The sequence below is a fragment of the Vitis riparia genome, chromosome 13 (genome assembly GCF_004353265.1).
Source record: "Vitis riparia cultivar Riparia Gloire de Montpellier isolate 1030 chromosome 13, EGFV_Vit.rip_1.0, whole genome shotgun sequence".
Taxonomy (NCBI): domain Eukaryota; kingdom Viridiplantae; phylum Streptophyta; class Magnoliopsida; order Vitales; family Vitaceae; genus Vitis; species Vitis riparia.
The window spans coordinates 25657462-25798611 of record NC_048443.1 but is presented as its reverse complement, the minus strand read 5'-3'; the positions used below and the strand labels follow the sequence as shown (position 1 = coordinate 25798611).

The 141150-nt window shown below is 34.7% G+C and overlaps 16 protein-coding genes across 28 annotated transcripts; 9 read left to right on the top strand and 7 right to left on the bottom strand.

Moving 5' to 3' along the window:
• Positions 1–4557: 4557 nt before the first annotated feature.
• On the top strand, positions 4558–5400 carry LOC117928464 (zinc finger protein 10-like). The gene has a single exon (XM_034848343.1). The coding sequence runs from the start codon at positions 4558–4560 to the stop codon at positions 5398–5400; it is 843 nt and encodes a 280-aa protein (XP_034704234.1).
• Positions 5401–10229: 4829 nt separating this feature from the next.
• LOC117927448 (tropinone reductase homolog At5g06060-like) lies at positions 10230–13186 on the top strand. The gene is made up of 5 exons (XM_034846931.1): positions 10230–10360; positions 10487–10694; positions 11765–11981; positions 12095–12201; positions 12836–13186. The coding sequence occupies exons 1-5, from the start codon at positions 10272–10274 to the stop codon at positions 13019–13021; spliced, it is 807 nt and encodes a 268-aa protein (XP_034702822.1). The 5' UTR covers positions 10230–10271; the 3' UTR covers positions 13022–13186.
• A 2795-nt stretch (positions 13187–15981) lies between these two features.
• Positions 15982–18002, top strand: LOC117927447 (tropinone reductase homolog At5g06060-like). The gene is made up of 5 exons (XM_034846930.1): positions 15982–16216; positions 16342–16549; positions 16634–16850; positions 16974–17080; positions 17582–18002. The coding sequence occupies exons 1-5, from the start codon at positions 16125–16127 to the stop codon at positions 17771–17773; spliced, it is 816 nt and encodes a 271-aa protein (XP_034702821.1). The 5' UTR covers positions 15982–16124; the 3' UTR covers positions 17774–18002.
• A 212-nt stretch (positions 18003–18214) lies between these two features.
• Positions 18215–20748, bottom strand: LOC117927446 (laccase-17-like). Its single transcript, XM_034846929.1, has 6 exons — positions 20570–20748; positions 20323–20474; positions 20010–20254; positions 19784–19912; positions 18705–19679; positions 18215–18418 (listed from the first exon to the last, which is right to left on the bottom strand). The coding sequence occupies exons 1-6, from the start codon at positions 20690–20692 to the stop codon at positions 18288–18290; spliced, it is 1755 nt and encodes a 584-aa protein (XP_034702820.1). The 5' UTR covers positions 20693–20748; the 3' UTR covers positions 18215–18287.
• Positions 20749–28494: 7746 nt separating this feature from the next.
• On the bottom strand, positions 28495–30819 carry LOC117927914 (laccase-17-like). Its single transcript, XM_034847641.1, has 5 exons — positions 30671–30819; positions 30420–30571; positions 30107–30351; positions 29878–30006; positions 28495–29773 (listed from the first exon to the last, which is right to left on the bottom strand). Exons 1-5 carry the CDS (start codon positions 30791–30793, stop codon positions 28668–28670), a joined length of 1755 nt encoding a protein of 584 aa, XP_034703532.1. The 5' UTR covers positions 30794–30819; the 3' UTR covers positions 28495–28667.
• Positions 30820–34116: 3297 nt separating this feature from the next.
• Positions 34117–38453, top strand: LOC117928644 (tropinone reductase homolog At5g06060-like). The gene is made up of 5 exons (XM_034848589.1): positions 34117–34225; positions 34381–34588; positions 35595–35811; positions 35902–36008; positions 37925–38453. Exons 1-5 carry the CDS (start codon positions 34137–34139, stop codon positions 38108–38110), a joined length of 807 nt encoding a protein of 268 aa, XP_034704480.1. The 5' UTR covers positions 34117–34136; the 3' UTR covers positions 38111–38453.
• A 3827-nt stretch (positions 38454–42280) lies between these two features.
• On the top strand, positions 42281–52304 carry LOC117928643 (tropinone reductase homolog At5g06060-like). Of its 2 annotated transcripts, none has more exons than XM_034848588.1 (5): positions 42281–42480; positions 42634–42841; positions 49774–49990; positions 50082–50188; positions 51723–52304. In XM_034848588.1, exons 1-5 carry the CDS (start codon positions 42410–42412, stop codon positions 51906–51908), a joined length of 789 nt encoding a protein of 262 aa, XP_034704479.1. In that variant the 5' UTR covers positions 42281–42409; the 3' UTR covers positions 51909–52304. The 2 variants fall into 2 exon arrangements, with proteins under 2 accessions (XP_034704479.1, XP_034704478.1); XM_034848587.1 differs by lacking the exons at positions 42281–42480; positions 42634–42841 and adding exons at positions 48152–48354; positions 48512–48719.
• A 3812-nt stretch (positions 52305–56116) lies between these two features.
• Positions 56117–58593, top strand: LOC117927888 (protein phosphatase 2C 37-like). Its single transcript, XM_034847611.1, has 4 exons — positions 56117–56733; positions 56834–57142; positions 57720–57825; positions 57989–58593. Exons 1-4 carry the CDS (start codon positions 56278–56280, stop codon positions 58327–58329), a joined length of 1212 nt encoding a protein of 403 aa, XP_034703502.1. The 5' UTR covers positions 56117–56277; the 3' UTR covers positions 58330–58593.
• A 1153-nt stretch (positions 58594–59746) lies between these two features.
• LOC117927889 (methylsterol monooxygenase 2-2) lies at positions 59747–66473 on the bottom strand. 2 transcript variants are annotated; one of them, XM_034847613.1, is made up of 8 exons: positions 66368–66473; positions 64497–64634; positions 63501–63646; positions 63239–63358; positions 62944–63156; positions 62743–62823; positions 60762–60807; positions 60160–60247 (listed from the first exon to the last, which is right to left on the bottom strand). In XM_034847613.1, exons 1-7 carry the CDS (start codon positions 66395–66397, stop codon positions 60801–60803), a joined length of 735 nt encoding a protein of 244 aa, XP_034703504.1. In that variant the 5' UTR covers positions 66398–66473; the 3' UTR covers positions 60160–60247; positions 60762–60800. The 2 variants fall into 2 exon arrangements, with proteins under 2 accessions (XP_034703503.1, XP_034703504.1); XM_034847612.1 differs by lacking the exon at positions 60762–60807 and having other exon boundaries at positions 59747–60247.
• A 4258-nt stretch (positions 66474–70731) lies between these two features.
• LOC117928743 (protein HESO1) lies at positions 70732–84291 on the top strand. Of its 5 annotated transcripts, XM_034848744.1 has the most exons (10): positions 70748–71005; positions 71504–71576; positions 72225–72597; positions 73901–74065; positions 81106–81284; positions 81364–81459; positions 81921–81990; positions 82467–82597; positions 83187–83297; positions 83406–84291. In XM_034848744.1, exons 3-10 carry the CDS (start codon positions 72459–72461, stop codon positions 83874–83876), a joined length of 1362 nt encoding a protein of 453 aa, XP_034704635.1. In that variant the 5' UTR covers positions 70748–71005; positions 71504–71576; positions 72225–72458; the 3' UTR covers positions 83877–84291. The 5 variants fall into 5 exon arrangements, with proteins under 5 accessions (XP_034704636.1, XP_034704635.1, XP_034704632.1 ...); XM_034848745.1 differs by lacking the exon at positions 71504–71576 and having other exon boundaries at positions 70732–71005; positions 83402–83491; XM_034848741.1 differs by lacking the exon at positions 71504–71576.
• A 1609-nt stretch (positions 84292–85900) lies between these two features.
• Positions 85901–90399, bottom strand: LOC117928707 (40S ribosomal protein S7-like). 2 transcript variants are annotated; one of them, XM_034848698.1, is made up of 6 exons: positions 90007–90101; positions 89165–89254; positions 89021–89094; positions 88794–88917; positions 87555–87737; positions 85901–86224 (listed from the first exon to the last, which is right to left on the bottom strand). In XM_034848698.1, the coding sequence occupies exons 2-6, from the start codon at positions 89237–89239 to the stop codon at positions 86102–86104; spliced, it is 579 nt and encodes a 192-aa protein (XP_034704589.1). In that variant the 5' UTR covers positions 89240–89254; positions 90007–90101; the 3' UTR covers positions 85901–86101. The 2 variants fall into 2 exon arrangements, with proteins under 2 accessions (XP_034704589.1, XP_034704588.1); XM_034848697.1 differs by lacking the exon at positions 90007–90101 and adding an exon at positions 90237–90399 and having other exon boundaries at positions 85906–86224.
• Positions 90400–91576: 1177 nt separating this feature from the next.
• LOC117928704 (probable methyltransferase PMT11) lies at positions 91577–98133 on the bottom strand. 3 transcript variants are annotated; one of them, XR_004653638.1, is made up of 10 exons: positions 97262–98133; positions 96737–96886; positions 96386–96656; positions 95872–95982; positions 95101–95260; positions 93167–93424; positions 92927–93049; positions 92730–92807; positions 91809–92329; positions 91577–91723 (listed from the first exon to the last, which is right to left on the bottom strand). XR_004653638.1 is itself a non-coding variant. In XM_034848694.1 (9 exons), the coding sequence occupies exons 1-9, from the start codon at positions 97964–97966 to the stop codon at positions 92125–92127; spliced, it is 2061 nt and encodes a 686-aa protein (XP_034704585.1). In that variant the 5' UTR covers positions 97967–98133; the 3' UTR covers positions 91660–92124. The 3 variants fall into 3 exon arrangements, 1 of the variants encoding a protein (XP_034704585.1); XR_004653639.1 differs by having other exon boundaries at positions 91608–91977; positions 92064–92329; XM_034848694.1 differs by having other exon boundaries at positions 91660–92329.
• Positions 98134–98407: 274 nt separating this feature from the next.
• Positions 98408–110778, top strand: LOC117928706 (BTB/POZ and MATH domain-containing protein 3). 2 transcript variants are annotated; one of them, XM_034848695.1, is made up of 4 exons: positions 98408–99206; positions 99924–100272; positions 106362–106638; positions 110365–110778. In XM_034848695.1, exons 1-4 carry the CDS (start codon positions 98824–98826, stop codon positions 110574–110576), a joined length of 1221 nt encoding a protein of 406 aa, XP_034704586.1. In that variant the 5' UTR covers positions 98408–98823; the 3' UTR covers positions 110577–110778. The 2 variants fall into 2 exon arrangements, with proteins under 2 accessions (XP_034704586.1, XP_034704587.1); XM_034848696.1 differs by having other exon boundaries at positions 106362–106679; positions 110365–110451.
• Positions 110779–110855: 77 nt separating this feature from the next.
• On the bottom strand, positions 110856–111517 carry LOC117928709. Its single transcript, XM_034848699.1, has one exon. It carries the CDS (start codon positions 111357–111359, stop codon positions 111102–111104), a length of 258 nt encoding a protein of 85 aa, XP_034704590.1. The 5' UTR covers positions 111360–111517; the 3' UTR covers positions 110856–111101.
• A 4707-nt stretch (positions 111518–116224) lies between these two features.
• On the bottom strand, positions 116225–123909 carry LOC117928711 (ultraviolet-B receptor UVR8). 3 transcript variants are annotated; one of them, XM_034848701.1, is made up of 11 exons: positions 123593–123909; positions 122553–122626; positions 122326–122410; positions 121823–121954; positions 121505–121738; positions 121093–121338; positions 120786–120829; positions 118655–118837; positions 117580–117670; positions 116881–116924; positions 116225–116654 (listed from the first exon to the last, which is right to left on the bottom strand). In XM_034848701.1, the coding sequence occupies exons 1-11, from the start codon at positions 123795–123797 to the stop codon at positions 116532–116534; spliced, it is 1461 nt and encodes a 486-aa protein (XP_034704592.1). In that variant the 5' UTR covers positions 123798–123909; the 3' UTR covers positions 116225–116531. The 3 variants fall into 3 exon arrangements, with proteins under 3 accessions (XP_034704592.1, XP_034704594.1, XP_034704595.1); XM_034848703.1 differs by having other exon boundaries at positions 121093–121332; XM_034848704.1 differs by lacking the exon at positions 118655–118837.
• A 9320-nt stretch (positions 123910–133229) lies between these two features.
• Positions 133230–133994, top strand: LOC117928463 (wall-associated receptor kinase-like 20). The gene has a single exon (XM_034848342.1). It carries the CDS (start codon positions 133230–133232, stop codon positions 133992–133994), a length of 765 nt encoding a protein of 254 aa, XP_034704233.1.
• Positions 133995–141150: the final 7156 nt, after the last annotated feature.

The following is a 141150-nucleotide window of genomic DNA, read 5'->3' as shown; positions in this document are numbered from 1 at the left end:
CAAATGGAGCTTTTATGACTTTGAAATCCATGTTATATAATACAGTAATTTTCTCACATATCTGATATAAGATATCACAAACAAACACTTCTCATACAAACACAACGTTCTTATTATGTTTCACAAAATTACATAGCCAAATAAACTCTTACATCATAGTCGAGAATCAACTTTCATATTATTTTTAATGACTGATATCTAACCGTATAGATATTATCCATCCTAAACCTAATAAGAGTTATTATGACTTTAAAACGTATTTATAGAGTTAAAAGGGGTTTATATTTATATAACACCATAAACTTTCTCCTCTATTTGATGTAAGATACCATAACTTTCAAATGTATATATCAATTTTCGTTGAAAAAATTCAAATTCAAGTTACAACAATCATATCAAGTGTTTTCAAAATATTAATTACAGCTTGGTCAATGGGGTTGGATTAATCTTAATGCATACTATTCTAACATCAACATTTGACTTAGTTTTAAGATTATTAATAGGTAAGAAAATGAATTGTCCCTAAAATTGTCAACAAGATTATTAATAAGTATGAAAATAATTATATATATATATATATATATATATATATACATTTATGATGTTATGCTGACATCACTGTTCAACTAATAAATCATTAACTTTTTTTTTATTCAATGATCCTTTAAATTCTAAAAACATTGTTTTTGTAACAACTCGCGTTCAATTTTATGACTTTTGAAACGCATGTTATATAATATAGTAATTTTCTCACATATCTATGTCACAAACACCTTTCATGTAGATATAACGTTCTCATTATATCCTACAAAATTATGTGGTCAAATAAACCCCTACATCATGGTCGAGAATCAACTTTCATACTTTTTTTAATGACTCGCATCTAACTGTATAGATATTATCTATCTTAAATTACATAAATCATTTATGTTGTTATGCTGACATCACTATTCAACAAATAAATCATTAACTTTTTTATTTAATGATACTTCGAATTCTAAAAATATTATTTTTGAAACGATTCACATAGTATAGTATATATATATATATAATTATTTTTTAATGTTAATAAAATATAAAAATACACTTATGATGTTATGCTGGCATCACTTCAACTAATAAATCATTAACTTTTTTTTTTAATTCAATGATCCTTTAAATTCTAAAAACATTGTTTTTGTAACGACTCTCGTTCAATTGTGTAAATATTGTCCTATTTAGTCCAAAAAGAGCTTTTATAACTTTTGAAACACATGTTATATTATATAGTAATTTTCTCACATATCCATATCACAAACACATTTCATACAGATATAACGTTCTCATTATATCCTATAAAATTATGTGGTCAAATAAGCCCCTACATCACGGTCGAGAATCAACTTTAATACTATTTTTAATGACTTGCATCTAACCGTATAGATATTATCCATCTTAAACCCAATCGAAGTCATCATGACTTTAAAATGTATTTATAGGATTAAAGGGAGTTTATATTTATATAACACCAGAAACTTTCTTCCTTATTTGATGTATGACATCATAACTTTCAAATATATATATATATATCAATTTTCGTTGAAAAAATCCAAATTCAAAGTTACAACAATCATATCAAGTATTTTGAAAATATTAATTACAACTTGGTCAATGGGATTGGATTAATCTTTACGCATGCATACTATTCTGACAGCAACATTTCACTTAGTTTCAAGATTATTAATAGGTAAGAAAATGAATTATCCCTAAAATTGTCAACATGATCATGCAAGAAAGTACGAAAAATTTCACAATTTTTTTTCTTAAAGGAAACAAAGCTTTACTTTTGCTGTAATGACTGTAGACTAAGAATTGATAGATTGATTCATTTCGAAAGTCAAAATAACGTGCGGTCTGTAGAAACATATTTTCCTTTTTGGCAAAGATGAAATGGGTGTAAAACTTGACGTGAAAATCAGGAGAACCATCACTTGTTGAAACCCAGGCTTGTTTGTTTGGAAAGAAACCTATGGATTAAGAAAAATACCACCTTTTTCTTAATATTTATGTACTATATTTTGTGGAAGTCCATAATTTTAAGGTTTATTTCATTAAAATATATAAAATCATATACCTAAATGGATGACTTTTTTTTTTTTTTTATAATAATTTTTCCAAGAATATGTCAAACCTAAAATCAGTCTTGATACTCCACAAAGCCGTTAGATGAATTCCCTACGCTAACTTCATAATTTGCTCATACTGACCTCATTGGCTCATTCTAATTTCTATTACCTACCCCATCACACAAGTTGAGAAGAACCAAGACGATTTGGGATGAAGCTATGAAAATAAGACAATTTTGCTAGTTTTTTTTTTTTCATTTATAGTATCGGTTCAGTATGGGCATTAATGAAAGGGAATCCGCCCTATGAAGTAGTCTCAAGTCTCAAAGGACTCCTACCATTGGTATTTTATTAGGGTCACCCTCATGATTTTCCAATGCTGTGCACCTGGGCATTATAGGCTGCATAAAGGGCCTGCATTCAACCGGCAGTATTCATCAATGACAATTTTTTTATACCATCTGGCGAGCCCTTCCACCATTTGGATGAGTTCTACTTCAACATTCAATAATTGAGATGGGGATTGTGTCTTAGTTTCTAGATGTTGCATGTCCCTTGATTGCTCTTCCATTAATTATATGTCCTACTCATTAAAATATTCACATGATTCGCCTTGTAAAAATGCAAGATTTGTGGTAGGTAGCTCCACTGGTCTAAGTATATATATTATTTCTAGGACCCTCTCAGGCTCTGGTCCTTTCACACCATTAAAAACTGTACCAAAAGAACCATTCAAATTAATCTGCCACAGGCTTGAATCATAGATTGACTCATGGTTCAACTGGGTCGTCATCCATTTGAGCCAGTTTTCTTATTAAGTAATAATAATATAAGGTCACTACAATGCCCACCCCCAACCCATTATTTTGTAGGGTGCCTCACACTACACGTCCGACCGGCCTTTGAAAAAACTAAATAAAAAAATATAAAAATGTTAACACGATCAATATATTTTTAATAAATATAACATAATTAAATATATAATGAAGATAAATTTGATCCCAATAATTCAATAAGAAACTTAATTAGTTACGTTTCGAAGGAAAAATAATAAAATTAAATCGGGTTTCACAATTTAACACTCTTAACCAAAGGATTTTTCTGGACCCAAGAGGAAAAATGAGGGGAGGGTAGTTGCAGGTCGTGGTCACGGGGTATATACCCAATGATATAATAACAAACTGACACCATTAATTATTGACTTAGAGAAAGAAACTGAATGCCTTATTTGACTTGTTAAATCGATGTGATCTCAGAGATTCTCAACACGTTCACTACACGTACAAAAAGAACAATTTTGAAGTGATCAAATAATCAGTGAGGTCGAGCCTTTTTCATATTTGTTTATACATTCACAAATCACAACCAAACGGAAAGATTAATGGAGCCTTTGCAGTTCGAAGCACTTATCTATCTGCCTGCTAAGCAAGTGGAAGGTTTAACAAATGACAATCACCTTTTGGATTCTTCTTCCTATTATTAAATTCTGCAGCTGTTTGTGCTTATCCTATTCCCACTAATACTTGTTTTGACTCCTACTGTCCTATACCAAAAAAATGCTCAATTTTTAAAAATTGTTCTTAGAATAATCTCTTATAATTAAATCTAATAATATTAAAAGTATATATATAACAAAATTATACAAATACGCATTATTATTTTGTTATAGTATCAATTTTGTACATATCGAAAAATAAGATTAATGCATACTAAATCAAATTGAGTCATAATTTTCGATTAAACTTATAGTATTTTGGTTCTATATATATATATATATATTATAGTTCTTAACAGCTTTATAGTTAAGTTTAGTTCTATCATACTTTTCTCGTGTTTGTACCATTCAACTTTCATTAGATATTTTCAAAGATTTGATTGGTATTTTAGTGTTGCCGATTTGATACGTTAAAATTTTTCTAAAAATGAATATTCTATCATCTCTTGTATTGAAATTAAAATGTGTCCCATCCTCAATTCACAATATTTTCTCCTAAATTAAAAAGAGGTTTTGTGTTTGAACAAGTATAAGCAAGTGGACTGGATAGCATTTATGAGTTTGAATGGATTGATGGATGATAATGGGACCCAGGAAGACATTGCCCCAAAAAAACACTCGGAATGGTGTCTCCACCGCAAACCAGCTAAAAACCAAGAGGGTGGCTTCACTACAAGAGTCAAACCCGAGCGACCATATAATTTTTCACGTAGTCACGTACCAAAACCCAACCCGAAAAGTAAGCAAGAAGACTTTTTCCGCTGAACTTTTCCTCAGCCTCATAGATTCTCTAGTTGTTTTCATGGTTTTTCAATTTTGAATATTGAGATGCCCTCCTAGTCCACTACATCTCTATACATCTCTCTTCTCCACCCTCCATTCCCTTTAAATTAAGCTTCTCTCAAGCCCATCTCTTACTCCCAACTCCTTTTCTCCATCTCTGCAGCCTGGAAATAAATGGGGCAAGCTCAGTACCTCATGTTGATGAACAAGAAACATATTCTGAATTCCCATTGTCAAGCACCGATGAGCTTGTTCAACGATTCGTGGGAAGAACAAGCTTTCGCAGAAGATGCTGCAGGAGCTCTTGGAGGATGCATATGGCCTCCCAGATCGTATTCATGTAGTTTCTGTAGAAGAGAATTTAAGTCTGCTCAAGCCTTAGGTGGTCACATGAATATCCATAGGAGGGATAGAGCTAGGCTCAAACAGTCTCTTAGTCCCCACAATGAAACTGACCTTCATAGTCAAAATCATGGTTCTCACAAACCTGACTCCAATCCCGGGCCCGGTTTTCTTTCATCACCTCTCTCTCCTTCTAGGGTTTCAGCTTTATCGACTCTGGAGAGTTTTAGTGAGCATAGCTTTGTCTCTCCACCTTATTCCTCTTCTATTCTCCAAGGACACCCAAAGGGATCTTCTTGTTCTTCCCCTCCAACTTGGTCTGATTCCGTGGCAGTCACACTCCTCAGTGTCTCAGATTCAAAAGCTGAATTACAAAAGAATCAAACAAAAGAAGAATCTGCAATCCAGAGCCATGAGGGTAGTACAGTGGAAACTGATTTATCTGTGAGCTTGAATTCAGTTTCTCGTCGAAATCGATCAACGGGCTCCGATGATGATGAAGCCACTGTCGGCTTTAAAAGACATAAAACTGCTGTTTTGTCACTGCCGTTCTTCCTTAACCCTTGTTCACAACAAAGGCATCCTCTCCAACCAGAAGTACTTGGACCCAAACCTAGCTCCATGGAGGACATTGATCTTGAGCTTAGGCTTGGTGATCTGCCAAAGGTGAAGTAGGCTGCAGTCTTTCTTTCTCAAGAAATTTATGTTTCGTTTTTATTTTTCTTTTCCCCCTTTCCTATGGGAAATTTGCAAAGGCCTTGTGCAATCCATTGGAATTTGAATATAGAATGAAAAGCTCAGTCTTCCAAATATGTTGCACTTTCATTTGCATGCATCTCAGTTTATTTTCTCTCTATCTCACCGGGATAAGGCGATCATACAAGCATAAGGTGTGGAGGAGATTGGAATTATAGACCTTTTAGTTCAGTTCCATTTTCAAACGAAAAATGATGAGCAAGTATATAACTTCAGAATGACAATCAAGTATAAAGAGTCCTAGTCTTGTAAACTGACTATAGTATTAGCGATGGTGAGGATGGAGTCACAAGTAAAGATTAGAGGCGTTTTGCCCTTGTGTCTTGTCAGAATGATTTTGCCAGTGAGCAAAGCATTTTCCATCTGGGGGTGTGATTCACCTATTTAGATATACTAAAGATAATGACAGACATACTTTCTTCAGAAATTAGATCCATCCATCACTGAGGTGCAGGAACACATTTGTCTCTGAAGTTGTAAGAAAATCAATAACCCTCTTACACACTGTGAATTACCATTAGTTGCAGGCTCAACCAGAGAGAGATCACAGAACAGATTGGAAATCAATTCAGCCACATCCCAAAAGGACATACAGTAAGGGAAGTATCACTACATGGGGTTCCCACTTCACATGTACCGTCTCCTAGACCTCTAAAAGTCCACCAATAATTCAAAGAAATTAATAAATGAGAAGGCTTCTACGCTTCTCCTACCCGAAATTTCTCTATCTCCCTCTCCTAAAAAAAATGCCACCAACTACGCGGAATCAATTTAATTAAGAATTACTCTCAAGAACATTTATTTAATTAATTTGTCACAGAGACAAGTCTCTCACATCATTGGCACTGTTTCACGCGTCTTTTGTTTTTACTCTTGTACGTGCTGCAAACGATAGCTATTTCATGTCTCCACAACCAACCCAAGAAGCCCACATGCAATAGCCAAAAAACTCAAAACCCTATACCTACACCCTTAGAGGTATATTAGTGCACCGAAGGTTCCTGAAAACACACGGTGATCATCTCCTAGGTGCTGTTTTTTAACCTTTCTTTATAAGGAAAACTGATGAAACATCGCTTTGACTTATTGGGTTGGCAGAAAAACCGATACAAAGCTGTAAATGGGAGGGATTTTATGTTACCCAACAAAATATTTTCCATTAAAAGGATGGGAATTGAGGACTGATTTGATACTTTGAGATGATTGCAGAGGTGGGTTCTTTGCCTTATATGCAAGGAGGGAGAGAGGGGAAATAAGGTAGCTGACGTTGGTTTCTATGAAGTGCCTCGTTTGTGCAAGTGACCTTAAAGTGGACTGGTGGGTTTTTGTCTGGTACAGGGTCATTGAGTTGGGTCGTTTGTCCCTGTAACAGCTAGCGAGGTCTGACTCCTCTGTGGGGGGTGAGGTTTAAGGTACTGCAGTGACAGTGGTAGCCAGACTTGCACATGGGAATGAAATGTCTGTTTCTTAGCTTATTTTCAGAGATTCATTACAGATGATCAGAAGAGAATAAGAGCTCTTGTGTGGGTTTCTTTGTTTAGTGTGTTTTCTGAGAACTTTCGACATGGGGAAAGCCTCCTCCAATCCTCCTCCACATGCAATGTGATTGGAACTAATCATAATTTTAATGACTTGTTAATTTCTAGCATTTTATTGGACAATATTGATGAAACTGAATTCCCTTGCACAGCTTTTTCAACACATCTGAAGCCATGACTTGTGACTTTTTACAAAGTTAGATATGCCCATAAAGAGGGCTTTGAATAGAATTAGTATCTTAACTAATACCATCTCTTTATTTGAGGAAGAAGACATTAATTTCAATTTTTTCGCTATAGTCAATGTATACAATAAAGTTAGGCATACAAAAAATCAATGTTTGATTTATTACCATAATCTAAGACTTTTGTTTGATAAAAGCATGTGTTAAAAAGTACATTAAACATATGGATCTCAATTGTTCAACTTGTCCAACTTAAGATGATTCATAAGCTTAACCATACTTCAATCCTTGACTTTTTTTTTTTTTTTTTTTTTGTTCTTTACTCAAAGTTGGAAGTAATCTTCCAAGCCTATCTACATCAATTTTGAATCATGATACTTAAAGTGCTATCAGCACATGACAAATAATCCATATTATTTATGGTCTATACAATACAATAATTAGGGAAAAGTATTTATATATATGTGTCAGACTGTCAGTATGATAAGAGTCTACAACGGTCTAATCAGCAGGTTAAATTAAACTTTTTATGTACCAAAGTAATCATCGCCAGAATTGGAATGTACGAAACCATTGCTGCAGGGAACTGGGCAGGCTGAACTTTGACATGTAGGCCTAGGGCATGGGGCCCAATCTGAAGCCCATCCTTGATCAAAATAAAAGGGCAAGGGTTGTTGCCTGTTGGCGTTTGTTTGATAAAATATCAGGGAAAAGTATGTTATGGGCCTTATGGCACCTGTTTTTTTGACCTTTCATGGCCTCGTTTTATGGAAATCCAAATCTGGGCCCAATTAAAAAAAAAAAAAAAAGTAAGATTATCTACGGATAGAGCCACAAAATAAAGATCAAATTGTAAATCTAATCTACCACTTTTCTTCATCCAAAAAAAAAGTCATTTTGGACAAAATGTCCTCACTTTTTTTTATTTATTTATAGTAAAAATCATTTAAAAAAAACACATATATAAATAATGAAAATATTGAAGAGTATTTATGTTAAAATTAGTTCACTCTTTAAATTAAAAAAATAAGAGATGCTAATTTTATAAATTTGAGATTTTTTAATCCCTTTTAATAATTATTTCTAATGAGGTGGATTAAAGGGAATACAAATAAGAATATGTTTGATAATGATTTTAGAAAACGTTTCTAGTCTTTCTAACACTTAAATGATAAAAAATTTCAAATGTTAAAAAGATTAAAAACGTTTCCTAAAATTATTATTAAACGGGCTCTAAGTCTTGTAGAGTACACTACAAACCATCTTCCAATATCTAAGTGCAAAGGAATATTATTACTACTTATCTACTTATACATAACTATCTTCCAAAAAAAATATTGTTAGTGACATATTTTTCAAAGAATTTACTAATAATAATTTCATACTGGAAATTGCCTAGGACAATAGTTAAAATTTGGCATCAACAAAATTGTTTATGGAAATAATGACAATTTGGCATCGATAATTAAGTTTTATTTTTATATAATATCATCAAATTGTAATTTCTAACATGAAATTTATTTGAAATGAAAATATTATTTACATCAAAAAAAATTTTATCATCACCAATTATATATTGCTAACAAGTTTTCCACATCTCGTATCTTCATTGATTTGGTCTTAGATACAATACATATTTTTTTAGCTTATTATTAATTAGTTTACGAGAGTGAAATAAGATCCCACCGAAAGTGAAATAAGACTAAATTTAAGGATATGCGTATCAAAATGGGACTTTTCTCAATAGTACGGTAATTTAAAAAAGTTATGCTTAAATTATTGTAGTAAAAGAAGTTATTACAAATATATATGGTAGTTTTTGCCACCTAGAAGAGAGGAGATAGGAGAGAGGAGAGGGGGTAGGAGAGAGGAGATAGGAGAGAGGGTGAACAGATAAATTTTTTTTAAACCAAAATCATCTTTTCAAATTTCAAAAGGCGAAATCGTCTTTTCAAAAGACGATTTTAAAAAAATTTTGAAGAGACGAGTTCCATGAAAAAAAATATATAGCAAAAAAAAAAATTCTTTAAGGAACTCGTCAGACGAGTTCCATGAAAAAAAATATATATATTTTTTATAAAAAAAATTCCCAAATTAAAAAAAAAAAAAAAAAACAATTCCTCAAGAACTCGCCTCTTCAAGAGACGAGTTCCATGAAAATATATATATATATATATATATTTAAAAAAATTCCCAAATTCGAGTTCCCTTGAGGAATTGTTTTTTTTTTTTTTGGGAATTTATTTTTTCATGGAAGTTCCCTTAATGAAATTTCTTTTTGGGAATTTTTTTTTTCCATGGGAACTCAGTCTCTTAAAGAGACGAGTTCCCTTGACGAATTGTTTTTTTTTTTTTTTTTTAATTTGGGAATTTAAAAAATATATATATTTTTTTTCATGGAGAGACGAGTTTCTTTGAAGAATTTTTTTTTTTTCCCTTGAGGAGGAATTGTTTTTTTTTTTTTTTGGGAATTTTTTATTATATATATATATATATATATTTTCATGGAAGTTCCCTTGATGAAATTTCTTTTTTTAATTTGGGAATTTTGTTTTCCATGGGAAAAAGACGAGTTCCCTTGACGAAATGTTTTTTTTTTTTTTTTTTTTTTTTTTTTTTAATAATTTGGGAATTTAAAAAAAAATATATATTTTTTTTTCATGGAACTCGTCTCTTGAAGAGTCAAGAGTCAAGAGACGAATTCCCTTGAAGATTTTTTTTTTTTAATTTGAGAATTTTTTTTTTATAAAATATAAAAAAATATTTTTTTCATGGGAACTCGTCTCTTCAAGGGAATTTTTTTTTTTTTTTTTTTTACAATTTGGGAATTTTTTTTTCATGGAGAGTGTCTCTTCAAAAGATGAGTTCTTTTGAAGAATTTTTTTTTTTATTTTTTATTTGGGAATTTTTAAAATATATATATATATATATATATATATATATTTTCATGTGACTTTGATTGATCCAGTTGTTACTCAATTCCTACAGTTACCGTGTGAGTGCGAGTGTTGTTAGTCAATTCCTACATTATATATATATCCCAAGGCTCCCTGGTTGCAGAGATATAATGGCGGAGGCTGAGAGCAGTTGCAGTGACTCGAGATGGTCTCTCAAGGGCGCCACCGCGCTTGTCACCGGTGGCACTCTCGGAATAGGGTTTTTTTCCTTCGTCCTTCACTTTCTTGCTCTTTCTTTTTCCTTCAAATTTCTTGTTCCAATCTCTTGTGATTGGACTTTGACCCATGTTGCTAAATCGCTTTCTTTGATTGATGTGTGTTACAGATATGCCATAGTAGAGGAACTAGCTGGAATGGGTGCTACTGTACACACCTGTGCACGTACCGAATCCAAACTCAACGATCGGTTGCGTGATTGGAATGCTAAGGGCTTTGACGTAAGGGGTTCGGTCTGCGATGTATCGGATAGAGCCCAACGTGAGCAGTTGATTGAGAAGGTCTCTTCTGGTTTCAATGGCAAGCTCAACATCCTTGTAAGTAGTTGGTCTCCAGAAAATGTAGTTATTAGGATTTGAATTTAGGATTGCAAAAACTGGTTGGGGCAGAGGTATGAAATTTTGTCTTGACTCTTGATTGGAGCTGAGAGATCAATGGATCATTTGGGCAATGTATGCTTAATACAAGCATTTCCCCTTTCTCTTTTGACCTTTTTACTCTCCCTGGGTGAAGGGAAAAGCACTGGGATACTGGAAATAATCTAGAATACTGTAAATGGTATGTCATAGCATTTATCACTGCATCCTTTCAATCTAGCAGGGGAGCTTTTCTTTAAATCTTTAAAGTGGATAATATAGTTGAGAATTTGATTTTAGTTTGCTTGATCCCACAGATATTTCATATGCTGTGTCTTTTGATCATATGGCTTGCATGGAGCTCAACAAAATTGTACTTGATCATTCCACTCTGTTTATTTGCATTTATGATCATATGGATATCACACAATCTCGCTTAGTTCCTCTCACTTTTAGACTTGAAATTGAGTACACTTAGGCCCCATTTGTCTAGGCTTTAGAAAACTGCACATTCTCAATTCCTCACATGTTTATGCCCCATGTGGAGAGAATCACTTCCAAAAGAGCTTGTCTTCTTCCTAGAACCTTTAGAAATTTATATGTTAAGATCAAGGATTTAGTCATTGCATCTGAAGATCAATTGGTTGTTGGTAAAGTCAAGCTAATTATACTTACGAGATTTAATGTCACACTCATCATGGAACTTATACTGGTGTCTAACCATTTTTGCTCTTATATACTCATCCCAAGATTATTTTTTTTATAGTCATTTTTCTCAGAAAGCCACATTCTTGCAAACTTAACAATTCCTCCCCCAAGGGGCTTCCGTGATTCGAATCCATGACCTAGCACTGATATCGCTTGTTAATATCAAAGACTTGGTATTCTCATCTGAAATTCAATTGGTTGTCAATGAGGATTAACCATCCTGCCTCACACACTCATTCCAAAGTCATTTTTCAACTGCCATTTTTTCCGATGAGCAGCATTGTTGCATACCTAACAAGTTACTATGCATATTTTGTCTTCAGATAAACAATGTGGGAACAAACTTCAGTAAGCCAACGATTGGGTACACTGTTGCAGATTTCTCAACACTTATTGCTACTAATATTGAATCTGCTTACCATCTATCCCAACTTGCACATCCTCTTTTAAAAGCATCTGGAGCAGGAAGCATTGTGTTTATTTCCTCTGTTGCAGGCGTGGTGAGTACAGGCACTGGGTCCATTTACGCAGCAACTAAAGGTAATTAAGTTACTAACATCCTATGTATAGTGATATTTCTGCATTAGGTGAGATGGGAATTTGGTAGGTGTGATGAATTTACAAAGGCCTTGTTCTTTTTTCACCACAATCAGCTGCAATGAATCAAATTACAAAGAGCTTGGCTTGTGAGTGGGCAAAAGACAACATCAGAAGCAACTGTGTTGCACCCTTCTGCATCAGAACGCCTCTCATTGAACATGTAATATTTTTTTTATCCTGCTCATAGTCTTTTCAACTACTTCATTTTTGTGGATCAGGGCATTTTCTATTCCCAGATGTACACTGAAAAATAAGCGGAAATCCATTCTAGAATTTTTCCCACCTGTCACTTTCGCATGAAAATTGATACCATGCTGAAAATCAATGCTCCTAGTCTCCTAGTATGTCTAAGAATAGGTTAGTTCTATACACTTTATTAGTACAGAACCCAAGTGTACATGGTGCGTGATGCGATTATGTTCTAACAGGAGATTGTTGATCATTTAAGACTGGTAAAGATCAATAACATTGGAATATTAAGACGACCATGGAAGTGTACTTAGGCTGATTCCTCACTCTTATTCTTCCTCTAATACTCTTGAGCTGTGAGTTCAGTGTAGAAGTAGAGCAACCACAAGACCTTCCTTTGTGGGTTCTCCTGTACGCAGTCCATGAGATCATGACAGTCATAGATTCTCTCCTAGACAAAAAGGCCACTGCATATATGAATTACACCATCACTCTAAATCAAATAATATTGAGACTATATATGTAACATGTTTTTTGGTGTCCTTCTAAATTTATAATCTAGTATAATCCTTTTCCTCCAACCAACAGTTCTCTCTTCCTCGCAGGAGCTGGCTAAGAAAAGCACGATGGAAGCCGTGGCCTCTCGAACCCCCTTGGGGCGTCCTGGAGAGCCGAAGGAGATCTCATCTCTGGTGACATTCCTTTGCATGCCTTGTGCTTCATATATCACAGGGCAGGTTATCTCAGTGGACGGTGGATTGACTGCAAATGGTTTCTCCCCCAATATATGACTGAGTCAATCACTCAGCTGATTAAAGAACGTAAGCTGTTTCATCTTCCTTGATGAATGCCTTATGTTTCTAATCTGATGAGCTGTTCTGTTAAATTACTGTTTGTGATTTTTCCTATATCAGATGATTTTTCTTGCTTATTTTCCTTGTTTAAGGAATCCCAAATTTATTTCTTGGTTCAGTTTTAGACTTATTGTGTTTAATGAATCATTAACATGCACTTTAGAAAGTTAAAAATGACTTAAAAGCCATAAATCAAAATAATTAACTCTTTTTTAAATTTAAGTATAATTTATTTTAAGGTTATGTTTGGTTTCCAAAAAGTACTAAGGAAAGAAAAAAAAATGGTAAGAAAATAGTTTTCTTATGTTTGGTTTTATTATGGAAAATACGAAATAAAATCAAATATAATTAAAATTATTTAGAAATTTACGTATTTTAAAATTATTTAATACTTATATAATGGAAGAAAATAAGTAAAATAAGTTTGAAGCAATATATAAAAATAATTTATTGACTTTGAACCAATTTTTTATTTTCCTCTACTTTTCTTTTCTATTTTCTTTCCCTCATATTTTTCAAGAACCAAACATAACCTAAAAATTCATATCTCTCTTGCTTCTTATTTTTCTTTCATAGTTTAGTTATTTGGGCTCTGTTTGGTTTGGGAAAGGAAAGAAAAAAAATATTAAGGAAAATGGTTTTCTCATATTTGATTTCACTATAAAAAAGAGAATTATCAAAATAAACTGAATGGTAGTTAGTTTCACAACGGGAAAGAAGATGTTTGTGTAGTTAATTCCTTCTTTCTACTAAAATCCTTTGACCACCGGTCTAGCCTTATATCTCTTAGAGCCATCATGCTCTTGCTTAACTTGACACACTCACTTGTTATGAAGAGCTTTCTTATCTATTGGTAACTTGGCTAGCTTCCAAGTCTGGTTACTATCTTCCACTTGACATGCCTCATCATAATATTCAAGTTCATCACCATTTGTTAGCACTTAGTAGTAAATAATTCAAGTACTTCCTGTTAGGTACATGTGACTTGTTGGATCCCCTCAATGTAGGGATTGGAACTAGATCAAGTGGCATATTAGCATCCTATGTAATGTTTTTCCTTATCTTGATAATCCTGACTTGCCTTATTTGTAATATTACTCTGCGGAACATCATTTGTCTCAAAGTAAATAGGTTTAGGCTATTTGGCAAACACATCAAGTCTAGGATTTACGAAATTGGATGCTCTAATACCAGTTGTTTAGCTACCCACACACACAAGCAAAAATAAAGAAAGACAAGATTTTAGTATAGTTGAGCAATCAATGTGGTCCCTATGTCCACAAAGGGCATGAACATTCTAGAATCCACTAATCAAAATGAAAATAAAAAGTTAAATGATGAAGGTTCTCCTTCTCCTCACAATTGTGGCTACACGCATAATTTTTCCTCTCTCTAATGAAACCGTAAATCATTTAATAAAAAAAAAATTATTCAGGCTAATAAAACTGATTCATACTCCACAATCCAACTGCATTTCAATCACGAACAAAAACATAACTATTCAAAAAATGTTTCTTTAAAAAGACACCATTGTATTTTTTTAATTAATATTTAATTACTCTAATAATTTAGTTTAAAGTTATGAGCTTCTTGAACGTGATGGAACAATATTTTAAGGTTTTGAAGTAACAATTTTTAATCTTTAAGACAACACCATATCGATCCCTTCTAAGTGCAAAGGAATATTATATAATAATACATAACTATCTTTGAAAAAAAATACAAACAATGATATATTTTTAATTTGATAATAATGATTTTATGCTTGAAACTACCTACACAATATTAAAATTTGACATCCATAAAAACTATTTATGAAATTAATGAAAATTTGGCATCCACATACACAATCTAATTAGCTTTATATACACAAATTACATGATCAAATTACAAATAAATTATTTAATATTTAAGTTTGAACTTTTTTTTAGTTATTTCAATTATTTAAGTTTTTTTATAGCTTCCTATTTGTTTAAATTATTTTTAGGAAACAATCCATATAATATTTTATATCAATTAATATTCTTGTTGATTAATATACTATTCGAATAAAATTTGGAAAAAAAATATTTAAAATATGTCATTTCATGAATATAAATTTAAATTTATAAAATTAACCATTTTCAAACTTCAACTACTTTTTCACCAAACTGTTAATTAAATTTATTATTTTTAGGAAACAATTCATGTTTTTTTTTTTAAATCAATTAATATTTTATTGATTTATATACCATTCATAAAAATTGAAAAAACAATATTTAAAATATGCCATAAATTAAAAAAAAAATTCAAACTTTCAACTATTTTTGCAAACAAACAGTTGAATTAATTTTAGTACTTAAATCTAAAATGATACGATATGATCAAATATTCTCAATTATTATATGTTGGACAGCCAATGCTGACCACTGAAGTTCAATTATTAGAATTTATTGAATTTCATAGTATAATAATTCAGAAAATGAAAGTATAATAATCTCCTTGGGACCCAGACCCATTAGATATATGAATTGGATGGATCTAGTCAACCCAATTTGTGAAATGAGACAAAATTAAATGGGGTCATTTCAATTATTTGATGGGGTCATTGCCAGCTTAGGAAACAGTAGAGCATCCAACTTTGATGTGATCCATGGCATCATGGAAAAATTTTCAATGGATATAACATGAGATAATATTCTATTATCATCACACATCTTATATTATGTCAGATTGATAATATAAAAAAATTATTTACTAATAATAGTTTTTAAAAAATAATAAATATTAAAATTTTATTTTATTTTATTTTATTTTATTTTATTCTTTAAGAAATTAAACATAAGCCTAGTATAATATTTCCTATTCCATATGGTGCCAACCATATCGAAGCTTTATGGTAGAAAGTCTATATACAGTTGCCAACCAAGTCGTAACCTTATGGCAGAAAATTCCTACATGGTTGCCAACCAAGTCGTATCTCCCATGCTAACAGAATAGTTCTTCACTTCTTCTTTCCCCTCTTGTATATTGAGTTTCAAAGCACCCTGGTTGCAGAGACATGATGGCGGCGGCTGAGAGCAGTTGCAGTGACTTGAGATGGTCTCTCAAGGGCGCAACCGCTCTTGTCACCGGTGGCACTCTTGGAATAGGGTTTTTCTCCTTCATCTTTCACTTCCTTGCTCTTTCTTTTTTCTTTTAAACATCTTGTTCCAAGCCCTTATGATTGGACTCCAGCCCATGTTGCTAAATCACTTTATTTGACTTTTGTGTTACAGATATGCCATAGTAGAGGAGCTAGCTGGAATGGGTGCTGCTGTATACACCTGTTCACGTACCGAATCTAAGCTCAACAATCTGTTGCTTGATTGGAATGCTAAGGGCTTTGACGTAAGGGGTTCGGTCTGTGATGTTTCGGATAGAGCCCAACGAGAGCAGTTGATTGAGAAGGTCTCTTCCGGTTTCAATGGCAAGCTCAACATCCTTGTAAGTAGTTGGTCTCCAGAAAATATGGTTACTGGGTTTTGAATGAGGAAGAAAATATGGTTACTATGCATGTTTTGGCTTCAGATAAACAATGTGGGGACAAACTTCAGTAAGCCAACGATTGAGTACACTGCTGCAGATTTTTCAGCACTCATGGCTACTAATATTGAGTCTGGTTACCATCTATGCCAACTTGCATATCCTCTTTTGAAAGCATCTGGAGCAGGAAGCATTGTGTTCATCTCCTCTGTTGCAGGCGTGGTGAGTACAGGCACTGGGTCCATTTATGCAGCAACTAAAGGTAAATAATAAGTTACTACCATCCTGTATATAGTGATATTTAATCTTGATCAGTCGAGATGGAAATTTGGTGGGTGTGATGAAGTTAATTAAAAGGCTTTGTTCTTCTTGTTGCCGTACTCAGCTGCCATGAATCAAATTACAAAGAGCCTGGCTTGTGAGTGGGCAAAAGACAATATCAGGAGCAACTGTGTTGCTCCCTTCTGCACCAGAACGCCTCTCATTGAGCAGGTAGTAGTCTTTTATCCTGCTCATAGTCTTTTCAACTACTACATATTTGTGGAACAGGGCATTTTCTCTTCCCGGGTGTATACTGAAAAATAAGTGGAAAATCATTCTAGAATTTTTCCCACCTGTCAATTTGGCATGAAAATTGATACCTTGTTGAAAACTACTGCACTTACACTCTTTATTAGTATAGAAACCAAGTATACATGGTGCTTGGTAGTATTATGTTAGAACAGGGGATCCATTGATCACATAAGACTGGCAAAGACCAATAACATTGGAACATAAAGATGACCATGGAAGCGTACTTAGGCTGATTCTTGAGCTGGGAGTTCAGTGTAGAACAACCATAAGACCCTCCTTTGTGGGCTCTGATGAGATTCATAGATTCTCCCCTGGACGAAAGGGGAACTGCATACATGAATTACACCACCACTCTGAATCAAATGATCACCAGATTTCAATATTAAGACTATGTAACATTTTTTTGGGTGTCTTTCACAGATGCTGGCAAAGAAAAGCATGATGGAAGCGGTGGTCTCTCGAACCCCTTTGGGGCGCCCTGGAGAGCCACAGGAGATCTCGTCTCTGGCGACATTCCTTTGCATGCCTTGTGCTTCATATATCACAGGGCAGGTTATTTCAGTGGACGGTGGATTGACTGCAAATGCTTTTTCTCCCCCGATATATGACTGAGAAAATCACTCAGCTAATTGAAGAGCCTAAAATCTGTTTCTAATCTTCGTATTATCTGTCTGATGTGTTTTGTTGTTAAGTAACTGTTTGTGGTTTTTCCTAGATCAGATGTTTCTTCCTTCATAGGGGTGCTTATAAATTATAGTTCTCTTGACTATAACAACGTCTGTACTCTGTAAAAGAGTACAATATTGAACAACTTAAGACATCCCAAAATGAATAGCTTCAATTGGATTTGATGAATTAGTTTAGTGAACCTGCAATTTTGAAAGTTTAAAGTGACTTAAAATAGTAAGTCAAAATTGCAATTTCGAATGACTATTTGGATTATTGTCGGTGTTAGCTAGTTTTCAGTTGTTAAATATATTCTCCATTTTATAACCAAAATCTTCTCCATTTTATTACTTGGAAAAAAGAATATTAAGGGGAAAAAAACACATGGTCAGAAACAGGATTAATAAATTACAGAATGAGGCCATTGCTAAGCTCAAAAGAAATTTGGAAGAGCGCTGGATCAACACTTGGGAAGATCAGAAGGTGGAGGAGGCAACTTCTGATTTGGCAGTTTTCCATCCATTACTATCCACGCCATCTTCAAACCCCAGCTTGTGTGGACTTCCAAGTGGCAGTGCATGAACCACACACCTGTTGACATGTCACCAACAATTAGATTTTATCGCACAGCTCAGCAAAGTTATCAATCATCTGAGTCAGAATTTCAATTCACGAGCAATACGTCTGTGTGATCATTTGCAAATCTAAATTTCCAAGGATGAAAAAGCTCCATTTAGCTATGAACAGTGTTTTACTGATTAATTTTAAACTAAATTAAGATGGAAAAAGGCCTTTAATTTAGCTATTACAATCATAGAAACGATTAGGAATGTTGAATTCTAGTGTAGTGAACAGTGCTGTGGTAAGTAGTACTCACCTGGATTGTCAGCAAGAAAGCGGATAGCTACCCATCCGCCGGAAGGCACACCCACGGTGTTCCTCTCGACAGGGTCTACCAGATTGAATTTGGGAGGATCCTTCTTTGAATCGAAGTTCCCAAAACCTTGACCAACCACAAAAAAGTTGAACCCATGAAGGTGCAAGGGGTGACTTTCAATTCCAAGAATACTAGTATCTTGTAACACCAACTCCACGCTTGTGTTAAACGGAAGTACCACTACCTTAGCTCCATTGCTCACCATGGTGTTGTTGGGTGGTGTCCCTGTATAATTGAAAGGAAAGATTGGCGTGGTGGGGAAATCTGTGGTGTAGACGCCTTTGGATTGTTGGAAAAAGTGGGCTTGGAGGATGGCTGTGGTGGGAAGAACGAAGGAGACGTTGTTAACGGAAGCTGAAAACATGGTGATATTAGTAGGTCCTTGACAGGTCTGGTTCTGCGGGCAAGGGTTTGTACCCAGCCCAACCGTGAAGAAAAAGCGTTGATCAACTTTTTGGGGTACATTAGCGGGGAACTGAGTGTTTGCTAAACTTCGGAGTTTGCCAGTGAAGTTGGCCGCGAAGGAAGTGTCATTTAGAGGAGGGAGTGTTGGTTTGAAGAGTGGAAGGTTTTTAAATGAGGAGGCAGAGGGAGAGGATTTGGGTGGTGGTTCATAGTGGAGGATTCCGGCGACTGTGGAATTGTCAAAGGTTCCACGGCCGGTGGCATAAGGGCGAGCAGCCATGAGGAAGGTGGCATTAGGGAAGTGGGGTTTGGCCTTGAGGAGGAGGTTGGTGGTTTGGCCAGGAGTGATCAAAATTGTATCGGTTTTAAAGGGTTTAACGTAAATGGCATCCACATCAACCACTGTAAGGGTGTGGTTGGCAATGCTGAAGAAGAGCTCATCATTGAGTGCAGCATTGATCAATCTCAGGAGGTATGTCTTTCCGGGCTTCACCTTTAGCTTGAAAGTATCTGGGCAATGTGCAATACAAAATCAATGTTAAACACTTGCGTATGCATAGAATGCTGCTTAGTAAAGATATATACATGGATGATGGTGGTTAAGAGCGAAGTACCTTGAGCTGAGCAGTTGTACAAGGGGCCAGGGAGGCCGTTGATGGTATAGGCATCAGAGACATTTGGGCCACCTCCATTCTGCAGGGCCTGGGTAATGACTGCCTCCGGATCCGCATTCCACCATTCTCCTATAAAATATCATACAATGGATAATGAATTTTCTTAGATCATAAAATGAAAACGATTGGAAGTCTTGCTAGTAGACAGTGATAAATGGATGAGTACCAAATATGATGGGAACTTCCTTGTAGGGTTTGACAAACGGGTAAGGGACATTTTTCTTTGGAAGGATGATGATGGGTCCATAGAGAGTGGATCTTAGCCATGAAATGTGAGCATGCCAAAACAGGGTTCCTCTTTGGCCAGTGATGGTGAAATTGTATACATAGGTCTGGCCTGTTCGAATTGGGCATTGAGTCACATATGCAGGCCCGTCTGCCCACCCACTCCTAAGCTGCCGAACTCCATGCCTGCAGCTTGCACAATTAGTAAGGGCAGAGAAGATGACAATGACGAGAAAACTAATAGGCCTTCTTACCAATGGATGGTGACATTGTTCTGGACATGGTTAACCACCTTAACCACCACTCGATCTCCTTCCCTAGCAATGATGTGAGGTCCTGGAAACTGCCCATTCACACTCACAATGCTCTTCGTGTGGCACAATCTTGTCACATTCTGCAGCTTGATCTAGAAAGATTCCAACAGAAAGTTAAACAAAACTTTAAGCAATATGAATCCATCTACTCAATTATATACAGATAACCATATGAAAAAAAACATACATTGAACTTGTAATGCCTAGTGATGCCAGCACTACTGGCAAGCTCGGGAAAGAGCCACAGAGTGTTCAAAACTATGAACATGACTCTGAAAATTGCTGTTGATGAAAGAAGAGAAGCACCCATTTCTCTTGAAAATATTCTCTATTTGATTGAGTTGAGCAACAATGTATCAGACAACCCTCAAGTGCTCCTTGATGAGACTCATGGAAGGTTGTGGCATGGTTTATATAGAGGCAGTAGGACCTGTTTGGTTGATTAGGTGATGAAATTATGTAGGGGAAACAACAAATTGAAAGGAAAACAGAGAGAACCAAACACCTACAACGACAATCTTGATCCGACCAGACGTTGGTCAAGTTTTGTTTTAGAGTGTTTTCAAAGACAATATATTTCTGAATTTTATTTGACCTGCTTCCTATTCCCGTTTACCCTTCCTCATATGGTATACACCATATGTTTCTGAATTTCAACTGCCTTCTATTGATAAGTAGTGGCGATGCATAGAAGTGGTTGGCTCACCAACAATAGTTTACTGCATAAAGACTTGTAGCATTGTGCGGGGCTGATGAAGCCATGCTTTCATGTCATGGTATAAAATGCTGAAATTATGGTGAAAGAATTTCATTCCACTGGACCTGCAATTGTTTTCACCATAAGATTTCCGTATCACCACCTTAGCTTATCAGGACGCAATATTGATGTGACGATCTTGTGGACATTCTCAATCCCTTGGTCTTGAGTGTAACACATCCGATAGGAACCTACCCTTTGTTGCTGTCTTGGGGTTGATCACTCTCATTGAATAACTAAAACAAAATTTGTATCAAAGAAGATTAGAAAAGTGGATTGAAAGATTAGGTATATGAATTGACAGGGATGCTGTATTCCAGTTTTAGGGGTCTGATTCCAAGTAGTGAAGTGACTGATTCACACCTCTAACATAATAATGTCCCATTAAATTTGCAAGAAAAAGAATAAAATATTTATTAAAAATATTTGAATTCTCAAAGACTTTAATATTATAAAAAGGACGTTAATATAAAACAAAAAGGTATTGAAGATATTGATTATCATCTTAAAGTATGTTGATTTTCACCTTAAAAATTCAGTTTCAATATTTCTCATATTAATTCTCATAGATATTAGTAAAACATTTATTATGTTTAGTTCTAAGAAATTATTAAAAAAAAAAAAAGGTAAAATTTTAAGAATTTTTTTTTTTATGTTTTGTTTACTATAGAAAATATGAAAAATATAATTAAATGTTATTAAAAAGTATACATATTAAATTTAATGTTTAATGTTTTTATAGAAAAAAAAAAAAGAAATGAACAAGAAAAAACATATAAAAATAATTTATAAACTTTAAATTGAATTTTATTTTTCTTTATTTTTCTCTTCTATATTTTTTCCTTCTTATTTTCCTTTATTTTTTGGGAATCAAAACAGAATAAAGAACTTGGCTTATATCAAAATGCCAATTTATGTTTCAAAAATTATGAATTATTGTCAATGATTAGTTTAAAGAGTATCAAATTCACCATCTTAAAAGCATTAGTTATCATTCTAAAAAATATTAATAATTACATTTATTGTGGGAATTTTTGACAAGGTTGCACAACAAACCCGAGTATAAAAGAGGTGGGTTCGAAGCATTCAACCCTTCACGTCTAAGGTGGTGTTTATGTTTTTGGTTTTTTACTAAAAGCAATTTATTTTCAAAAATTAAGTTATTTATTTTTCTACTTTTTCATGACTTATTATAAATTTTTTACTGAATAGAAAAAATCAAAATATGTAGTTTTTTCTAAATAAAAAAAATAATATATTAGCTTTTCTTAATTTTTTAATACTTAATAAAAATAAAATACTATAAAAATAAATAACCTAATATTTAACACCGATAAATATTAAGAATCTATTTAGAAAAACAAACACCACCCTTATCGTTAGATGAAGTTCCTCCTTTTACGGAAAAAGGGGTTTTGTATTGCTTTGCTGTGATAGTAGCCATGCATAGGTTTGGTGGCTTCAAATGTCATATGGTTGTAGAGATAAGATGTTGCTTTTATAGGGCCATCATAGATGTTGGTGTCGTTCGAGGGGACCCCCACACCCCCCCCCCCCCGGGGGCCCCAATAGAGGTATGGTGTTGTAGGTGATTTTCCCATGAGACTCTTCAAATTGATAAATTGTAGTTTTTTTCATTCATCCTTTTATTCGTTCATGTACAGAGTATATATAGAGGGTAATCACCATTCTAAGAATGGGAAAGAATGATACAAGGAAAGAATGATATAAGGAAATAACAACTAATATCCTAATATCTCAACTTTCCTAATATCTCAATATTCCTAATATCTTAATATTCCTAGTATCTCAATGTTCCTAATATCTCAATATTCATAATATCTCAACTTTCCTAATATCTAAACATTCCTAATATCTCAACACTAAATGATATAAGGAAATAATGATATAAGGAAAGCATTCCTAATATCTCAACACTCCCCCTCAAGTTGGTGCATAGATGTCACACATGCCCAACTTGTCTAAAAATTTTGAGAACACTTGACTTGAGACAGCTTTGGTAAGGATATCGGCCAATTGATCTTCTGATCGAATCTTAGGCAATTCCACAATCTTATCATCCAACTTTTCCTTAATGAAGAATCTATCTACCTCGACATGCTTTGTACGATCATGTTGTACTGGATTATGAGCAATATCACATGCGGCTTTATTGTCACAAAACAATCGGATTGGTTGCCTAGATAGGTAACCTAAATCTTGTAAGAGGAGTCTTAGCCATAATGCCTCACAAAGTCCAAGAGCCATACCTCTAAATTCCGCTTCTGCACTTGAACGAGCGACGACATTCTGTTTCTTACTTTTCCATGTCACAAGATTACCACCTACAAAGGTAAAGTAACCAGATGTAGATCGCCTATCATCCACTGCACCAGCCCAATCAGCATCAGTATATACTTCTATACTCTGATGATCAACATTTTTTGCGAATAAAATTCCCTTCCCAGGAGCATTCTTCAAATACCTCAAAATACGCATGACTGCATTCATATGTTGTTCTCCAGGATTATGCATGTATTGACTCACTACACTCAATGCATAAGCAAGATCTGGTCTTGTATGAGCTAAGTACATTAATCTCCCCACAAGTCTTTGGTATCTTCCCTTATCGGTTGATACTTGATTAGGCTCAACACACAATTTCAGACCTTCTTCTATTGGTGTATTAATAGGTTGACATCCCGACATTCCAGTCTCCTGTAAAAGATCTAAGGCATACTTTCTTTGAGACAGAAAAATTCCTTCACTTGATCGAGAAACTTCAATCCCAAGAAAGTATTTCAGAGGACCTAGATCTTTCATTTCGAATTCTCTAGATAGATAATTTTGTAGAGCTTTTCTTTCTTCAGGATCATTTCCTGTAACTACCATGTCATCCACATATACGATGAGTGCCGTAATCTTACCATGTTGCTTTTTTAGGAACAAAGTGTGATCTGAATTACTTTGACGATAGCCAAAAGCTCTCATTGACTTTGTGAACCTTCCAAACCATGCTCTCGGGGATTGCTTCAACCCATACAATGACTTCTTCAATTTGCACACCTTCTGACATTGCTTTTCTGACACCATGCATCCTGGTGGAAGATCCATATATACTTCTTCAGATAACTCGCCATGCAAAAAGGCATTTTTCACATCAAATTGTTGTAATGGCCAATCTAGGTTTGCAGCTAAAGACAGTAATACTCGAATTGTGTTGATCTTAGCTACAGGTGCAAATGTCTCTGTGTAGTCAATTCCATAAGTTTGAGTGTACCCTTTTGCTACCAATCTTGCTTTAAATCGTTCAATACTACCATCTGCCTTGTACTTCACAGTATAGATCCAACGACACCCAACTGGCTTCTTTCCTAGTGGACATTCTACGAGTTCCCATGTTTCATTCTTCTGCAATGATTTCATCTCTTCATTCATGGCTGCTTTCCACCTTGGATCAGCTAAGGCTTCCTGCACACTGTTAGGAATAGCTACAGTAGATAATTGATTTACAAATGACTTATTTGATTCAGACAAACGATGGGTAGACACATAGTTGCTCATGGGATATTTGACTTTAGTAGACAATTCAGGTTCATATGTGGGTTTAGGAATACCTCTATTATGACGATGTGGTAACTGTTTCATGAATGGATCAGGCTCCAAATTAAGAACACCCTCAACAGACGACGATTGGTTTGGTATTTCAATGAAGACATCTTCGGACCCAAATTGTTGACCACTCATATCCAACTCACCCACTTCCTGGTTCACTAGTTCAGATCGTCCAGATTCATCTTCCTCAGAAATATGATAATTATAATCGAGAGTCTGAATTTCCTTATGGTACTCCCCCTGAAGTTCAGACTCAGATGAAAAATACATTGAATCTTCATGAAACACCACATCCATTGTAATATACATTTGTCGAGTTGGAGGATGGTAACATCGATATCCCTTTTTGTGCAATGCATATCCAACAAACACACATTGCAATGCATGGGAAGTTAACTTGGTGCGTTGGTGCTTGTGTAGATGCACAAATGCCACACAACCAAAAACACGAGGAAGTAGATTTGGGACGGTTGGGGCAACAACGGCATTAGTAAGAGCTTGGAGAGGTGTTTGAAAGTTAATTGAACTAGAAGGTACCCGATTGATCAAGTATGCGGCAGATGTGATTGCTTCTCCCCAATAAGATATCGGTGTTTTTGCTGCTATCAAGGAAGCACGAACAACCTCTAACAAGTGTCGATTTTTTCGTTCAGCGACTCCATTTTGCTGGGGTGTATTGGAACAAGTAGTTTGATGAATGATGTCATGTCCTTCCAAATACTTTTGAAGATCAGAACTTTGATATTCTCCACCATTATCACTACGCAAAACCCGAACCTTTGCATTGTATTGAGTTTCAATCATTTTATGAAATTTTTGAAACAACAAGTTCACTTCATCTTTGGTCTTCATCAAGCATAACCATGTCATTCTGGTACAATCATCAATGAAAGTAACAAACCAACGTGAGCCACTCAAAGTTGAGACTTTGGATGGGCCCCAAACATCAGAATGTATAACCATAAAAGGAAACGGACTTTTATTCAAAATTAACGGAAACGAAGCACGGTGACTTTTAGCCAATTCACAAATATCACAACGGAAACCAGAAATATCACTCTTTGCAAACAAACTAGGAAACAATTTTTTTAAATAACCAAAGGAAGCATGTCCCAAACGTCGATGCCACAACCAAATTTCAGACTTTTTCTTCTCCCCCTCAGATCCATCTGCCATCAAGGCTTGTTGCAACTTATTTGAATCCTTTGACTGCAAGTCCAAGTAATAGAGTTTTCCCCGTTTAATACCACAACCAATCGTCTGTCTTGTTTGGATGTCCTTAATCACACAAAATTCAGGCCAAAAAATGACAATACAAGATAAGGCTGTAGTGATTTGAGAAACTGACAAAAGATTGTAATCTAAAGATGGAACAACTAAAACAGAATCCAAATTCAAAGTATCAGTAAGAGTTAAGGATCCTTCCCCAATAACTGGGGTTGTGTTACCATTGGCTGTGGAAACAATTTTTTGTGAGGAAGGTCTAAGGGGTGAAACCTGTCTAGAATCAAAAGTCATATGATCTGTAGCACCAGAATCAATTATCCATGTACTATTAATAACAGGTGTAAAAGTATTTAAAAACTTACCACCATGATCAGTAGCGGCTACCAATGCAGAGGCTTTCTCAGCAACATTAGCCTCTGTCTTTATTTCGGCAACAATTGCAGTCGAGGTTTTCTTGGAATCCTTCTTCCGTTGATCACGATTATTATAATTAATAACAAAGTGTTGATAGCCTAAACATGATCTAAAGGTCCATGGTTCAAACCCTCGGTTCCTTATTGTTTTCTTGGTCATACCAAGAGTCGTTGCTTTGAAATTGTGGGATATCCAGACTGGTGGGACCAGTCTTATTGCAGTGAGTGCATTTGAAGGTTGACTTATCAATATTAGGGCTTGTCTTAGGATGGTTGATCGCTGTCGGACCACCATAGCGACAAAATATCCAGGATTTCAGTTCCATGGCTCTGATACCATCTTCAAATTGATAAATTGTAGTTTTTTTCATTCATCCTTTTATTCGTTCATGTACAGAGTATATATAGAGGGTAATCACCATTCTAAGAATGGGAAAGAATGATACAAGGAAAGAATGATATAAGGAAATAACAACTAATATCCTAATATCTCAACTTTCCTAATATCTCAATATTCCTAATATCTTAATATTCCTAGTATCTCAATGTTCCTAATATCTCAATATTCATAATATCTCAACTTTCCTAATATCTAAACATTCCTAATATCTCAACACTAAATGATATAAGGAAATAATGATATAAGGAAAGCATTCCTAATATCTCAACAGAGACATATAAGAGGCATGAATGATTGGCTTAAGAAATTCTTAACTTGAGCCCATTTGAACCTTCAGTCATTAGTCAATGACTGCCCTTGAGGGTTCTCTGCTTTAAGAGGCAAACAAGATGAGAAGGATGGGGGATAGGGTTAGGGAATTTTAAACTTGAGCCTACATGAACCCTTATAGGATGATTGTCTTTGAGGATTCGTTGTCTTAGAATGTGAATGAAGTGAGAATGGTAAGGTTAGAGATTTCTCAACTTGAACCTACATGGACCCTTAGGCAATGATAACACTTGAGAATCCCTTCCTTAAAAGGCAAAGGAAGTAAGAAGGGTGAGGCTCGAGATTTCTTGACTTGAACAAAGCCAAATCTTTAATTGTGTCCAAGATTTCTTGTCTTTTTATTAATGCTAAAAATAATTTTTTGAAATAATCATAATACAAATATCAATATGACCTTTATTCTATTAATACTTAATATTTAACAAAAGTAAAATAATAAAAACAAAAATTTAATACTATTAAATTATATTTAGAATAAAGTTAAATTAAGTTAAAAAAAAAATACCACTTAAATCATAACCATAAGAATGATGACACTGACAAATAGTTGGGTTAAGAATGCCCTTCCTAGCGTGATGTTGCAACGATAATCTCATCAAGATATGTTCTTAAATAATTATAGATTCTATTATTGTAAAATTTCTTACCAATGAGAGGATGTAAATAAATATCTTCTCATAAAATTCGGGAAAAATAGTTTAATTAAAATAGTGTTAATTTTTTTTACTTAATTTTAAATAAAATTTTAATGTTTAATAGTGTTAAATATTAATAGGTTATTTGGTTTTTCTTATTTTATTTCTATTAAATATTAAAAATTAAAATAAAACCAACCTGTTACCTTTTTTATTTAGAAAAAATCAAATATTTTGATTTTTTTTTAATAAAAAATTTATAATAAATTATTAAAAAATAGGAAAAAAGTATCAAAATAAATTATTTTAAGTAAAAAATTAAAAATAAATAAATATCCTCTAAGTCTTCGTCCCCTCACCTTTGGAGGTATGACCCCAAAAAATATCAGAATTTCATGTTACAAATCAAAGTGTCCTACTATTAATCATGCAAAGTCATTTTCTTTTAGAATCAAACAAAGGGCTGATCCGCTTTTGCAAATATTTTCCTTTTAGCATGGTCCGGAAAAAAACTCTCCATTGTGTCCACTATCAATTGAATTTGACGAAATACATGTCAAGTTTTGCTTCCAAATGGAAGTAGAAAAACGTATATATTATACTAATTCTGGTATGGGTTTTGACTAAATCAGCGGAAGCATCTTATGAAATTTTTGTGGGCTAGTTTGCTGTACATTATATGTAAGTGGCAGATTTGGGAAGGAAGGCGATGAGTGATCGAGCTCCTTGGTCATCTGAAGTATTAACAGTAGCCAACATTTTATTACCAAAAACTTCATTTCATAAGTTGGGAGAAAAGAACAGTCAGGGGAAAAAACAATAAAAACAGAATAAATAAATTACAAGAGGGAAAAATGGAGGCATCATTTGAGGCCAGGTTGGGAACAAAAGAATTTTGGAAGACGAGGTCAACACTTGGGAAGGTCAGAGGGTGGAGGAGGCAGCTTCTGATTAGGCATTTTGCCATCCTTTACTATCCAACCCATCTTCAAACCCCAGCTTGTGTGGACTTCCAGATGGCAATGCATGAGCCATACACCTGGATTGTCAGCGAGGAAGCGAATAGCTACCCAACCGCCGGACGGCACACCTACTGTGTTTCTTTCAACAGGGTCTACGAGATTGAATTTGGAAGGGTCCTTCTTAGCATCAAAGTTCCCAAAACCTTGACCAACCACAAAGAAATTGAAGCCATGAAGGTGCAAAGGGTGGCTTTCAATTCCCAGAATACTTGTATCCTGTAGCACCAACTCCACACTCGTGTTAAATGGAAGCACTACCACCTTAGTTCCGTTGCTCACCATGGTGTTGTTGGGTGGTGTCCCTGTATAATTGAAAGGAAAGATTGGAGTGGCTGGAAAATCTGTGGTGTAGACGCCATTGGATTGCTGAAAAAAGTGTGCTTGAAGGATGGCTGTGGTGGGTAGAACAAAAGAGACATTGTTAACCGAAGCTGAAAACATGGTGCTATTATTGGGTCCTTGACAAGTCTGGTTCTGGGGGCAAGGGTTTGTCCCCAGCCCAACCGTGAAGAAAAATCGCTTATCAACCTTTTGAGGTACATTAGCAGGGAACTGAGTGTTTGCTAAACTGCGGAGTTTGCGGGTGAAGTTGGCTGCAAAGGAAGTGTCATTTAGAGGAGGGAGTGTTGGTTTGAAGAGTGGAAGATTTTCAAATGAGGGGGCAGAGGGAGAGGATTTGGGTAGTGGTTCATAGTGTAGGAGACCGGCGACAGTGGAATTGTCAAAGGTTCCTCGGCCGGTGGCATAAGGGCGAGCAGCCATGAGGAAGGTGGCATTAGGGAAGTGGGGTTTGGCCTTGACGAGGAGGTTGGTGGTTTGGCCAGGAGTGATCAAAATTGTATCGGTTTTAAAGGGTTTAACGTAAATGGCATCCACATCAACCACTGTAAGGGTGTGGTTGGCAATGCTGAAGAAGAGCTCATCATTGAGTGCAGCATTGATCAATCTCAGGAGGTATGTCTTTCCAGGTTTCACCTTTAGCTTGAAAGTATCTGGGCAATGTGCAATACAAAATCAATGTTAAATACTTGCGTATGCATAGAATGCTGCTTAGTAAAGATATATACATGGATGATGGTGGTTAAGAGCGAAGTACCTTGAGCTGAGCAGTTGTACAAGGGGCCAGGGAGGCCGTTGATGGTATAGGCATCAGAGACATTGGGGCCACCTCCATTCTGTAGGGCCTGGGTAATGACGGCCTCCGGATCCGTATTCCACCATTCTCCTACAAAATAATACATTCGAAATGAACTTACCCAGTCACACAGATAATGAAATGAAAATAAGAAGGATCTGCCAGTAGTCAGTGACATATCAATGAGTACCGAATATGATCGGAACTTCCTTGTAAGGTTTGGCAAATGGGTAAGGCACATTTTTCTTTGGAAGGATGATGATAGGGCCATAAAGAGTGGATCTTAGCCATGAAATATGAGCATGCCAGAACAGGGTTCCCCTTTGGCCAGTGATGGTGAAATTGTATACATAGGTCTGGCCTGTTTGAATTGGGCATTGAGTCACATACGCAGGCCCGTCTGCCCACCCACTTCTAAGCTGCCGAACTCCATGCCTGCAGTTTGCAGAGTCAGTAAAGGCAGAGAAGATGATAATGATGAGAAAACTAATAGGCCTTCGTACCAATGAATGGTGACATTGTTCTGAACATGATTAACCACCTTAACAACCACACGATCCCCTTCCCTAGCAATGATGGGAGGCCCTGGAAACTGCCCATTCACACTTACGATGCTCTTCGTGTGGCACAGCCTTGTCACATTCTGCAACTTGATCTACAAAATATTCAAAAGAAGGTTGAAGAAAATTATAACCAATCAATATTCCAATCACTCAACTATAAGTCTATGACCTAATAAAAGAAAATTATGTACATTGAACTTGTAATGCCTAGTGATGCCAGAACCATTGGCAAGCTCGGGAAGGAACCACAAAGAGTTCAAAACTAGGAATAGGACTTTGAAAATTGTTGTTGATGGAATAAGAGAAGCACCCATATTTCTTTTGAGCGCAATGTGGAACTCTCAAGTGGCTCCTTGATGAGACTCATGGAGGGCTGTGGCATTGCTTATATAGAGATGGTAAGGCGTGTTTGGTTGATTAGGTGATGAAATCATCTACATGAAATAATAAAATGACAAAGAAACAATGAACCAAACACGTACAATGACAGTGTTGATCCGACCAGGTGTTGGTCAAGTTTAGTTTTAGAGTGTTTTCGAAGGCAACATATATATTTCTGTAAGATTACATTTGACCTTCTTCCTCTTCCCGTCAACCTTCCTTCTATGGTATATAACTCCTGTTCGAATTTGTAATAACTTTGATTCACCTCTTTTTATCTTCAATTTATCTGTCCCTCCATACATGCATGGATTTAGGGACTTACTTGGCTTCTCCAAAGGCCAATTATCAACAGAATATTTCCTTGATATGCAAGTTTTAGTGGTTGAGTGCTTTGAAGTGTGTCTGTCACTGGTAAAACAGACAGAAGCTTGAGATTTGTTTTCAGTGTTGTTGAAGTAAAGTCTGGTCGTGAAACTCGGTGCAAGTGGGTAATGTTGATGGCCTGTCAATTCTCATTCTATTAGCATAACATTTTGGTCTTATCCTCTTATAATTTTGCAGTTCCATGCATGCATATGGCATGAAATCCCATGTGTCCGTTGTTTTTTTGAAGTAGTTTTCAATTTTTTAGAATAAAAAACACCAAAAACACATTACAACCAAAAATTATTTTCTATTTTTTATTTTTAAGAACAAAAAATAAGTGTTTTCTGAAAAGATTATTTAGTTATTTTTTATTATTTGATGAGAGTTGTTTTAAGAAATAATTATAAAAATGATTAAAAATAAAATATTAAATATAAAAATTATTTTTAAAAATATTAAAAATAAGTTAAAAGTATTTGAGGTTTCTAAATAGACATTTGTTCTACAAAAATTGAAGAAGAATTTTCTAAAACTATTCTCAAAATTATTTTTCAGAATTGTTTTCAAAAACAATTACCTAACATGCCCTTAAAAATTATGTTGGACAATGTTTTGAGAAGTAGTTACAATAAAGTTATATAAATGAGGAATAAAATTCAGTTTTGAAACTCAAAACAGTTTTCTAAACACTTACATACAATATAAAATTCCCAAATTAAATTATTGTATACATTTCAATTATTGCTCAGGACTATACAAAAATACTTAAAAACACCTTAAATTTTTTTTTTTAAATACACATATTTTTAGAACAAGTACGTTTCAAAAACCATTTTTTTAATCAAAATTTTATTAAATATATTTTCTAAATTTTTAAAAACTATAACATATTTTTTTAATTATTTTTTTTCTTAAAAATTTATTTAACATGTTTTATAAGTAAAAAAATTTTTAAATTATCTTTTGTCAACACTTTATTAAACATGTTTTCCAAGTAAAAAATAAAAATAAAAGAAAATATTTTTCTACTTTTTTATTTTAGAAAACAAAAAACTATTTTGGAGATTAACCATTTCCAAACAGGCTCGTACCTCTCCACTATGGAAATATTTCCACTACGACAATATAAAGGACCAAAAAAAATTAAAAGCAAGAAATAGGTGGAACTTGGCCCTTGTTGGCTCATGGCTATACCGCTTGGCATAGCATGGCATAAAATGTCAATATTTCATTAATATCAGTCCATATAAATATTTATCTAAAATTTTCCTTTGATAAATTGTTAAATTTAATGGAATCTAATGACATGAGAATGACTCCAAGACTATGACATAAATTCCCTTATTAGTAAATTGTTGAATTATATAGAATTCATAACATGAGGATGGTTCCTAGATTAAGATAGTATTTGTTTTGTAATTGAATAGAAAAATCAAAATATTTAATTTTTTGTATTCAGTTAAAAATAATCAATTGATATTAATCAATATGATTAAAGTGAATTTGTTATTAATATATTTAATATTGTTATGTTGATTACTATCAACAAATTACTTTTAATTGAATAAAAAATGTTAAATATTTTAAAAAAATTTATTTAGCCATAAAAACAAATACCACCTAAAACTACGAGTGAGGGAGTTTGTGGTTAAGTGTAGATATAAGAATGGGGAAATATGAATGTTTTAAGAGAATCAAATTTAAATAATAATAACAATAATTAAAAAAAATTTTAAAAAAATCTAAACTCAAAATTCATCACTTTATTAATATTTATAATTTTTTGGATCTTTTTCCACACAAATTTTTTCATTAATGTTTTACTTGAAAGAAAAGTAAAATTAAATATGTTTGAAATTCAAAATTAAATATTGAAATTTAAATCATGTATATATGAGAGGTATTTAGATTATTTTATAATACTAATTTTCCTTTGATTAAAATAAATACAATTTATATCCAAAAGTAATACTTATAAAACAAAATTTTAGAAAATCTTACCTATGCTTAAAAGCTTATCACTTATGTATATTTAAGACATAATTCATTATTATTTTTTTATGTTGATATTTTTGCTAATTTTCTTCAAATATCATAGTCTTTTTAATTTTAATATATTCTTAGAAAGTTTTATTTTATAAAATGGTAATAATAAATTCTTTAAATTCTATCCCATATTATATCTAATTGACTAAACATGATTTATGAGTATATTTATATCCCAATATATTTATATGTATACTTATATTTAATTTATAAAATGAATAAAAACTAGTTTATTAATATTAAGAAATTGATCAGTAATTTAAATTATAGTAAATATTTATTTGTTTATTAATAATAATCATGATTAAAATATTTAAATATATAAATAAATATTTTTATATTATATTATTCAATATACAAAAAAAATATGTATATTAAGTAATACATATATTAGTATTATTTTATAATATATTTTATAAATATTTTTTAGTTTTTATTTTTTAACTAAAAATTTAATTTTTTTAACCAATTTTTTTTTATTTTTCAACACAAGTAACATAAAAAATTTTAAAAATTAAAAATTATGATGCATAATATATATATATATATATTATATCTCAATTTAAGATTAACATACTTGATGTATGAAGGATATAAAAAAAAAAAAGGGAAATAATATATTTCATCAGTTATTATATCCATCACCAAAAACCAAATATTAACCATTTTCTTATCCTATTTTGACCTAGCCCACGCTGCCACGTCACATCAAGTAATAGGCCCTATAAATATGGAGGTATATCAGGTAGTAAATGAAAATCAAAGAATTAATATCCATTTCCAGAACGGCGTCGTTTTTAGGCGTGTCAAAAACGACAAATTCCTTTTATGTGATTAGGATTATAACAGGTATATCTTTTCATGGCGGAGGGAAATGGCGGTTTCAGCAGCTCCGGATGGTCTCTCAGAGGCACGACCGCCCTCGTCACCGGTGGCACTCGTGGAATCGGGTATCTCTGTCTCTTGCATTCCCTTTTTCTTTCACTTTCTTTAGTTTTCTTTTCCAGGATTTTGGCTCACTTTGAACTTTTTCTATATTCTTTTTTTTGGTTGAACGTGAACCCATATCGCTATATGACTCTGTTTTCTCTCTAATCCGTTGTAGATATGCGGTAGTAGAAGAGCTGGCTGGACTGGGTGCCACCGTACACACCTGTTCACGTAACGAAGCAGAGCTCGATAAATGCTTGCGCGAGTGGCATGCTAAGGGTTTTGCAGTGACTGGTTCGGTTTGTGATGGGTCGGATCGAGCCCAGCGTGAGCAGTTGATGGAGAAGGTCTCTTCCATTTTCAATGGGAAGCTTAATATCCTGGTGAGTATACATCGTGTCGGTTATTTGTGCTATGTGTGAGTACTGGCTGTTTGTAGAATGTCCTACTCCAAGATATTGATTTGGGTTTTAAAGGAAGAGAAGAACTGTCCTAATTTCGTTGGAAATTGGCATTCAACTATATTTTACCAGCCGGGTCTTAAATTTTTGCTTTTACTGTGGCATGGCTTTATGGATTTTGGATTGTGGAGCTTAAATTCAATTTGAATTTTAAAATCTGATTATTTGTAAGTTATGTGTTATGATGGAAGTATCTATATGGAAATGGGAAGAACAAGTGGAAGTCGTTTGGTGGGGGGACTCAGGGTGCGTTTGGTACGTGGGCGTGGGAATAGGAATGGAAATAGCCCGCGAATGAAAGTGAATCCTGATAACAGGTAGAAGAGAGTAATGAAAATCCTAAGAAGTGTAGGATTCTATTTTTAATAATATTTTTAAAAAAAATCCCTCAGAGGTTGGTCTAGGTAATTTTGATTATGATGGTTGATCAAGGGGAGTCCAGATGAACTACTGCTTTTGGTTATTTTAATTGTTGTATGTCAGAATGTACTTAGATCATGTTTGGTACTTAGATCATGTTTGGTAGTCATTCTAGGAAGCGTTTCTAATCTTTTTAATACTTAAAATTTTTTATCTTTCAAATATTAAAAAGGCTATAAACGCTCCCTAAAATCACTAGCAAACACACTCTTAGTCTTATAAGCTTTTGTCCCGTTTTTATTATAGGTAAATAACTTATAAGCTTTTGTCCCTTGAGGTTCCCTACAGATTAGGACAGCATGATGTTGCGTTTCTAAGCTATGTGCCCTCTAGTGATACATTTCTCTAACTTTAAAGTAGTATAGGATAATGCATGTATCTTTCATTTTGGATTAAACTAACCTATTCACCCACTCATATTGCAAAGGGCCTTGGTACCCAAAAGTAAAAATGTTTTTCTTGTTTCCTGGACCTTTTGGAGAGTCACTCATCCATGTTCTGGCCCCAGATAAATAATGTGGGGACAAATATCAGGAAACCAACAGTTGATTTCACTGCTGCAGAATATTCAACAATCATGACTACCAACCTTGAATCCGCTTACCATCTGTGCCAACTTGCCCACCCTCTTTTAAAAGCATCTGGAGCAGGAAACATTGTGTTTGTTTCCTCTGTTGCAGGTGTGGTGAGTTTGGGTACTGGATCAATTTATGCAGCAACAAAAGGTATGTTACTGTCATAGTATAGCATCTTTTCTGCTTTGAAACAGGGTATGAAAAGTTAAAAGGCTTTGTGTTCTTTTTTTCTGTGTGCAGCTGCAATGAATCAACTTACAAAGAATTTAGCTTGTGAGTGGGCAAAAGACAATATCAGGAGCAATAGTGTTGCACCCTGGTACATCAAGACCTCTCTTGTTGAACATGTAATATCCTTTATCCTGCTTATGCTCTTCCTAGAATACTTCATTTTTCTTGAGATGTTGTTATATTCAGAAAAATGTGTGGATATTTGGCATGAAAGATGTGTTCTTCATTAATACTATATTATGCATTACTTCATCTACAATAGCATACCTCCTATTCCCGTCATGACTACCATAGTAACATTGTCCATGACTACCATAGTAACATTGTCCTGATCTAACAGCATTGACATCCTGCATACGCATATGCCTGATTTTCTTCTGCTAAACATTCAGAACCTAGGTATATATGGATAAGATGTAATTATGTGACATTTCTAATAGGTGATTTGGTGGTTAACTTTGACTGAAAACACCAATAGCAATAATCAACCACTTCCTTTCTTCCTCCATGTAGTCTTCCTGTACAAGGGTGTCCAATTTGTCTCATGAAACATGTTTTTTAAAGCATTGATACATATTTTATTTTATTTTTTATTTATAACCGAGGAACCTTTCATAGTCAAGCCCTTAGGACTCTCCATGTGGACCCAAACTTCGAGGTGTTGACCGCCCTGCAACAACCAACATTGGGTAAATTCAAGATATCATCAGTGACAGGATTCGAACCCAAAATCATGTGCCACTTATTAGGACCACGCTTCACCTTGACCAACTGGGCTACCCTAGCGGGTTTGAAGAATTGATACATAGAACTATATAATATATTATACATCTAACTTAAGTACGAAAGTTACAGTAAAATTATAATGAAAATAAATAAGTCAGTATGATTTCTATGTCTGTGCATACTATACACACTTGCAGTCCCCTTCGTTATGAACCTTGTGTTCAACTTTCACTAGGGAACAGTTTCTCCATGCAACCCCATTTGTTAGCTTAAGATTTTGGGATAAAGAGAGTAAAGTTGATTGGAAACCGACTCCAAAAGCAATTAAGAAGTACTAGTGATGCCCATTTGTTTTGACTTGCAACAAAATCTCATGTTGATTAATATCAAGATCTCGAAGACCCTACTTTTGGGGCTCTCCTGCACCCCATATTGTGTTGGTAGTTTGGTACATCCAATCTTCCCTGGTCTTCTCCCGATATGGCACTTGACAAGTACTAGCTTCTACAAACCAAGACATGACACTTTTTCTGTGTTTTCTTACTATATGTATATGTCAAAATTTTGATTAATTTGCAATCTTGTACCTGTATTCTACATATTTGCATCTATATCCTAAGCTTTGTGAAGCTACTATGGTCCATATCACCCTGAATTGAACAATTTTACATCATAATATTAATAAATCCTACTACTTCTTGATTGTTGATGTGGATGGTGGTATTGTATTTCAATAGTCGAAATGTCTTATAGTGACTGAGATACAGGTACTTTGATGTCATGGTTACTATAGGAAAAAAAAACAGAACATCTAAATTCACACTAGTAAACAAATAATGGGTGTGATTTCAAATCTAACAAAACCTAAGGGCTTTATTATGAAAATCCCAATTAGCGATCATGACAACGACTGTGAGATATCCTAATCTCTTACCCTTGGCATGATATTAAATTATTTGCTTTGTTTAAACCTTTAGCCAACGTACTTCTGAGAGCTTACTATATTCTCTTGTAGGAAGTATGTTAATGCATTTTAATCCAAAGCACATGCCAATCACCATATATCATCATTTAACCTTGACTTTATGGCAAGCATCCTTTGTCTCCGAGGAGTGATTCACCATGCCATCGTCTCCTGTATTTTTTTTCTTTTGTGACCCTATTGCACAAAATCTTTGGTGAAATCATGAGATTCATTAAATCCTTCCTATACAAGAGGAATGCTCCTGAATCAAGTTGGCTTGGATGAATCATGAATTGTATTCAAGTTTTAATTTTACTGATAACAGTTTTGTCTTGGTCGCAGTTGCTACAAAAGCAAGACTTCTTTGAAAGTGTAATCTCCAGAACACCCCTCGGACGACCAGGAGAGCCGAAGGAGGTCTCGTCTCTGGTGGCATTCCTTTGCCTTCCTGTGGCTTCTTACATCACAGGGCAGGTTATTTGCGTGGACGGTGGAATGACTGTGAATGGTTTCTATCCCAACATCTGAAAGAGGAAGTCAGCCAGCTTCCCGGAGTAATAAATTCATTCTCTCTAAACTGTTACAACTTCCTAGATGAATTCCTTAAGTTTTAGTCTCCATTTTCCTGGTGGCTTTCAATTCCAAGAATACTAGTATCTTGTAACACCAACCCCATGCTTGTGTTAAACGGAAGCACCACCACCTTAGTTCCATTGCTCACCATGGTGTTGTTGGGTGGTGTCCCTATATAAAATTGAAAGGAAAGATTGGAGAACTTGGATAATCTGTGGTGTCGACGCCATTGGATTGCTGAAAAAGTGTGCTGAAAAATGTAAAAGTTCATGTGACATTTATGTTAGCCTAACTCTACTAGATATTGCCAACCCCAAACAATCACAAGTAAAATATCTGACCAATTTATAATGTTATTGGGAGGGCTCCTACAACAACTAAGGTTGGTGCTTTGAACGGGTAAGGGCATACTTTCGACCAAGATATCATGATTTGGGCAGCTGGCAAATTTATAAAGGAGACAAATATTTTCATTAAAGTCAAAATAGAACAAAAATAAATAAATAAATAAATATTCTCTTGTTCATAAATTTTCCTAATGAAAAAGACAAATTATTTAAATGAAAAAATCAAATTCTTTGAATTAAGTAATTTAATCATAAGAAATTTCAAATTTTAATTTTCTAATTTCACTTATTAATATAGGTTACTTCCTTCAATGAGCAGTTTTCTTTGGATTGAAAATACACAAAAATTTCACATTACACAAAAAAAAAAAAAAAAGTTTCACAAAATTTCCACACAAGTCCAAAAACAAAAAACGAAAGAAGTACTATATGCGTGATTTCCGTTTTTTAATAAATTCATTCAGAAACAAGTTACTTGTGATCCTCGATTAATCTCTAAAACTAAGGAATCATTTTGATCGTGGTCTTCCAAATTGTGATCAAGATGGAAGAATCAGAGAATTACATTCTTTTATAGGAAAATATTACCAAAAAGATTATAACCCACAAATTATTAATTTTAATAAAATTTTTGTTCTAGGACTTTCACAAGATTTGTATGTACATTGGGCAATAAAAAAATTTTATTTTCCATGTAAAATAAAATAACAATAAAAAATAATATTTTTTCAAGTCCTAATACTAAAGTGGATGGTATAATTATTACTCGTGTTTATAAGAACACGAATATTGAATTATATACTCATGAATGCAAACCAAATGCTCGTGATTACAATTTAAGTTGTATTCTTATGAACGCATGCGAATTGTGTTCACTAGGACATGAATCTCCTTATTCAATAGTAGTTGGGTTAGAGACATATTGTCTAAGCACGAACCAAAGTCATGTTCTAATAATTATGAACAAAGTCGTGTTCCTATGAACACGAACGATAATTTGAATTATGAACACGGATAGAAAATTATCTCCACATGAATTTAGTTACAAGAATTCCATGAATATTTTATATTTTAAACTGTTTTAATCTAAACTATCGAAATGATGACAAATGTATTTCGAAAAGATATAAAAATTGAAGAAAATTCTAGAAGATGGCAGATAAAAAATTAGTATAACAACCAATACCAAATCAGTATGAATGAAAAGTCGGATCTAATCGCAATATAATGTATGTGCAATTAATTTAAAATGTACAATTTTTGCTTTCTTTGATCATTTTTTATGATTTTAGTTTAAATTCATCGAAAAGATGAGTTGCCTTTTTACAGGATAAGACGGATGAGTTCGTTATTCATCTTGATATAAATTATGATAATTGGTTGGTCACGCAAAAAAAAAACCCCTTAGATTACAACTCACTCTCTGTGCCACAAATGAGTAGTTGCATGCTTCCATAGGTAGTAAATCTGTAATGATTGGGTATTTTAGACCACGTTAGAATTTCTAATTTGAAAAGTCTTCTTTTGAATAGTGATTGAAAAGTGATTGGAGAACACGTGTTAATTTTGGATTAACGAAATTTGAAATATTTTGTGTCACGTCAGTCTTATGGTAGAAAATTTCTGAAGATCGTGGAAATTGAAAATTTCTGGAAACAAAAGCGAAAAAGTGAAAAATGAATGAATTAAAATTAACTAAAACTAATTAAGTAAAAATTAAATTAAATTACTTAATAATAAAATTGAGAAAATTAAAATTTTGGGTTGGTGTTTAATAAATTATTTTGTGTGTTGTTAAAAAAAATGAAGTGAATTGGAAATGAAATGAAAAATAAGCAAAACAAAATAAATAAAAGAAAAGAATTCAAAGACTTATTTTGTTGGGCCGTGGGCTTGTGGCTGGGGTTAAAAGCAAAAGAATTGGGATTTTAAAAAGGAAAGAGAAAGGGAATGGAAAGTGGCAGAAGGAGCTCTCGCTGACTGCGGGGAGAAGTTTTTCCTTCAGATCTTTGGTCGGCCGTTTGGATGGCCTAACGTCGTCCGTTACACGTGAAATTTTGAGGAAGTGTTCTGCTCAACGCGAGGAACGATTCTACTATGACTGATCTTGATTTTAACAGTTTGATTTGTAGATCTGTGGTATGAAAACCTAACCCTAAAACTTTAATTAAATGTTTTATTCCTTGAAAAAAAAAATCGTAGATCTTGTCGTTATGAGTTAAATAGATAATGTTTGTGATATAAGAATTTTATTGGATAATTGAGAATATTTTTGAAATTTTTGTGATTTTGGGATTTTTTTTATTAATAAATGGTTGCTTTTGGGTTGTTAAAATTATTAGAATTGTTGAAAAATTATGAAATTGTGGTATAATTTATAATTTATTGATATATGTTTTTTTGAGAATTATTGGAATATTTTTTATAATTTTATTGTGAAAAAATAATTATATTTGATTATTGAAAATCATTGAAACTGTGGAAAATTATGGAATGTTGGTATAGATTATGTTTAATTGAGCAACGCGTGCCATCATCCGTGCCATGACACATGTCATCACCCGTGTCACGGGGCCTTGCATGGCGCCCACGAGCCGAGCCAAGACACCGGACGCGTGCCACCACTTGTGCCATGACGCGTGCCACGAGGCCTTGCATGGTGCCCGCGAGCCGAGCCAAGACACGCGACGCGTGCCGCCACCCGTGCCATGACGCGTGCCACTTCATCTCAATTAAACATAATCTATACCAACATTTCATAATTTTACACAACTCCAATGATTTTCAATAATCAAATATAATTATTTTTTCACAATAAAATTACCAAAAATATTCCAATAATTCTCAAAAAAAGATATATCAATAAATTATAAATTATACTACAATTTCATAACTTTCTAACAATTCCAATAATTTTAACAACCCAAAAACAACCATTTATCAATAAATAAAAAAAATCTCAAAATCACAAAAATTCCAAAAATATTCACAATCATCCAATAAAATTCATATATCACAAACATTAACTATTTAACTCATAATGACAAGATCTACAATTTTTTGTCAAGGATTAAAACATTTAATTAAAGTTTTAGGATTAGGTTTTCCTACCACATATCTACAAATCAGACCATTAAAATCAAGATCGGTCATCGTAGAATCGTTCCTCACGTCAAGTAGAACACTTTCTCAAATTTTTCATGCTGAACAGACGACGTTTGGCCGTCCAAACGGCCGACCAAAGATCAGGTGGAAAAACTTCTCCTCCCAGTCACCAAGAGTTCCCTTCGGCCACTTTCTATTCTCTTTCTCTTTTCCTTTTTAAAATCCCATTTTTTTTTTTGCTTTTAACCCTAGCCACAAGCCCACAACCGAACCAAATAATTCTTTGAATTCTTTTTTTTTTATTTCTTGTGTTTTGCTTATTTTTCATTTCATTTCCAATTCACTTCATTTGTTTTTTTAACACACACAAAATAATTTATTAAACACCAACCCAAAATTTTAATTTTCTCAATTTTATTATTAAGCAATTTAATTTAGTTTTTACTTAATTAATTCCAGTTAATTTTAATTCATTCATTTTTCCATTTTTCGTTTTCATTTTTTGTTTTTGGAAATTTTCAATTTCGATGATCCTCATAAATTTTCTACTATAAGACTAACGTGACACAAAATTTTCAACTTGACCAATTTTCAACTCTCTGAATTGACTGATCTCCAATCACTTTTTTTTTTTTTAACTTTTCAATTACCACTCAAAAAAAAACTTTTCAAATTAGAAATTATAACGTGGATTAAAATGACCGATCATTACAAAATCAAAGAATCCACATCCATTTCAAGAACACAACCCACATTATAACCTGTAACTCGACCTCCATCCTTACAGAGAAGGTATCGTATCATGGCGTATGCAAACAGATGGTATCTCAGAGGCGCCACCCCTCTCGTCACCGGTGACACTCGTGGAATCGGGTATCCGTCTCTTACATTCCATTTTTCTTTCACTTTCTTGCGCTTTCTTTTCCATGATTCTAGCTTACTTGGAACTTTTTCTATCTACTTTCTTTTGATTGAACTCAAACCCATATCGCTACATGATGTTGTTTTCTCTCCATTCCTTTGTAGATATGCGGTAGTAGAAGAGCTGGTTGGACTGGGTGCCACCGTACACACCTGTTCACGTAACGAAGTAGAGATTGACAAATGCTTGAGTGAATGGCATGCTAAGGGTTTGGCAATGATTGCTTCGGTTTGTGATGGGAGGGATCGAGCCCAATGTGAGAAGTTGATGGAGAAGGTCTCTTCCATTTTCAATGGGAAGCTTAATATCTTGGTGAGTATACATCATGTTAGTTGTTTGTACTGTGATGTCCCACATTGGATAAGGGAGAAAGTTTCTGGCGTTATATATGTAGAGGTTCTTCTTAACCTTGTAGACACGTTTTAAAACCGTGAAGGCCCCCTTGGGCCCAAAGCGGACAATATCTACATGGTTGGGTGCGGGCCATTACAAATGGTATCAGAGCCGATCCCCGATCCCGGTGTGGGGGTTTGTTTGGCTCCGTAAGGGGTGTTTGTCTGTTTGACCCCGCAATCTCATGAGACACAATGAGGACATTGTGTCTGCATGAGAGGGTTTTGTGATGTCCCACATCGGATAGGGGAGAAAGTTTCTAGCATTATATATGTAGAGACTCTTCTTAACCTTGTAGACACGTTTTAAAGCCGTGAGGGCCCCCTTGGGCCCAAAGCGGATAATATCTACATGGTTGGATGCGGGTCGTTACATGTACTATATCGGTCGGGTCTCAAATTTTTGCTTTTACTGTGGGATGGCTTTTTGGATTTTGGATTTTGGATCGTGAAGCTTAAATTCAATATGAATTGTGAGAACTCTTTACTTGTAAAGAGACCATATTGTGGGTTCTGAATGAGGGCCTTCAAATTGAAAATAGACATGTGTTGAAGTCTCTATATGGAGATGGGAAGAACAAGAGGCAGTCATTTGGTGGTGGGACTCAGGCCGCGTTTGGTACGTGGGCGTGGGAATAGGAATGGAAATTAGAAATAGCCTGGGAATGAAAGTGAGTCATGATAACAGGCAGAAGAGAGTAATGAAAATCCTAAAAAGAGTAGGATTCTATCTCAAATTCCTAATTAGTATATATAGATTCCTTTTTGTAAAGATTGTATAGAATATTTTTTGTTGAATAAGAAAAGTTATTAGGAATTTGAGATAGAAGTTGGCTCATAAAGACTGTATACGGTAGATAGATATGTGAGGAAGAATGGGATGTTTCGGGATCTAATAGTTGTATCTTATTCTATCATTTGTAATATTCTATATGGTATGTGGAATAATTCTCTCTCATGTATGGATGTAAGCATAGTTAGTCAAATCATATTAAAATTTCATATACCTTTGTGTAGGTTCTTTTGTCTTTATATTCTTGAACTAACATTATTTGTATTAAAGCTTTCCCTGACATAATAAACTAGTATCAGAGTCTCGAGTTAAAGATTTCTAGAATAACAAAATATTATAAGGCATATAAGAAGGAATTTCAATTGCATGTGGAGTCGATAGTTCGGATGTAATACAAAAAGTGTATGATGGAGAGATGAAAAAATTAACTTAATGGAATTTACTCCCAAATGGAGATTGTTGGAAAGTGTTCCACATTCTTAATTAGTAAAGATTTCTTTATAGAGAAATTTTCCTATATTCATGTCATTGTAATATTAGCTTTCCAAATATTATAAATATTTTAAGTTATGAGAAAAAAAATGTTATGAAATGAAGATGTGATGAAGAATGAGAAACATCCAATGGAGCAAGGAACTCAATACTTATATCTAATTTTATCCTCTGTAATATTCTCTATGGTATCGTAGAATGATTTTCTCTCATTTGTGGATGTAGGTATGGTTGGTCGAACCATGTTAAAACCCCATATACCATTGTGTTGATTATTTTATCTTTATGTTCTTAAATTAACATTGTTTGCATTAAAGTTTTCGCTAGCATAACAAACTAGTATAAAAGCTTCTACATCCACAACAAATTGGTGTCAAATGGAATTTTAGTTGAAAGTAGAGTCAATTATTCTTTCATCGAGATGTTTATTGGGATGTAATACAAAAAGCTTATCATGAAGTGATGGAAAATTGATTTAATGGAATTTGATCCAAGATAAAGATTGTTGGAAAATATCTCCAATTCCTAATTACTATAAATTTCTTTTCATAAAAATAACTGTATAAAATATTTTCGAAGTTGATTTGTTATTGTAATATTATATTTTCTTACTAAATATTATAAAGAATATTGTATAGAACTCATCTTTCTTTTTAGACTCATCAACTTTCCTTCTATAGAACTAACCGCTTCTTTGAACTTGGAAACATGCCCTTTCTCTGGTATATATGTGGTGTCCAAATTATTCTCTAGTTTTCAATTATTGCTAGGACTATACAAAATTATTTTAAAAGACCTTCAATTTATTTTTATTTAAAAAAAATATTCTTAGAACACTTTTTTAAAAACTTTTTTTTAGATCAAAATTTTATAAAAAGATTTTTTCTAAGTTTTTAAAAAAAAAAGTATAAGAATTTTTTTTAAAAAAATTGTGAAACATTTATTTAACAAGTTTTATAAGTAAAAAAATTTTAAAATTATTTTTTGTCAAAACTTTAATTTTTTAAGTAAAAAAAAAATTCAGTTTTCTACTTTTTAAATTTTAAAAAATAAAAAATTATTTTGAAGAACCATCTCCACTACAACAATATAAATGGCTAAAAAAAATTATAAGCATCAATAGTCAGAACTAGGCCCATGTTGGCCCATGTCTATACCACTTGGGCCATCCAAACCAGCCCATAAGGCCTGGTTTCTAGGAGAGCCTCGCCTGCAAAACACACCCTTAGGGCTTCGGTACTTGATAACTCTCCTACAATCATGATTACATTGACCCGTTTTCTCTACTTTCTCTAGCATGTTTTCTAACAAGTCAAGCCAAAATTTGAGTTTTTGTAACAAAAGGACAATTTGAGGAACCTTCAGAACTACCTCTCGATGATGAAGTTAGTTTTACGTAACAAGAAGAAAAATTTAGAGTTTGAGCATGGTAGAAGAATGAGTACCTTTGCATTAGGCATTATGCAACTTATATACAAGGCTTTAAGGGTAAATTAGACATTTCATCTCAATTGCCCCTACGGGACAAGTGGCAACACCAAATTGGTTATAGATCTCTTACAAGTGAGGAAACGTGTGATGAAGGGGACAAAGTGACATATATCCATTGTCACATAATGCGTTTAAAAAACGTTTTTAGTCATTTTAAGTCTTGAATGATAAAAACTTTCAAATATTAAAAATATTAAAAACGTTTTTTAAAACCATTGTCAAATAGACTCTTAGTAATGGTTATATTGTTGGATTGTCAAATTTACAAAATGTTACTTAGATGGGATTTTATCGCATTTTGATGGCTAGTTAATCTGAATTGGGTACTTGAAGCAACTCTACTTAATCTCATTTCTCTTTATGTCAAGGCTCATAATGGATTGTCCGACATTTAGGGTGACAAGAGACGAGTCCAACACACTCAATTAGAACATTTTAATATTACTATTGGACTAAAGCTAAAAAGGTATGGTTATATGCTTGCCTCCAAAAAATAAAAAAATGACTTGATTCTTATTTAATATTCTCCGTAGCATTATAGAATGATTCTCTCTTATAAATGGGTATATAAAAACTTTTTTAAATATGTCTATAGAATATAGATATGTTCAATCAAAACAGGTTAAAACCTCATGTATCTTTTTTACGTGAATTATTTTATTTTTATATTTTTTAATTAATATTGTTTGCATTAAAGCAGCATAACAAAAATAAAATAAAAAAATACAATTAAAATCAAATTTAAAATTAAAATTAAAATATAAAAACAAAATATTACTTCGTAACTCAAAATTCATTACTTTATTAATATTTATTTTATTTACATTGTTTTTTAGATCTTTTTCCATATGGATTTTTTCATTAATGTTTTTCCTAAAAGAAAGGTAAAATTAAATATGTTTGAAATTGAAATCAAAAAGGTATTTAAATTCTTCTCCAATACTAATCCTTCCATCTTTTTATTTTTCATGAAATTATTATTTCAATATTATTTGTGTGGATAATGTTTATGACATTATCCATTCTTTCCTATTATTATTTTTTCTGCTTTTTATGTTAATATTTTTATTAATTTTCTTTGAATATCATACTCTTTTTAATTTTAATATTTCTTTAAAAGTTTTATTTTATAAAATGCTAACAATAAATTCTATGAAATTTTCAAATGAAGTATATAAATAGTAGTAAATTGTATTTCATTTTCTTTAGATACCTATTTTATATTATATTTTTTTCTTATTTTATTAAGGATAAAATCATAATTTTGTTATATGGTAACAAATCCTTAATAAATTGTATTTTCATCTTTTATGTTAACAAACGTGTTCTCTAAAAACTAAAAAGTGACATATATCATCTTCAACAAATTATAAAAGATGAAGAGCCTTCAAGAAAAAATGGGACTTTTTTTTTTTAAAAAAAAAAAACAATTATGATTTTATAGCATATTTTCTAATTTTCCTTTTTTAATTATAAATTTAATTTTTTAAATCAAATTTTTTTATTTTACCAAATAAGTGAGATATTTATATCTCATATTCTCATCACTAATCAAAATATAAATGAGAATATATTATTTTTTTAACTTATTTCGTACTATATCCAATCATCTAAGTATCATAAAAGATTCCTTATTTAGTGAATCTTATTTAGTTAGGATTAAGATTAATTGCTATCACATATTTTATTCATCCACACCAAGGGTGCTCTAATTCATCCACTCAAAACCCCCCCCAAAAAAAAAAGGAAAATCCAACAGAAAAGGGAAACCCAAAAAAATTAAAAGAAAATATTTTTTTATTTTACTATTTATTAATTATAAAACCATTTGCTGGCTCATGCTCATTTGATTTTTTATGTTAAGCCAAAGTAAGATGTCGGCTACAAAAAGCAAAGGATAGTTCCTCATGCACCAGTGGAGGTCTCATCCACACGGGCTGGCTTGGCCAGGTGAATTGTTGGCCCTTGAAATTATTAAAAAACTTTATTTTCCACGTAGATTAAAAAAATTAAAAATTATTAATATTAATAATATTTTTTCGAGTCATACCAAGTCAGTCTCTACGAAAAATCGGGACTAGTGTCACACGTTTATTATTTTTCTCTGAAAAGATGAGTCACCATTTGAAGGATGCGTTGGATATTAACACCGAAATGAATTCAATTTTTCTGAAAGATGAGTGGGTTGGTCGTGCAGAAAAAGCCCCCCTTAGATTTCACCTCACTTTCCGCGCCACTAAGAGAAGTTGCGTATTTGCCTAGCATTTTGCTATGGATTTGATTGGAGGGAGTGGGGCCAAAAGTGTTTCCAGCCGAAACCAGATCAACGCCAGACAAGGGATTTGACCTAGCCCACGCTGCCACGTCACATCTTAGGAAGCTGAAATACTAGGTCTATAAATATGAAGGAATCTTAGGTAGTAAATCAAAGAATCGACACCCATTTCAAGAACGGCGTCGTTTTAGTGGCGTGTTCAACACGACTAATTCCTTTTTATGTGATTAGGATATCCGAATCACCAAAGAACGATCCACGTTCCCCTATCCTCGCAGAGAAGGTATCGTATCATGGCGGAATCAAACGGCAGTTTTGGCGGCTCTGGATGGTCTCTCAGAGGCGCCACCGCTCTCGTCACCGGTGGCACTCGTGGAATCGGGTATCCGTCTCCTACATTCCCTTTTTCTCCCACGTTCTATCGCTTTCTTTCGCTTTCTTTTCCATGATTTTGGCTTACTTGGAGCCATTTCCATCTACTTTCTTTTGATCGAACCCATATCGCTACATGACGCTGTTTTCTCTCTAAACTTTCGTAGATATGCGGTAGTAGAAGAGCTGGCTGGACTGGGTGCCACCGTACACACCTGTTCACGTAACGAAGCAGAGCTCGACAAATGCTTGCGTGAATGGCATGCTAAGGGTTTTTCAGTGACTGCTTCGATTTGTGATGGGTCGGACCGAGCCCAACGTGAGAAGTTGATGGAGAAGGTCTCTTCCATTTTCAATGGGAGGCTTAATATCTTGGTGAGTATGCACTATACCAGCCGGGTCTTAAATTTTTTTGCTTTTACAGTGGATGGCTTTTTGGATTTTGGTTTGTAGAGCTTAAATTCAATTTGAATTTTGAAACCTGTTTATTTGTAAAGAGACTATACCGTGGGTTCTGAATAAGGACCTTCGAACTGAAAATAGACTTGTGTGGTGGAATTATCTGTATGGAAATGGGACGAACAAGTGGCAGTCATTTGGTGGAGAGACTCAGGCAGCGTTTGATACGTGGGCGTGGGAATAGGAATGGAAATAGAAACTGCCAGGGAATGAAAGTGAGTCATGATAACAGGCAGAAGAGAGTAATGAAAATCCTAAAAAGACTAGGATTCTATTTCTATATTAATGAATTTTCTACCCATTTAAAAATATTTTCCATTTCTGTTCTCAGTTCACATGCTTGAAGAGAGGTTTCAGTATGAAAACTTTTGTATATCATTTAAGATTTGTTTGTTTTTTTTTTTTTTTCTAAGAATTGTTTTCAGTGCAAAAACAAAACAAGTGGAAAAACGTGACAAGTAATAAAAAAATCATTTTTGTATTTTTTTAAACAATTATTTTTAAAAAATAATATTAGAGAAAAAAATCCCTCAGAAGTTGGTCAAGATAAGTAACTGTGATCTGGTTGATTAAAGGAGTGTCCAAATGAAATACTCCTACTTTTGGCTGTTTTAGTTGCTATCTCGGTAGGTACTTAGTCTTATAAGCTTTTGTCCTTTGATTAAAGGACAGCATTTTTTTCTAATATTAAGCTTATAAGACAAAAGCTTATATGACATGGCTTAGATTAGGACAGCATGAGCTTGTGTTTCTAAGCCATGTCATATGTGCCCTCTGATGATACAAGAGTAAACATTTTTTTTTTCATTTTTGAATTTTAGAGTAGTGCAGGATAGTGCATGTATCTTCCATTTTGGATAAACCTAACCTTCTGACCACCCCTATTGCAAATGGCCTTGATACCCAAAAGAAAAAATGATTTTCCTGTTTCCTGTACCTTATGGAGAGTATATATATGTTTTGGGCCCAGGTAAATAATGTGGGGACAAGCTTCAGGAAGCCAACAGTTGACTACACTGCTGCAGAATATTCAACAATCATGACTACCAACCTTGAATCTGCTTACCATCTGTGCCAACTTGCACACCCTCTTCTAAAAGCATCTGGAGCAGGAAGCATTGTGTTTGTTTCCTCTGTTGCAGGTGTGGTGAGTTTGGGTACTGGATCAATTTATGCAGCAACAAAAGGTATGTTACTTTCATGGTATAGCATTGAGTTGGAATTGGAAACCAGGCATGAAAATTGTAAAGGGCTTTGTGTTCTTTTTTCTATGTGCAGCTGCAATAAATCAACTTACAAAGAATTTTGCTTGTGAGTGGGCAAAAGACAATATCAGGAGTAATAGTGTTGCTCCCTGGTACATCAAGACCTCCCTTGTTGAACATGTAATATCCTCTAACCTGCTTATACTCTTCACAGTTTGCTTCATTTTTCTTGAGATGACTGTTGATTTATTCAGAAAAATGTGTGGATCTGTTCTTCATTAATAGTATGTTATGCAAGCATACCTCCTTTTCCCCATCATGACCACCATAATAGCGTTGTCCTGATTGAACATCATTGGCATCCTGCATACACATATGCCTGATTTTCTTCTGCTAAACATTTAGAACCTAGGTATATATGGGTAAGATGTATCTGTGTGACATTTCTAATAGGTGATTTGGTGGTTACCTTTGACTGGTAACGCCAATAGCATATGACAATGGATCTGCATATAGACAAAGCATTTCAATAATCAACCACTCCCTTTCTTCCTTCCTGTAGTCTTCCTGGACAAGGCTGTCCAAGTTGTTTCATGAAAAAAATTTTTTAAAGCAATGATACATATAACTGTGTAATATATCTAACTCAAGGATGAAAGTTAGTATGCCTATGCATACTATATGCGTACTTGAAGTTCCCTTTGTTACGAACCTTGTGTTGTGTTAAACTTTCTCCATGCAACACCATTTGTTAGCTTAAGATTTTGGGATAAAGAAAGTGTAATTGATTGGAGACCAACTCCAAAAGCAAGTAAGAAATGCCAGTGATGCCCATTTGTTTTGACTTGCAACAACATCTCATGCTGCTTAATATCAAGATCTCTAAAACCATATTTTGTGGGCTCTCCTGCACCCCATATTGTGTTGGTGCAGCCAATCTTCCCTAGTCTTCTCCCAATCATAGCACTTGACAAACACTAGCTTCTACAAAAAAAGACATGACACCTTCTCTGTGTTTTTTAATTATATGTATGTCAAGGATTTGATTAATTCTCTACTTATTTGCGTCTATATCCTAACTGGTTTGTAGCTATGGTCCATATGAATCTAACAATGTTACATCATGGTAATGAATAAATCCTACTATTTCCTGATTGTTGATGTGGACGCGGGTTCTGTATATCAGTTGTTGAAATGTCTTAAGAGTGACTAAGATACAGATACCATGATGTCATGGTTACTACAGGAAAAAATAAAATAAAATAAAATAACCGAACGTCTAAATGGGCACCAGTATGCAAATAGTGATATTAGTGATCATGACAACGACCGTAAGATATCGTAGTCGCTTACCCTTGCCATGATACTAAATTAAAATCTCTAGTCCACGTACTTCTGAGATCTTACCATATTCGCTGGTAGAAATTATGGTAATACATTTTAGTCCAACTGTCCAAAGCACATGTCAATCATCATTAACCATCATTTATCATCGACTTTATGGAAAGCATCCTTTGTAGAAGGAGTGACTCACCATGCCATTGTCTCCTGTTGTTTTTCTTTTCTGACCCTAATGCATAAAATCTGTGGTGGAATCATGAGATTCATTAAATCCTTCCTTTACAAAAAGGAATGGTCCTGAATCAAGTTGGCTTGGATGATTTTTATTCAAGGTTTCAATTTACTGATAACAACAGTGTTGTCTTGGCTGCAGTTGCTACAGAAGAAAGACTTCTTCGAAGGGATAGTCTCCCGAACTCCCCTTGGGCGCCCAGGAGAGCCGAAGGAGGTTGCATCTCTGGTAGCATTCCTTTGCCTTCCCGTGGCTTCTTACATCACAGGGCAGGTTATTTGCGTGGACGGTGGAATGACGGTGAATGGTTTCTATCCCACCATCTGAAAGAGGAACTCAGCCAGCTTGCCGGAATAATTTCATTCTCTCTGGACTGTTACATCTTCCTAGATGAATTCCTTAAGTTTATAATCTCCGTTTTCCAGTTGATGTTTAGATTATGCTCCTACAAGTGTTTGTGAATGCTTCTTAATGAGATGATCAGAAAAATATGCTTCATTCAAAGATATTTGTTACCATGGCACAGGCTTTGCTCAGGCGTGAGTCAGGGGATGGCTCCACTACGGCTTGTCCTCATCCATTCAAGGCTTGAAGCCTCCAGAGCACTTCCTCGCTTGGTCTCATTTCCCTTTCACGTGTCAATGTCTACGAAAAAGACTTCTGCTTTCTTCATTCCATTCGTCATCATTTTCCCTGATTTTATTACTATTTTCAATTTTGAGATTTTCTTCCCATCATTTATTATTGTCCTTTATTACAATTTTCAGTTTGAAAATGTAAATTCAAAAAAATGATATTTATTTTTTAAAGATAAGAAGATAAAAATACCTTCAATAATTTTTTAATCCTTATCTCAAATAATTTTGAATTAAATAGTTCAAGGATGAAAAATGGAAATTATTTTTTCTATTTTTACAAAAGAATATCAAATTTTTCTTAAGAGGTTAAAAAATGAAATATGGAATAAAATATGATATAAAAGGAATATACATGTTAATAAAATATTATCTTAAAAGGTATAATATAAATATTTTATTTATTAAACTAAAGATTATTTTACATAAATATATTTTTTTATATTAAAATAATTTATCAAACCATTTGAAAAAAAATTATTAAAAATTAAAATGGATAACATAAAATTAAATTACAACCCAAAAACAATTTAAGGATATTTTGTTGAAAAGGGCATTTGGGATAAATTTCCTATTACCATGATTTGTTTTTTTAGTTGAATAGAAAAAATAAATGATTTTTTTATTTAATTAAAAATAACTTATAAATATTAATCAATGTAATTAAATTGAACATATTATTATTAATAGATTTAATTTAGTCATGGTTGATATCAACATTTTATTTTTAACCAAATAAAAAAAGGTTAATTATTTTAACTTTTTATTCAATCAAAAAATAATCATCACCTTTATTAAATATTTATAAGGTTAAAATCATAATGTCAATATTTTTTTATTATTTTTTTTAAATGATGAAAACCAAGGCCGTGTGTTGCTCCTATGTTATGATAGATGGTTTACAAAACGAGTCATACTTTACACACTAATATTTTGGTTCAGATGTATTAATTCTAATTGATGAAAAATGTTAATTGAATAAATTATTTAATCTAATTGGTTTGTATCATTGACCATATAAAATTGTTTTGAAAAATAGTTATTGGGATGTGTAGAAAATGTTTATTTATATTCTTAAATATGTTTTTTTTTTTATGTAGGATTATAACTAAAGCAATTAAAAGATGTTTAAAAGTTATTTTTTTGAAAATATTTTTTTTCTAGTTTTAAAATCAATTTTCATGTTTTTTTTGTCTAAAAAAAGAAAAAGAAAATAATTGTTAAACACACGTTGCAAATAGGAATGACAATAGGGTGAGTTTAAGACGGGTCACCCTCATCCCAATACTTATTAAAAACAATTCTTATTTCCGTCCCATTTAAAAATTAAACAGGCACGGGCGAGTATGATTAATTCTCATACCTGTCCCACACCGTCCCGTTTAATTTTTTTAATTTTAATTTTTTTTAAATATTACTTTTAAAATTTTTAATTATATTAAAATAAAAATATTTTATAAATAATTAAATTATTATATTTTTATAACTTATTTTATTAAAAATACTTTTTTTTATTATCTATATATTAAAAATAGTAAAATAAAAATTTAAATTAAATTAATTTTAAATTTTAAATTAAATTTAATTTAATTTTAAAATTAATTTGATATATAATCGAGGGCGAGACGAGGCAATATCCGAACTCGTCCCGAGTTTTTAAAAAAATTCTCAAATCAGTTTATTAAAATTGAACCCCGTCCCATTAAGGGCGGAGCAGGTACCCGACAAAAACTTGTCTCATTGTCATCCCTAGTTGTAAGAGCAAATTTTAACAATAATTATATAAAACACTTTTAACTTAAAGCATTTTTGAAAGAAAATTAAGTATTTAAAAAAATTTTAAAATATTAAAAAACAACTTATAAAATTTTATAAAAATATATTTGATCAATAATTTTCTTAAAAATACTTGCTTTCGCTAAAAACATAAAAGCATTTTAAGGACCTGTTTGGTTCCTAATTTCAAAAACCATTTTCTGTTCTTGAAAACAAAAAACTTGTTTGAGGAAGGGGTATGTTTTTCGTATTCTTAAAAACCATTTTTTGATAACAATAAAGATGTTTTTATTGTTTTTTTCACGGTTCATAAAATAAATTATTTTTTATGTTTTCTCTTTTTTCTTTTTGTATTTTCCTAATTGCTTTTTGTGTTTCCACACAGGTGAGATTCACTCAACCACCACACCCCAACCTCCACCCATAAGCCCTTTCTTATTCCTTAAATTATTAAAATTAATATATTTAAACATGATTATAAAGTCATCATTTGTTTTAGGAAATTATAATTGATGTAAAAATTTTAAAATAGAATATTTATTTTTAATTTAAATGAATTGTATATATGAAAAATTATTTATATATTTATAATGTAAAGTTAATGAAAGAAAATACGTTACTAATTAAAAAAATAACTTTTTATTGTTTTACTTGTTCTATTTTTTTTTATTAATTCAACAAAATATATATATTTTTTAAACATAAAAAGCTGTTTTTCAGTACAGTTTCAAAAACAGTACCCTAATACTTGCGACGACCCCAGTTTTCACATTTTTCAAAGGCATAAAAAATATCAACAAGTAAATCATTTTCTTTTAGAATCTATAGCACGAAAAAATTATAGACGGAGACAAAAGTGTACACCGAGAAGTAAAAGGAATGGTGCTCGTCTACATGTCTTAAAGTTTGTGGCTTTGGCTACGTTAAAGGACGATGCGGCGGAAAATTAGGTCAGATATCTCAACAAATGATAAAGACAGAGGTAGATATTATCACCTTCACCCTTCAACTTGAAACCTAAGAGTGAGAATGAGATTTGTGTCAGACTGAAGAAATCACCGTCAGAGGGGTTACGTCATACTCCGCTTTCTCAATCACGTGCCGCTGCTTTCTGTTGCGTCACCTCATTGCTTGCCAGCCCATTCCTTCCACGTGCCTACATCTTAGCGGTTGCTGCAGGTTCCGCCCCCTTCCATCTCTGTCTCCACGTTTCCGTAACTGAAACCATTATCATATTTCACATGCCTCCACATACTATTTCAAGTTATAACTTTCTCTCATTTCCATTTCAAACCACCCTTCTTTTCGTTAATTAGGAAACTTTCTCCCAAAACGTCTCCAAAAAACCCACGCCACCGGGCGGCAAATTTAATTCCAAGGAAACCAGTGCTCGAAACGTGTTCAGCGCCAACTCCGAGGATGCAGTCTCAGCTCCACGTCGGTTTTATACACGTGTCGCCTCTACACTTTACAAACTTAAGATATTCCGCAAGCGTCAATCCACGTTGACATCTGGTCTCACACGTGTCCATATCTGCCTCGTTTCGTAGACGTTTTCACAGGACAACTGGAATCCAGAAAATAGAGAAGATGGCTTTTAGTCATCCCAGAGTGCGTCCTCACACGCGATGTCGACCCAGCGGGAAAGGTGCCGAATTATGTCGGTTGCGTGTTCCCACTCGCCTAAGCTCGTGTGGCGTTCCAAATCAAACGCGAATCTCGTAGTCTAAGATCCTGCCACGTGTTGATATCCTCTATAACAGTATTATATGAGTATTAAAAGATCAAAATATAGGGGTGAGACTACAAAAGGCGAATAAGAGGACAGGTCGTCCCAGGACCACATGCGTGTCAGAAAAGACACCGATCGTGTTGCAAAGGGATTGAGCCACGTAGAGAAGCCGAAGGCAGCCTTTACACGTGGTGGACTTTGAATAGGAGAGAGAATATAGGTGGGAAGATGGACGGTTGCGATGCGATTATTGTATTGAGAGTTGTACGTCACACCAACTGTTCATGTCGGATGATGCCCGTGACGGTGACGGGCAGCTGCCCGTAACTTGCTGGTGGCCCCCAGGTGAAAATGGAAGCGTCTTCCCTCAGTAGAAAAAGCTTTCGGGACTCCATTTCAACGGGTGCTTGAGAGAGCGTACCGGACGATCTCTGGTATCTGTTCTTTCGTTTTTCATTACCAAAACATTTATCAATATTGTTAACTGGGGCTTGCGTTGGAGCTTGAAGCCGAAGTGCGAGAGTTTTGGTTTTTGATTCATCAAACGATTTTCATGGCTGGGATTTGCTGCGGAGTTGTTGGCGAGAGTAAAACACAGGCGGCGATTGAGCCCAGTTCCCGACCGGCGAGGCGTCGTAGAGTGGACGTACGCCATCTGAAATTTGTTGCCGGTGTTTCCGTCCCGACACCGGAGAAGAGCCGTAAACGCCAGAAGCTAGAGGTTGATGATAAGACAGCTTCGGAGGCGGCGCGTGAGTGCGAAAACGCCTTAGAGAATTGCAAAGTGCAGGAAGACGAATCTGTAGAACTGAAAGGAGGTGTTTCTGTCCAGGTGGAGCAGGATCAGTTGGTCCAGGAATGCCCTAAATTTGGTATGACGTCTGTACGTGGCAGGAGGAGAGACATGGAGGACGCTGTATCGATACACCCATCGTTCTGGGGCCAAGACGCCCAAAATTGTACTGGATTACACTACTACGGCGTTTACGACGGCCACGGCTGCTCTCATGTAAATTATCGATCTACAGCTTAACGCTTCGTACCTATTCTTCATCTTACGATTCGCTGAAAGACTTTATCCTAATTTCGTTTTGTTTTGATCTTCGTAGGTGGCGATGAAGTGCAAAGATCGGATGCATGAGATTGCAAAAGAGGAAATCGAGAGATGTGGGCAATCATGGGAACAGGTGATGGAGCGAAGCTTCTCGCGCATGGACAAGGAGGTGGTAGAATGGTGTAATGGTCAGTCGAGCTCGAATTGCAGGTGCGAGCTTCGGACGCCGCAGTGCGACGCAGTTGGATCTACGGCCGTTGTTGCGATTGTAACGCCGGATAAGGTTGTCGTTTCTAATTGTGGTGATTCCCGCGCCGTTCTTTGCCGTAACGGCGTCGCCATTCCTCTGTCATCCGACCACAAGGTTAGCCTTCTGAGACACGAACATCTCACTGGTATTCGATTTTTATTTTTTGTCTCGTTTTCTGAGAATTGGAGGACGGGAAGAAAGAGAAGATGAAAACAAAATAGTAGTTGTATGCATAGGCTTCGTTCTTGAAATATAAAATTCGTCATTTTTTTCTCCCATTTTCTCACCAACCAAACGGGACATAATTTTATGATCACAAATTTGGAATTTATTCTTGAACCTCCTTACTCGTCTCATTAGAGCGAAGATCTCAACACGCCGGATCACGCGTTTTTACCAAACCTCCCATCTCTAACGTGCGCCCTAGGTTGCACGTTCTACTGTGAAACGAGGTTGCGCGTGCCCGTCACGCTCCAATCTCTTGGTTTAGTAGTGGGTTTGGAACTTTTTGGAACTTTTGGTTGTGGAACACGTGGACACTCATGTTGCGTTTGCTATGCAAATCGCATTTTCACTGTTGCTGTGTGCATCAGTAGAGTACACACGCTTTGTAGGAGCTTATGCCCAACCGTTGGATGCATATAGATTGATGTCTTGACATTTAGACACTTTCTTTTGTTTTTGGGTACAGCCTGATCGACCCGATGAACTGCTACGGATCCAGGCCGCCGGCGGTCGTGTAATATATTGGGATGTTCCACGGGTTCTCGGAGTCCTAGCCATGTCCAGAGCTATAGGTAAGCGTCCATTTAGCCTGCCCCTTAGCATATACTCTCACTAAATTATTTTTTACTTTCTTCTTCAAACAAACCAAACCAAATACATCTAATTTCGGTAAATTAATGACTAGTTTGGGAATTGCAGTATTTGAAAGCCCAACTCATATTCATTCTTACGCAGGTGACAATTACTTGAAACCGTACGTAATTTCGGAACCGGAGGTGACGACATGGGACCGAAGCCCAGAGGACGAGTGTTTGATCCTGGCAAGCGACGGACTATGGGACGTAGTGTCCAACGATACAGCATGCGGAGTGGCACGTATGTGTCTGAATGCGCAGGCGCCGCCGTCTCCGCCGTCTCCGCCGGTGTCACCGGAAACTGGAGCTGGGATAGGTGCAGGCGGCGAGAGCTCCGACAAAGCTTGCTTAGATGCGTCTATGCTGCTGACGAAGTTGGCCTTGGCTCGGGATAGTGCGGATAACGTCAGCGTGGTTGTAGTTGACCTGAGAAACAAATAAAAAAAAAATCCCAGAAATTCTGTTCTTATTAAATACTACTGGTAATGGTCTTTTGTCTTTTTTTCTACAATCAAAAGAGAGGGAAAACAAGAGAGATTATCATTCAGATGTTTAGTGGACTGCACAAAATGTGCAGAGAAGAATGAATTATACAAGTTTAAATCTTAGACTGTGAATTTGATGACCACCATGTACAAGAAAGCGAAGGGAGATATGTTTTTATCACCCTTGGAATCCATGATTAAATACCCTTATTGATCTTTCTTTCCCAGTGTCATCAGCCATTACATTTATTTTCCCTTTCCATTTTCTTAGAAAATTTATACTCCAGACAGAAGGTGGGTGGGTGATATAATTGGAAATTGAACGAGTCCTAAGAGCAAGTTCATTTCTTACGTGGAGCTCTTTTTCTTTAATTCGCCCAGAATAAAACTAAAATAGCTAAACGTTTAATCGAATTAGGGTTGAAAATTGTGTAATGATGTTCAAAAGAGGGCACCCACAGAATTCGATTAGGAGGATATCCAGCCATTGTCTTGTTTCCCCATACAAAATTTTGGAGAATGTGCAAAATACATTGAACTAGTGCGAAATTACAGATGGTGATTGTTGTTGGGACCCTTGTGGCGTATGGATAAGCGTCATCCCGCCCTCTCAGTGGAGGGAGTGGGAGTGGGAGAGGGAGAGGGAGATACTGGGATCCCCATCCCCACCTCCAATGATTCATATTCCGTGACAGGATGTAAAGGGGTTAAGCACCCAGACCTGTTGGTCCCTGGTTCATGCCATCACCATCTCTCTCTGCTGGACTTGATTAGGTTTTGTTTGGATAGTGATGACATTGTCCTGTGTATTTATAACTACCACTTATCCAATCAAAACTCCGTTTACTTTTACCCTAACTGGCACCAAGCGAGACCATGGCCGGTGGGGAATACACATTGATTGTGACCTATCGCTGGTCGCTCACTGGCCTTTTGTTTGGGTGAGCCAGGATTCTGTATTGCAAATTTTTGCTACAACTTGCAAAAATGGCTTCGCCCTCTTCTCGGCATTATGAATATTGACCAATTACAAAGGAATCCCCTAAAATTAAAACAAGGTTTCATCGCAATACCCTACTAGACTCATTGATTTGGTCCTTGCGAGGAAGCCTTTTTCGACTATTCACTGTAACAGTTGGTTGATAGCTCTTTTCTCCACCCTTCTAAGATGGCCCTCACTCTTGCTCTGGTTAACCCTTTCCATAATTCAAATTGGGATGGGCAGTCTAGCTCAATACCCAATTGGTCGATTCACCGTATTAAAATTGACAGATAAAATAAACAAGTAATCTTATGTGTTTTGATTACCAACATCGCCCATTTTTGAACCACTCATTTTATTCTTTTCATTCCTATAGAGAAAAAGGCAAAAGTGAAGCAGATGGTAGGGCATCATTTAGACCATCTGCAAAAATTGGATCCATTACATGGAAGCTTCGTGTCTAACAGAGGCAACTGAGTGAACAATTCCAATCTTAAGGGAAAAACAAATCAACCACATGAGATTTAGCATATTGAATACATGTGTTTCTTTCTAAAAGAAAGCACATGAACACAAAGTCGGGTAGCACAGGAGGATAATGACAGGACCTATGGTCTAGAGGTCCACAAGAATCCTCCTAAAGGATTCTATGCTATGGATCACTGGAAATTGTAACCTGCCTACCACCAAATAAACCAGAAGGAAAAAAATACTGAAGAGGAATAAAGCAAAAGGGAACTTTTTCTTCTATGGCACCAGTCAGATAGAAAACATTCTCTGGCATCAAGACTAATAAGCTTACTTCTCTCCTGACGTTTGTTTGTTGCTGGCTTCAGCTTCATATCTCTTCAGTGCCTGCAATTTTCTGTAACCCTTGTCTGTACCAAATATCCTGATAAAGTGCACAAATGGGAGTAAGAACCATCAATGTATCAGAGAGGATTTACAATAAGAACCAGGTATCATTGCAAAAGAAGCATGTCCTGATTCTACAAATAATATAGATAATGCTTCATGATCCCATAAAAAACATATAGGGTTAGATGGCAGAGGAAATCAGAAACAGAAATCACAGAGCAGATGAAATGATGAATGTTTGTAAAGCATACTGTGGCTGATTCGAACCAAAATTCAAAAATTGACAGAAAATTTCCATCCAAATTGTAATATTTTGTTAATAAATAATCTCTAGCAACAAACAGGGTATGAGCAGAATTCAAATCCAGAGCCACATGGTCATAATTTCTTCACCTAATAATATCTCATACAACTCAAAAGTTGGCATAAAGGAAAAAACAACATTTTTTTACCAAGTTACAAAATTATTTAAACTGACCTAGGCAGACAAAATATTGAATGTTTAATTGTAGTTAATGGATTATCTCTAAACCATTAAATGTGTGTACCATAGTCATGATTTTCTGAATGCCACTCTCAAGATTTTCTCAGTACCTGCAAAAAATTACACTAACGGATATTTCATTCCACTCACTGATATTTTTCATGACATCCTATGAAACTGACATGCAAAGTTTGCAAGCAATGCAGGTTTATAATTACTCAAAAAATTTAAGATTGATCGAAATTCACCTTTGTTGTGCCAGTGGAAGCCTTAATGCAAAAAATATTATTTCTAGAACACAAAAATAAACCAATTCACACAAAAGTGGACGAAGTTTTAACATGGTTCGGCCAACCATGCCTAAATCTACGGATAAGAGACAATCATTCCAGTCATGAATATTTATTGAGATATTCCTAATAACTTTCCTTATTCTATAAGGAAATCTAATATCATAATAACATATCAACTTAGAAAATATTCTATACAATATTCTTTACAAAAAGGAATCTATACTAAGTAGGAACTTTGGACACTTCTCAACAGCTTCTCCCCTGTGGGGCAGTTCAAAAAGTATAATTGATGTTGTCTACAAGAACAAATAACCCAGGAAGTGATTATGAAGGATATTCATGAAAATTTTTAAACACTGCAAAATTCTCTTCATCATTTGTAAGAAAGGAGAAGCTAATAGGGTAGCTGATGCTATAACTTACATGGGTTTATCATCCTAATTCAATTATGTGGATCAAAGGGTTCCAAATCAAGTGGAGAGTATTGTCAATAAGGGTACAAAAAGAGTGAACCTTCAACAGTGTATTGCTATAAGTTTGTTATCAATAAGACTTTCTTTCCTTCCAAAAATAAATAAACAAATTCTCAGTGGGCCAACTAGAAAACTCCAGTTCTCCAATGATCTTGAATGTGAAGAAATCAATTTTCTTGCTCCAGTCTCTGGTCCATGACTTCCAGACAGTATGAAGAACACCTCTCACATAAAGGCAGGCAGAGAAGCAAAACCTTTTATCTATCAAAATCTGTGTGGGGCATAGTCAGGAATCCTACAAAAGATAGAGGCATGTTCCCAATCCCACAAGAAACCAGAATGATGCAGTTGGTTTTTTTTGAAACATTGTATTGTTTTCATTTACTTCCCTAATTTGCAAGAATGAATTAAAAGTCAATAAAGCAGAAGTTTTGCATCCTACATGATATTTCATTAATCCTCCTGTATCCAGTAGAAAAATCGTCAATCATAAATTCAAAACTAGCTTATTATGCTCTAAACAAATGATCTAAAGAAGCCCATGCCCGTTATTCCATGTTCTCATTGTACCATGTTCTAGGGTAAGTAGCAACCAGAGGGCACATACACATCCCAACCAGCATAACAAAGTGATCCATGTTCTAGGTAACATTCCCTCTGACTCTGAGTGCCTCTACCTCTGTAGAGTAGGCCTCTGAAGAGTGTAGACCCTAAATCTGAGCCTTGATGCATTTTCATTGATCCCTAGGAAGCAATTTCAAACTATGCATGTGGACTATTGTGGCAATCAAAAAACATAAATCCTAAACAGAAATTACCGTCCAACAAATATCATTACTAAACAAAATGAGGTTGAATGTTCAACTGCATTTTATCTCTGAATTAAAATATCCATCTATTCAATCTAGCTATATATATATATATATATATATAGATGTGTGTGTGTGTGAAGAACATCTGAGATGACTGAAACAAATGACGTATACCATTTTCAACCAGAAAAGTTAGCATGGTTAATACAAGCAAAACAGTTTCACAAATGCAACAAAGATGAATATGAAAAACATGTCACAGCTCTACCAAAGCTCATCTTCTTCAAGTAATTTCACACAGTACAATTTCTTCCGGAAAAACTTTTTCTTTTATAGGCAAAAGGCGGATGTAGATTAATAGTGCCTAAGCAAAGGGCATACCAAAGCACACATGATTTATACAATAGGCACCAGCAGGCAAGCAAATTCTTCCAGAAAAACACATGCTAGATGTTTCAAAAAATTACCAGTCCATATAAACAAAAGTTGATGAGTAGTTTCCAGACTTGGTGTACAGCACGCGGTGATGATAATCATGAAAATTAGCACTGCAAAATTTTATAGATGATCAGCACTGCAAATTCTTCCATTTATAGATGAAAATCCACACCATGGTGATCAAGTAGATTGCCAACCCAAGCAGCAAGGAAGAAGAAAATATAACTCACCCTCCATACAAAGGGATAAAATTTGAAAGACTAAATGGAAAATGGTATCCACAATGAGCCTCAACAGTCTCCAGCACTCTCACTACCATCCATAGCCACAGGGTAAACAAATGAGGTCCAGTGATAGCAGGGCCTAGAATAGTTGCAAAGCCAAGGAACAGTATCTCAGCAGGATGAGCATATTCAGAAGTCAATCCAAATGGTGTGGCATACCTATACATCATCCAGTTACACCTATAAGAGCACTGAAGAATGAATAACAAACCAATAACTTATGTGAACCATTTTCACTTACTCATGATGGATACTGTGCACATGCTTGTATAACCATTTTGTATGTAAAATCCTGTGCCCCCAATAGAAAACAAAGTCCTCTAGGATGAAGTAGAAGAGTATTTGCGTCAGGATCACTTTCCTGAAAAATTTAGCACTCTTTAATACTCAAAAAGATGAATCTCACTGTCAATTCCTAAGGAATTGATACAGCTCAAGCATATAGCATAATGAAAATAATAATGAATGTTAAAAAATTTTGTGCCTAAATAAGAGGAATATACCAGGATGGCAATGGCAGACTACTTTGCATGCCCATGTATCTGAAGACAGGATAAGAAAAAATCATAACTGGTAAGTTTACACCAAAATGATAGAGCAATAGACGAGTGATACATTTATTCTGAGCAGCAGGAGAGGTATTCTTCGTCTGCATAAAAGCAAACAATTGTGTCAGAATAAAAAGATTCAGCCTCTTAACAATGAGATATTAAGTGGTTAAGACAAAATTAAGACAAAGTTGATAAGTTATAATCAATGGAAACAGAAGATAGCCATGCATGGAGGCTTTTGCATCAATTCAATGGTAGTAGGCAACTAAAAAAATTATGCTCTAGAAAAGTTATTTGCCACCTAATAAGATACCAAGTAATTGCTTAAATTTCCTTTTCCTCCTCAAATAAAATATTAATGAATTGATTAATCCAGGTGAGCCCAATATTGGCCTGAAGCATGACCTGATACATCTAAATGGGAACATCTAAGATAAACAAACAGCGAAATAAACAAGAACAAAAGAGACAGAAGAACGTTACAAGCAGTGTGCTATCCTTGAAGCTAAGTTTGGAAACACAGATAGATGAGAGCTTTTTGTGTCAAAAAAGGAGCATTTAATAGAACACCATTACTTTGATATTTTCATATCAAACCATGTCCAAATGGGAGCATAGAAATGAGATGACTCCATTTCTGTGCCAACATGATTGACTTGAGGTGAACAAAAATGTTGGTGCCACAGATTCTTCACTTCAATTAAAAAATAACAATGAAAAAAAATCAATGATTGTAATAGCAAGAATCACACATGGAAGCAACTAATAAATATGACATTACATAGTACTTCTTTTCCAACATCTAGATCAAATGGCATATTATAGATTGCAAAGCGTAGCAGCATAAGACTTGAGGGTGATAAATAATCCAAATTTGAAGAATTTTCCTATCACAGAATGTAAGCATCTAATGCATATGCAAGAATTAAAGCTAGGTCAGGGAGAAACCTGGATTTTGTACTTGCTCAGGTAACCTAACCTCTCAAGATATATGAATGGAAGACCCGACAAGAAAAAGACACTTTCATGAAGAAAGAAACTTCCCAGACAAGCCAACTGAAAATCACTGAAGTGAGTGATCAGATACTGCATCACAAACACAATAGAAGAATGTTGATTAGATAAAACTTACTTCACGATGGGGAAGATTAAAGTGTTGCAGGAGGATTTAAATAAAAGAACATACACAATGTAGCTGAACATTATATTTTGCTAATCATCTCTTCTAACCATATCAGTCCAATGTGACTGACAAATCAATTTTCATTTAAACAGAACACAAGACCGTTTTATCATCTTATAAGGTACAAAATATACTTCCAAGATTAAAAGCCCGAAAGGATTCAGACAAGTACAGCCAGTCCAAGAAATAACTCCATCACATTAATGAAATTGAAGAAAACTATAACCTTTCAGATAAAGACACCAGTGCAGAGAAACACCACCCTCATTAAATGGTAGAGACCAATTACATAGTTTATGGTGGCATATATTTTCCTTCAGAAAAATCTTAAATAATTTTTCTCATTATGCTATTAGAATTAAGAAGTAAAATATATTTGATTAGAAATTTAGAAGAAAACATCCAACCAACAAATAGGAGGTTCTTGCACACACTGTTGTAAAGCCAAATATTGTCCTTGAAAAAATGTATATGTAATTATTTTTATGAATGGAATGGAGAAAAGAATGAAGGTAGGAGGCAATGGAGGAGAAAAAGAACAAGAAAAAGTAACCATGATGCTGCAAAAAAGTTACTAATATGTGTCGCAAAATATGGTTCTAAGTCTAGAGACTCCTAGCTCCCTATTACTATACTGGTGTACAAACTCATGAAAAAATCTTAAGGCTCCAAATTTATCGGGTTCTATCACCATGTTGGGCAGAGGTTTGGCAACAAAATGATTGTGTTACAACAACATGGTTGTGGTACAGCAATGGGTTTCCTCAGGTTATGAGAAGGTAAAGTTTTATAGTGCATGTATCTTATAATCTATTCTTGAACACTGAATTATCTCTCAATAGAAAGCCACTGAACCTTATTGTAGGTGAACTACCCTAAAATTTCATTCATTGTGACTGCATTATTGGTTTTGCTTTCTTTTCTCCAATTTGCTTGATTTTTCCAGCACATGATTCTTGAGTTTTACTTTGCAGCAAAACTTAAAAAATCACATAGTTCCACGAGTTTGAGTTTCTGTTTTTGATTTTGGCAACAAAAAAATAAAATAAAATAAAATTAAACAAGGGCAGCATCCATCAAGTCCTCCCTGACTGTCCCCACATTATTTCAAATCCAAACAATTTTCATTTCTCCTATTAATGCCAAAAAAAGTCATTAACAGGTTAAAATTTAGTGATTTTCATTCAAATTCCAATTTCCTGCTCCAATTCCTAAATGAAACCCGGTTGAAAACTGATGCATCTAAGCTACATTTGATATCAATGGAAGATGAATGAACATTCTATGATTAAAAAGAAAGGGAAAGTGACAAGCCACTTTATTCACAAATCACAATCAGACCCATCAATGGCTTTTCGCATAGTCAAAAACCCAAAACCAGAACTAACAAACGCCCATTCCTGAGCTTCAAATGAAACTGCCAAAAATGTGAAAAGGGAAATCAAGGACTGGACATTTCCATAAAAAAAAATACACAGAATACAAACAACGCCTTCAAAACCCAGCCTGAAACAAGCAGTGATGAACAAATTAACATATGGGTTATGCACAAATCCATCCATATAATCCACAGATATTCAAACCCAAAAATGCATGACGGGGAAAAAATTTTGTGGCAGGCTCTTGAAAATAGTACCTGCCAGGCAGATTCGAGGATGGACGCCATGGGAACCAGTGAGAGTTGCTCCCAAAGCCACACCAAACAAGTGAAAGAGTTATGGAACACGACAACCCCATCACAAAGGGGGTAGTCATAGTTTCTGACAGACTGTCCATGTGTGGAGCTGTTCCAAAGCCCAACACACGTTCTCATGTGGTTGGGAGTTGGGACCCATACCTTTGCTTTTTTTCCATTTTCATGAAAATCAAAGTTTACAAACATAATGATAACACCACCCTTCCGGGGTTGAGCGGCAAAATAGCCCTTTTATAAAAAAAGTATATGTAAGTTATAAACCTTACATCCACGTATAAATATATATATATATATAAACTAAATCCACAATCACTGTGACTTCAGATTTAAAATGAATTATCAATTGTCAACTAAGAATTTATTTTTAAACCGCAATTAATAATTGAAACTTTAGTTAAATTTGTTATATTTTTAAAATATTAATTTATTTATATTTTTGATAAATTTATATTTATTGAAATAATAATATATTTTTAAGTTATTTTATCAAAATCACAAAATATACCCACCGAATATTTATAGAGTGAAAAAAAAGGTGTCTCCCTGCACTACATGTGATATAACTTAAATTAATAAATTATATAATTTTATATCTTATTTAAATATCATATAATTTTATTATTTTAAAATTATTAATAAATAAAATATTCATTTATTATTATATTTACCAATTTATATAAATTTTAAAATAAGAAAAAAGAATAACTGAAACCTCAATTGACAATTAAGACTTTAATTAAAAATGAAACATCAATTGTCAATTATGACTTTAATTCAAAAATAAAGTTTTATCAAGGGACTAAACCTTATGGCTATGTTTGGTTCTCATAAAATTTGAAGGAAAATGTAAGGGAAAGAAAATACAAAAGAAAAATAAAAGGAAAGAAAAAGTGAAGGAAAATAAAAAATGGATTAAAAATTGATAAGTTATTTTTATTTTTTACTTCAAACTTATTTTATTTATTTTAACTCATTAATACAAAGATTAAATAATTTTAAAATACATAAGTTTTTAATTAGTTTTAATTATATTTGATTTTCTTTTATATTTTTCATAAGACAATCAAACATGAAAAAATCATTTTCCTTTACATTTTTTTTCTTTCCTTAGTATTTTCCGGAAACCAAACATAACCTATATATATTTTTTTCAAAATGACTATTTTGCCCCAAAACTCACCCTTCCAACATTCCCTCATTAAAAAAAAAAAAACCAAAAAAATCTTGTTAATGACTGTATGAGAAAGTTTACAAATGAGAAATTCCAAGTCTTCCCCATCTCCACTGCCTGGGGACTATGTCTCCCGTTCCTTCTTCCTTTTTCTGAGAAATGGGAACCTTATAATTGCAGATTTTGGTGTGTATTTGAGCATGTAGGATGATGGGCCTCACTCTCACAAACTAAAATGGCTCAATGACAAAGGGGCATAGTACTACCTTTTGGTACCAAATACCAATACGGTTAGCCTTGGAGGCCTACAACCTTTGAAAAATAATGGAATGTGCTCACCATCTGTGACTCTAATTCACACACCACCCCACACCATCTGAGCCAGTGCACATCTGAGTCTGCTGACCACTCTTCTTTAATTTGTAGCTACTCTTTTAGTTTTTAACTCTGAGCTTCTCTTTTCCCTTACTTTATATGTCACTGATTATGGCAATGCACGTGCTACAAAAATTAGAGGATTAAATAATCATTTCATTATTATTAAATAAATCTGGACATATGTTCAGTCTAATCATTGAAAATATGTGGGCATATGCCTGGTTTCTAAATAAAAAAATGTCTTATTTGATTCATATTTTCAAATATTATTTATGATTTATTTTATCCTAATTCAATGCCTAAATGTAGGGGTGAAATTTAGGTGAATTGGCATGAGTGTAATCCAATCAAATGAAACCCGATATAAACAAAATAAAAATAAAAATGAGGGTAAATATCAATCTTTAAAATATTATAGATAAATGAGATAATCACAAAATAGTTATCGGGAAAAATGAGTTATAAATATGAAATCATTGTTGCAGATGAGATAATAAATATTTGAGATTAAAAATAAATTAATTATTTTGATTTAATACTTTAAATTATTTACACATATATATTTAATCTAAATAATAATTTAAATTAAGTAATTAAATCATTAAATGGATTTACCAAACACCTTCTAAGCTAGGCCTGGAGTAGCCCATTGGGCCCGTTTTGATTTGGGTCAGATTGAGCGAAGCTAACTTTTAGGCCTACTGGTGGGTCAGGATTTGCAATATGGGAAAAGCCCACAAATGTTTTTCAATGACTTGTGAGGTGCTGTAGAGTTTGGATTGGGCTCAATGGTGGGGGAGTGGTGCGTTAATGATTTGAGTGGGCTACCACTCAAAAACCAATTTACTCTATTGAAACCAGGGAAGAAAATATCGGGATATATCGGCGATATATTGTTGATATATCATATATTGGAGTACGAAAATATCGGTAAATATCTGTAAATATCGATGATATATCGACGATACATCGGTAATCACAAAGATATCGATGATACAAGCAAAATATCGACCATAAATGAGAAAAAATCGTTGAAATTTCAGAGATATATTGGATATATAGGATATATTGATGAAAAATTGGTAAAAAATTATATTATTATAAATAAGTTAATTTTAATTATCTTATAATTTATTTTGTATACTAATTAAATATAAAATTATCAATATTTTTAAATAAAAATATTTTATATCAAAATGTACCAATATTTTTAAAATAAAAATCATAAATATATTTAAATAACATAATTAGTAAATTTTGAAAATATTTAATTTTAAATTAATAATTTTATTTTATTTTGATATTCAATTGTAATAATAGTATATTGAGAATAAATTAACTTTGTAAAATTTTAAATTAGTATAACATTGAATTTAAATTAGTACATTTTATAATTAATTAATATATTTTCAATTTAGGTAAGTAAATTAACTTAATATAGTAATATATTAAAATGATATAATTAGTATATTTGTAATAATTTAACTTCATAATGAATCTATACTTACAAAATTCGTATTTTTTATCCGCCGATACTATATAATTAAATTTAATATTACAAATCATATCATACATATATTAATTTCTTAAACAACATAACTTTAAAATGTCTATTATACTTCTAATTTAATTTTTAAGGGTTTTTTTTTATTACATTTTTATAAGTTTTGATGAATTTTTTATTTATTGATATTTTGTGTCAAAATATCCGTCAATATATATTCAATATATCCATAAAATCCAAGTATCGATATATTCATGATTACCAATATTCTCACTATTAATTGAACTCAAGCCAACCTATGGATGGAGGGCTCTAACTTTTTCACTTACCCATCTCCTTTAATTATTTCTAACTATCTCCTTTTTACTTTAGGAATAATGGAGGGGTTCCACACTGACTAGATTTTGATAGTGTTGTACCTGAGGAAATAAAAGGTGAGCCATGTTCACACTCTGAATGTGAAAGCTTGGAGGAAATTGTGGACCACTTTTATCAATCCCAACTTGGATGGATTTAGTTTAATTCAATTTAAACCCATTTCCGAAAAGGGTTCAAATAAAAGGGTCTCTTTTGGTATCAAATCGATATATATCAAAAAAACGGAACCAATCACAATCTACAACATACATAATTAGATTTTATCGCTTTATACACAAATTCGTCCTATTGCTTTATATCGTAACCTCATAATTTGTATCATATTTCGTTATTTTATATATTAGTATCATTATTTATACTTTCATTTGAATGACTTAGATTTTACCAAGTATTTTTTATGGTCGGATGACAAATGGGATACATATTGATTACGTACCCTAACATTTTCTTATTGGATTTGAGTAAAAAATAAACAACAAAGCTAAAAAGATTTCAAATTTCTCAATATAGCAATACTTTTTTAAAAAATTAATATAAATTTAAAATCATAACTAATTATTTATTATATTTCATTATATAAATTATGAAAACCATGACCACGAAATGACTAAACAAAATAAAAAAATATATACAAAGACAATAAAACTGAAGATTGAATCGAAAACCACCCAAACATGGGAAGTTCATTAGAATTTTTTTCTTCAATTTGAAGAAAACTTTGGAAAGAAAGTATTTTCCAAAGCTGAAAACCCATTTTTTTCTGGTATTGACTCCTCCATTTTCCCATAGCAATCAAAATCATAAAAGGTTTCACATGTAAATGCCTAAATGGGCAGTGCATACTGGCAAAGTGTCAAGAAGAAGAAGAAGAAGATTCTCAACCATAAATATACAGAATTGACTGTAATTTGACCACTTTTTTTCCCGCCTTCGTACACTATGTATCTCCACTTATACAGGTACTCACATCGTAAAAGGTCCAAAAGAAGAGAAAACCCTTCTCACTAAGTAAAGTCATACCTATTTCTCAGTCGCTTCCTCACCCCCCAGTACGACCAACTGCATGTGCTTCCTTGGATCAGGACCTTTCACTGATCCTACACCTCACTTCTCAACTATCAAACCCTAAACGGGGATTATTCTTTTGGTGGGTATCTGGGTCTCAGCTCATCCTGCTATTGGTAATCTTACGGCTGCTGGATTTTGTGACGATTTTTCTGGATTTTTTTTATGGGAATTATCTAGTATGGCTCTAATTTGAGTTCTGGGTATTCCGATTTGGGTTTGATTTTGTATTTAATTCATATTTTGAAGGTGTTTTGATATTAATGGGTTCTATAATCATTGGGTTTTGATTATATGAAGAACAATGAAATGCATGGTTGATTGAAAATGATTAGAATTTTGATGATGAAAAGTAGATGTTTTTATCAATGTCAATACCTACATCACCATCCACAAGGTGGTTGTATGTTTGACTAATTTCTACCACTTTTCTCTATCAATGTCGATGCTCAATTGGTGTGAATTTATATTCAACTCTTGGTATGATGCTTGAAAGCAATTTCTGATCCTCCCTGTGCTGAAGATTCTCCTCTTTTTCTTTCTAATCTTATCCTTTCTTTCTTTTTTCTAACGATTTTAGATTGATTTGTGAATACATGATATGGGAAATTAAGAACCAAATGCGAGGTTCTCAAAGATTAATAGCGACAAAGGTGAGGAGAGGGGAGTCACTGCTATTATTTTTGTTTTTTTTGTTTTCCTTTGCCTGTCAAAAGAAAGAGTAGGTAAGTTTGAAATATCACAGGTAGAAATAAGAAGAGAATTAAACTTCATGATTGGAAATGTCTTACAAGATTTGTTATTATGCCTTGATATTGCTTCGATAATCAGCCAATCCATCCTTATTCATTTTCAGATAGAACTTCCCATACTCTTCTGTAGGTGAACTAATGATAAAAGTTAGATTAAAGAAACCAATTGCTCATAATAGTATTCGCTGCTCAACTATATCGTGCTGTATCAGAAGTGTTCACTACTGTGATGAATTAACAAATGAAAGTAATTTATTCATGCGACTTTAGTATTGTTGGGTTTCAAGGGAAAATGATAGTCTGTTATCATTTTTATTTTATCGGTTTTTATTAATAAACTTACAAGTATTATGTCCACATCAAACTTTGAAGACTTCTTAACCAATCTTGCCTGATATCCAACCTTTATTGTAGCCATGATACCTCATCTGATAGTGAAATATGTAGTTTTCCCCTGTCTTTTTTGTATTGTTGGGTACAGTTAACTTCCATAATTTCCAACATAGTTTACAGATGTGCAATCTTTTTCACTGCTGTCTCAACTTTCAGGTTACAGTGGTTGCTCCAAGGAGCTTCTGAGGCTTCATTTTCTTCCAAGATGCTTTTGCTATTCCATCCAACATAATGAAATAAGAAATCAGCACTCAAGTGGGAATTCACCACTCCTACTATGTTGTGTGTATTGTGGTTGGTCAGTGCTAAGGACCACTTCTACATGGGTTTTTGACATGTAACCCACATTCAGATGCATCAGATTGCTTCACTGTTATTTAGTATTGAGAAATGAGCACCTTCAATGTACTGGAGATTGTTCTCAAGGATATCCTTCTTGTGATTATTCCCTCAAGGGAAGATTGGGCTATTCGAAATCAACTCATTGTTGACTTCCGAACAGCTGTTGATTCTGTGGAAAGTTTGAGAGGCAAGTGGAGTTGAATTTTACTGATTTTACTCATTTTGTTTTGTTTCTCAGGTAGTTCAAATTTTCAGACTCATGGTTGATAAACATTTAGAATCAATTAGCAAATCTTTGATTGCCTACAAAGTTATGAGTAGCAAAAGGTGCTAATGTTTATTTGGTGCACACAGAATGGAACGTGTTTCCATTTTGTTTTGATGGTTCAAATTCTCTGCATGTCCTCTTTGCTAGAATGGTGACGTTTAGTTGTTTCTCCTGATGTTGGCAATTTTTTGAACTGCTCATGATTTTTGTATTTCACATGTTCTCAAGTATGTGAACTTAAAAGTTATACCCACTGAGTTGTTAGTTGTGACTTGACTATGGACTGGAGTTGTTGAATAACGTGACCAAAAGTTTCTAAGTGGTGAAGTGAAGAGTTTTGAGATAAAAAAGATTTCAACTTCTTGTTCATTGCTATTTTCTTAGCAACCAACTGATTCACAATGCTCTGAATATAATTTAAATGGTTCCCAATGGAGCATCCCTATCTAATTTTCAAATTGAGAAGCTTTCTGATTAGGAAACCCTTATTTTTAGCTTTCTTTCACTCAGATGGAGTCTCCAATTTCTTAAAGTTAATAGGCACTTGATTTATTTGATACATGCAGTTTGTCTCTTTTCAGTCACCATGTGGCAACCTTGCTTCCCAAACACCATGCTGTGACACCATTTTGATTTGACAAAAGAAAAGAAAGAAAATAAAGGAAAAGAAAAGAACAAGGATGTCATGTCTAGGTGCAACATAAAGAAGCAGACAACTCTAAACAGAGTCTGCAGAGGCTAGTTCCAAGTAATATCTACATGACATCAATGGATATATTCCACTGCCCTCACCACAAAACAATATGTCCAAGTTTCTTGAAGAGGATTTGGCTTGCATGGAAAATCTATGCTACAATGGGATTCAAAGGCATGGTGGAGACTGGAAAATGGAGTGTTCAAAGTATTTATATTTGAGCACCCCGAACAAAACACAAAAATGAATACTTCTTCAGTATCAGTCTTCTATATCTTCCGATTATTTCTTATAGAGTGCAAAGAGGCATAAGACCTCTCAGAGGAAGACATCCCAATAATCTCACCTCTGGTTAGTTATGATTTATGGATTGGACCTTTGGTAGAAACTTAAAGTAGGTTTTTTTTTCCTCATGCCATTGTTGATTCATGAAGAATTTCTATCCCTTGTTTTGAAGAGAAATTTTTTCTGTTGGTTACAAACTGTTATGATTAACAGAGTTGTTTTATGGCTAAACTGGTGTAACAGGGGCAACTGTGGAGCCCTTTGGATCATTTTTATCTAATCTTTACACACGATGGGGAGATTTAGATATTTCTATAGAGTTGCCAAATGGTGCGTACATTTCATCTGCTGGAAAAAAGCACAAACAGACTCTACTGGGACATGTATTAAACGCTTTGAGAAGTAAAGGTAATTTGCTTTGGATTCATGCTTTTAGTTTCTTCCTTTTATTTCCATGTTTATTTTGTACTATGATTGTGATGGTCAGAACCCTATCCAACCATTCCTCAACCATAATAGTCTGATGCCAGACACTCTCCTTGTTTCCCATGCTGACCAATCAGTGGTCAGTCCCTATGTTTTTCTTCTTTGTGAGTTAATTGGAGGAAGGAGTGCACCAATAAGGTGAAAAAACAAGAAATAGGGTAGTAGAATGGTTGGCATATGCTAAGCTCTATTGTTTGTTTTCTTATTTTCCTTGTCATTGATTGGAAATACCAAGCTGTTTTCTATCACTATCATTGTTGTTTTCCTGTTTCCAGTCCATAGCCTATCATGGCTTCAAGATTTGTAATCAGCAGCATCTCTCCAATCTGTTGTCACTGTTTTGTTTCTGTAAAATTTAGATTCTGTGAAATTTTATCATGGTCTTACTTTATTTGTGCTGGTGGAATGGGTGTTCTTGTTCATCAAAGTTGATTATTTCTTGATTGAAGTGTGTTAATCTGTAGATTAATAGCAAAATTTGTTGACTAATTGTGATTGATTGAAAGTTACAGCTTACATAAGCTGTAAATTAGGGTTGTAAATGAGTGATAAAGTTAGGGAGTCCTTTCTTGTTTGTATAGTTGACTAATGGTGTTGACATTCAATGTAGTCTAGAATTATTTTCCTATATTGTTTTCATATATTCATTATAAATTCCTCCATCAATACAAGAAATACAATTCCATGATTGTTCACATGGTATCTATCATAGCAAGGTTTCTGTTAAATTCATTCTCTGCTCTTGGGCCTTAATTTTCGTCGCCAAGTGCGTTCTTCTTTGCTGCAGCTTTAATGATTCTTGGCCTTCATTGTCAAAATTGACATAGCGAAATACAACCTTCATTACTGGCTCTCCCATGTTCTCTACACTTCTATTTCCTTCCTTTGTTTTTATTCGCTCTCAATATGTCTGAAATGTCTACTAATGTCCAAATCTCTCCCTCCATCCAAAATTTCAATCAAACCGTAACCCACTCTTCCGCTGGTGAATACCAAAATCTCCAAACATCATTCAGGCCTAAGGGTCAGAATTATCTAGTTTGGTCTCAACTTGTGAAGACATTCCTTAAATGAAAGGGAAAGCTAAGCCATTTAGTTGGACCGGTACCAAGCCCAAAAGACCCGATGTTTGCTACATGGGATGAAGAGGATTCAATGTTAATGTCTTGGCTTTGGAATTCAGTGCATTCAGAGATTAGTGGGACTTGTATGTTTCTCACAACAATGAAGGAGATTTGGGAGTTTGTTAAGCAATCATACTTCAACATACAAGATGCCGTTGAGATTAATGAAATTAAAACAAAGATTTCATCCATTGAACAAGGTACTTTGTTTATAATTGAGTACTATAATATCTTAAAAACTTTATGGCTTGAGTTGGATTATTATCAAAATTTCAAGATGAAATGTAGTGAAGATGCAACCATGCTACTGAAGTTTGATGAAAGGGAGAGAATTTTTTAATTACTTGTTGGATTAAATGTTGAATATGGTCAAGTTAGAATGTAGATTCTTGGAAAAGAAACAATTCCATCCCTCAAGAAGCTAGGAGGAGAATAGTCACGTTAGAAGCCTCATCGAGTAAAGGAATGGCTCTTGCTGTAGTCAAGCCGAATACCAATCAGCTGAATAATAGGGTGGCTACTAAAGAGACAAATAGGAAGAATGGGACCTCTAGATCAAAAAATAATAGAGATGGAGAATGGCGTACTTACTGCAAGAAGTTAAGACACATGAAGGAAACTGTTGGAGGCTTAATGGGAAGCCACAATCCTTTAGGAAGGGTAATAATAACCGAAACGGGCAAGCTGGACAGTTGGGAGGAGAGGCGCATATGGCCAAATCAGAAGATAGTTCTAGCCAAGAAACTTGGAATTCTAGAGGGTCTGATGGTGGAGGACTGAACAAAGAAGAAATAGAAAGACTTCGAAGCTTCTTGACCTCTCTAGAAAAGCATAGTACCTCATGTTCATTGGCTTGCTCAGGTAAGTACTCAAACTCTTATGCCCTTAGTGCTTCAAAAGACTGTTTTTCTAGTGCTTGGGTAATTGACTCATGTGCTACTGATTGCATGACCAACGCCTTTCACTGATTTACTTCTTATATAGCCTGTCCATGAAATAAAAAAATCAAAGTGGCAAATGTTAACCAAGGAACTGTTTCCTCGATGCCATCTCTTATTCCAAAATTTGTGTCATATGTTCCTAAGCTTTTGATCAATCTACAATTGATTCACCAGCTCACTAAAAACTTGAATTACAGTGTGACCTTTATCCCATCCTAGGACTGGGTTATGGGGAAGATGATTGGATGTGCTAAGGAACTAGAAGGGCTCTACTATCTTGAAACCAAAAGTGGCAACGGTGGCCATGGATCTCACCCTCATTTTTCAGAAAAAGTTCCATCCAATATAATACAAGTTTGGTTACATCATCTTTGTTTACAACATCCTCATTTTGCTTTGTTAAAAACTACGTTCCCTTTATTGTTTGGACATTTAAATGTTAATGAATTTCATCGTGAATTTGTCAACTTGCTAAATATCATTGTATTTCATTTCCTTTTGAGTGATAAGAGAACATTTAGTCCTTTTCGATTAATACACACTAATGTTTAGAGTCCATCAAGAATTCCTAATGTTTTTTGAGCTTAATGATTTGTCTCCTTTATTAATGATTATTCTAGAGTCACCTGATTGTTTCTTATGAAAAATAAATGAGATGTTAGTAGGTTTTGAGACCATTTCTCACAAAGGAAAGAATTATACACTAGTCCTCATGTAATGATTCCCCATAACAACACAGTATTGCAGAGCAAAAAAACTGTCATCTTCTAGAGGTAACCCAAGCACTGTTATTTCAAACGAATGTTCTTAAGTCCTATTGGGGAGAAGCAATTTTGATTGCAACTCATTTGATCTGTAGGTTACCTTTTGGAGTTTTGGGGAATAAGAGTCCAATGGAAAATTTTTCAAAGTTCTACCTTGATTTTCATGTTTTTGGTCATCTTCCTCCTAAATTATTGGGGCGTGTCTCATATATTCGCATTTATTCTCATCACCGTGGTAAACTTGATCCCTGAGTATTGAAGTGTGCATTTGTTGGTTATTGTCCACAAAGAAAGGATATAAATGTTATCATCCAGAATATAGAAAATTCCTCATAACTATGGATGCCACTTTCAATGAAAATCAGTCATTCTTTTTCCGTCCTTATCTTTAGGGAGAGTCACCAAGTGAAGATAAGGAATCTAATAAATCTGAGTCATTTTTTTCAAGATTTGTCCTTTCATCCTACCACAGTCTCTAGTCCTACTGTTTCCTGTTCTCCTCCATTGAGTCTAACCACTGCTTTGCCTTCTAAAATCACCATGACTTTATTACAACTTGTATTTGAACTTGAAAATGAGGGAGCTTCTAGAAAGTCAACAGCTAAGCCACTTCAGTTCTATTCAAGAAGGAAACAGCTCATTGTAATTCAATGCACGTTCAAGAATCTGAACCAGTAACATGTCCACAAATAAATCCCACTCATTTTTCATCTAAAATTCAAGAAAAAAGCGTGCAAAATAATGAGGCTTCTTTGAGTAAAAACCTAGATTTATTGATAGCCATTAGGCTAGAAAATGTAACCAACATCCCATCTCTAATTTCACCCATCCCTAATTTCATTTCCTTTGACAAACTATTCTCGTCTAATAGATCCTTTCTCTCCAAACTTAATCCCATAAAAATTCCTAAATAGCCCAAAGGACTTAGAGATGAGAATTGAAGAAAACCCATGAATGAGGAAATGAGGGCTCTTAGAAAAAATCAAACATGGGAAATTGTTGAACTTCCGAAGGGAAAAGGACTGGTTGGGTGTAAATAGGTATTTATGGTTAAATATTATGCTGATGGAACCTTGAAGAGATACAAGACTAGGCAATTAGCCAAAGGATATATACAAACTTATGGGGTGGATTATCAGGAAACTTTTGCTCCGGTAGCAAAAATGAATACCATTCATGTGCTATTGTACTTAGTAGTTAACTATGGCTGGTTATTGCAGCAATTTTATGCTCAAAATGCTTTTTGGCATGGTAATTTAGAGGAAGACATATTTATGGAGGCTCCACATAAACAAATGCTTAGAGCATGGTTCGGGAAATTGACAAATGCAATGAATAATATGAAGTTTCTGTAGAGTCGGAGAGACCACACACTATTTATCAAGGACTCATCTTTTGTCAAGGTAACAATTTTGATTGTTTATGTAGACAAGATAATAGTAATAGGTGGTGATATTGAAAAGATTGACTCACTGAAGAAATGTTGGCCAAAGAATTTGAAATAAAAGACTTGGGTAGACTTAAGTATTTTTTGGGAATAGAAGTAACTCATTCAAAAGATAGAATCTTCATTTCTCAACAAAAATAAATACTTGATCTGCTGCAAGAAACAGGGATGCTCGGTTGCAAACCAATGGACATTCCAATTGAATAGAACTACAGATTGGTAGAGGCTAAGGAGGACGTTGTAGTAGACCATGGGAAATACCAGCTTTTAGTTGGCAAACTAATCTATCTATTACATACTCAGCTAAATATTGCATATGCAGGAAGTGGGGCAAGTCAAGTCATGCATTCTTCTAGAGACATACATCTAGAGGTAGTGTATAGGATTCTATGCTATTTGAAGGCTATTCTATGGAAAGGAATTTTTTTTAGAAGAAAGAGAATTGACCTTGGAAGCATATAGCAATACAGACTAGGCAAGATCAATGGTAGATAGAAAGTCAACTTCAAGTTACTGTACTTTTCTTGGAAGTATTTAATGATGTGGAGAAGCAAGAAGTAATCACAAGCGATTAGTGGTTTGATCCATACTCTATATATTTCAACAAAGGAGCAGTTAATTGACATTCCAAACCTATTGTACAAGACATGCTTTATTTCTATTGCAACTTACTCAATCTAATGAGGTTGACAATTATTGATTAAACATTGGCATGTTTAAGTACCTGTGCAGCCAATGGAAACCTTTCTTCAATTTGATTGGTTGAAAATAGATCAATGGTTTCTCTTAGGCCCTGGTTTTTCAATTGTTCAATAGCAAAATACCTCTTTCTCATATTGATTGCAAATTTATTTATTTATTCTTTTGATTGTGGGGAATCCACCCCAATAGTGAGACATTAATCTTGGCCATCGGTGAAGCAAACCCCCTAGTGTTATGGGCCTACCGCTCTACCCTAGACCACTTAAATATTGGGGAGTCTTGAACTTGGGACTTTTGACTCATTTCTAGATGCACTACCATTAAGCTACACCTCAAGGAGCTTCTTGTGTGGATTGGAGTTGAAGTTTTGAACAATCTTGTTTGGTTACAATTTGAGGAACATCAATTTTAAGGGAGTGTTATGTGTATAAGGAAGTTCGGGAGAGTTGCTCTATGATGTGGTGTACAACATTTCCATGCAATTTGGAGTTGATTGACATTTTGTTGGATTTGATTAAGTTAGAATTTGATATAAGAACATTTGAGTGTGATTTTATGAGAATTATAGAATTGTGGCAGGCCTTATTAGATTTTGTATGTGATACTTATTTCCATATTTTCTCAATCCTATAATATATTTAAATCCATCTTGGGTATTACTGATGCAATTAAGTCAGTTCTATTCTCCTTTCTTACCTTCCAATTGTCTAAGCCAATGGTACTTTCTAATTTGCTTAAACTTTGAAGATATGTCATGGTAATATCAAGGAAGAATCTGATGAGATGCTTGAGAATAGAAGTGGCTTTGACCCAATGCACTAATTGACCATTTACCCAGCCTGGCTAACTTGGATTTGGTGGCACTATGTTTGCTTGTTCTTGGTCCTGGTCCTGGCAAACCTCGAGCTTAAGATTTAGCAACTTGACATGGCTCTAGATGAAAATTTTGAGCTCGGACTTGATTTCTTGGTTATGCATGTTTTTAACCAGTTTGCACCCACTTCCATTATTATATGATTATCTCCTGGAAATGCTTGTGGCATTGCCAATACTCAATAGTACTTGGGTACTCATGTACCCAACTGTCCTGAAACCAAATAATCAGTTTTGGTTCTAATATTATGAAATCAAATAATTTCAGTTTCATGCTGGAAAAACCACTAAGATTCAGGTCTATATTAGTTACTCCGTGAGTCTTCATCTGGTAAACTGGTGAGTAATGTATTGATGTAATGCTTACCCATTATAAGAAGAATCAGTACTACGATTAAATTAGGCATCTATACTTCACTTTTCATGGTTAAGCTAAATATATTAGAAATCTTCAAAGTAAACAACAGTTGCTCTGATATAAGATGATAAGAGATCTAAAACCAGATTTCTCTCTCTTTTTTTATTCCATTTCTTATTTATTAAATTTCATCTTGTTATTTTTGTAGGCCTTCAATTAATTCCAAAACTTTGAGTAAAAATTACAAGTAATGGCTTATTCCAAACTTTATATGTACTTGTCCTATGCCCAACAGGTACTCAATCTTTGTTGGGCCTGTTCTAGATCCAATAAATTTTCAGATGTTGGTCCAGGTACTGATAAAATTGGAAGCAGTGTTCAAATAGACTCCGGTTCTGGGTAAAGCAAGAATTGGAATGTAACTCCTGATGCATGATTTTTCTCTGATTCTTTTGGCATGTAGGTTGATCAGGACAAACTTAGCAAGTTTGTAAATTGATAATTACATCATCTTATGTGGTGCATATGCTGTAGAAAACAAAAGGGAATAATAATATAATTCCTGGTTGCTATCAAAATGACCTGTCAATCACTTCTTAATTACTTTTTAACTTGTGGTTCCATTGTTGGCCTACCTCACATAATAAAAGAGACAAGGAGCACAACGTAATATTATCAATTTGCATTCTGAGACTTAGGTGATTGTTTTTATCTGAGTGTCTCATATTTTCATTTTGTAATAATGATTTACAGGTGGGTGGCGAAAATTGCAATTTATCCCCAATGCAAGGGTCCCGATTATCAAATTTGAAAGCTACCACCCGAACATCTCGTGTGATGTTTCAATAAATAATCTGAAGGGCCAAATGAAGTCCAAATTCTTATTTTGGATCAGTGGCATAGATGGGCGCTTCCGTGACTTGGTTTTACTGGTATATTCTCATTGGAGAGGGATAGTTGTTGCTTTGTGGAAAAGGTGCTATTATTTGATGCATTGACTCTCATCCACAGGTCAAGGAATGGGCCAGAGCACACGATATTAATAATTCAAAGACTGGAACTTTGAATTCATATTCTCTGAGTTTGCTAGTTGTTTTCCATCTTCAGGTGATCATCAATCACTATTTCTGTATCAATTTAGGAAATAGTTCAGATCAGGGGATATTTCTTACTGCTTAGGCTGTTTCATGAGTGCATAAAATGGTTGAACTGGATTGAAATGTCTAGAAGCAGTCAAACTGTCTACTTTTTGAGAAGCTCTCCCTTTTAGCCCTGACGCAAACCAATGATGCAACTATTCTGCCAAGTAATGTAAACTGTGCTCTTTGTTTGTTCTTTTTCCCCTTATTGTGTGCTTTGAAGTGTCTGTATCTACGTCATGGTATGGTGATATATCCTCAATGTGATCTACATACTTCGACTTGTTTACTTTGTTATGTTTGTTCTTTTCTTTTCTTTCTATTTTTTTTGCTGTTGTACTTTTCTGATTTACATGTTTTTGGTTCTGTGTGATTAATGGTTGAAACTTCAATTTAACCTTCAGGTTCTTGTCAACTGTTTTCTTACAGACATGCAGACCTGCAATTTTACCTCCACTTAAAGAAATCTATCCAGGAAATGTTGCTGATGATCTTATAGGTATTTATTGTAGTAATTTTTATGAACTCAGAGGACAACATTCTTTATTAGATTTTTTTCTCTTGAACCTAATAAAGAAATAGGCCAGGTTAATGTTGTTGAAGATCTTGCAGGTACTTATCACTGTTAATTTTTATTAATCCAGAGAATAACATTTTTTCTGCTAGTTATCTTTTTCCTTGGTCTTATAAAGATACAAGTCAGGTTATATTCTTTTAGGACTCTTACCTGTTTCCTAGTTTATGGGCTACTTTAATTAGAAGTTGAACTGTTTAAAAATATGTTGGAGGCTTCATAGTCCACAACCTTGAGCTCTAACTAAAGATATTTGGAATCAGGGTTTTGGTTTTTAGTCTGTAAAACTTAAGATAGGTTTGCATATCAGCAAAAACATCTAAAACACTCTTTGAATACTTTGTTAGTCCAAATATTGGTGACTATTAAAACAAATCTGTTTTGAAATATGTTCCATGCAGGTGTGAGGGCTCTTGTAGAGGGACAAATTGAAGAAACCAGTGCTGAAAACATTAACAGGTTCAAGAGAGAGAGATCCAGAGTACCTAATCGAAGTTCTTTGTCTGAGCTTTTCATATCATTCCTTGCAAAGGTAGCTCCATTTGCCATGATTTTTACCTTAAGAAGTAATTTATCTCTATGGGTGGGCCACAATCTCTTGTTTCATGATCTGCATCTTCCCTTCCATTTTTATAATGTTATGGTTTCAAGTTTGAGAGTTTGAGCCTTTCTCACCACTTAATTCAAGTTGTTTCACATATTAGAAAAAGTTGTTTAAAATTTTATATTCCTTTAGACCATATCCACTTTCTGCATCTTTTCAATCCCCTCTTGTTCCCCTTCCAAATAAAACAATTTTTATGGCATGTTTAGCACATGGTCAAATAAGGTCTTTCCATAAGTAATGCAGTGTTTTATAAACTCAACTGTATTTCCAGAAACCAATATGCAGGTTTGCATTCTCTTCATATTTATCTTCTTGAAATGATAATGATAATGATGATCTGCACACTTTCTATTTATAATACACTGAAACACCAGTAAGTAGTATTAAATGTATAGCCAATGCTGTAGGGAGCGCTTTCTCCATTGCATTGGGAGTGATCAACTTTATGCAAACAGTAGCAAGGAAGATGCTTTAGTTTGATTTTGATTTTGATTTTTGATTTTTTGTGTTGTAGTTTGCTGACATTAGTTCCAGGGCCTCAGAGCAAGGCATTTGTCCATACACTGGACAGTGGGTAGACATAGATAGCAATATGAGATGGATGCCAAGAACTTATGAATTATTCGTAATCTCTCTCTCTCTCTCTCTCTCTCATGTGTGCGCACACACACAAACCTCAACCTCTGCTACTGTTTTTTGTTGGTATTAATTGTTCTCCTTATTGCCTAGTTAGGTTGAGGATCCTTTTGAGCAGCCAGAAAATACTGCCAGGGGTGTTCGCAGTAGACAGCTACAAAGAATATCTGAAGCATTTCAGACAACTCACCAGAGGCTTACCTCAGCCAATCAGGATCAAAATTCTCTAATTGATACTCTAGTCAGACCACAGATTGCACAATTTATTAGAAGAGCACCCAGCAGGAACTCAAGTGCTTATGGTAGAAATAACTCCAGGACTTATCCATCGGTGCCCAATGTTGCAAACTCGCCATTGCAATTTCAAAACGATTTTCAGAATAGAAGACCTCAAAGTCGTCCCAACACGACTTCACAGAGATCTGCACCTGTTCAGGCACGTCCGAATTCCATGACAATGCAGAGATCTATGTATACACGACCAGGCTCTTCGACTGTGCAGAGAAGTGCGCAGCAGGCAACTCAGAGTCAAAGCCAGCGAGTGTGGAGGCCAAGATCTGATAGATAGAAGGTGTTGAACGAGCTACTGTTCTCAGAGGAGTCTTTGCTGACTAGTGCGGATTTTGGTAAAAAGAAATACTCCATAGTTGGTAACGTTGGCTTTCCAAGGAAAGATGGTCTATGGATGATAATATTGATGTGTTTGTGTTTTGTTATGTCCAATTTTGGTCTGCAGTCAGCACTCTCTTGGAGCTTGAAACTGTCACCACCCTCAATACATTATAAGAACTGTCAATTTTCTTGGTATTATTCCAATATTCCTTATGGCTATTGTGGACTTGTACATGAGAAAGAAGTGAATTGCCTCCTAAGAGCATGACATGATCACATGTTCTTGTTCTGCTTCAATATCATCATTATGCTTTCTCACTGTAATGGTCGTCCTAATGGATGTAGAAAAATAGGCTTGTTGCCATTTTGAAGACTTGACAATTCTCATTCTGAAAATCATGGTATTACAACTTCCAATGTTGACTGCAGTCTGAATATATCTTAGCACGGTTCAAGCCAACCGGCTCAATGGCGTCATCTTTGTAATGGTGAGCCATTATAAAAGATAGTGAAATTGCACAAGTTTAATTTAAAATTCAAATATTAAACGGACAAAAATTGATTCATTAGAATCATTCGAAAAATTGATAGATGAAAATTGGTATACATTGATTTCGTTGTTTCTCCTATGCACAAAGCTAACGAGTCTAGTAATTCTTAAAATTATGTTAAAATATATTTTATTAATAGCATAAAGTAATAGAGGGTGGTGTTTGTTTTTTTTGTTTTTTGTTGAAAGCAATTTATTTTCAGAATTTAGGTTGCTTGTTTTTCTATTTTTTCATGACTTATTATAAACTTTTTATTAAATAAAAAAAACCAAAATATTTAGCTTTTTCTAAATAGAAAAAATAATATATTGATTTTTCTTTACTTTTTAATACTTAATAGAAATAAAATACTACAAAAACAAACAACCTAATATTTAATACTATTAAGCATTAAGGTTCTATTTAGAATTAAATAAAAAAACAAACACCACCTAAAATTTTATTGCAAATAATCTAAATTAAGTGAGACCAAATAAAAAATTGACTTTAATGCTTCATATTTTTTTAATGATTCTACTTTTTTTTTTTTAAAAAAAAATAATAATAATTTGGAATTCAAAAAAGAACCCAATTAATTACAAATCAAATAAAAAATAATCTAAAATACTATTTACTTATCAAAAATTGAGTGTTTATTAAAACTTGGATTAAAAATTTAAACTTTGCTTATTTTTAAATTCATTTTAAATAAAATATTATTAAGCACTATTGTTTTAAATTATTATTATTCATTTGTAACAAAAGAAATCAATTTTGCTTTTGTATTGTTATTATTCATATTTTATAACATATACTAAAATATTTCTTAATAAAAATTTAATTTATGATTTTATAATATTAGTATTCATATTTTATTAAAAATTACTTTTTTTAAAAAAAATATTTATAATTACAAAACTATTTTTTGATTTTAATAAGAATTCAATTACATTTAATTAATTAATATTTTTCACAAAAGCAAATAAAAAAAATATTTTTATAAGCAATTAAAATTCATTTATTTATTTCATAAAAGTGCCATTAAAATCAAGTTTAGAAAGAGTTAATTTCGTTCACCTCCCAATATTTATCATTAATTTAAAGATTTTATCAAACACCCAACACCTTATTTATTATTTTCATTCATCTTTCTTTTAATTCAAAATAATTCAAAATAAAGAAAGTTTTTTGTAAAATTTCGAACTTATGATCATTAAATATGTTTAGCCCAAACATACCTTGTTAGAAAATACTAATTAATTCTTTCTTCCAAGTTTATTTTTGGAAGAAAGTTTGGATTAGGGATCCTCTAGAGCAGTAGAGGATGCAGCAATTGACATTGGCAATGACTGCAGTTCTATCCAAAGCATTTCCCACAGTTCCCTGCATATGCGCTTAATCCTTACTCTGGTCAGCCCATTTCAAGCAAACCATCTATGACAAATCAGCATTTTCCATCAATTAAAGTATAATTAAGACAAAACCACCAACAATATAATACTCCCAAGTAACACTTTGATGATGCAACTTATCAAATATTAGGTAGGTATCATATCTAAAATTCTTAGCCTACAAAAAAACCATGTGTATCCAAAATTCTCAGATTAACCCCCAGCCATCAAGGCAGAGGAGAAAAGAAACACATTTTTCTCTATGCAGAAACAATAACAGGGTATTCAAACACCACATCTTTACCAGAAAGCTTTCTGTAGACTCCAGCAAAGGTCTCTAGTTTGTTTTCAGTATTGTTCTGCTCCTTTGGATCAAGAAAAATCTGTTGATCCAATATAAAGTTTAGAGAAGTGTATGTTTAGGGTAGTGTTAGAAAAAGAAGTAATTTAAACAATGAACAAACTGAGGCAATAAAGTTGAAATCCTATCTTCGCTTGTACAGACCAAATGTCATTCAATAGAGCAACTACAATTGCATTTCCCAGGAAGAAATGAAGAACAAAAAAGTGAGGATTATTGCGTGTAGAGGATTCTGTGAGCCTTCTAATGGAAAAGAATTTCAATATCTTCCAGGACTCCTGTCCAATTGAAAACAAAATCAGGGAAAAGAACCCTGTCCATGATATTTGATGAGACTGTGTATCATTGTACTAGTAATTGATTGGCTATGTAGTGGAACCCTGCTAATTGAGATATTTTGCAATCAAATAACCTCCAATATTCGATCTCAGGACTCTGCATATTTCAAAGCACCCCCATCTTCTGCGATACTTGAACATGAATACTATTTTAAGGAGATAATGCACTTTTGCCCATAAGGATGTAACTTGAATATGAGATTACATCAAACTTTATAGGTTAAACTCACTTAAAAAAGATGGGATGCTTTCATGTTGGAGTATATTTAATTTGCATTCAAGTATGAATGCTTTTATGTTACTTATTACTGTTATGTTGGACCTTTTAAAGGATTTCAAAAAAAGGGAAAAAAAAACAAGAGAAATTGCCTTGGTTTAAGATGTTAATTGACATAAATTGTTAGAACGTATAAAACTATCACTATTGGGTGCTAAGTCTTCCGTATTGGCATTAGAGGTGTGGGTGGGGATGTTTTCCCAGCTTTGATGCAAGGTTTTTTTAAATCAGATAGTAATCATAAAAGTAACATAATGAGTGCCAACAGATATGGATTTTAAAATAGATAAATCAATAGCTAACCATAGTTGCCACATTATAAAAGTCCAGGTGTAGTAGTTCCCGAATCCTGGCTCACAGTGAAAAGGGATTGAGGTTCAGGTAGGGATAGGGAGGTTCAGTTTGTATTCCATGTGGGAAAAAAATGTTAGCTATAGAAAAAAGGAGAAAGAAAACAAACTAGGTTTAGGATTCCCTACTTGGAATATTTCTTTCCTCTGGAACCAAAAAAAAAGAAGAAAGGAGGAGGAGCCAACCTGTCTTTTTTTATTGGTAAAAAGTAGTAAATAAATAAATAGAGGACAAATATGGTACCACATGGTTTCAAAGCAAAAACACAACAGCACCTGAGAGGATCATTTTTTTTTTTTGATAAGTAAGAAAAGTATTGTATAGCACCTGAGAGAATCATAGAAACTATCAGGTCATTTTTCAGCATATCAAAAATGTTTACTTGCCTTGATTATCTTGGAACCATCAGCTCTGTACCTAACATGCTTTCCAACAATTTCTGCTGGGTAAACAATGTCCTCCAACATGGCCTCATGAACTGCTGTGAGAGTGCGGGTCCTGGGTCGCACAACAGCAGAACCCTTCTTTGGAGGATGCAGGATCCTTCTAGCAGCAATCAAGACTACATGCTGCCCAAGGATTAAAGAAAATGAATTGGGGATTTAGGCAGAAAATGCACATAAACTGAAATCAAAATAGGGGCAGAAGAGGGAAAGAAGAACAATAACTAGAGTCCATTTACTTTGACATAAAATTCAGTATATAGGAAAAGGTTTTCCAAGTAAAACCTTCTTAACTGGTTCCTTTAATGAGCCTTGTGAATCAGAGCCTTTTTTTTCTTTTTGTTTTGGGGGGGAGGAGGGGAAGAAGGAACTACAAAACAAATATAGTTCATTTCAAGAATTGAAAAAAATGATTTTTTGCTCTTACACAAATCATGTAAAGTGTTGAAGGGCAAGAGGTTATTACCTAATCCATCACCAACCTCATCATGTTGCTAAGATGGACTTAGGCCAGTGCTATTTCATTTTTTTTCCCCTTCCATTCAGCAAAAAAGTGTATTAATCAAGAATATAAAAAACATCAGAGGGATGAGGAGTCCCCTCACAATTACAAAAAAATCTGATCAAAATATGATTGAACTCCTCCACTATACAAGCCTATACAAAAAGGTTAAGACAGCAAAACAATATGCATAGATGTCTTTTTTGTTATTTTTGATAGGCAAGAAGAAGATATATAAAAAACAGAAAAGCACCTGTAGCAACGGCGCAACAAGCTCATGCAGAGTATACAATTAACACTGGAGTAACAAGCAAGAAGAAGAAAATATGCATGGATGTCATCTCCATAAGTCCTGACTAAGCTTCCCTTAATGATGTCCAAACCCTTTTGATTTACACACAGAATGCCAATTGAGTTGAATAACATTAAGAGGAATGCCTATAAAAGCCTTGGTGCAAAGATGCCCAACAAGAGTAATAGAAGTAAATCCCACAACCTCTCAGAGGTCCTCCACTTATCCTAAAAAAAATTTAGTATTTCTCCCTCACCACACAATCCAAAGCAATGTGAGACAAGCAATATGTCAAAGGGTCTTGCCTCTAAGACTTAGGCTAGTGCTTGTGAAACTCATCTAAGTATGATTTTATCCTAGTGCTCCAAAAATCAGGGAGGAAACTCACCTTCCCACTAAACTTCTTCTCCAATTCCCCAACAAGCCTCAGATGGATTTTTCGAAAAGCTTTCTGCAGCCTGTAAGGGACATAAATGACCACAGCCTTCCTATTGCCAGAAACATCAATTTGACTGTACAGAAAAGCACACAACATGAGAAGTGATAGAAGTAGATGGAAGACAAGAAAAAAAATAAAAGAATCTACTCCAACCTAATCATTCAAACAAGACTTACGCTGCAGAATTAATGTAAATGTCCTTTAGATCACTTTTCAGCTCCAGATTGGTATTCTCCAAATCAAAGAATGACTGCAGAAACCACATGAGTTTAAAACTAATACCTTGTATATAAACACCAATGAAGCATTGTATATTTAACCTGTGCAACCAAGTCCTCAAATTCACTAGGTTCCACACCCTGGTCCTTTTGGATTTTCCTCCTCGATGTGTACATTTTTGCAGCTATTATCTGAAAATCAGAGAGCTATTTATTAGAAAATATATAAAATAATATCACCAAGTGCATATTGGCTAGGGAAAATCCCCATGCGATTTGAGATAATAATTTGAAATTATTTTTAATTGGAAAAATTATATATATATATATATAATATATATATACATATATACATACATATAAGTTTTCTTTTACATTTTCTTCTGGACATGGATGATGGAACTATTGCATCGATGATGTAATGTGGGGGTTGATGCAGGAGGTAAAAATTATTCTTTTCCACAAACGGGCATCACAAATTTAGAGTCCATTTGGTACTGATTTTAGAAAACGTTTCTAAACTTTCTAACACTTTGAATGGTAAAAATTTTCAAGTGTTCTAAAGGTTAGAAGTTCTTCCTAGAATCACTGCCAAACAAGCTCTTAATCTATTAATAGTTTTACATAGTATTCCGGGATCCAAAACCAGTATCGCAAATGGGATATACTCCGGAAAGTGAGAACCAAATCGTAAATCACTGTGAAACTTTCCATCCTGTAATCATCCTACTCCATCTTTCCTAGTGAAGAATCATTTTCTTTAATTTTATTTCTAGCCAATGGATCTTTACACCATCAAATGCAAAGCAAAACGATGGTGCCTACTTTTCAGGCATTCACATGCACCTCAGATAATGCATTTTTTTGCAGTAAACACCGGTTTTGATCCTAAATTCATCAAACTAAAATTATAGTACTGGGCATTTAGCAAAAAAAAAAAAAACCTCGTAGGATAACCGTCAATGAAGTCATTAAAAATGTAGATCCAAGTGGGTTGCATCCCTAAAATCACATTCATAACCCAGAAATTCGGCATCATTTTCTAGGTATGAATCGAACTTATCAAGTAAAAACGAATAGACAAAAAAAGAGAAAAAAAAAAATCCCAAATGCGCGAGAGATGGAGAAAGAGGAGTCGAACTGATATTGGGTTTTGAGGATTTAAGAAGCCGACCTGAAAGAATCAGAAACACGCAGCTGTTCCTCTAGGATTTTAGTGAGGGTTTTTAGGCTGCCACTTCGTTTATAATGAGTTTCACGCCCTTCAATAATCCCAGATCCCCTGCTCTTCTATTCGGACCGCTTGTTGATATGGGCTCGGTATCGATTGCCAACATGAACTTGGGCTCTTTCAGTAGTACTTGGATGACCTAAAGCCCATGTCCCCTTTTCTTTTTTATTTTCTTCTTTTAATTCCCCCAAAAAAAAGGGTCATGAATCATCATCCGTTTATTTTCCTGGATTATGGAATATAAATATTTCTAGAGGAGCATACTAAGATAACAAATGGGTTCTTATGAAACTCCACATATGAAATTTAAGTAATAGATACTAATGTATAAAGGTACAACTAAATGGAATTCGGGTATAAAATTATGAGGTTAAGGTGATGTTTGTTTTTTGACTGAATAGAAAAAAATCAAAATATTGATTTTTTCTATTAAATTAAAAGTAACATATTGATATTATCCACCATAACTAAAGTGAACTTGTTATCTATAGGTTCAGTTTAATTATGTTGGATGATGTTAACAAGTTACTTTTAACTGAATAAAAAAAATCAAATATTTTAATTTTTTTTATCAACAAAAAAATAAATACCACCTTAGAGTCGTACAATGTTAAACCTTAAATCACTTAATTGATGATATCATTTTGATATTTCTCAAGAAAACCTTTTATATCATTGAAAAATGGATCCTAATAAATACTATAGTAAAGCCTATATTTGGTTTTTATTTTTATTTTTGAGTTTTGAATTTAATTCTCATTAGCATGACTTTTTCGAAAAAATGTGGTAAAAGGAAAATAGTTTAGCAAAATAAAAATAGTTAGTATTTGATTTTAGTTTTACACACTTTTTGATTTTTTTTAAATAAAAAATTTCTATATAAAAATAAAACATCCTATATAAAAAATATAGATTGACCTTATCTTTAAAAATCACTTTCACAAATTTTAAAACTTAAGATAGTAAAAATATTTTGACACTTCAATTTTTTTAAACCATTTTTAAATCATTACTTTTACAATAAGAGTTTATATATATATATCATATAAAAGTGACTAGTATATATTTTTTTTAAAACAAAAAAATCGAAAGTATATTTACATAGATTTTGAAGCCTTAGGGCCTAAAAAAACTTTTAAAAATTAAATTATGATGAAAGAGAAAGAAAAATAATAAAAATTTAGATAAAAAAGGAAACCAGCTATATTAATTAATTTGCCCATCATGTAGCGGCTATCTGACTGTCCTACCATCGCAGCCATCTCCTCTAACTTGAAGACACAATTACCATATTGATGTAAGGGCACCCGAGCAGAATTTGACAGTAATTTATTAACTTGGATTGAACTGGATGAAGGCCCAGAAAAACTTGAATGGGTTGTCCACGATTTATATTAAAACTGAAGATTGCATATATTTCCTGATCAAAACTGCATAAATCACAACTACAACTGCATCAATAAGTTGAAGAAACTTCTTCATATTATCATGTATGATCTTTCAAAGATTAGTTACCTAAGAGCTGTGAAATTTAAGTGAGATCAATTCCTTGCCAGTACTGGACTCCCCCACTCGCCCAGAATTCTGTATGACATCTATGAACTGAGAGCATGGCACCGTATGTGAATTAGCTGCCAAATCACACCAGACAATTCAAAGAATTCTGCCCTTCTCCCCCCCTCTCCTGCAAAGTGATAAGATTTAACAGCCATCCACCCTCCATTTTGATGAAGGAATCAGAGAGAAGTTAGGTCATCTTCTTGATCTTACCTTTTCAAAGGGAAAGGTAAAATTAAAATCCAATTTGGTTTCCAAATCCATTGCTTCAACTTCAGTGCAACATGCGTTTTTCACATGTCAAGATCCTGTAACTTGCATGAGGGCCTTCAGACGTGGGTCGCACCGATACCTTCCAACCCATGGCTTTCGCGATCTCTTGAAGTTCATCCATGACAATGATAGAGTCACGGATGTATGCATGTCCGCCGGGTCTCAGTATCCTATCCATCTCAAGCATGATGCTGGACATGTTGCATCTGATACATACAAATGAAAAATGTGTCAACTCATGGAAATAACAATGTCTCAATTCTCACAAAACGACCCTTGCCCACATTGAGACGGATTTCCCTGACTATTTACCCAATTGTATAATATCATCCCTAAATTAATAATGTATTTTCCCAAACTACTCATGACAATTCTACCTTATTTCAACAGAAAATAATAATATTTTTATCATAATAAGCATAATTTCTGAAATTCTGAATTATTCCAGGGGATTACTTCTGAATCTGCAATTTGTCACTAAACCTTGCAGTCATCCTCCTCTATAGAAGAGAAAGACAAGATAACAAGGGAGAACGGAAGCTTGTAGAAAAATGTAGAGACACGAGACATTCACCTAGCAAACTTGGGAACAGAAGTGGGGCATACCTCTTTCGCTCAATAGAAAAGAGACCAGCTGCATGCAAGAAATCATAGGTTCTGGGATACGTGTCAAAGGACTCACACCTGGAAAGTATTATACAACTCATTATACTTGAACCAGTGAAATTCAAACAATATTGGGAAGCACTAAATGAAAATTCAACCAATAGAATATGGTTAGCTAATTAAACAGTTAAAATTACCAATCATGCATAACTCCTATGAGTCCACGATCATATATGACAGGCAAGGTATTGGGCCCGCTCACAGGAACAACATTAAGAACCCAGCAATCAACTTTTCTTTCCGTCAATGCAGCAGCAAATCTGCCAAAACCATGAAATTAACCATAAAAATATGGAGTAATTCAAATGAAGCACGACAAGGACCACAAGGCAATAAATGAAAATTGAAATGGAACAAGCTTGAGATGAATAGGGTACCCGCCAAATCCAGCTCTCATATCCAGCACGTTTCTCAATTTAAAGTTCTTCCATTTTAAGACACGATAATATCCGTCTATTATCTCTTTCCAGTATTTATATTCTGCCTTGAAGAGCTCTTTTCTAGATATATAGGCATCCATGTGTATACTTTGGAGCCGGTCAGGATAATTTTGCAAACGTCCAGGCCATGTAGGAAGATTTGCTCCATATCCATCCTCAGGTAGTCGAGTGATACATGCTTTCAGATCAACATACCTTGTAATCATGCAAAGGATAAATTTACCATGAAAGGAAACCTCATAAATAAGAATCATGCGAATAAGGGATTAGGTGAAAGCTCTTGCAATGCACTAAACCATATGCATTCAATTTCTTCAAACAACATTATGAGATGGTTTAACATTTTCCCACATATCGTCATAGCTGTAAATAAATCCCAAAGAATGCTTGGCCTGGTTCTTTGATGAGAAATAGACGAGACCATGCCCATTATCAATGTTAAATGGGCAGAAATTAATTGCAAAACCAGGGTTACATAAGGGGAAACTCCTTGATGATAATTCTGGAAGTTGAAAGGAGAACCAACAACTCATGTCGCTATCTAAAGTATGGTTGCAAACCAGCCAGACCTAACCAAACTGAGTGCAGGCTGCTCGAGCTTGGTTTGCAAAAACAAACAACTTGAAAATAAAACTGAGGCTCATCGATCTCACAAGAAATATTAAGTGAGCTCTCACCTAAGCCAATTCTGAGTCCAGCCCAAGGAGCTCAATTTGTCTTAAATTCTTTAGAGTGTTTATGAGCTGAGCAAGACGAGTATTAGGTTGTTTGAGCTTGTCTTTAAAATTATAGAGCTTAAAACTAGGACTGAGACTTCATTTGTTCATCCTCATGAACAAGCTTGCACCAAGTCTGAGTAGTTGGGTTCATCACATAGCCCTAGCCAAAAAGTTTTAAAGAGAGGAGTTTTTGAGCAAACCTCTCCCCCCCACCCCCCCAACCCGCCAAAAAAAAAAGGGGGAGAGAGAGAAGAAACAAACGCCCATAAAATGAAATTGTAGAAAAGATGCTCTCTTTCCCCGCCATTTAACACAGATTATTACGAAGAGAGAGAGAGAGAGAGAGAGAGAGAGAGAGAGAGAGAAGAAACAAAACCCCATAAAATGAAATTATAGAAAATATGCTCTCTTTCCCCGCCATTTAACACTGGTATTATTACGATTCCTACATAGGAATACATTGAACCAATATCACAGTCCAAATAAATTAAGATCATGTGTTTCAGACATGTTTCAAGTAGTAATCAATTTTTTGTGCAGTTTATAATACATATTATCAATACAAATGGATGGCAAATGATATTAAACATACGATGAAAATTTATATCAGCTCCTAAATCATGTATTCAGCACAGTTAACATATAGCATATCAGGAAAAATTACAACAGTAGCCTAAATCATTTGTATCCAGGTCCTCCTGTGTGTGTCGATCCCCCAACCACATCATACTAAATAACAATAATAAGAAGCTCTCATATTGGAAAATCATGTAACATTTATGTGAATCCTCAACCAAAAAAAATAAAAAAGAAAAGAAAAAGAAAAGAAAAATGGAAACCTTCTAATAGTGAAGGGAAGATGATAATTAGTCTTACTAGTTATGGCTGCTTTCAGGGTATTCCTTGAATTCAGTGACAAAATCTTATGCAATAAGTGTGATATATCAGCATAGTAAAGCATCTGTCCACTATACTTAATTGAAATTGCTGAGTATACATGGTAAAGCCTACAGTGTCAAAGCGTCATCTGTAGTTTAATGAAAATTTGTCATGATTAGAAGTAAATATACTAAAAACTGTTCATTTTTCTTTTCTTTCTTTTAGGAAAAAAAAGAAGAAGAAGAAGAAGAAAAAGAAGAGTAGTAAATATACCAAACATCATCTGGATCATCATCTGGATCACATAATGGAGGTTTGGTTGCTGCCTTGCGGTTCAAATAGCAGCTGTTGTTGAAGGGCTTCTGCCATATTGCAATATAACCCTCCTTTTTCACAAGCTCCCAGCAAAGACGAGTGGTAAGGTTGACCATCTCTGATAATAATAATAATAATAAAAAAATCATATATGGAAAATCAATGATGTTATGGGAAGTTACACTGGTAAATGCAGCATAACTATTAAAACTGATTTGCACAAGCTCAGGACAGTTTAATTAGGTTGGATTGGCCGGTTCACAGCACATTGGCAAACTAGTGATGGCAGCAAACTGAGTGTCATTGATTTTGTTCTAATATTTGACTACTCTGTCCCCCTTTGAAAACACTTGGGTTCACATCATTTGGGTGGACAGGTTGGTCATTGACAAGCACTTTAGTAACTACAACCCACAGTTGTGAAGATATTACAAATTATATATTCTTTTATCAGAAAATATTAGATCATTTTTTTGGAGTTCTCCTGCAAGAAAATGAAATAAAATATGTGACGGTTATAAACTTCAGACGCACAGGTCTCATAGAAAATGGACATTGGAACAAAGGACCAAAACTTCTAAACTTGTTCCTGTTATTAAAAAATATTACAACTTTAACTTTGAAATTTCTCAAAAAGGTAATTAAAGTGACCATAACTTTTCAATAGGCTTACTTCTTTGATAAGATATCAATAGGCTTATTTTGAATAAGAGTCCCAGAAAATGATACCTTTCCACTGTTCTTCTAGGTTTTCTTCATGCTTATAAACTGGCTGTGCTGCCCAAGCAAAGTATCCTCCTGCCCGAAGCATTCTATTTACCTCAAGCAGCAAGATTCCATCTTCATCAAAATGAAAGGAAAAAGCATGATCAGAAAGTGTCCCCTAGTAAATTTAATAATTAAACAAAAAAAAATCTTAAGTGAGCTTTCTCTTTCTCTTCTTGCTTTTGTTTGCGTATGTGTGAATAGGCCATGTCTTTTCTAGATTCTGTTTACAAAATTAATAGTCCAACTGGTTATTAATAACAGAATCCCAAATGGTAATGCTTCAGTATATTATAACTTTGAAATGTAAATAAGTACATTGTACACCAACAAACTAGATTATGTACACACTGACATCACAAGCTTAAAATGTCTGATGACTTTGAACCAATAGCCCTTTTTTACTTAGCAGTACAAAACAGAGTAATCAGGCATGAGGCAAAGACAGGAAACACCTGGTGTAAAAGAAATAGCTTACCATCACGGGTCCAGTCGATTCGGCATCTTGAACAATGTATCAAGTCAAAAGCCTGACTGGGATACAACAAACGACGAGTCACAAAAGCTGCCACCATTGCAGGCACACCACGCTCAAGAGCAAACTGAATCTGGTTCTCATGAACATCTTTGGGAGCTATGGACAGAGTGATGACATTCCGTGATAACAAATAGGCACCAAAACTGGCCACACCACATCCAACATCCAAAACAACTTGAGTATGCCTGCCAAACGCAATGTCAGGCACCATCTACACATACAGAGTTGAAAATGAGCATCAGAACGGTAATTCCAAACTTCACCCAATTAGGTGCTTGAGAACAAAACAACCTTTGAAATCTGATCTAAGTATTGATCTGCTCCATGTATGAACTGTGTGCCACCTCCTGGAAACTTGAACTTATTCTTATCTACTGAAATCCAATTCTGACCTCCTTTATCTTCCACTAGCTTTGTATGTGGAACATTGCTAAACCACACCTGAAATAAGTGACAGTGACTACCCAACGACCATGAATATGTTAAAGAAACGAGCTATCAGAATACAATAGTTGCCATTAAATTGGTTCCAAAAATTCAAGCGTTGGTTTGAATTTACAAATTATGATAACCCAAACGAAACCGTTTTTTGGAAATTCCCATAACCAATCAAAGATATATATATATATATATATATATATATATAATGAAAAAAAAAAAAGAACTGAGGATAAAAATAAAAATTACATGTCTGTATGGTTGCTGAAAAGTTTAAGAAACCATTGAAAAAAGTTTGAAATAGGTGCTGCAGAATTGAATGTTTTCTTTTTCTTATATTTTATCAGCAACCAATCAGATAGTTTAAGAACCGAGTACCTCATCCCGGCTTTTTGGCCAAGGGATCGGAGTCCTGTATCCCTTGGGCGCTGGAACCAAGCAATTCAAACCTCGACTTCTCTCCGGACAATGTCGCTCAAATTTTTCCCCATTCTTCGTGGACTTGAGATTACGAATCGCCTCCTCATTGTCTAAACATGGTATATACTCTCTCATTGTCTCTGGACACATCTTAAACTTCTTAATCCCAAACCTAAAACTTCCGCCACTGCTGCTACCAACCTCCGCATCGCTCCCATTTCCCCAATTCTCCACAAACTCCGGATCGTAGTCGCCGACCTCGAACTCCTCGGCCATTGTCCCATTCTCATCCACGATCCCGAATGTCTTTATCGAGCCGGGCGCCAGATGAGCCGGCGGAGCAGGCGCTGGAGAAGGAATTGGAACCGGCGGAGCAGGGGCCGGAGAAGGAGTTGGAGCCGGAGACGGCAGAGTCGAATCTAGGGTTTGATTCTTTGCGATCATAGAAGAAACATCAAATGTCATATTGAAGTTTGGAGAGATCCCGATGGTTGGAGCTCCGGATGCCATTGGCGTTTGGCGCGATGTGTAGAAGATGAGCTGCTGGTAGCCATTGGACCAGTGCTTGCCGACATAGAAAAACGCGAATGAAACAACGACAAATGTTGAGATCGTCAGAAGCGAAGGGGCTCTGAGAGGATCTCCATTGTTGAGTAGCTTCATGGTTTGGATTTCAGTTAATCGTAACTCCCTCTTCCTTCTCTGAAAATGTAAGCCTTTTAGTATGGGAGTGAGTGAGTTTCAGTTCTCTCTAGCTGTGACACTTTGCAGTTTAGGTCGGTGCCAGGTCATTCCCGGGAAAGGGGATCGATCATGTGCGTGCTTCTCCCCCTTTCAGGGTGCATTCACCGTCTGATTTTCATCAGATATTTTTAGCGGTTCACAAACGACGATTCGCTCTTTACGGGCAAATAACTTATCCCACAAGTATTAGCACAGATAAATGCGTTGGTGATAAGGATTGAAATATTAGGCCTGCTTTTGCCATGTGTTAAAAAATAATTATTAAAAAATATTTTTAAAGATTCTTAATTATTTTTAAAAATAAATTTTTATTTGGAATCTGACATAAAAATTTCGTTGCATGTATAAGGTCTAGGAAATAGAGTTGAATACTTCAGCTTTAGCAGCATAACCAACGCACCCAGACCCAATCACCGTCCATTCATTGTCACGCTCGTCGATAGGCGTCTTTCTCCCTTTCTCTATCTGTGCCCTATCTCAGACAGTTTCTTCTACGTTTCCGACTCCGATATCACCTCCGATCAGATTCTCCGGCCGTTGATTGCCTACAGGCATCCCAATCGCGCACTTCTTACTTTTTATTAGGGTTAGGTCACGATTGCATCGTAACTCGGCCAATTCATTTGTATCTACTCATAAATGCCTGATTTCCCCAACCCAAAAGCTTAATTTTCAGTCAACATTCAAGATTTGGTGGGGACTCGCAGTCTAGGGCTTAAATTCAATCGAAGCAGTGCAAGAATTTAGAAAAAAAAAGAAGGCATATCCATGAGATCATGGTTAATTCCAAGGCCGATATTGAGAGAGACTCGTGTTCGAAGTCGATCAACGAGACGGTGAATGGCTCGCACCATTTCTTGATAAAGGGTTATTCCCTCGCAAAGGGAATGGGCGCGGGCAAATACATCTCGAGCGACACGTTTACCGTTGGAGGATATGATTGGGCAATTTACTTCTATCCTGATGGCAAGAACGCGGAGGATAATTCGATGTATGTGTCGGTGTTCATTGCGTTGGCGAGCGAGGGCACTGACGTTAGGGCTTTGTTTGAATTGACGTTGTTGGATCAGAGTGGGAAAGGCAAGCACAAAGTACACAGTCATTTTGATCGCGCATTGGAGAGTGGCCCATATACTTTGAAATATAGAGGAAGCATGTGGTATGATTCTTCAAGTTATGATGAATTAGGTTTTAGGGTGGTAGTTGGAGGAAGGTGTTTCATGTAGAATTATATATTGTGTTTTTGTAAGCATTGAGATTCTTTATATACATTCTAGAAATATACAATTTAAAAATAAAATAAAATTGTCTAGTCAGGTAATTTAACTGGTGCATTATGAAAATGTGCTTTGTGTTTGATTTTTGGGTCATATATGATTGGCACCTAGGGTTCTAGAACCACAAGTTAGTGGGAATGTGCAGAATGTTGTATTCTTTATGAATATATTGTTATGTTTTAGCTCTAAGTTTGCATGAGATTTGGTTGTGGAGAAAACTAAGAAAATGGAATCACAAAAGTTTTGAAGTTTTATCACAATAGCATCAAATATATATTGTCTATGATCAAGTTAGCCAAAATTTAATTTCTGCTTCAATATAAATTGTATTTCTTGTAACTTTAAAATTTGACACTTCCATGTTAGCTGGGTGTGGGTCTGTTGCAGTTAATTGCATAATAGGAACCTGTAGAGGTCAGCTGAAAGCTATGTAAAGTCATCATCAGTCTTAGTATTGACAATTGTAATTCATTTCAATTATTGGTTAACCAAATGGCTTTGCCACTTACCAGGTATCAGATGTGTGTATACTTTTGTGGTGACAGCTTGACATTTTTCCTCACTCATCGCCTCATATCATTATGTTTTTTCTCTGTCAGGGGCTACAAGCGCTTCTTCAGACGAACAACTTTAGAAACATCTGATTTTATCAAGGATGATTGCCTTGCTATGCATTGCACTGTTGGGGTTGTCAGAACTCGTGTTGAGGGGCCTAAACAGTATACCATTCCTATACCACCTTCAGACATTGGTCAGAGTCTTAAGGACTTGCTAGAATCTGAAGTTGGTTGTGACATAACTTTTCAGGTTGCAGATGAGACATTCAAAGCTCATAAGTTGATACTTGCTGCTCGTTCTCCTGTATTTAGAGCTCAGTTTTTTGGACTTGTTGGAAATCCTAATATGGATAAAGTTGTAGTGGAGGATGTTGAACCCTCTATCTTTAAGGTAATATTCCGTTATCTTGTTGCCTCTCATTTAATGACAACCAAGAAAGAGTTACCTTGAGAAAGGGCTTTACTTTTCCATTTGTGTCCACTCTACCCGATGTGCGTATATGGTTCTTACCTTGAGTAGCTTTTTTGCTTCAAGAAAATTGAAGTAAATTAAAGAGAAAGAGAGAACAAAATAGTATGTAGGTCATAGTAAGAAGTAGGGAGGAGAGTTAGTATGCAGATGCCTATAGCTTACTTACAAAGGACAAAAAATGTTTTCTGGCAAGAGAGATTGCTTATGCTATGTTTGGTTTTTGAAAAATGAGAGGGAAAAATAAAAAGTGAAGGAAGTGAAATATAGATTGAAAGTTAATAAATTATTTTTACATGCTCTTTCAAAATTATTTAACTTATTGTTCCTCTTCTATTTAAAGATTAAATAATCTGTGTTGTTTAAATTTTTACCTAATTTTAATTATATTTCATTTTCTTTCCCATTTTTCATGGTAAATGAATCATGAGAAAATCATTTTCCTTGGTATGTTTTTTCCCTTTCCTTAACACATTCCAGGAACCAAGAATAGCATAAAATTTCAATGGTAAAGTGTATATTTATTCCATTAACAACTTATGATATGACTCCAATAATCCAACTACTTTTACAAGAGGAGTTAAGTCATACTTTGATTGGTATTTTTGTAAATTGTGGGGAGGACTCCTCATTTTTCTCATGTATTTTTTATTTGTAATTAATACATCTTTTGTTTCCGTTAAAAAGGCCTACTTTTAAAGGGTTTGAGTATATATTTTAAATACATGCTATTTGTAAAAAAAGAAATGAAATAAGCTTAGTTTAGTCTGTTTGATGAACAAAGGACTATACTATTAATGCATCAAGTGCACTGAATTTTCCCCTTGACTTGCACAATGTGGCATTGTTTACCCTTGCAATTGGTCCGTGTTTCTATTGGGATTATGCAAACTTTTATGCTTGCCCCTCACTGAGTGATCCTTCTATAAAGTTGGCTTCTTTTAGCAAATTTGTGGGGATGCCAATGTAGGGTCTTGAAAAGGTAATTGTCTCCTTTTCGAGGAGGATGGAGGGTAGAAGAGGGAGCAAAGCTTCATCTCAAGATAAGATGAGTAAGCCTTCCTTAGTTTCAAGCATTGAAAATGAGCTACATGAGCTAGAAAACTTAATCAATTATAGTTGCTCTAGTCGACAGGAGAAGAGGTGTAAGAAGAGTCGTTAGGAGATGAATTTTGTTTGTTAATTAAGCTAAAGATTCTCTCTTGGAATGTTAATAAGGCAAATGATGGGGAGAAATAGAAGTTAATTCTCTCATGAGGTCCCAGAGGGTTGAGGAAGACAAGAACACTAGGTTTTTTCATAAGATGACCAATGTTCGTGCAAGAAGGACTCTGTTAACTAAGGTGAGAATCAATGGGGTTACAGTGATTGATGATGAGGAGATTAAGGCTAGAGTGTGTAGGGCCTATCTTACTCTTCTCTTGGAAACGGGGGATTAGAGATTGAGCATAAGGGGTTTAGACTTTGAAGTGTTGGGGGAAGATAGGTCTAGAAGTCTAGAGGCGTTTTTCTTGAAGGAGGAAGTTTTTGAAGCCCTGAGTAGTCTCTTTGGTGATAAAGCTCCAAGTCCAGACGGTTTTACCATGGCTTTTTGGCATCTTTGTTGGGATTTTACCAAACTAGAGATTATGACCTTCTTTGAAGAGTTCTTTATGCATGGCATGTTCCAAAAAAGGTTATCTCTCTGGAAAAGGCAATACCTCTCCAAAGGGGGCCGTCTTACCTTACTAAAAAGCACCCTCTCTAACCTCCCAACCTACTTTCTTTCTCTCTTTGTGATTCCCAAGAGGGTCTGTGCAAGGCTTGAAAATATCCAAAGGGATTTCTTATGGGGCGGTGGAGTCTTAGAGAATAAACCTCACTTGGTGAGTTGGAAGGTCATTTGCGCCGCTAAAAAGGATGGAGGCTTAGGTATCTGCGGTCTAGTCACTTTTAACAAAGCCCTTCTTGGGAAGTGGTTATGGAGATTTGCTAATGAGAATGAGTCTCTATGGAAGCAAATTATCTCTAGCAAGTATGACCTTCAAGAGGGGGGATGGTGCTCCAAAGGAGCTAGAGACCGTCATGGGGTGGGGGTTTGGAAGGCCATCAGAAATGGTTGGGAGAACTTTCGCTCTCATTCCCGCTTCATCGTTGGGGATGGCACTAGAGTGAAGTTTTGGAAGGACTTGTGGTGTGAAAACCAATCTTTGGAAGAAGCTTTCCCCTTCTTGTTTAATCTCTCTACCAACAAAGAAGGATGGGTTGCTGAGGCTTGGGAGGAAAATGAAGTTGGGGGCAGCTGGGGGCTTTGTTTCACTAGACATCTTAATGATTGGGAGGTGGGAGAAGTAGAAAACTTATTAAGCAAGCTTCATCCTTTGACCATCAGAAGAGGTGTGAATGACTCTCTCCGGTGGAAAGAGAACAAGAATGGAACCTTTTCTGTCAAGTCTTATTATAGTTCTTTCTCAAGGGCCATCAAGCCCCCCTTCCTGGCTAAAACTATTTGGACGCCTTGGGTTCCAATTAGGACTAGCTTCTTTGGATGGGAGGCGGCTTGGTACAGGCTCCTCACATTGACCGCCTGAAGAGATTCGGTTGGAGCATCCCCAACAGGTGCTTTTTGTGCAAATATGAGGAGGAAACCACATATCACCTTCTCTTGTTTTGTGAGAAGGCCAGAATGTTATGGCTTTTGATCTTCTCCCTTTTTGGGGTGCAATGGGTGATGCACTCCTCTGTGAAAAGGAACCTCCTCAGATGGCATGGATCTTTTGTGGGCAAGAAAAGGGAGAAAGCTTGGAGAGCTGCCCCCCTTTGTCTAATGTGGACCATTTGGAAAGAAAGGAATAGGAGAGCCTTCGACGATATTGATAGGAATGATCAAGATATTAAATCCATTTTTTTGTACACTTTTGTGAATTGGGTTAGGGTGTATATAGAGGAACACACTCTCTCTTTGATAGATTTTGTAGATTGGCTAGCCACCAAGTAAGGGTCAACTTGTTTATCTTTTTGTTTTTTTACCTCTTTGTTTCTTGGTATACCCCGTGTATACCCTTTCTCTAGCCTCTTGGCTCTTAATGAATTATCTTTACCTATAAAAAAAAATGTTCCAAAAAAGCCTAAATTCCACCTTTCTAGTTTTGATTCTGAAAAGGGGGGTGGTTTCAAAAAATCAGCAAGCCTTCATTCAAGATAGATAGATTTTGGATGTTGTGCTCATTGCTAGTGAGGCTGTTGATTCTAGGGTAAAAAACAGTATTTTTGGTTTCCTATTAAAACTGAACATCGAGAAAGCTTATGATCATGTCAATTGAGATCTCCTTCTGTTAGTTATGTCTAAAATGGGGTTTGGGCAAAGGTGAATAAGTTGGTGTATTTCCACAACTAGTTTCTCCATTCTCATCAATGGAACTCCTTCAGGTTTTTTCTCGGAGCTCTAAAGGCTTGAAACAAGGTGACCTGCTTTCTCCCTACTTATTCATTCTGGTTGTGGAGGTTCTTAGTCAGTTGTTGCTCAAAGCCAAATGTGGAGGCTTCATCTCTTGGTTTAAAATGGGAAGGAGAAGTGGAAAGGGGAGGGATGGGTCCCATCTTCTGTTTGCTGACGACACATTGATCTTTTGTGAGGCCAACAGTGATCAGCTGAGATACTTGGGTTGGGTGTTTATGTGGTTTAGGGCACTTTCAGGGTTCAAAGCGAATATGGATAAGTAAGGTTATTCTTGTAGGAAGGGTAGAGACTTTGGAGAATTTTGCATTGATGACGGGGTGTAGAGTGGGGAAGCTTTCCACTTCTTATTTGGGTCTTTCTTTGAATGCCCTTTTTAAATTTCCTAGGGTGGGGGATGTTGTGGAAAAGAGATCTAGAAAAAGACTAACAATATGGAAAGGACAATACCTTTCTAAGGGTGGGAGGCTTACTTTGATCAAGAGCACCTTATCATGTCTTTCAATTTACTTCATGTCTCTTTTTTTCATTCCTGAAAAGGTGTGTGCAAGACTTGAAAAGATCCAAAGGGATTTTTTATGGGGTGGTGGTGCATTAGAGAAAAGGCCTCATTTGGTGAATTGGAATTTAGTTTGTGTGGATAAGGAGAGAGGCCTAGGAATTCATAGTCTAGCAGCCTTGCTTTTGTAAGTGGAGTTGGAGATTTGTAGAAGAAAGGGAGTCTCTTTGGAAACAAGTCATCATTGGGAAGTTTGGAGTAGAAGAAGAGGGGTCGTGTTCGAGAGGAGTGAGAGGAGGTTATGGTGTGGGGGTGTGGAAAGCCATTAGAAATGAATGGGAGGAGATAAGATGTAGATCCCATTATGTAGTAGGCAATGAGAGAAGGGTTAAGTTTTGAAAAGACTTATGGTGTGAGGACCAAACCTTGAAAGAATCTTTTCCTAACTTATTTCTTTTGGCAGTAAATAAAGACAGTTGGGTGTCAAAAGCATTGGAGGAAGGTGGGGATTTAGGTTGCTGGAATCCCTGCTTTTCAAGACACCTTAATGACTAGGAGCTCGAAGAATTGAGTCTTTGTTCAGCAAACTGCAACCCTTGGCACTGAGAAGAAGAGTGGAGGACATTTTGAGTTGGAGACAGAGAAAGAATGGAACATTTTCAGTTAGTTCCCTTTATTGCTCCTGCACGAGGGCCTCTAAAGATTCTTTTCTGTGGGATATGATTTGGAGGTCTTGAGCTCTAGTGAGGGTGAGTTATTTTGTTTGGGGAGTGTCTTAGAGCAGAATTTTGACTCTTGATCAATTGAAAAAAAAGGGTGGAATATCCCGAATGGTGCTACTTGGGCAAAGAAGGAGGAAACCACTGACCACCTACTTCTGTTTTGTGGCAAGGTTAGAATGTCGTGGAGTTTGATCTACTCCCTTTTCGGCAAGCAATGGGTTATGCATTCCTCAGTTAGGAGGAATTTGCTAGGTTGGCACGGTCCTTTCATGGGTTAAAAAAAGGAAGAATGCGTGGAGGGCTGCCCCCTTATATTTAATGTGGATTTTATGGAAGGAAAGAAATAGAAGAGCATTCAACGACGTTGAGCGGTTTGGCCAATCAATTAAATCTTTATTCATGTATACTTTTGTGAATTGGGTTAGGGTGTATATAGAGAACCACACTGTATCTATGATTGATTTTATAGATTGGTTGCTTGTAAAGTAAGGGGAAGACCTTTTTTTGTATCCTTACTACCGGGCTTTTTGGGCGTTGCTTGTATTCTTCATGTGTACCGGTTTCACCGCTTTTAGGCTTTTCTAATGCAAGCCTTTTATTACATATCAAAAAAAAGAAACCAATATTCAACAGATGATTGTGCCATTGGTGAGAAAGTTTGGGTGTTGCAATTCACTTGTCAATCTCATATTTCAAGAGTTTTGCATTTGGAGGTGCATGCTTAGTTGGCTGCATGATTTAAAGAACTGTACTGCTATGCTTGCATTAGATGCATTATATTTTCCTCTTGATTCATGCTTTGTAGATTTGTTTAGCATACCCATTTTTTGTTATGCAGGTTATTTTTAATAGACGATTAGGGATATCGCCTAACAAGAAATGAGGGTGTGACCATGGGGAGCATACAGGGATTTTTTTTTTTCTTGTTTTTTTTGTTTTGTAGATACAATTTGGACAGTTTTGTTGAACCGTAAAAGTCTATACAACCTATCTAGATACTGTTTTGACATGTCTGCTGCATAAGAGTGCTGCTTTAATGGGGGAAAAGAGAGAAAAAAATGAAAAAAAGAAAAAGTAATGTAACTTGACCTATTTCAGTATCCAGGAACTAGATATATTTTAAGCTGGTTTGTTATTTGTCTATGCATGTTGTGTTATGAAAAATATTCAGCCTGGCTTAGTTAATTTTTCTGCCTCATTATTGGCACTATTTAGATCTTTGGTGATTAATATGCTTTTCTATTTGTGCATATCTTTGCATCTATGCTGGCATGCTTTTGTTATTAGCATTTTTGGATTACTTAGATGTACCTTTCATCTGTTTTTTCATTTCTTTTTATTTTTTTATTTCCAGGCGATGCTCCTGTTTATTTACTCAGACAAGCTTCCTGATGTAGACGAAATTACAGGCTCAGCGTCTGTGTGCACATCCACAATAATGGTTCAGCACTTACTAGCTGCTGCTGACCGCTTTGGTTTAGATCGTCTGAAACTATTATGTGAATCAAAATTGTGTAAAGAAGTCAGTGCTGAAACGGTGGCCACAACACTTGCCCTAGCTGAGCAGCATCGTTGTCCACAACTTAAAGCCATCTGTTTGAAATTTGCAGCCACTCCGTCAATCTTGGGAGGTGCGTGTTGTCCGTAGAATCTGGGCAGTGCAAAGTTTCAGGTTACGGCAATTTTAGTTTTTTGTTTTGTTTAATTTGCATAAGCATTGTTGGTGCTTCCACACATATGCCTAGCACATTGAAGATGTTTAAAATTTCTAAATCTGCATTGTGGTTAGTTACCAGCACATATGGTAAATTCTTGAAAAATCAGCAGGAAATAACCATGCTGAAGAAAATCCCTATACTCAATTACATTTTGGCATAAAAGATAAAATATCAGAAGAATGTTTTGTCTAAAAATCAGAGTTCCTCATTCCAGGTGCAATAAGTGATAATGCATTGAATAACTTAAAAGGATGGGCATGTTTGTTTTTCCTTCTTCCAAGGTATATCCTATAGATACCAAACTGGAAAAGGAAGAGGGAGAAGAAGAATAAAAAGCAAAAGATGTTGAGCTAATTTTGTGGGTAAATTCTTGAACAATCAGCAGGAAATAACTTTGATGAAGAAAATCCCTATACTCATTGTTATAGCATAAAAGATAAAAAGTCAGAAGAATGTTTTGTCTAAAAAGCAGGAGTTTCTCGTTCCAGGTGCAATATTTCATAATGCATCAAATAGCTTGAATGGTGGGCATGTTTGTATATCCTACCAACCCTAAAAAGGAAAAGAAAAGAAAAAGAAAAAGAAAAAGAAAAAGAAAAGATGTTGAACTAAGTGTAATTGTTAATCTTGATAACATAGTGTTATATTATGTGTGTGTGTGTGTTTTATAAGAATGTTGTATAAAAAGAAGAATGCTTTATTTGTAAGTGATCAAATTCTCCTCCATTGCACAAAGGTGGCCATTTTGTGGCAATTCATTTATGCCCTTTTTGGTATAAAGTGGGTAATGCCCTTTATGGTATGGATCCTTTGTTGGGAAAAAGAGGAAGAAAACTTGGAGAACAGCTTCTTTGTGCTTGTTTTGGATAATCTAGAAGGAGAGAAATAGGAGAGCTTCCTTATAATTTCTTAGGGTGGGCGAGAGTGTATATGGGTAATTACTTGATGTTCATGTCAGACTTCATTGACTAGTTGAGCTCCACGTAAGGAGAGAGTTTTTTGTTTTTTGTCTCTCTTCACTTTGTTTGGTCTTTTGGCATCTTTGTTTATACCATGTATACTTTTGTGCGCTCTTTTGCTAAGTGCCTTTAATAGAATTGATCATTGTCTATAAAAAAATAAGAAGAAAAATGCCTTATGTTACCTCACACATAAAGTATTCAACCTTGGCTTTTCTACATGTTTAATGGTTGAGAATCTGCCTTTGATGATTAGCAAGTTTGACTTGAAACTTCATACAATTATTTAGAAATGTTTGGTGTTCCTTTGTTAATTTTAGGGGTCCCTTCAATTGCAATTCTAGAGGTTTTCTTTAAGTATGCTTTCTTCTTATTATTATTTTTTAAACTCTTCACAGTGGTGTCTCCAAAAATGAAGTCATATTTCTTGCCTTTTGGGGAAATGATTACTTGTTACCTGCTACTGAAGAAAAGCAAGTAAAATGATATCTGTCAAGCTTGTCTTCAGTGTAGGGCAGCTAGGCAGGATTATCTTCGCCAATACTGCCTGCTCACTTTAATTTGGACTCTCTCTCTATCTCTCTCTCTGTAATCTTTGAAGGTGTACAGTAATGCATTAGGGCCTCATTGTGCTTTGGTTGGGAAGAATTCACAGTTTGGAAGCTATTTTGAGCAGGATCAGTGGGACTGCATTTTTTGGGTTTCAGCTGGAAAGTGGTTTTTATGTTTTCATTTCTCTGACCTTAAGAAAGGCTCGATGGTGTAGATACTTGGTGGGCCAGCGTAGGTTACACATAGCTGACAATTATGTGATTCTTTTTCAGACAAAAATGTTGATGGCTGTGCTTTTTTAGGAGTTGGTCAATTAGGTATTCAGCATATGCAGAAACAATAATAGATCTCACTTTGTGAGTCTGGTTGGGAGATTTCTTTAAGGCAAATTTTGTGTGCTCATTTGGGGACTTAGGGAAGCCATAGATCCATTGAGCAGGAAGGGACTGCATATTTTCTTTCATGAAGTTGTAGAGGAAAGTTTTGGAAACCTTTGTCAATTAGGCGTTGAGCATATTGTCATGGTCCACCCCTAGTTTTGTATAAGATCTACCATTTTGCCATTCTCTAGGGGTCTTAAGGAGCCTTGGAACGTACTAGAACCTTGGGCTCCTAGAGGTTTTTGAAGCAGCCTTTAAGGAGGTACCTATAAGCACTTCGAGCAAAGTTGAGGTGCTTGGAGGAGCTTGGGATAACTTGGAATAACTTTTAAGGTGCTTACCCATGGACATGCTTCTAATGCTTGGATGTGGTTTACATGGTTGACGAGGTTGACGTACCTATCTGAATCCCCCATTGGAAAAGTATGCTTCTCATGCCCTCAATTAGTAACGGGGGCCAATAATCTATTGTAATTTATCTCTAGGACTTGAGAAGTGCCTTGTATTGTAAAGCTTACTGGTGTTGTTAAACTTGTTTTCATGTATGCATAGGGTGTGCCCCCTCTCTTTGGCGCTTTTTTAATAGATGCTCTATTTGCCTATCAAAGAAAAAACCTTGTTTTCTCTGAGTGTTCTCTTTCTATTGGTTCTTAGTTTTACTTCTGTAGCCACTTGAATCAGGTTGACTTGGGGCTAAGAGTTTTTCCCATGCCTAGTAATGGACAGATTTTTAGGGAAGGTCCTGATCCATAATAATATGCAACAATGATATTGGATTTATAATCACTTCTCTGCTAGGGGAGATTTCTTCTTTGTTAGAGTTGAGGATGAAGCTTTTGACTTGGACATATTGTCTAAGGAATAGGTATCATGAAGACTGGTATTTTCTTAACCTTATACTAATGTTTCAACCGGTCCCTAGTTAAGTAGATAACAACAGTAACATCAAGTGCTTGGTTACTGTAGGGCCAACTTCTATATGGTGCTCAGTGGAACATTTTTTCTAGATTAAGCTTGGTTCTAATTTAATTATGGGTGCTTTCGACGGTGCTTTTATACTAGCCCTCCCATATGAAACCTCTATCTCACCATTAACAATGAGGAAAAAAAAGGGAAAGAGGAAAAAAGAAAGATTATTCTGCGTTTTTGTGTATGTGTGTGCGTGTTTTGTTTAATTGTACATTTTATCTACTCTTGTGGTCCTTCCTCTATACAAGGGCTCAACATGGCTCAGCCATACTGGCATGTTAAAAATAGCTATACAAACTGAACATGAACAAGGTGATGGCACACAAATTTTTTGGTGTATTCTTATGAATTCATTGTCATTAACTTGGGTATTTTTGGTTAATAGTTTGTTCTATCAAATGTAAATATCTTCCAGAGTCAATCTTGTCTTCTTGGAAGTCCATTTTTATGTCAGTATTAGCCTCAGTTTCTCATGCATCCTGAGTCTTGAAATGTTTGTGGTCACACATTAACAAATGTTTTATTGTATATGTAAAACTGGAAATGGTAGGTTAGTAGCCCAAAGTTGTGCATGCCTTTCTTATACGTACATTCAACACAATCAAATTTTGCTAATCTGCATTTAGTGCCATAATTATGCATGCATAACCAATTCTTTTCTTGTCTCCAGAACAGAGGTTGGCATTTTTGTTATTGAAAAATGTGTTTGTTTATCGAATATTCTTTTCTTGAGTTTCTTGTGCATGTTAAAAACCTGAACTATTATCATTGTTTTGTAGCGGTAATGCAATCAGAAGGGTTCGGGTACTTGGAAGAGTGCTGCCCCTCATTGTTATCTGAGCTGCTTGGAGTGATTGCATCAGTAGATGAAAACTTGACGTTGCTCTCGAGTAAGAAGAGAAGTGGCAGCAGCATATTAGGGTTAGATCTACCAGCAGATGGAGCTCCAGCAGAATCAGCCAGTGGCAGGCGCATAAGGAGGCGGTTTTAGTTTTATGTAGCGCTGTGTTTCCTACCAAAAGGGAAAAATAGAAAAGAAGAAAATCCTTAGTTGAATTTTATGTTAATAGTACTTAGTGATGCCGTTGCGTTTGTATTTTACTTTTCCACTATAATGTTGTTTGCCTTGGTCTTCATGAGGGTGAAATTTCCATTTTTGGGCTATCACATTATCCTGTTCATCGGATGTCTTAGGACATGTTTGTGTGATCGATTATCAAACGGTGCAGATGCTGTTTGACCTGACCGTTAAATTAAATGAGTGGGTTGTCACTACCATTGCAACATGGGATGCAAGGACGGTGTCTGGATTTCACAAAATGAAGCCGCTGTGGAAATTTAATGATCCTACGTGTAGTTGGATTTTGCCTGAGGAGCAATATTTGAACCAAAGACTAAAAGAAATTGATTTTCTGATACACTCCGAAATTCTGCTGTCTGCTTCTAGACATGCAGGAAGTACCAAAAACCATAACTTAAAAAGATGAAATTTTCCTTTTTGCTTTGCAAATTATAGCTAAACCCTCTTGTTAAGAAGAGTGGAGTGGTTGGAAGTGTGGTAGTTAGGAGTGGAGGTGGGATCAGGCCAGAGGAAGGCGCCCATAGCGAAGTCTCTCTTGTAAGCCAAGTCACCGTGGGTGGATAAGCCGTACTGGCGCAGGAGGGTGTCGAGCTGCCACTCGGGCATGTCCTGGTAGTCCTTTCTGGTGTACCTGGGGTAGTGGAGAGGCATCTGGAAGAAGCTACCACCGCCGCTATCTTTCTTGCTCTCCATTTCTCTTTCTAGCCACTAGTCTGTTTCTGCACTGATGAAGTTGATTCCGAGTGTATTAACTGCTGCAACTTTCATATTCTGGGATACCATTTAAATGGGGACCTTTGGGAGGGGAGGCTCTGGAGGCATGGCAGGTGTCACAAGGATGGAATGTTCTACCTTCTCCTGCTAGCCTCAGTAATCCCATTGGAAACCATCGTACACTCAAATATTATTCTCACAATTTCCATTTTCAAACATCAAATCAACCATAAGCAAGGATTTCCTTGTCACCATTTACCACCCATTCTTTGATATTACTTAACGAAGATTTAGAAGAGTAATAACAATAACGCAAATTATTATTAGAAAGAAAACTAATTGTAGATCTAAGTGATGGATTAGGGAGAAGCATATCAAAAAATTAAATTTCATTTACTGCTATGTGACTTTAAGATATACTATATAATTGGATGTGTTGTGTTAGAGAATTTTTCTTGGGATCTTCCTGAATTTATACCCTTCCATGTGCATGAATATGTCACCGTAAGTGTGACTTTTTTTTTTTGTTAATGTATATATTCTACATGGCTTTTCCTTTACTCAATAGGTATAATAATTTGTTTCCTTCTATGTAGATATTGTTCCTTTTGGATATAATCCCCCATTTTTAAATACAAATATAACGTTCTCATTATATCACATAAAATTAAGAGGTCATTAGAATAAACAACCATCCCTTGTGAGACTAAACAGACAAAATCTCATATTAAGATCGAGCATTGACTTTGATAGTATTTGTAATGACTCCTTCCTAAAGGTGTAGATAGTATCCATTCGAGGTCGAACAAGCCCTTGTGATTTAAAATGTATTCACATCGTCAAAAGAAGTCTAATACATACACAATTTAGGAGAGAAATCTAATACAAACATAATCCATAAACTTTTTATCTTATTCGATCTGTGATATCATATTCACCCCTATTAAGACACAACAAGGACAGACAACTACTCAAATTGACAAACACTTTTTAGGAAGCCAAACAGATAAAGTCCTATACTGGGATAGAGAATTAACTCAGATATCATTTGTAGCAACTTACTTTAATCATATAGATATTGTCTATTTTGACTTAATGGACCCTTATAGATATAAAATATATCTACATAGTTAAAGAGAAGTTTATTACATAATATAGTATAAGAATTTCTTCTCTTATCTAATGTGAGATGTCATATTCATCTCTCTCATGCAAGCTCGTCTTTATTGAGTCTCATAATATTATAAGGCTAATCAAACAAATATCTTTTGCAGACCAAAATAAACAATCTCATACTAGGATCTAGTATTGTCTCGAATACCACTCTATGACAACCCAACCCAAGAGGCTAAGGCACCACAGATATTTCAGATGGATAGCCCAAAGGCTTGACACGAGAGTGACAAACAAGCCGGAATAATTAGAAAGGTAATTACAAAACTTGCCTCCAAGTAGTAATTAGGCTGACAAAATGTCTTTATTAGAAATTGTCTTTCCATACAAAATCCATAAATCCAACTAAGATAAATCTCTATAAATAATTGGATCAAAATTAACCACTAAAGCAAAATGTTTCCAGTTCAACTAATCCCATAGCTAGGGAAATAAGTGGACTTCTCGAACCCCTCCCACCCATATCATTCCTTAGTAGAATCGAGTATACCTAAATAAGAGAGTGAGTTTGAAAGCCTAATAAGTGTAGATATCAAATACATTTATTTCTCAAAAAATAAAATGAAACAAAAAATGTTTGCAACATAAACCTAATCATACAAAATAATCATGCATTATATATGCTAATTTTTAAGAGCAATTTCAAGCAAATTGTTTTTATAAATGCAAATATTCAAGAAATCTTATTATTAACAAAGTGCCCATTGGCTAGCCTAAAATGTCCATTACATGTTCATGGACTTTATACTAATTTTGTAGACGTATTTTAAAACTATGAGGGTTCATTAAGTGCAAAGTAGATGATATTATATAAGATGGAGAAGGTTGTTACAAATAGTATTAAAGTTAATTCCCAACTCTAGTATGAGACTTTGTATGTTGAGTCTCATAATGTCTGAGGACGCAACAAGGATGTTGTGTCTACATAGAAGGTGGATGTGATGTTTCAATCAAATAGGGGAAAAAGTTTTTAACATTATATACATATTGGGTATTGGGTTTTTCTTAATAATATGAACACATTTTGAAACCATTAGGATCTATTGGACCCAAAATGAACAATACTTATATAATTAAGAGCAAGTCATTACAATAGGTGTGAGGTTGGGCCAATATCACCTTGATACTAGAACACAAGACAAACCTACCTTGTGATCCATGTAATGAAAATGATTATTTGATTAAAAGTGATGAAATAATCTCAATATTGTAAAAGTAACTTCTCCCATATTTGAGTCTAAAAATGCATCGTTTTTTAGCATAAATGTCCTTAATCTTTTTTGGTAAAAGTAACATTCCCTATTGAAACTAATATAAAAATAATTCAAAAGTTAAAAGACATTTATGTCAAGATCGGCCTACTTTTTAAGTTAAAACATGGGTTACTTTTACAATATTATGATTATTTCATGCCTCTTAATCAATTATTTCTAATAGAAAACAGCTATAAAAACCGGAAAATGGATCAATCTTCCAAAAATTGAGTTGGAATTGTTTGCTTCTATTTTCCTGGTCAGATGGTGTTCTCTATTCTTGTCAAGAGTGTGATTTAGTGCCTTCATGCAAGATTCGCCCCCCATCCCCTCTGCCTTTGGTGAATGTTCCTGTTATGGCTGCTTCTTTTTCTTCTTTTTCTTCCTTTCCCTTCCTCTCATTTAGCTTAGTTTCACTTTGGCCCCTGCTTAATTGGTCATGAAGACTAGCAATCAAGTGTGAAGAGATAGAAATCATGCTATTCTGGCATTTGGGATGATTTTGGCCTCACTCTGATGTTACCATACAAGGGAAGTTTAATGTTCCCATTCTCGAATGCTGGGATGTCTGCCTTGGTCAAGTCTTATCTTGATACTTGGAAACTCTAATCTCTCGTTTTTATTCAGCCCTCTGAGATTGAATCACGCTTAGAAACAGACTCCCAAGGATTCAATTTATTGAATGCAGAAATGGATCCACCATTAGTGTGGTATGTGTAAAATTAATTTTTGACGTGAGAAACCACATTGCCAAATTTCTTGTTTGCCAATGTCCATGCCCATAAATTGAAATCAAAGCTCTGGTTTTTGGTTGAGTGACAAGTCTGGAGGGGTTACTTGACAGCTTGACATGATTATCGAAGGAAACAGAAAAAACCAAGAACAATTTGCTAACACAAGAATCTTCATCGTCTTTTCCAATTACATTTTACATTCACCTAGAAAGCTCAAGAGTCGGGCACCCTTTTGTACCCACACAACTCCATTGATCAATGAAGAAAAACAATAAAGAAGAACCATGGTAGCACGCATAACCATCCAATATCGTATTCTCTTGCATGTATGTGGCTTAAAGAGTTGCCATTGAGAATGGAGGGAGGAGTCCCACTTAACTGCATTGATCATGAAAGAAGACGTTGCTGATGAGGGGATTGGGGTTTGGAAGAGGAAGAAGTAATGGAGAAAGGTGAAGATGAAGAAAGAACAACCCTATCTGACAGTAGGAGTTGGGTGTCTGATGAGTGGAAGAGGCCTGGATCACCAGGAAGTCTGATATATGATGCTGCTTTCCCACCAGACCTGTTCTGAACTATGGCTTTGTAGATCAGAGGTATGAGGCCATCCATTTGTGAAAAAGATTCGCTTCAATGAAGTGAAGGTTGAATGGTTTAAAAAGGAAAGTTTTCCAAAAGCCGACCTCTGGCAGATGGGACTGAAAGCTCCATTCTAACCACATGATTTTTCTATACATAGATGTAGATTTAACAAACCATGCTGACAACATACCAAAAAAGAACAACACCAATATTCTCAGTAGTTTACTAACCACATACCTTGATTGGGAATGATTATGAGAACATCACCATCAAACCAGACTATTTTGGCTACTTCTGGTTATATGAAATAAGTCTCCTTTGATGTTGGGTCTAAGTAAAGCTAATGCACTATTTTTGCAACAACCAATGATGAGGACCATGCCAGAAAAAACCTAACAAACTTCCAAAAATTAGGATGGGGGAAAAAGGCACAGTTTTAAATTAGTTTTGGAAAATCTCATGCTACTCTTGGATTGTTTCTGTTATTATTTCTATGGGTTTGGGTAGATCTATGCTCTTAGGGGGTTGGTCAGATTATAAGTTTTCCACTACTGTTATATTAGTAGAATCATATATTCTGAGGGTCATTTTCTAATGAGTTCTTACATTGCATGCAAGATAGCAGAAATTTTCTACAGTTGAGCTAATTATTGTTACTTGTGGCTTAAGGCCCACTAACAAACAAACTCGTAGTCCTTAATGGTTATGACTTAAAATACAAGCATGAAGAATGTGGAAAGCATGGTGAATAATTCATTAAACAAATGGGTTCCTCTCTAATGAATCCTGATTATAAAAAACAGCACATTTAACATAAAATTTTCCTCCACACATCCAAGTGAGATTCTCACATGTCTGGCAACCGAATCATCTATGACCATAATTTAATTTGAATAGCCAGAGTAATATTCACATTTCCATGTACTCTCATAACACAGTGAATTACACACACAAAAGCACAAAAGCAAAAATAGCATTGCAATGTTTTTCCAGAATGCTGCATTGTATCTCAAAGAAAGCACAAGAGTGAGCTTCATGAATTCATGAGATCCAGATACTCTTGTACTGATAAAAAAAAAAAAAAAAAGAAATCCAGACACTCTTCAATAAATAAGGATACTCTTAATAACACTTCAAGGCATTTTCATTACATTAGATAGTTTAAATTGCATCAGATGAAGGTATACACAATGAACTAAAAACGTGTTGTACATCTCGCAGCTAATATTTCTTTCTTGCAAGAGGGATGGGACTAGTCATGGTGAACATCAGCCATGAAAGAATGACTACATGCATATATGTATATGTATACAAGCTATTGAATGTACATATACATATTTGTGATCTACTAATCGAAGACAACTACTAACCTAACAAAACTGTGCTGAGGCCTCTAGGAAGTTAGGGACTCAGGTGGGTGATTCAGCTAGCAGAAGAGTATGCCACCACCCACATGCAACATTTTTTGGTGTACAACCATCAAGAGTGACTTGAGAAGGAATGTTGCGGTCAACAACGTCCCCTAAGCCAAGCTGTGTCATGAAACCAGAGAAGTTTTTTAGCATTACAAAACAGTGATGGCACATCTAGACACCACAACATGGGAATGGAATCATGCATATTGGATCAGCTAGCAGGAGCTGCAAATACAAGGAGGATAATTTCAAATAGATTAACACAATACAGAGTGATTTCAATGTCCCATGGTGTCTAAATGCACCCAGATGTAGATAAATATAAGCAGTTTGAGCATTATACCTGACCATACTTGTTCCATCCCCAGGAGAACATTTTTCCATCGGCTGTAACAAAACAGAAGCAAACGTCAAGAAAACATGGTACTTCAGTAATAATCTGTATCTAGAGTCTAGACATCAAAATTCTAAACATCAGTGAATATGACTGTTTGAACTGTAACATATCTTCAGGCCTCTTTCTGTCTTTAAACTTCACCACACTCCCCACCCCCTCAAAAAATAAAAATAAAAATAAAAACATGAAGTGTGATGTCCCCTTGTTGTTTTCCAAGATTTGGTTATAGATTTTGTCAATATCCATTGCAACAGATTCATATAGAAAAGCCATGTCCAAAAGAAACTTCTGCTAGTGCACATGTATCTCTAAGAAAACCAGCTAAGAAGAACCCTGGGAACAAAAGGTTATTTAAACTTATGTTCCAGGTGCTTAGAAGATCACTGAATTGGTCGCCAAGATAGAGAAGAAAATAAAATTGGAAACCCACTGAGTTTGGGGCAGACATCAAATTCCAAAACTTTCATTTGCCTCTCTGTCATCTGATCAGCAACAAGCTGAGCATGGAAGGATAATTCATGGTTGTTTCAGGCACCCTCAACAAGCCCAATCTCAAAAGTTAGTGTTGTTCACATATTCTTAAGGTGGATAATCCAGTAACCATAAATGCAAAATGGATCTAACACAAGTACATGGAAAACAGACCTGTTATTATAGCACTGTGCCGAGCACCACAAGATACTATTTTTGCATGTGCATTTTCCAAACTCGGAGCATCCAAGAGCCTTGGGAGAGTCTGACACAGAAATCCAAGAAAAACTAAAATTAGATGCACAAAATCCCTTCCAATCAAAAATGGTTTGTCAAAATGGTAAACCTATGTAGGTACTAAGGATATTCTCTAGGGGTAGTTTGAAGAAGTGCAGGAAGAACCCATTTGAAGTGATCCTAGCTATTCATCCTCTCAACATTCTACAAAGAAAGTACAATCAAACTAAGATATTGAGGTTGAAATTCTGTGCAGATTCTTGAGATAGGAATCCATAATTTTACTAGCATCCAACTTACAGATTTTTGAGATAGGATTCCAAAATTTTACTAACAACAAATCACAAATATAATTAGACAGATAATTGATGGAAAAGGATTAAACTCCAGAATGTTGATACCAACTTTCTTAAAAGCTTAAGTTATTAGAATTTTGGGCCCACAATGTATATATATATTTATATATATATACAACCAACAACCAATGGAAAATTGATAACTCAACATGGTATAAAAACTCTAGTTAATTGTAGCTCTAGAGTTCAAGTCGTTCCTCCATCATTTTATAATTTCTCCATGTATCGGCATGGGATCCAATGTGTTTAAGCTTTTAGAAAAATCGGTAACTCAACATATTGATTTATTTATTCATTTTCAACTTTCTTAATAGATTATTATATTGGGAAAAGAGAAAATTTTAAAATATTAAGAGATATGAAAGAAAATATAAAGAAAAAAGATAGGAAGTTCTTATGAAGATATCTTTACCTATAATTGATTTTTCTTTTCTTTTCTTTTTTTGTTCCTTTTGTTATACTGTATCCTCAATACCCATATCTAAATTTTGGATCTATTTTAGCCTGTTCCCCATATCTTAAACTTTGGAGTTAAAGGAATCTGAGTTCAAGTACCGCTAACAAACGTATGCTCTGGTATCGTAAAATTATCATTCCATCTACTCACGGAAAATGAGTTGTGGGAAATTATAGACTGGGAATCATTTCCACCATACCTCAGGTTGATCAACACCAGTTCCTAACTGTCCAAACTGATTCCCACCAAATGTGTAGACATCACCATCAGCAGAAATGCAGACAGTGTGCCACAGGCCTGCAGCAACTCTCTCTATCTGAATTCCCAGTAAGGAAGATACACAAGTTGGACTTAGCTCATCATCAGTACTTCCTTGCCCACACTAACCAAAACAATATCACAATAAGACAAACTTTAAACCTTATCATGATAACCTTACACATGAACAACCAAACTAAGAATAATAAAACAGAAGGAAAGGAAAAGACAGAGAAGAAAGGAAATAGATTAGATTATCCTGTGTCTGAGTGAGCCTCATCTTGAACTCTACTTTGCTTTTCTCCACCATTTTCTACATTACCTACATGTTGAATATTTGGTAAGGCTCTCCTAGTATCAGGAATAAATATAAGGAGATCTAATGTTCAACATGCCATTTGAAGTAATATAATGTTATTTGGGCACTTTGCTTACATTATTCTGGAACCATAAGATATTTTTCTCACCATAAAAAGTTTAAATGTAGAAATCTAGCAGCACTCTTCACAAAAACGATGCTGACCTAAAACCATTAAATAAGTTGATATATATCTACTGACCTTTGATCATTTAATGTTGCTTTACCTTTTGAGTCTCAAAAGCTACGATAAAAGACTGCTTTAATGGTAGAGTATTGACATAATATCAAGCATGTGTCTACCTAGGGTCCAGATTATGTACTTTAGTTTTCAATGCTATCATTAAGATTAAAAAATTCCACTGTGAATAGCATTTTGTGAAGATTCTTCTGCTCTCCATAATGCATAACTATGTTAATCAACGTTATGTCATTTTCCCCAAGTTTTGTCACCCCAACATCTAAAAATCATATTCATTTCAAGTTTATCGTTACTTGTTTCATCACCCATCCTCTCAACAAATGGATTTAAACCATGTCTGTCTTATGTGAACCATGCAACATTCTTACACCACAAAGAATGCCCGACTCTTTTCATACAGGTGCATGCTGATTGCACAACACTCTAGAAGCACTCCTTTAGTTAAACCATCCTGCTCAAATTCTTTTGACCAAATTTACCCATCTCCCCAGATAATACTCCTGTTTGGTAACTCTTGGCCGTCAACACTGGCTATATCCTACTTTGTCAATTCTCTCCTTACTCTTACTAAAATTACACTCCATATATTATATCTTAACCATGCTTTATCTGGAAGGGAAAGTAATTCTTAATATGAAAAAAGAGTTGCTTGAATCTTGACAGAAGGAAGCTCCAAGTCCAGAAATTTTTGGGATCAGAAGGAAGACAATAGACTTTGTGAAGTTCAATCCTCTGCAAACTACAAGGACTTCAAGTATAGACGAGAACAAATTATTTGCACCTTCTTTTATACAGTGAAACATGTGAACTAACTTTGGCATGTACCAAATAATTGCAAATAGAAACCTCATTAGGCTTACCACTCAACAAGCTACACAGACTTCAGTCATGAGTTGAAAATTTATCTGAAACTTACTATATCAATGGACAGGAAAATCAAGTGAACCTATTTTGTTACATGGGAAATTGCAATAACAACCATGACTTCAATCATTGGATGGGATGAATATATTGATAAGTCTAAGCAGTTAGATATTTTTCTTAAACTGAAACTGAAATTTAAATCCAAATTCAAAGGATAAAATTATGAATTGAAGACAAACATCCTTCATCATCAGCTATATCAAACCCAAGCAAAATGCTCTAATTGCCAAAAGTTCGTATTGGTAGTTAAGATGCCCCAAAGAAGTCACTGGCCAAGGCTTATTAATCACGTATGTAAAGATGACCCATTAGCATTTAAAAAATCAGGTGGTATTATTGATATCATCTCCTGAAGTTAACACATCTGACACCAAAATTCAAATTGACAGTCAAATCTGGATCCAACTTATAAGTGAGTAGGGAGGTGATATATTCTGAGTCAAACCAATACTTAAGGCCTTTTAAGGTTAAGAAAAAAAATTGACAAACTAGTAACTGCAACTCAGCGCTAGCACACACGAGCGCACAAAGGAACACCAGGAACCTGAAAATTCAGTCCAAATAACAAATTTGTCTGGAATAACTTACCTGTCCATACAGTCCCCAACCAAACGTAAGTAGTGCTCCAGCATCTATTAACGCACAAAGTGAAATTTTTCAGTATTCATAAAATAAAACATATCTGAAGTAGATAAAAGAAGTCAATAAATCAGGCAGGCAACTGATAGGACATTTCAATTCAACTACAACTCAATCCCCTAAACTCTAGAGGGGGCGCAAATGGAACCAGGGGAAACAGGTACCTTAATACAATAAAATACCAACTCTTATTTGGTCAACCAAAAATACCATATAGCAATTGAACCAATTAAAAAGCGAGTCATCAAATGTTTACCTGTGATTACTGCACTGTGTCGGCCACCACAGGCAATCCACTTCACATAACTTCCAGGGACTCTCAGACTCTGTCCCTCTGTACTGACATTTCCTCGAGCAAGTGCTGAAGATCTCTCTTTTCCGTAGGATGAGGACTCAACACAAGGCACAGGATGAGGAGAGGATACCATACGTATCCGGGAACCCAAACCTAGTTGCCCCTCACCTCCATAGCCCCAACCCCACACCTGTCCAACATCTGAAACTTGGGGGAACAATAGAAAACATTAAGTTTGTTGCTTTACAAAATAGAACTTCCATGGCTTCTAGTCATACTGAGTACCAGCCTATGTTGCATAACCACAACAGAAAAAGAACTATGAATTAAAACTGAGGCTTAGGGACAACAATCCAAGATTTCATGGATTTACCTGACAATGCTAAAGTATGACGCCCGCCAGCAGCAACATTAGCAATCCTCACACCAGGATTCAGCGTGACCAGACATGGCAATGCTGAGAGAGTTTCATCCCCAGATGAGCTTTCAGCTGCTTGCTTAGATGACAACATTCTTCGTCGCTTTGTGCTTTCCTCACCACCTCCTTTACTGTCAGTCCCTGACACACCTCCAGCAGTGGATCTAGAGCCCTGAGTACGAGGGCTCACTGTACAAAACAACCTTCATCATATTAGTCTACAACAAGCAGCAGCTTCTGCATGTTGTACTCATAAAATTAAACTAAAATCACCTTGTTCTGTCAAAAATGAACTCTGCCTTTCAAATACATCCTTTTCTAGGCTTCCTCCTACTGATGGATCTCCAAAGACCTTTCCAGAGGGAACACACTCTTTCCATCCCCATGTGTAAACTTCTCCATTCTCTGTATTTCAGAAAAAGAAAAACACTTAACTTCATGGCCCAAGAGAACATGTCTCATACAACCAAAAGAACTTCTATAGAAAAACGCCGATTAGTGAGGAAATTGGAGAGGTTAAAGCTACACCCTTCCTCTACTACCCCTGCTCTGTTTTGTTGCTTGGAAATGTAGAAGAAAAAAGGGGAATCCTCAATATGGAGGTTATTATTTAGGAACCACAGAAACAAAAACCACCACTCCACCATGCCTAACACAAGTCACCATGAAACAAAAGATTCCCTTTTTTCTTTCCCTTTACTGAGTTTTCTTGAGCATCAACAGAGGCATTACAAATTAATTTATTCACTGTATACAGTTGTGGAAATCAGTAGTACCTGTGACAGAAGCACAATGGGCCCAACCTGCTGCAGCTTTCACTATAGAAGCTTCAGTGGGAAGAGGAAAAGGCTCAGGCGTTTCCTTAAAAATACAACAGAGGAAAATGCTGATTAATACATAGAAGAGAATAAAAAAAATAAAAAACAAAAAACAAAAACCATAAAAAGTAAGAAAGAAAAAAACAAGAACCAAACAAATAGAGTATCACATAGTGCTACACTACCCCATGCTTTCCAGATGTCACATAGCTTTGACCTAGATCATCCGTTGAACCCCAGGTGATGAGCTTTCCAGACTCTGATTAAACAGAAGCATGAGAAAAAACACAACTTTTGGAAAATAATTAAAATGAAAGAATTGCAGGGAAATCATCGAGTAGAGCTGCTGTTGAAAGGAAAAAATATGGAAAAAAAACCATAACAAATAAAACTTCTACTGACATCAAAATACAGGAAAAACTTGGAGGAACAAGAAGGTCAACATATTTCAATCTGAAAGTAGTCGACTTTTGTGAAGTAAAAATTCCCCAAAAAATAAAGGCCATTTCATCAGACAAAATATAGCAAAAATCCCACAAAAATACAAGTAATTGACAGCAGTGTATAAGAGATCAGCACGTTCACGTTTTGATGCCAAATTACAGATATGAAGCAAAAGCCAACTAAACTTCATAGTTCAAATTATGAAAGGGAATATGTAGTGAAATAGTAACTCCAAACCAAATCTGAAAACTAAACCGCGATATTCAATATCACGGAACAAAAGAATATTCATTTCAGTTTAACAAAAACAGGAAAAACAGAAAGAAAATGGGGGAGCAATATGAACCAGCTAAATCAACACAAACTCAGAAATAGCAATAGACTGGAAATTGTCCCAATCTGCCGCAATGTCAACATAAAATCGCCGTTTGCTTGCTGAGAAATTGTGGGGCACAAATAAAATTCGAATTTCAAATCTCAAAGTTTTCATCAAAACAAAAGTCTCCACGCAACTAAGTGTAATACCACGTCTGTTACTTGACTTGCTTTTTCATTTTTCAGGGAACTAAAGCAGCATAAGCATAAGATCCAAACTCTCCGTTTCGTATCTTCTCCCACATTCCTCCGCGACCAAACGGAGGAGACTTCATCCAATATAAACTTTTGTTACCATCTCAAGTTACATTGACCTAATCAATGCCATTTCAGAACGGAATGTCCAAAAGGCACAATCTTTCGAAACAAAAATAGGAAAATCGAAACGAAAGATCAAAAAAAGCACCAGATATGGCCATGGCGAAACCGCAACCACCACCACACACGTCCCTCCAAGCGTGAATCGACGCCGGTGATCGGACGGCTGTTGGAGACAGCAGCGGCGACCGCTGGGGCAGAGCTCCGGGAAGGTAGCCCATCATGAACACCAATTTCTCCCTAACCCCTTCCATTACCACAGCTTCATCGGGCCCTTTTCCCTCGCCATTCATGGCAGTTTCCGAAGAAAAATCAGAGTGGGAGTGTTTGGTAACAGAAAAAATTTCTCTCGTTTTCTCGCGTTTTCTTTTGTCGAGTAGTTGGATGCTGCTGGGGGACTTGGAAAGTGCCCTAATGTTTGGTTGGCATAAAAAGGAGCGTATCATTTTCAGGAGAATGGGGGCGCCACGTCGGATGCTCACGTGGGCTTTGGACACGTGGCTTGATAATGACCGGTAGATGCCACGGTTAATACTGGCCAGGAGTTCTCAGGAAGTTTCTGGAAGGTCAGTCCCCCAAGCTTCTGCAGACTCCACAGGCCATGCGCGCAGGCTGGCGTGTTCCCTTTCTCATGCCGCCACGTGGTAACCTCCTAATCAACCCCCAATCATTATACTTTCCACGTGGCACCAAGTTTAGTTGGTGACTTCTTCAGTATCGTACCACGTCACATCTGAGGGGCCCAATCTCCATATTATGACTGTTATGCCCTCTAGATTTTTTTTTAATGAAAATTAACCCCTTTCTTGTCAGTTTCCTCGATTGCTATTTTCTATTTTCTAGTTTTTATGTTTTATTTTTTATTTTCTTTATTATAAAAATCACATATCATGTGGTTGTGGTTTGTAGTGAACGATGGCAATGGAGATATAATATTAAATAAAAAATTTAATTAAAATAAATTTTATTTTTATTTTTTAAAAAATATAATATAATTTTTTATAAAAATAAATTATAAATATATAATATTTATTTAATTATAAATTATGTCAATTTTTAATAAAATTTAATATTTTATAAATAAAAAAATTGAAAACATTAAAAAAATTAAACGCCTAAAGTTAAAAGTTTAGTTTGTTTCGTATCACTAAATTACTAGGTTGTTATGATGTTTATACATGAATTTGACACTCTCTCTTTTCGAGCTAGTTTTTTGGAAGGAGTTCTACATAAGCTTATTTGTCATAGTATCAAAGCAGTGCATTTATAGGTAATAATGGATTTGAACCTCGACCCATTTGCATGGCACACTACGAGTGAAGGGAGGGTGTTAAAAGTTGAATTCTCCCACATGATTAAGTTATTGAGTTATGATATTTATACGTAAATTGGACACTCCCTCCCCATGAGCTAGCTCTTGGGGATGAATGTTTATCTAAATCCATTTATCATGTGAGTAAGAGAATTTCTTATGCTCCTCATATCCCGTCTAATATGAATTGTCATCCCTAATTATAGTAGAAGAACTATTCACCTTTACAATACTTAATTTTTTTATTTTCAATCTAGATAAATTTTCAAAGAGGAGGAGAGGTTTGATGCACTTTCAATAATTTTTCTCCACCGACACGTAGCATGCCAGTCTCACAATGATGAACCATCTTTTTCGTTAGTCAAGCATTACTCCATTTATAAATAATAAAATTTTTAGAAGTTAATGAAATACCTTTTTTTTTTCTAATCAAGATACCTTGGAAAAAGTAAAATTTCAACAAGAATAATATCATGCCATGATCCATGTCTTGGATTTGTTTCATTTGTGTGTCTGTAATGTTTTGATTATTTAAACTATACGTGAATCGAACGTTTTAGATGGTCAAAGATATCCGACAATTTTTTCATAAAGTAAATAGGAATAGATCATGTGACTTGTAAAAAAATAATTCATCACTACTAGGAGTCTAGGACACAATGTGCACAATGCATATAATGCCAATTGTCTCTTCTGCCCTTGGATGTGTAAAAAAAAAAAAAAATCCCATTTTTTGCAATTAAAAATAAAAATAAAAATAAAAACAAAAATATTTCAAAAAGATGATATTGGAAATCCGACATGGTGAAGAATTAATTCACGCAACCACCGTAACATCTTTCGTTTCCACTAATTCCTAGGCAAGTGAAATACCCAAGGAGGACATGGCAGCAAAGGCATCTCAGCCACAGGATTAAAAGGCGAAACCATGAGGGGCCCAGTTCTGATTGGGCCTTGACCGAGTCCGGTACCACCAAAAGTCCATGGCCATGCTTTACGGTCCAATGCTTAGAAATCACTCAATTCCCTCTGAATTTAATGTAATTCACAAGCTGATGTTGAATAGGCTGGGAGCCACTTATTTTTAAGTGGCTATCGTGTACGGATCCGTAAAGCCACTCGTTTGATCCAAGCCCGTACGCATATACCTCCACGTTTGGGCCTCACAACCCATCCAACTGGTGGCCCAATTGTGGCCGTACGAGGGTCCTCTAATAATACGGGTGGATTCTTCTAATCATTCGATGGGCTAGGCCCTCCTTTGGATAAAGATCGTGTGGTTCCAAAACTTGGCCCAATGATTGATGGGAGTGGGCCTATGATCGAGTGGTAGATATTATACTTAAAATGATAAACATAGTAGAACAAATTGGGTTGTGTAGAAGTGAAGTGGGTGGGCAATTTGGCAACACATGTTGCCTATCTTTCACTATGCATATCTTCCTAGCTATTTGGGCTATAAATCATTTGAATGGGGTCAAATGATTGTGCATTTGGGCCTCAATGGTGGAGCCCAATTCAAATGGATGGTGCTTGTCGCCCAAGCCCTTATGCCACATACCTTTTTTTGGTGGAACGTCCCCTAGGTGGCTCATTGTTGGTGGGAGATTCTTTGTTTGGTATGTATCTTTTTTATTCTTTTTCTTGCCTCTTTTCAATTTCTAAGAAGGAAAAAACAAAGGCACGTGAACATGGGGCAAGTTTGGATAGGATTTCCAACTTCAATTATATGCCTCTTTGTCATCGCTCATGCTATTCTTGAATATTTCGATATTTGCTTAAAATGAAACTTAGATTGCCTCTCAATATTCGCTATTAAAAAAAAATGCCATACTTAGTATTATTTGGAAATTGGTAGATAATTTGGTTCTCAAAAAATATTAATATATATATATATATATATAATAATATTTTCATATTTGGTAGGACATCCAATGAAATATATAAAAGAAAATCAAATATAATTAAAAATTTATTTATTTTTAAATTATTTAATCTTTATATCAATAAATTAAAATAAGTAAAATAAGTTTAAAATATCATATAAAAATAATTTATTAATTTTTAGTCTATTTTTTTCTTTACTTTTTCTTTCATTTTATTTTTCTTTCGCATTTTCTTTCACTAGTATTTTTTTTCAAAATTTTTTAGAACCAAACATAATCTTAGCATAATATTATTTGGAAATTGTTAGGCAATTTATCATTTCGAGAGTAACAAAAAGTGAATGTAAAATATTTAAGATTATATCATAATTTTTTTGATATTGAAGTGATTATCAAACTAAACCTTAAATAATCCTATAAAAATAAGATTAAATAAGTAAATTTCTAAATTAAAATACTATCATACAGAAACCTCTTATATAAAACGTGAATGAACATTTATATCCTAAAATTTATTTTATATTTAACTTAAAATTTTAATCTAATATTAAATTATTATATATAAGGACAAATTGAAATTATTTTATTTAATATTAAAATTATGTGAGAAGGACACATCTCACACTTATTGATTGGACCTTCTAATCTTGTCATGTCAATTTCACAATCGGTGCACTGTGTGGATATCCTTTGATTGTGCCACCACGTAGAGGAGGAAATGGAGTGGACCTGTGAGATGGACTAAGCACCAACCCATGAATCAAAAGCATGTCTTAGGGCGTCATCATATCCATAGGTGATTTAAGCGAGTAGATTGCCGCTATTGCTACTATAATGGATTCCAAATTGGTGTAGATCGATGGATTTTTATCTTGTCTAGAGGCTTAGGCGTTTCATCTCCATATTTTTTTGAATTAGACTATAGATCTCTTTTTATTTCCTTATAGACTGATGTATATCCGATCTTGATATGTTATCTCTATGATTTACTTTGATTCCTGATTGATGGAATCCTTTATCGTAACAAAACTAAATTTATAACTTGATTTATTTATACTAAAGTAAGTTTTGTTCGATAAAAAATGCTTTTTAATAAAAGTTATAATAGTATAGTGGCTTTAGGTGTTATTCATTATGATAACATATTTTTTATAATTAAGACCTAAATGAATGAAAAAAAAAATGAATATGATCAGATGAATGGATTGACAATTCATTATGAATGAAATTGATGATGCGTTTGAGTTGAGAAGAAAAATTCAATATAAAACAATCAAATGTTAAAAAAAAATATTAACATGAAAAAAACCTTCAAAGTTAGGATTTTTCAAAAAACAATATCTATGATGAATAGATGTTGAGATCTACTATTCATCAAGTTAGATTAAAAACACAAGTTCTTATCTAAACTGATTTTTGAATTAACATTAAATCTATATTTGATTTTTTCTTCAGATTATATGACTTAATCCAAATGATCAGTTCAAACAATGTATTTAATTAATCTTAAATCGTCTTCTAATAATTCATACAATACAACTATTCAATTTTATTAAATCTAACTTTAAAAATATAATGAATCTATCTAGTTTGCATTTGTTAAAATAGATTCGTTAAAAGTATGACATGATGGAACAAATTTGTATTTATTAATTATAATAAAATTCTTGTTTCTCATTTTGTATCTATCATATTTAATGTATTTATAAGCATTTTGGTTTGATATCTTTTGTATTGTACATAAATTGAGTGTATTACAAGTTGCACGAAATATATAAGTTATGAGTTGGCAAATAGATGATTTATTCACAATTGGTTTATGGACTTAGACAATCTATTTGAGATTGTAATGCACTATTTCTTAATTTGAAGGATGATTGGTCTTAGTCATCAGAATGAGTTTTCCATTGTGAGTACACTAATATGTATAGTTACATATTAGACAAGACGTAACCTAAGTCATAACATAAGACTTACACTAAGTCATAACATAAGACTTACACTAAGTCATAACATAAGACTATTAATTAGTCATGACTTCGCTAAGCTGCTATTTTGTATAGTTTCTTAACCTTGAGAAAATATTGAGTTTGTGACAAAATTTGCTATCACTTTAAGCTAGAGTGATACTCTAAGGTGGTCATGTATTCTTCATGGATTAAGTCACCATTGATGGAAGTTGATGACAATAGATATTATCAATAAAGGCACCATGATATCTCATGGAGATTGAAAGAGTGTGTCTTATTGAATGATCCTAAGAAAGTGTATTAAGGAAATCTATGAACGTAGTAGTTCTTTAATTAGAACTTGACATAAGCTCTTCACGAGTTAGAGTATATCAATTAATTACATAACATAAGGTTTTAAGACTTAAGAATTGTAAATATAATATGAGATGTTGATAGTTTTCACCTTATTAGATTACAAATAATAATTCATAAGAAACATGTATATAGTGGATAGTAGGTCATGAATCCAAGCACTTATGTGTCATTGTAATATATATTAGATATTGGAGTATAGTGGATTTTTCTGCAGTAAAATGTTGAGTCAATTTCAAAATTAGATTATGAGAGAATCAATATTAATCCCTACTTGAATTTATATTCCTTGATAGTACAGTATATGAGAGATGATAGAGTTATTTATTCACTTGTATTCATAAGGGCATTTTGATAAATATGCAAGTTGCATGAGAGTTGGTGAATGATCTCTTTGAATTAGGCTAATTAATTAACTAAAACCCAATAAAGCTAATTTAAGTGACCTAAGCTCACAATGAACTCAAGTCATTTAAACGCACTAGAAGCTTATAAATACCCTTCTTGAGGGTTAGGGGTTTAGTTTTGCTTCATGTTCACTAGTCATCAACCCTTCTGGAGGATTTCGCCATTCTAGTGCTAATATTCAAAGGGAAAGTTATCGTAACGGAAAATTAGTGGGCTTGTGAGATCTACTATGATTAGCTATGGATTCGACACTCATCTTTATCAAAAGAATAAGATCTGTGAATATTTAGATCTAGGTAAGCACTTTTGTATCATTGTCCTATAGATCCTTAAAAGTTTTTTTTTGATATCTATGCTTTTGTTACCAGGATTTAGAGAGCCTTAGAAAGTATTGCATGCACCTAATTGGACTTGGGATAGATAATGGAGTAATCTAAAATTTTCCTACAACATTGTAGTAGTCATTTAAGACAATTTAAAAAGAGAAATTCTCATAATTCAATCAATCAATCAATTGGATCAAAATAACTTGTCAAATCGAACTTCATTTCCTTATATCATTGCCAGAGATCAACCTTCATTTGAAAAAAAAAAAATCTAGTCACTTATACCTGGAGATTTGGGCTCACAAGACATGTTCAAATAGTGAGAAAATGAAAGAAAAATGGAAATTTCTATTAGAAAGAGAAAAATATTCTAAAGAAATATGAGAAGAAGTCTCCAAAAGTCTCCAAAATTTCCAAGAGTTTTTTTTTTCACTAGATTCCAATTCATATTTATAATTCAAACAAATGAAAGACACTTGACATCATTTCATTGAGCTTTCAAAATCTTCCAATTTAAAAAATCTTAGATTTGGTGCCAAAACAACAATTTTGCATGAGGACTAACATTTTCATATGAACATTCAAAAGATAAAGTTGGTTAGCAAAAGTAATTGAAACACCCTCGGGACTAGTTGGTATGTATGTGCAAAATTTCGAATGTTCATGTAAAATCACTTTTCAACTTGATAGATTTTTTATGCATTCAAGGAAGGCATACATTTTATATAGAGAAGAAATATATTTCATAGTCATTGTTTTGTTTTTACACATTATACGGTTCTAAGGTTTTATGTTTTAGATAATAGGTTCAAGTAGAGAAGAAAGAAAAAAAATCAAGTCATTAGAGCCATTTTTGTTTTGACTGATCTTTTGATGAAAATTGGCTTCAGTGAGACTGTAGATCTTAGTTTGAGAGTTTTAGGATATTTATTTTTAATCTTATAGTTTGCCCTAAAATTGTTAAAGAGGAAGATAATTAATGCATTAATTTAGGTTGACATTAATTTTTCTCCAAATAATGGTTCAAAACTAGGGATGGCAATGGGGTGGGTTTTTTCGAGTACCCGCCCCACCCCACCCCTAATGGGACAGGGTTCAATTTTAATAAACAGGTTTGAGAATTTTTTTTTAAACTCGGGGCGAGTTCAGGTATTGCCCCGTCCAACCCCAATTATATATAAAATTAATTTAATTTAATTTTTATTTTACTATTTTTGATATATAGATAATAATAAAATATTTTTAATAAAATAAGTCATAAAAAATATAATAATTTAATTATTTATAAAATATACTTATTTTAATATAATTACAAATTTTAAAAGTAATTTTAAAAAATTAAAATTAAAAAAAAAAAAGTTAAACGGGGCGGGGCGAGATGGGTATGAGAATTTATCATACCTGTTCTATCTCGCCCCGTTTAATTTGTTAAGTGAGACAGGGATGAGAATTATTTTAAATAAACGGGGTGGGGTTGGGATGGGGGCAACCTGTCCCAATATCGCCCCGTTGCCATTCCTATTCAAAACACTATTGGCTAGACTTGCATATGTTAAGTTTGAGTTAAAAAATTCCCTCGAGAAAGCTCAATTAAATGTTTGAGTTGAAGATTCTATAGGGAAAGGTCAAGTAAGTACATATCCAATATGAATTTAGGACAAAATAATGACATAGTAAATTATACATTTTAATCATAACTGAGCTTGAAAGGCAAGTAATGGAGACTTGAAAGCAATGAATGCATTCGAAGCCTTCAAGTTTTACAATTAAATTATGGATTCAACTCTCTTAAACTTATGGCTTTAAACATCTTCTTAGATTATGGTTCCAAGCATCCTTTACAACAAGTCTTTTCAAAATAAAGTCTTCAAACTCTTCCCTTTAAATTATGGTTCCAAAGCACTCTTACAAGATATAGAAATGAAGAAAAGATTTCTAGTTTACAATGTTTACTCAAAGGGAATACAATGAATTTAGGGTCGCATGGCGCACTAAGATGACATGTGAGTTTGAAAGCAAGTGCATTCTAACAAAACACTCTAAAGACTCAAATAATATTTAAAAATAATTTAGAAAATTTTCCCGATCAATATAAAAAGTTCAGAGTTTCTAAATGAAAGTTGGATGCCTAAATTAGCTATTAGATACGATGTAGGTACAATCAATTGACTAACTAGTCGATCAGCTTCTAGCCATCGTGGTTACCGTTCCCTAATTACCTCAACCAATTGAAAGCCTACACCAATTAAAACAAGGTTCTACCAATTGTGAACATTTTTCCTTTACTCAACTGGTTGAGTCAGTTCGTCGTACCTTCATAATTATACTAAAATTTTTGGGCTAATAGCTCCTCATCCTTTAAAAAACTTTCTAAAAGATTTTGACCATATTAAGATTTAATTTTTTACTCAATTCAATTTTTCATCCAATTTATAAAAAAAAATTGAAAGCAATTTAACACTTGAATTATTTTAGATACTTAAGTAAGAATGAAATGCATAATCCTAATGCGCCAATAACTTTACAAAGTGAACCTTCTTGATCTTTGTGATTGCTATTTGAAAATCTTCTTGTTTAATTACACTTAGAATAAACCATTAGTTTCAAAATATTGTTTTGTTATCATCAACATCAAGACTAATCAAACCATAGTTTTATATATATATGGATTCTTTTTAAAATTGTGAGAGCCTATTAGGTCCAAAGTGTACACTATCTACATGGTTAAAAGTGGATCGTTACACTTACGGACTTATGTTATATATATTTAAATTATAAAGTTTGACACAATAAATAAAGATGTAGGACAAATGGCATATTATAAGATACACCCTCTTTAATTTTATCATTTCCAAGTGTTATGGTTTAAAATTATGGTATTGATTATTCACTCAACAAGTATCATGGTACATCAATACCAAAGATATCTATTAGTTAAAAATTTTAAAAAATTTATTCGTCTTAAACATTACAAGATACACAAACTCAAAAGCAAGAATTAAAATGGAAAAGTAAAATTTTATTCTATTTTTATTATAATATTCCAATCCTTTTTTTATATATAAAAAAAAATCATCGATTTCTTGAACTAAGAAAACATAGAAGATTGGACAATTATAGAAGAGAATCCAATTTATTTTAAATTGGTTTGATTTATTTTTTTCATGTAATTAAATACAAAATTAGTAATAGTATAATATTAAATTAAAATAGGAAAGTAAAATTTTATTCTATTTTTATTATAATATTCCAGTCCTTTTTTTTTCAAGTTTATTAGTTATTACATTATTTTATAAAAAGAAAACGAGGAAAGAAGCTTCCAGAAGGGAGTTATGTTTGAGAATATGACAAAATTGCCCATCGAGTCAGAAGCTTTGACAAAACTTCCCAAAGTCAAATATCACCAACTTTCCTATAAATTGAACTTCTCACCAGTCATCGTTACCATGCTTCCTCGTCATTTGCAACAATGGCTAAGCTGCTCCTCTTCACGGCGGCTCTGCTACTCTGCGCAGTGTGCGCAATGTCCGCCAATCGCTGTCCGGACTGCGGCACCACTCCGGTGCCCTACCCGCTCAGCACCGGAGCCGACTGCGGCGACCAAGAGTACAAGATTCGGTGCGATGAGGGCAAACTCATATTCGATTCAGTCAACTCCTCCTACTCCATCGCATTCATCAGTCCTGAAACACAACGGTTAGTGATCCGGCCGGCGAGCTTCGCCGGTGACACCTGCATTACCACTGATTTCCCCAAACAGGGAATCCAGCTTAACAATAGCCTTCCCTTCAACGTCACCAGCAGCAACACCATCATGTTCCTCAACTGTACCGAATCACTTTTCCGGTCGCCGTTGAACTGCTCCTCAATCAGCCTCTGCCACACTTACATCAACGGCACACAGGACGCAGCAGCGTGCGTGGACGCGCCTATTTGCTGTACGTTTAAGGCGGGTGGCTCTACGACGGCGTATTCGATTCGGGTTCGCGAATCGGGTTGCAGTGCTTACCGGAGTTTCGTGAACCTGGACCCGAATGCTCCGTTGGACCGTTGGCCAGAACCGGGCGTGGAGCTCCAGTGGGTGTCACCGAGGGAACCGGTTTGTAGGTCCCAAGCTGACTGCACCGAGGGGATGAACTCCACGTGTGGGCCGGACCCAGCTACGGCTGGGGTGAGCCGGTGCTTTTGCAAATCAGGACTTTCGTGGGATTCCATCGCTGGATTATGCGCATAGAGTTGAGTTTTATAAGAAATGATTTCTCAATTTTGTGCACATTTCAAATAAAATTTACTCTTAATTTTTCCAAAAAAAAAAAAATCATATTAATTTTCTACGAATGTGTTGTAAGAGAATCAATTTTGACTTAAACCATTAGCCTAGCTCTAAATATATTTTCTTATTATTGAGAAGATGTGATGTGTCAAAAAAATATTTAACCTCATCTTAACAACCTCTTGAATATTTCTAAAAATTTGAACTGAGGTCTTATAATCCGATCTAACTTGTCACAAAGATTATTCAAAGATGATATGGTTACATGTATATATAAGGAGATGAATTTTGGGTCCATTCCGATGAATTAGAATTCCTAGATGATTTCTAGGGATTCTTATCTTTTTTTACTAACTCTCGACCCATATATTCTATACAAAGTATGAAGGTGCATAGAGCTTTAATTTATGATTTTTTTAATTAACTGTTTATTTTTTTATTTTGTGGTGTAGGGACTAAAGGGAATTAAATAATTTATGATTTATCATTGGATTTTCAAAAATGAATCTTTTAAAGAAATCATTAATCAATACCTTTGAAATTTCCTTTCAAATTATCATATCATATTCTTTCAAAGTTTCTACTTTTCCAAATTTTATTTTTCCTTCTCCTATTTAGGGCTAATGTTTGGAAATAACAATTCTTATCTCCTATTTGGGTCTAAGTTTACCTTGCTTTATGGCCCACTTAATTTGCTCCAGCTTCAAAACTTGGTCAAACTTTGGGATAGACATGTTAAGATAAAATCCTTGAAAATATTACATGACTTAACAAAATAAGTTTTTATTAATAAATTTATTTATTATGATTTTTTATTTTCAATTTATATCCTTGATTGCATTACTTGTTGTCTAAGCATTCACGCCCATATTACTTGTATTGTATATAATTTGGGTACATTAGGAGTTGCATAAAATATCTAAGTCATAAGTTATTTTCAAAATGATAAGTTGATCACAATCGATTTATAAAATTAGATAATCCACTATAGAATGTAGTGCATTACCTCCTAACTAGGGAGATGACTTGTATTGATCATCAAGATTATTTTCCTATGATGGACACACTATTGTATATGATTACACATTGAATAGGATCTATGGTGGATCATGACCTTAATTATTGGGTAGTCATGATTCACCGAGCTATTATGCTTTATGAGCTTTTGACTTTAAGAGAATATTAAACTAATGTTGAAGTCTTTAATGACTTTAACCTATAAATGAGACCAAGGTAGACATATATTCCATATAGAGTGGATCATTATTTATCAAAGCAAATGATAATAAATATTTTCAATATAAACACCATGATATCTCATGCGATTGAGACATAATGTCTACTTGAGTGATCCAAAAGATATGTGATAATGAAATATGTGGTCGTAGTAATTCCCTTAAGTGAAATTTAACATATACTCTTAGAGAGTTAGAGTATATTAATTTATCATATAATAAGAAGATCTAAGACTTAAAGATTATTGAGGTAATCTTGAGAGGTTAATAGCATTCACAGTTCATGTTAAGCTCTTAAAAATAAGATATGATATAATAAATTCAAACTTGATTATCCCCCTGATGTCCCTTTTATACATTAACATTGATTTGACCTTTAGTTAACCACAGTTTTGTTTTCTTTTTTCTCGTTTTCACAAGCTAACTATATAGCCATATCATGAATAACATCATGCATCTTCAAATCTTTTTCTCATTTTGGGAATGTGGAGCTCTAATAAACATGTACATAGTACACTTGCGATAATTTATGCTCCTTGATTTCTTGTTTCTTGTATATTGTCATATTTGTCCAAAAATCCCTTCCCAATCCAAAGTTGTATAAGATGTTGAGAAGGGATTTCATCATCCCTTAAAGAACATTCTCATAACATTATGTGACAAAATTCTCGTAATCATGTGTACTTAGGAATGTATAAGGTTGTCCTAGGTTTTACATATATATAATTGGCATAACAATTTTCATCGGTAAATATAAATATAAATAAAAAAATAATTTTTCTTTGAAGAAAAAAAAAACTCATTTTTATGAGGCTTTCTATTTTCCTATCTTATATAGTAGTATAATTTTAACCAAACATTGTTGGAGCTGAAGGTTCCCCTGCTTGGCCATGGACTCAGTAGCGTACTGCCTAAGTCTATTGGTAGCCTCCAACTTCTTATTGGTTGATTGAAGTCAGCGTTTCAAGTCTCTAACAACAGCAACCCCCTGGTACATAAATGTGATAGCGTTAAATATATTGTAGAATTTTAAGGAAGAGTATCAAAAGCGTGCTCGACTTGCCGTAGTACCATTTTGGTAATGTGATCTTCATCCAGTCCTCGAATAGCAGCTACTGTTTGAACAAAGCGAGTAGAAGCCCCGATGGGAACATTTGCAATAAAGTTCAAGTCTGGCCGACCAAGAACCTCCACGGTGATCTGCTCAGTAGCAAGGAAAAGAACACTCATATCTGATAAAGGAGGATTAGCAGTGGTAAATGAGGAATATTGGGTTGGGATTTCCCCTGCCTCATCAATTGAAATGGAACGAATCTTGTGAGAGTACAGATTCCCCTTTGGGTGCATACTAGGAACAGTAATCTTGTTGTGAATGGCCTTGTGGAGTGGTATCCAACAAAACACTTTGTGTAGCCGACGCTTTTTGAAGCGTGTTGGAAGCTGGTAGGTGGTCTTAGACGGGTCGACCTCTAGTCTTTTTCTCTTTTCTCTCTCTCTAACCCAACTAAAGATGTCAGCGACCTCACCTTTTATGTCGTCCATATCCTTTGCAATTAAAGGAACAAGCTCGTTTTATTCAACAGAATCACTGTCCGGTACTAATAGTGGCAAGTTTGTTGGGGCAGTAGAAGCTGAGCCCCGGGTAGAAGGAGTGTGCTCAGGCGAAAATAGTGGAATTGTGACAAAGAGACCAGACCTGGTAGTTTGTCGAGCAGATGCTGGTGGGACAGGTTGCTCGTGTTAGGAAGTGTCCCAAATTCCTAATGAGTATAGATTCCTTTTTGTAAAGAATATTATATAGAATATTTCTAGGTTGATATATTATTGTAATATTAGACTTCCTTATAGAATAAGGAAGGTTGTTGGAAATATTTCTATAAATATTCTAGGTCATGAGGGGAAAAAGTTATGAGATGGAGATGGGCCTGTAGAGACTATACAAGGTGGATAGAGATGTGAGGAAGAACGGGAGGTACCCGGTGGAGCGAGATGGCTCGTAGTAAGGTATGGATACAAGGAGTGGGGAAACATGGGATGTTTCGGGAACCCAATAGTTGTATCTGGTTCTGTCATCTGTAATATTCTCTATTGTATAGTGGAATCATTATCTCTCATCCGTGGACGTAGGCATGGTTGGCTGAACCACGTTAAAACCTCGTGTACCGTATGTGTGATTGTTTTATCTTTGTGTTCTTGAACTAACATTGTTGGCATCAAAGCTTTCGTTGGCACTACAGCTCGCTCTCCCCAACAGCTTCTGTGCTAGTGTCAAAAGAGCCAGAAGTCTACTTTAAAGTCTTTTGAAAAAAATGCACCCCGTGGATTAGGTCGCTAAGAGCAATCCTTGGAAAAATTTGAGAGGTGAAAGGGTCTGAGTCCAAGAGCACACTTTGAAGATTGGTCTCAGTAAGTAAAAAAGAAAAACTTCTTTACTTGAAATCAATGTTGAATAGCTTGGTAAGTCGTTCTCGAAAAGGTTTTTCCACCCATTTTACTAGGGGTCCTCGATAGTTTTCAACTATCCAGAAACGAGATTAGACAAATATTAAAAATAAAAAATAATAAAATAATAAAATAAAAAGTGGTATCAAGGCACTTACTGAGCAGTTTAAGGATATGATTCAAGGGTAAGGACCACGAGAATCTCAAGTTGAAAATTCCCATTCTCCATAAACAATCACATGTTCGATGGCCCAACCTTTCCCAGAATCTGACAGGTTCATGATCAGTTGCAACTGCTTTCTGCAAGCAGAAAGAAGGAATTTCCCTCATTTATTCAACTTAATAGATGAAAAAAAAAATTCAAGCAAGAACAACTCGAGATTGAATAACTGGTTTAAAATAGAGCAGCCCATGAGAATGTGGTCAAGTTCAGATGGACAAATGAGGGCGAAATTTGGGTATAGTGTAGAAACTCCCTCACTATTGAAGATAAAAATAAGCGCAACCCAACATAGAATTGCTCTGTAGTGAAGCACATGGAGTGTTTCTTGTGTGTATCAATTGGGAGGGGTGTGGTGTCGTGCAATAGTTGGATATCAATATTGTCTGGAATATTGAAATCTCTTCTGAAATCATCAATGGCAAAATCGTCCACAATACGAATTGAAGCATGGGTTGTGTTGTTTGAGGAGGAACCCTTCTAGGGTCTTTTCCTTTTTGTAGAACCTTCAAACTGCTTCAACATTCTGTAAGGGTTTGCATTACTAGCAGGAAAAAAAACCCTAGAAAGAGGTTTTTGAGTGCACTTTCGCCATTAGAGATGATGAAAGAGATGGGTTTTCCTCACCTGAACACTGATAACGCATGATTGGAAACTTGATGCAAATGGAAGAGGAAAAAACAATAATGTCGCGATGTGGTAACGGTACTATTGAGACTCCAAAAGGAAAGATATCATAAATTTTGGAATTTGAAAAAACATGGTATGCATATTGCCATTAGAGGTCAAGAGAAACCCCCAAAGACAGTTGGAGGGTACATTGCTTTGTGCGTCCAATACAAAAATTAGAAAGTCCAGAAAATCAAGGAAAATATATTCCCGCTCAAAATGAAAAAGAAATTTTCGTTTGACCTCAACCAAAGGTCAACAAAAAATCAGGGGCAATTATGGGCACTCCCATAAATGGAGATAATGGGCCTACCCAAAAAACTATCCGCTAAGTCGGGCCAGTTTAGGTCGGGATTAAAAGCTCAACTAGCCTAATGGCCCAACTAACTTAAATAGCCTAATAGGTAAAGTGGGGAATAGAATGTGGGAGAACAACCCATGAGGAGTAGTGGAGACAGTTGACACTTGAGGTAATAACCACTTGAAGTGGCCAAAAAGTATCCTCACAATCTCCACGCCTATCGATAGTTGAAAAATATATGAATGCAACTTATAAGAAAAATAGGAAAACGAAAAATATTATCTTTTCTAGAAATCCCTAACTAACTTAATCATCGGAGGAAGTGATCCTGGGGTAAAACCAGGCAAGCCTTGTGTGACAAGTATAAGGAAGTGCGCGACGAAAAGAAAACGATTGCTCAAGAAATTCTCAGCTCCAACAAGTGGGTCATCTTCTTATCGTGCACTTCCTTATACTTGCCACATAAAGCTCACCCAGTTTTACCCCGGGAACATCTCTTCCGATGATTAAGTTAGTTGGGGTTTTCTAGAACCTTATGCTTACCCCAAGATCACCTCCTCCGATGATTAAGTTAGTTGGGGTTTTCTAGAAAAGGTAATATTTTTTAGTTCTCATATTTTTCTTGCTAGTTGCATTCATATACCTTTTAGCTACCAATAGGCAAGGAGATCATGGGAGCACTTTTTGGCCACTTCAAGCGGTTACCGTCTCAAGTGTTAACTGCCTCCACTACTCCTCATGAGTCGTTCTCTCACATTCTATTTCCCACTTTACCTGTTGGACTATTTAAGTTAGTTGGGCCATTAGGCTAGTTGTGTTTTTCATCCTAGCCCAAACTAGCTCGGCTCAGTGGATAGTTTTTTGGGCAAACCTGTTATCCCGATTTACGGGGGTGCCCACAATTGCCCCCAATTTTTTGTTGACCTTTGGTTGAGGTCAAACAAAAAATTCTTTTTCATTTTAAGCGGGAACATATTTTCCTTGATTTTCTGGACTTTCCAATTTTTGTATTGGACACACATACCGATGTACCATTCAACTGCCTTTGGGGGTTCTCTTACCCCATAGTAATGACACGCGTATCATGCTTTTTCAAATTCCAAAAGTTGTGATATCTTTCATTTTGGAGTCTCAACAACATCGTTAGCACACTGCAACATTCTTGTTTTTTCCTCTTCAATTTGCATCAAGCTGCCAATCCTGCCTTATCAGTGTTCAAGTAAGGAAAACCCATCTCTTTCATCATCTTTATATACCAATTTCGGTTTCATTCTATTTGCTTCATTCACATTCCTGTTTTCCTGGATAAAGAGTTCTCTTCTTCGTGTGGTCCTTTGAATGGTAAGTTAACAAATGAAGCTCCACACCCAAAGGCCCGTTTGGATCAAAGGCCCTGCAAAGTTTCATGACCAAACACGACACCAACAAAACATATAATAAAAAAATGGTAGTGGTGCATAAGAGACAGATGTCACATATATATTTATCCATATGTGATTGTGACTGAAACAGAAAATTAAAGAAGATATAGACAACAAGTGGGCTACTATTCAAACAAGACTTTTGAGACCATCTAGATGATCACCTAACTCTCTCAGGAGCATGTGTGCCTAGTTGCTGGTAAAGTCTGATTTTCCTCGTATGGACATAGAATAAAGAAAATAAAAATCAAAGATTCCTTCATGATTGATTCATATGCACTAAAACTATGTCCTTTATGAATTATTGATAAGCATTAGTCTTTGACTGATTTGTATGGATGGTAACAATACCATAGAAATATATAGAGAAGATGTAACACATATCCTATTCTATCACACCACTTGGTAGGAAATTTGCCAAATATGATCTATAAAAGTGTGATACAATAAATTACAAAAGAGGGACAAGGGCCATAGTATAGGGTACCTATCATTGCCCCCATTGATCTTATCATCATTTTCATGGTTTAATCATGATTGATATGTGACATATTCTCTAATTTATGGTTTGAGAAGATCCCGGTTAATTTTTTCCTTAAAAAATTTACATACCCTTTATGTTTTATGATTTAATTAAGAAGTAAAATTTGAATTTTAAATAATAATAATAGTTATTAAAAAATCCCTAATTTTGAATTTTACCTTAAATAATTATTCAAAAAACTCCAAATTGATAAAGATTAATTTTTGTTTTTTTATTTAATTTTAAATAAAACCTAAAATCAAATAGGGTTTAATAGTATTAAGTATTAGATTGTTTATTTTTGTA

Bases quoted from the DNA above. Each gene is read 5' to 3' on its own strand.
- LOC117928464 (XM_034848343.1), top strand. From the start codon at position 4,558: ATGGGGCAAGCTCAGTACCTCATGTTGATGAACAAGAAACATATTCTG.
- LOC117927448 (XM_034846931.1), top strand. From the start codon at position 10,272: ATGGCGGAGGCTGAGAGCAGTTGCAGTGACTCGAGATGGTCTCTCAAG. The intron at 10,695-11,764 runs GTAAGTAGTTGG...TTTTGTCTTCAG, and splicing joins ATGGCAAGCTCAACATCCTT to ATAAACAATGTGGGAACAAA. The intron at 11,982-12,094 runs GTAATTAAGTTA...CACCACAATCAG, and splicing joins CATTTACGCAGCAACTAAAG to CTGCAATGAATCAAATTACA.
- LOC117927447 (XM_034846930.1), top strand. From the start codon at position 16,125: ATGATGGCGGCGGCTGAGAGCAGTTGCAGTGACTTGAGATGGTCTCTC. The intron at 16,217-16,341 runs GTTTTTCTCCTT...TTTGTGTTACAG, and splicing joins GGTGGCACTCTTGGAATAGG to ATATGCCATAGTAGAGGAGC. The intron at 17,081-17,581 runs GTAGTAGTCTTT...TGTCTTTCACAG, and splicing joins GAACGCCTCTCATTGAGCAG to ATGCTGGCAAAGAAAAGCAT.
- LOC117927446 (XM_034846929.1), bottom strand. From the start codon at position 20,692: ATGGGTGCTTCTCTTCTTTCATCAACAGCAATTTTCAGAGTCATGTTC. The intron at 20,475-20,569 runs GTATGTTTTTTT...GAATCTTTCTAG, and splicing joins CTAGGCATTACAAGTTCAAT to ATCAAGCTGCAGAATGTGAC. The intron at 19,913-20,009 runs GTACTCATCCAT...GATATTTTATAG, and splicing joins GGAAGTTCCCATCATATTTG to GAGAATGGTGGAATGCGGAT.
- LOC117927914 (XM_034847641.1), bottom strand. From the start codon at position 30,793: ATGGGTGCTTCTCTTATTCCATCAACAACAATTTTCAAAGTCCTATTC. The intron at 30,007-30,106 runs GTACTCATTGAT...ATTATTTTGTAG, and splicing joins GGAAGTTCCGATCATATTCG to GAGAATGGTGGAATACGGAT. The intron at 29,774-29,877 runs GTACTTCGCTCT...CACATTGCCCAG, and splicing joins GTACAACTGCTCAGCTCAAG to ATACTTTCAAGCTAAAGGTG.
- LOC117928644 (XM_034848589.1), top strand. From the start codon at position 34,137: ATGGCGGAGGGAAATGGCGGTTTCAGCAGCTCCGGATGGTCTCTCAGA. The intron at 34,226-34,380 runs GTATCTCTGTCT...AATCCGTTGTAG, and splicing joins GGTGGCACTCGTGGAATCGG to ATATGCGGTAGTAGAAGAGC. The intron at 36,009-37,924 runs GTAATATCCTTT...TCTTGGTCGCAG, and splicing joins AGACCTCTCTTGTTGAACAT to TTGCTACAAAAGCAAGACTT.
- LOC117928643 (XM_034848587.1), top strand. From the start codon at position 48,266: ATGGCGGAATCAAACGGCAGTTTTGGCGGCTCTGGATGGTCTCTCAGA. The intron at 48,720-49,773 runs GTGAGTATGCAC...TTTTGGGCCCAG, and splicing joins ATGGGAGGCTTAATATCTTG to GTAAATAATGTGGGGACAAG. The intron at 49,991-50,081 runs GTATGTTACTTT...TTCTATGTGCAG, and splicing joins AATTTATGCAGCAACAAAAG to CTGCAATAAATCAACTTACA.
- LOC117927888 (XM_034847611.1), top strand. From the start codon at position 56,278: ATGGCTGGGATTTGCTGCGGAGTTGTTGGCGAGAGTAAAACACAGGCG. The intron at 56,734-56,833 runs GTAAATTATCGA...TGATCTTCGTAG, and splicing joins ACGGCCACGGCTGCTCTCAT to GTGGCGATGAAGTGCAAAGA. The intron at 57,826-57,988 runs GTAAGCGTCCAT...ATTCTTACGCAG, and splicing joins AGCCATGTCCAGAGCTATAG to GTGACAATTACTTGAAACCG.
- LOC117927889 (XM_034847612.1), bottom strand. From the start codon at position 66,397: ATGGCGTCCATCCTCGAATCTGCCTGGCAG. The intron at 64,635-66,367 runs GTACTATTTTCA...TTTGTGATGCAG, and splicing joins TCCTCGAATCTGCCTGGCAG to TATCTGATCACTCACTTCAG. The intron at 62,824-62,943 runs GTGAGTTATATT...AAAATTTTGCAG, and splicing joins TTTATCCCTTTGTATGGAGG to TGCTAATTTTCATGATTATC.
- LOC117928743 (XM_034848741.1), top strand. From the start codon at position 72,459: ATGAGCACCTTCAATGTACTGGAGATTGTTCTCAAGGATATCCTTCTT. The intron at 81,991-82,466 runs GTATTTATTGTA...TGTTCCATGCAG, and splicing joins TGTTGCTGATGATCTTATAG to GTGTGAGGGCTCTTGTAGAG. The intron at 83,298-83,405 runs GTAATCTCTCTC...TTGCCTAGTTAG, and splicing joins CAAGAACTTATGAATTATTC to GTTGAGGATCCTTTTGAGCA.
- LOC117928707 (XM_034848697.1), bottom strand. From the start codon at position 89,239: ATGTACACATCGAGGAGGAAAATCCAAAAGGACCAGGGTGTGGAACCT. The intron at 88,918-89,020 runs GTAAGTCTTGTT...TTTTCTGTACAG, and splicing joins ATTTACATTAATTCTGCAGC to TCAAATTGATGTTTCTGGCA. The intron at 87,738-88,793 runs GTGAGTTTCCTC...ATCCTTGGGCAG, and splicing joins AGAAGAAGTTTAGTGGGAAG to CATGTAGTCTTGATTGCTGC.
- LOC117928704 (XM_034848694.1), bottom strand. From the start codon at position 97,966: ATGAAGCTACTCAACAATGGAGATCCTCTCAGAGCCCCTTCGCTTCTG. The intron at 96,657-96,736 runs GTTGTTTTGTTC...CTGTATGTGTAG, and splicing joins ACTTAGATCAGATTTCAAAG to ATGGTGCCTGACATTGCGTT. The intron at 95,261-95,871 runs GTATCATTTTCT...TATTATTATCAG, and splicing joins CCTAGAAGAACAGTGGAAAG to AGATGGTCAACCTTACCACT.
- LOC117928706 (XM_034848695.1), top strand. From the start codon at position 98,824: ATGGTTAATTCCAAGGCCGATATTGAGAGAGACTCGTGTTCGAAGTCG. The intron at 99,207-99,923 runs GTATGATTCTTC...TTTCTCTGTCAG, and splicing joins AAATATAGAGGAAGCATGTG to GGGCTACAAGCGCTTCTTCA. The intron at 106,639-110,364 runs GTGCGTGTTGTC...ATTGTTTTGTAG, and splicing joins CACTCCGTCAATCTTGGGAG to CGGTAATGCAATCAGAAGGG.
- LOC117928709 (XM_034848699.1), bottom strand. From the start codon at position 111,359: ATGGAGAGCAAGAAAGATAGCGGCGGTGGTAGCTTCTTCCAGATGCCT.
- LOC117928711 (XM_034848701.1), bottom strand. From the start codon at position 123,797: ATGAATGGCGAGGGAAAAGGGCCCGATGAAGCTGTGGTAATGGAAGGG. The intron at 118,838-120,785 runs GTAAGTTATTCC...TGTTTTGGTTAG, and splicing joins GTTGGGGACTGTATGGACAG to TGTGGGCAAGGAAGTACTGA. The intron at 116,925-117,579 runs GTCTGTTTTCCA...GTTTTGTTACAG, and splicing joins GCACAGTGCTATAATAACAG to CCGATGGAAAAATGTTCTCC.
- LOC117928463 (XM_034848342.1), top strand. From the start codon at position 133,230: ATGGCTAAGCTGCTCCTCTTCACGGCGGCTCTGCTACTCTGCGCAGTG.